The sequence below is a fragment of the Solanum dulcamara genome, chromosome 4, assembly GCF_947179165.1.
Source record: "Solanum dulcamara chromosome 4, daSolDulc1.2, whole genome shotgun sequence".
Classification (NCBI taxonomy): domain Eukaryota; kingdom Viridiplantae; phylum Streptophyta; class Magnoliopsida; order Solanales; family Solanaceae; genus Solanum; species Solanum dulcamara.
The window spans coordinates 38345887-38490065 of record NC_077240.1 but is presented as its reverse complement, the minus strand read 5'-3'; the positions used below and the strand labels follow the sequence as shown (position 1 = coordinate 38490065).

General features: G+C 36.7%; 3 protein-coding genes, 1 long non-coding RNA gene and 1 pseudogene across 6 annotated transcripts; 4 read left to right on the top strand and 1 right to left on the bottom strand.

Moving 5' to 3' along the window:
- The first annotated feature begins 32625 nt into the window (after nt 1-32625).
- LOC129888063 (5S ribosomal RNA) lies at nt 32626-32745 on the top strand (annotated as a pseudogene).
- A 22957-nt stretch (nt 32746-55702) lies between these two features.
- On the top strand, nt 55703-87538 carry LOC129887337 (uncharacterized). 3 transcript variants are annotated; one of them, XR_008766328.1, is made up of 4 exons: nt 55703-56226; nt 61779-61845; nt 85993-86028; nt 87041-87538. It is a non-coding gene; the product is annotated as an uncharacterized LOC129887337 (long non-coding RNA). The 3 variants fall into 3 exon arrangements; XR_008766326.1 differs by lacking the exon at nt 85993-86028 and adding an exon at nt 71344-71488; XR_008766325.1 differs by lacking the exon at nt 85993-86028.
- Nucleotides 87539-107616: 20078 nt separating this feature from the next.
- On the top strand, nt 107617-111664 carry LOC129884995 (uncharacterized). The gene is made up of 2 exons (XM_055959248.1): nt 107617-108221; nt 111432-111664. Exons 1-2 carry the CDS (start codon nt 107654-107656, stop codon nt 111662-111664), a joined length of 801 nt encoding a protein of 266 aa, XP_055815223.1. The 5' UTR covers nt 107617-107653.
- Nucleotides 111665-116998: 5334 nt separating this feature from the next.
- LOC129884994 (uncharacterized) lies at nt 116999-121327 on the top strand. Its single transcript, XM_055959247.1, has 3 exons — nt 116999-117195; nt 117559-117788; nt 120718-121327. The coding sequence occupies exons 1-3, from the start codon at nt 117049-117051 to the stop codon at nt 121118-121120; spliced, it is 780 nt and encodes a 259-aa protein (XP_055815222.1). The 5' UTR covers nt 116999-117048; the 3' UTR covers nt 121121-121327.
- A 1130-nt stretch (nt 121328-122457) lies between these two features.
- Nucleotides 122458-127483, bottom strand: LOC129884993 (SNF2 domain-containing protein CLASSY 4-like). Its single transcript, XM_055959246.1, has 3 exons — nt 126625-127483; nt 125717-126489; nt 122458-124272 (listed from the first exon to the last, which is right to left on the bottom strand). Exons 1-3 carry the CDS (start codon nt 127481-127483, stop codon nt 122458-122460), a joined length of 3447 nt encoding a protein of 1148 aa, XP_055815221.1.
- Nucleotides 127484-144179: the final 16696 nt, after the last annotated feature.

Here is a 144179-nt window from a genome sequence, read left to right as displayed (position 1 = left end):
AATTCAAATTCATAACATACTTAAGAGATCATACATATGTGGGATAGGAACCATAATCGACAATAACACCATGCAAGATATAACATGGAAACCGATGATCCCCACATCGAGAAGGGGGAGGCTAGTTTGCCAAGGTAGACTCCTAATCATGAACATATGCTATTTGTGGATCCACTAGCTAGGCAAAAAGGAAATCCTACAGTGGCACGTAGTTATGAGATAAAATACTTTATATAAGCACCCCTTGCTTCAAGCCCCCACCTCAAGTCCACATTCGGTGCTAAGTCAAATCCCACGAAATACATACATAACATAAAATCATAATATCATATATCGTAGTCGTGATAATAGGCTTGAAATCATACAGTAGCTCATTTTCATAACATACTTGTAATGTGAGAATTGTCCTTTCATCATTACAATTATATTTGCATAATTCATATCGTTAGGCCTTAGATCCCCACATAGGGACCTAAGTCACCTTACTTCATAACTTTCATGAAATTCCATAATTTGAGACATACTTATAATTAATAATCATAATGGAAATACATAGTCATAATTCATACTTTGAAAATTCATGACCCTAACTTGAACTTGAAATTAGGATATGACATGAATGCATGATCAATTGACTTGAAAATCATGAAATTAACTTGAAGATATGCATGATTATAAACTTTATATCAGCCCATACATAATTCATATAGATAATATCCTTTAGAAGTATAAATCAAAATACTCATAATTTACATCATGAATCCTAGAAATCAAAATAGGAGAATTTATGGAAAAACTCTTCAATTTAATTCAATAACCATCAATTTATATTAAAATAGACTCATGATCATACTTTAAATTAAAATTCATGCAATTGGAATAGAGATCACAAAACCTATAAAATACCATACTTTAATTTGATAGAAAACTTTAAGAAATTGATTGGGCTTCATGGATGAAAAGATCCATGAATCAATACCCACATACCTTGAGTAAGAACACCAATTAATTTGGAAGAACTTAAGACTTTTGATGGAGAGCTTGAGTAAATTTACTTGAAGTCTTCAATGAAACCCCTTGAGAGCCTTTTTGTAGAGAGAGAAATATTTGATAGATGAATTGTAGAAGAATGAATAGAATTAGAGATATAGGTTAATTTATAGAGTTGAATTAGGTCCTAAAAACGGCTAGGTTCATTACCTAATAATTTGTTAAAGATCTAAAACATCCTAAAAAAAACTTAATTCGGCCAGAACAACTTCTCAGGTCCGCGACGCGGTCTTGTCGCGGACCACACTATTTTGTGGATTCTTCAAAAATCTTTCTTCCGATCTACGATTTCTAAAAATCCACTGAGACCATTTCCCCACATGTTTTGACCCCTTAATTGATATTCCGAACTCAAATTTTCCAAAAAGATTAAGGATAATGCGTTACATTAGCGGCCTATTTCCAAGGCATTCTTAAGCAGGTGAAATATGAGCACCCAAGGCCCGCGGGATTACTTCAAAGGACCTTGGGAAAATATGATTCAATTTGGGTCATCATGGATAGGTTGACTAAACCAGTCCACTTTATTCCCATCAGGACAGTTTACAACTCTTAGTAATTGACAAAGATTTATATTAAGGAGATAGTGAGGTTAGAAAGAATGCCTCTTTCTATCATTTCAGTTAGGGGTACGTAATTTACTTCCAAGTTTTGGGGCAAGTATGTAATTGGCCGTCATCTTCACCATCAGGCGGACGTTAGAGAGCCGCGTTTTGACTTTTGAATTTTTATTTTCTGAGACTATAAATACCAACTTTTAGGTTTTATTTTATTATCTTGTTTTTGGAGAACACACAAAATTAGTGTTGCATGGAGTGTGGTGTATTTAACGAAAACTACGAATCACGAAATCAAAGTGTTGATTATTTCATGTTTCACCCATAAAATCATGAGTGGCTAAATCCCACAACCTAGGGTTGTAGAATCTATAACAATTGACCTAAATCTAAGATTTTGTACGGAATGGCCTAATTAGTGCATTGCACATCTTGTTAATTCTTTCATATTAAATAATTTCTAATGGTTGCAAACATTAGATCCTACCTTAGGTTTGACTTGTTTGAGTAAAAGAATAAAACTTGGAGAAAAGAGTTAACAATAACAATTCGAATTGTAAATTCGTCTAATAGTTAATGTTGTAGCAAAATTAACTGCTTTGAGTGATTATCAGTGATTGACTTGAAATAATTTTAGTTCGAAAGAATAAAAATATCATATGCTTAAGATGGTTGAAAAATATTTAAGTGTGATAAATGTGTGATTAACAGATGCACTCTGCAGTGTGCAAAGTCATTCTGTACTAACCTAAAGATCCATCAATTTGTCGTGGTGACCATAAACCTGGATAGTTTTCCTCATAAACACCAATTTCCAGCTATTGTAAATCGCTTTTGGTTATTATTAACTTTTAAGAAGTATATTCTAAAAAACCCCATATTTCCACTTTGTGTCGGAAATAAGTAACTAACAGTAAAATAACTGCATACGGCTTAATGGTCGCCTTATTTATTGTGGGATTCGATCCCAACCTAGTTGGGTTCTATATTTGCAATGGCTGCTTTATATCTCTTTGTCGGGGTGTAATTTGGGCATATCAACTTGTGCACAAGCATCGCCATTGAATTTATGGGAGTCTGGCAGAATTAGTTACCTTTTCTCTTTCTCTTTGTGTGGGAGTATGCTTGTGTATATGCTTAGTTGGTTCTCTTATTCTTTTGTCTAGCAATGTTTTAGATTCTCGCATTTTAGATTACTTTTTCTATTCTTACTTAGTCGACCTATAATGTCTACTGGGTACCTGTTGTTTTGGTACTCATACTATACTCTGCATCTATTTTTGTGATGCAAGTTCGAGTACCAACTATCAACATTAATCTCAAGCCAGCTGCATTCTTGATTAGAGGCAAGGGTAAGCACATAATGTTTTGGATTTGCCTGTCTCCCTCTATATATATTTATGACTTGTATTTTGCTTTTTGAGACAGTCTTATTTATGTGGTCTACTTTTGGGACTTGTACTCATTTTGCTAGTAGCTCTGTACATGTGACTTTCAAGTTCTTGAAGAGATCTTTTTTTTCCTTCCACCCATTTATTTGTGTTGCTGTTATTTTATTACTATGTTTAGTTGAATGTTGGTGTTCTATCCTTACATTCTATTACTCGCAATTTCGAAAAATGGGTTGGCTTGCCTACTGGTGGGTCATAGTAGGCGTCATCATGACTCAAGGACTTGGGTCATCAAAAAAATACCTCTCAATATTATATTTATATATTATTACTAAATTTGAAAAATTAAATGTATTTCTCTTGCTTATACAATTTAATCATCAAATAATAATATTAAAGAACTTAGAATTATGTGCTTGAAAAACATGCTTTTTTTAGTAAGTCCTTTGGTTACCTTACTTGTTATAACTGATTATTACACTATTCACCTCTCTCGATTATAAATAAGTATAGAATCGATTTTAACATAAGGAGATACATGTTAGTGTATAAATATTAACAATTTATCAATACTCCAAATAATAATAATACTTATTCTGCCTCTCCCGATTATAGAATCAGTAATTTGTCAATATGTAGTACAAAATAGATAGACGTTAATAAATTAAACAACATCTAACTATAAAGAGGATAAAAATCAAATATAAAGTTTCAGTTTAATCACGTGAAATTTAAGAATAAAAATTACTATTATATAAAAATATCAAGATCCATCTTTTTTCCAACACAAAATAAAGTTACTCCATATTGGAGCTAGTACTACTAAAGAATATATTTTTCTCCATTAAATAAGAAAATAGAAGAAATATTTACGAGAATAATTCCTCTATTTAATTAAAAGCAGAAGCTATAATATCTTCCTACTAACATTTATTTTGAACTAGAAGCAAAGCCAATATAATGGCAGGAAGTTGAAGAACTTGATTACTAAAGAAACAAAAGAAGAGAAAAGTTTTCTGAAAATTGAAATATGCTTCTTGTGGTTTCTTCCTCTATCCATTGGTTCCACTATTTATAACCAATTTATGACTTTTTGTGAGTTTTTCATGTGACCATGAATTGTTTTGGCTTCGTTTGGACTTGTTATAACCAAGTTAGCTTTGTTGTGGCAGATGACTTTGTGTATTTTCTTCCTTTAGCACCTTATTTTATTTACTTTGCTGCAAATTTGTCCATCTTTCACTTTTCTCATGTCTTTCTTTGAGAATTTTTTCTTTTTCTCAAACCAAGTCTTCTACGAGTCTTTCTACATGATTTGGTTAAACAGTTGGGAAAATATGATATTTTTTGTGCTTTTACTTAAAAAAAGTGTATACCATAAAAATTAAGTAAAATGCACTTATTAATGAGAAGGATAAGATATTAGCTAAGAAGTCCAACATTATGAATAACTTCGATGGGTCTTACTCTAGAGGTCCCAATCAGCAAATTCATCCGGCTCAGCCTATTTAGTCAGCATTGCTAGCTTCTACGGGTGGCCATTCAATTATTTAGCAGCCTTCGACTCCTAGAGGAATTTTTTTTTATTCATCCATCAACATGCCCTATCTTGATCGAGGATGTTTTTATTGTGGTAATTTAAGAGGGAAGGACCCCTCGGTTAGAAAGGTAATCAAATGTAGCAACAGAATAAAATTGTAGTTGAAATAGGTTGAGGTAGCTATGGTAGAGGATGCCCACAGGGTGGTCAAGGTAATAATCAGGAAGGCCATGAAAATAAAGGTAATGGTAATTCAGGGAGGAGAGTCACACAACCACCTAGAGAGTTTTCCCTTATTGATGGTAGTGCCTATTATTACACCTTCTCGGGCAAGTTTGAGGCCGAGGCATCTAATGTTGTAATAACATGTACAATTATCGTCTGTAAAAGGATTTCTTTAATTTTATTTGATTAGGATTCCACATATGCTTATGTGTCTGCTAAATTTTCCTTGGGTCTAGACTTGATCTGTGATGTTCTTGATTCTCCGATTAATTTTTCTATCCCAGTTGGGGTATGTATCATTCATGCTCTATAGTGTTTGTGGGTATTCAACATGGGTAGATTTGGTTATTTTGGATATTCTGGACTTTGATATGATCTTAAATATGACTTGGTGATCATACTGTGTTAAACAGTAGTTTTAAAGACAATAACTCTAGAGTCTCCGGGAAGGAATAGACTAGGGTGGGAAGGTGTGTACATGCCTATGCCACCGAAGATCATATCCGCTATTCGGGCTAGTTAGATAGTGAGGAAGGGTTGTTCAACCTCTTGTCTCATCTTTGGGATGTTGCCAGAGTCCCCTTCTATTAAATCAGTCTAGTGGTTTTAGAATTTCTAGATATATTTGCTATGAATCTGGCTGGTATGCCTTTAGATAGAGATATTGACTTATGTATATATTTGGAGTCGGGAACTCATCCAATCTCTATTCCTCCTTATCATAAGGCTCTGGCAAATTTAAGAGAACTCGAAACTCAGTTTCACAAACTTCTAGATAAGAGATTTACTTGTCTAAGTGATTCGCCTTGGGATGCTCCGGTCTTATTTGTGAAAAATAAGGATGGTGATATGAGAATGTGTATAGACTACAGACAATTGAACAAGGTTACCATCCCAACTAAGTATCCATTACCCCGTATAGATGACCTTTTTTGACCAACTATAGGGTGATTCAATGTTTTCAAAGATTGACTTGAGATCAGGGTACTATTAGTATAAAATTAGGCCTAAGGATATACGTAAAATGGATTTTAGGTCTCGATATAGTCATTGTGAGTTCTTGACAATCATTTGGGTTGACCAATGCACCAACGATTTTCATGAGTTTGATAAATTTTGCGTTTAAGTCATTTTGAATTCTCCCTTTAAATCATTTTTGTATTCCTTTGTTATTTTATTTATATATGATATTTTGATCTACTCCAAGAGTAAAAAGGAGCATGCAGAGCATCTTCGCATTGTTTTAGGGATTTTGAAGAGACAAAAATTATATGCTATGTTTTTGAAAATACAAATATTTGTTGAATTCAATTGCTTTCTTAGGGCATGGGTCTCAAAAAAAGGTGGTAGTAGATCCCCAAAAGATTGGGAGAGTTGGTCCGATCTAGCTCTATCACTAAGGTTGGAGCTTTATAGGTCATTCTAGCTATTATCACAGGTTTGTCAAGCACTTTACTTCCATTGCTACTCATTTGACAAGATTGAATCAAAGGATGTACATTTGTATGATCTAAAAAATGTGAGGAGAGCTTCTAAAAGCTCAAAACACTATTGACTAAAACTCCAATCCTATCATTGTTGATTGAAGGTAAGGATTTCATCGTGTTTTGTGATTCTTCATATTCAGGTTTAGGTGATTTGTTAATGTTGTACAAAAATGTTATAGCTTATGTTTGAGGCGATTGAAGCTTCTTAAGAAAAACCCTCCCACCCATAATTTGGAGTTGGAGGCAGTGGTATTTGCGCATATGATATGGCGACATTATCTCTCTAGTGTCAGGTGTGAAGTTTTCATAGACCATCACAAGTTGCAACATGTGTTTACATTAAAGGATTTGAATCCGAGATAGAGAAAGTGGATGGAGTTGTTGAAAGATAATGACGTGATCATACAGGTAAGATTAATATGATGGTAGATACAATGAGCTGAAAAACTACCAGCATGGGCAGTATGGCTTATTTGGGTATCTAAGCGACCCTTGAATAGAAAGATTCTAACTCTAATATCCAATTTCATAGAGTTGGGCATTTCAGAAAAGGGTGGAGTGTTGACTAGTATTGAGATTAAGCCCACATTCTGGAGGAAACTAGGACCAAAACTTTAAGGATGTATAATTAAAAAAGCCCCGGAATAAGATAGTCTGGGAAGGCCCTGAATGTCACACTTAATGCATGTGGGTGTTATGTTTTAGAGGGAAGATTTTTGTCTCTCGAATTGATGACTTGGTTTGGAATATGTTGACAGCAGCTCATTGTTCACGGTACTCAATTTATCTGGGTATAAACAAAATGTATCGAGACTTGAGGCAACTTTATTGGTGGCCTAGATGAATAGGGACATAGTTGAATGTGTGTCCTAGTGTCAAATATTTAAGTAGGTGAAATATGAGCACCCAAGGCCTGTGGGATTACTTCAAAGGACCTTGGAAAAATATGATTCAATTTGGGTCATCATGGATAGGTGGACTAAGTCAGTCCACTTTATTCCAATCAGGATAGTTCACAACTCCTAGTAATTGACCAAGATTTATGTCAAGGAGATAGTGAGGTTGGAAAGAATGCCTCTTTCTATTATTTCAGATAGGGGTACGCAATTTACTTTTAAGTTTTTGGGCAAGTTACACAAAAAGTTGTGCAGCTAGCTAATTTTTAGCACAACTTTTCATCCTGAGAAAGGACATTCAAGTGCTGAATGACATGTTGAGCGAATGTGTGATTAATTTTAGGGGCCCTTAGGATCAGTTCATACCATTGTATGAATTCTCATAAACAACAATTATCACTCCAATATTGATATTGCACTATTCGAGGAACTTTATGGGAGGGGATATAGATCGTTCATAGGGTGGTTTAATGCATATGACTTGAAGCCTATAGGCATCGACTTAGTAAAAGAAGCTCAGTAAAAGGTGACAGGTATCTAAACCAATATGTTGGCAGCCAGAGTAGACAAAAGAAATATATGAATCACAAGGTAAGGGACATGGCATTTTAGGTTGGTGAACATGTTCTATTGAAAGTATCACTGATGAAGGGAGTAATGAGTTTTGGAAAGAGAGATAAGCTTAGCCCTCGGTATATCATTTCACTTGATGTACTCAAAAGTATGGGGCCGATAGCTTACAGGTTAGCATTTTCGCCCAGTTTTTCTAGAGTCCATCCAGTTTTCCATTTATCCATGCTGAAGAAATACCATGAGGATGGGGAATACATTATCATATGGGATTTTGTCTTGCTAGATAATAACCTCCAATACAAGGAGGAGTCGGTTGTTATTTTTGATCGGGATGTCCAAAATTTGACAATGAAGGAAATCAGATTGATAAAAGTTGATCGTCCGATTGAAAAAGCCACTTGAAAATTGAGAAGGACATACAGGACAATTATCCTCACGTGGTTGAGGATTCAGGTACTACATTATTTTCGATTTAGCTTATCTTTTCTTGTTTGACCATTTGGGATGAACAATAGATAAATTAGTATATATTATAATGAATCTTTTTATCATCATGGGTGAGCTAATCATAAAAGAAATGTAAGACCTAGAAGTTGGAAAGCCAAGTTAAGGAAAATATTGCGGAAACTAGATCTGGTACAGGCTTTCATGAGTTGACCAACACATCATCAGAACTCTTACGAGCCGTTGGAAGGCAGTTCTAGAAGGCCCGGACAATTGAGAAAAAATTGGTAAGTATGGGCCACTCTATGAAGATGCCGTACGGATCGTGGAAGGTTCTACGATCCATAGGGTTGATCCATATACGAGGATCAGAAACTTAACATTTTGGGTTTGGGCAGGACAAGAGGGTCCTATGACTCGTACAAGAAGTAAAGGGTCGTAGACAAGGCTCGTAGGGTGAGCCCCGAAGTTTGGAATTTAAGTAAGTGTCAGAAGGAATTAGGAGATGATCATACGATCTGTGAGACCATCGATGACCCGTAGACTTGACTCGTACGTCCGATGTGCACTTTCTAGTAGCTACTTTTGGTGCACTCAAGTCCTACAAAGGGTCCTACGACCTGTAAGAAATGAGTTGTAGGAGGTAGGATGGTTTGAATGGGATTTCTATGAGTGAAGAATGAAAACCCATCAAAGAACATATGACTCGTAGGTCCCAGTTGTAGGTCCCTCCGACAAATTTTAAGAAGGGGTATTTTTGAACTTTTTCCTTTATTTAACTCCTAAACTACGTCTCTTTGGGGTATTTTTCTAACCCTATAAGTACCCTATTCCTTTATAATTCCCCCATTTCCTCTCATTCACTCAAAACCCAAAAATAACTCAAGTCTTCTTCTCCAAGAATCGTCTTAACGTGAATTAGGGTTATTCAAGCTTCAAGTCTTGTCTTTCAAAATTTCAAGGCTAGAACTCATCAAGGTATGTAGGAATTTATCCATAGATTTTCTTCCTTCCATAAAGTTCCAAAGGTTTTCCAATTATCTCTTCTATGAATTTCTCTTAAACTCTAGTTTTTGATCAATTTGCATTGGGTCAACTCAATTATGATTTTACTTAATTTCAATAGCCTATTTATACATGATTTAATCTCCATTCCATGTTTTCAATAAGTTTTACATGAACCCATGCATAATGTCATGATTTCCAACTATGAGTTATGAATTTATGATCAAGGATTTTATTAATGATTTATGTAAAGTTATGAACTGTTTTTTCAAGTATGCTTCAAGCAAGTAACCATGAATTGTGAAAGGCTTTCTCACAATATTGAAGTGCTTATGATTTGGATGATTAGAAAGATAAGTGCCCACATGTTAATGTTATGATCATGGTTTTCAAGGAAATATCCTTATGATGTATCTTATAAATGTGGATTGGTATTTATTTGTCTTTCCTAATGACTATGTTTTCATGTATTCCATTGGAATGAACTTAGCACCGAGAGAACTTTATGGTGGGAATCCACAAGGGAACCCTAGTAGAAACCCTTAGTTCCAAAACTACCTGCCACCATAGGTGCCTATGTCCTAGCCAGTGGATCTACATATAGCTCATGTTCATGTTTATACGGAGTCTACCTTGGCAAGCAGCCTCTCTCTTTTATGTATGGGAGTTACATTGAATTTTATGTTATAGCTCACATGGTCTTAAATGTCGATTAAGGTTAATATCCCACAGATGTATATGCTATGACTTATAAGTTCTTTAAATGATGCTCAATGATGCATTGACCTTATTACATTCTTTCAAGTGTTTTCAAGCTTTACCTCATGTTTTAAAGATACTTGGTCATGCATCACATGTTCATATTGATAATGTTCGATTATTCTTTTTCATTTATGATTGTCATATACTTAGTATATTTTATGTACTAAGACATACTTTATCCTACATTGTATTATAATGTAGGGTTCGAGATCATCACTCGCATCCTACTCATGGATTGTTGATGATTATTCCATTTAGCTTTTGGTGAGTCCTCGTATTTTGAGGGAAAGCCATGATGACTTTTATTCATGCTTAGAATATATCATTTCCTTATGTTTTTGGTGAGCTAGTAACTTTTCCTAAGCCCCATCTAAAAGTATTAGAGGCATGTTAGATTTGTTATGTCTATGTTGTCCTGTTCATTCAAAGATTTAGTTTGATTTCTCTTTTATCGAGATATTCATGTTGAGACTTATATTCTGCATTCATTTTTTAAGCCTCTTACCATTTATTCACCTTATGTATGTGATGTATGATATGCTAAGAGGCTTGGTTGGGTTCTCTCGGGAAACTAATTGTTGTGTCACATCTAGGGCCTATCTTGGGTAGTAACAAACTTAGTATCAGAGCAAAAAGTTTTAAGGTGTCCTAGAGAATCTAACATGTAATTTCAAGTAGAGTTTTATTCATGAGTGTGAAGCACGCCACATCTATGAATAGGAGTCTATGAGGCATTTAGGAAACTTCACTTCTTTTATCATTCTTATATTGTGAGATAGAGTTGAACTCTAAGATTTTTCCCTTTTAACACTTACTCATTGCGATTACAAAATCATGCCTCCATAAAGAGCTCCCATAAGAAAGAATATGAATGAGGAGCAAAAAGATCCACAAGTTCCCAATGACCCTTTGGCTGAACAAGTGTCACATGCCAAGTTTAGGGTGGCGTTGAAAGGGCTTGCCCAAGTCATGGTTGTACAAGTTAAATAAGAGGTTGTCACTACTGTGAATCCAAATGTGAGTATGGCATCTAGTCAATTTTGTGACTTCACTCGCATAAACCCTTCTGATTTCCATTGTTCTAAGGTAGACGAAGATCCACAAGAGTTTATTGAGGAATTTTCAAGATCGTGGACATTATGGGAATTGGTTCGGTGGAGAAGGCAGTCTTGGTGGTTTATCAACTTAAAAGAGTTGCTCATATTTGATTTGAACAATGAAAATGCAAAAGGGCTAGAGAGGATCGCCCCATTGATTGGGAAGAGTTCAAGGTTGCTTTCCTTGACTATTTCTTTCCATTAGAGTTGAGGGAAGCTAAGTTCCACGAGTTCATCAACCTGAGGCAAGGGACTATGAGTGAAAGAGAGTATGCTTTGAAATTCACTCAATTTTCAAATATGCTCATTTCATGGTTACCTATTATAGAGCTCGTATAAGAGAATTTGTTTTGGGTGTGTCAAAATTGGTAGTCAAGGAATGTAGAACCACCATATTGATCAAAGAGATGGACATATTAAGGCTCATGATGCATGTCGAATAGATTGACGAAGTGAAGTTGAAAGAGAGATCTAGAGAGTCCAAGAGGGATCAGACCGATAATGGTGAATGTTCTCATGGTAAGTCCGGAAATGGTGATCATTCACAATTTTGCCAAAATTTCTTCAACTAAAAATTTTCAAACACTCCAGCTCTAAAGTTTAACAAAGATAGGGTGTCTAACCCTAAGCCTTAAGGAGGAGCTCTGAGTGGATAAACTATCCCCTCAAGCAAGAAGTGTGGGAAGAGGCATCTAGGAGAATGTTTGCGGGATCGGGTGCTTGGTTTGGCTGTAGAAAGAAAGGTCACCAAGTGAAGGATTGTCCTTCTAGTGCTACTACAGGTGAAGGTGGTCTACCCGAGACTCAAACTCAAACTACTACAGGTCGACCGGCTTGGCATGGTACTACTTCATTTTCGGGTGGCGATCATCGCCAAAATAGATTCTATGCTTTATAGACTTGTCAGGAGTTGGAGGATTCGCTCGATATTGTGACTGGTATGTTTAAGGTCTTTGAGTTTGATATTTATGCATTGTTAGATTCGGGTGCTACTTTATCATTTGCTACTCTTTTTATCTTACTATGAAGGTTGATATTAGTCCCAAGATCTTGTTAGAGCTTTTTTTGTTCTATACTCCTGTTGATGATTCTGTTTTGGTTAAAAGAGGCTGTAGAAATTGTGCAGTCTCCATTTTTCATAAAAGCAACCAGTTGATCTTGTAGAGCTTGATATAATAAATTTTGATATTATCCTTGATATGAATTGGCCTTATGCCTATCATCTTTCATATGTTGTAGAACCCGTGTGGTTAAGTTTCAGTTTTCTAATGAGCAAGTCCTGGAATGAAAAAGGTAGTAATTTTATGTTTAAGGGTTAATTCATCTACTTCCTGGACTGGGAGGCTACTGCCTGCAACCTCATGCTATAACGGACTACATTCTGCTACAGCGAGGCTGTTATAGCTGGAATTCCACTACCATAGGGCCTACTATAGCAAAGAAAGATCTCTACAGCCACTTTCATCATTTTAGAATTTCAAGAGGTGCAAAAATGGTGCTTTTTGACCCAAAAATTCTATTTTCAACAATTTAACTATAGAATAGTGTTCCCAAGTTGCCCCATTACTATTTCATGGAAGGATCCGGGCTTTATAACTCCTAATATCGCCGAAATTTATGTTGGACAACCCTTCACCCTCTCTACCATTTTGTACCCATTTGTTTCATAAAGATCATAATCCATGTGCCAAGAATGTCGTAGTTTAAAAATCAATCTAAACTCTACTCTACTAAACGCTTTCTAGCATTTAGCAATCAATATTCGTGCAATGGTGCAAGGAGAGTGAGTATTAAGATCATTACCTTAATTTTTGATGTCGGAAGTAAAGTGATCGGGAGAGAAAATTTAGTTTATGAATATAAAAAGGTGAGAATGGGTGAGAAATCCAATTCTCACCCCTATAGTTTGTTTCCACCCGATATAGCGGAAGTGTGGCCACTATAGTGGTGCTATTATAGTGGAAATTATTTTTCTATAGAGGATTTTGACTTTCGAGCAGGAATTTTTTTTGTTTCATTCGTCTAATCACACTAACTATTATTAGCGAGGCCCTGGTGTAGTTGGGCACTCCGGAAGGGGTTACTCTATTTTTTCTGGTGCGAATCAGGAAGGGGTTCTCTTAAAGAGAAGAATTGAACTAATCTTTGACTAGTTGGCTACGCTTAGAGAGGTTGAAGTTCTAATGGTTGCGTAAGGCTTAAATCCTCTTTTTATGCTGTCAAAATAGGCAATAGTATTCCACTATCGGCATTTCCTTCCTCTGTCTTAATAAGATGAATGAAAGGTAAATTATTATTTATTGTAATGACTTTTTCTGTCGTTATTCGATAGGAAGCACATTACGGGACCTCAAAAATTATTGAATGTCGAATTAATTATGGGTGACACGATAATTTGTAAATTTGAAATTATCTAGGCTGACATCATCCCATCATAGCAAAAATGTTTCCTCTATAGTACCATTGTTATAGTGGCCGTTGGGTCGCTATAGCGGGGTTGATGAGACCAGAACCTAAAAACTATGGTTTTTTTAAATTTTACTCCTCTTTAGTTGAAAAAGGGATGAAGGTTACTCCAAATACTCTCTTATGCCTCTCCAAGCTTGGAACAAATGGAGAGGAATGATTTCTGCCTAACGGGGCAAAAATCTATAGATTCCAACCCAATTGCAATAGAATTCACCTTCACAGAATCAGAAGTTGAAGTTCAGAATTCTGCAATAGCTACTTGGATACCAAGTAGGCTAGGCTTAACTAAGCAATTATACATGTCTCTAAATTCATAATATTCTTGTAAACTAATGGAAGATTTCATGTCTCGGCTTTCAGGCACGGAGTATGGATGGCTAGAAACATGTTGGTTATTGTTATTTAGGGTCGGGACTTAATGAGTAGGTAATGTTGATCCTATGACTTGTGTAGTGTGTATTTATGATTGTTAATGTTCGAGAATTCTTATTGAGGGGGTTCGATGGTACTTGCAATAATTAAGTGAAGGGAAATTGCTTGGTTATAGCAGAATTCTGGGACTTGTTGTAATCAAAGGGAACGGAACGAACAAAAAGGGTACTAATTCATGGTAAAAGGGAAAGAAATTCTTGGGGATGAATGTGCATTCCTAATTAGGTTTAGTATGGCGCTTTGTGTTTAGTTATATATGTGGGTATTTTAATTATTTCAATTGAATTGTGTGTACAATACGCATTTAAGAAATAAAGGAATAAATATGGAAGGATATCGTGTTGTCAATCTCATACATTGAACTTGTATTATATGTTTGTGGTTTTACAAATTTGGTTTTATTTATTGTAATTGTGTGATATATGAGATTATTCGATTGGCTCGGGTACCATGCCTGCTACCTATTATTGGTTGGCTTCGGTACCACTCGTGGTATAAAATATCGATTGAATCGGGTACCGTACCTGGTATGGGATATCTATGGTTGTCTCGAGTGTCACGCCTTGTACAAGTTCTATTATATTTTACTCAAGTACCACTCCTGGTACATGTTTGATTATGCTTCTATGTGTTGGTTCCCTTAATGAACCAAATTTTATTTCTTGTAATGTAATAATTACATGTTGGAGGGTTCTTGAATAGATCGAGATTATATATTAAACACGGTAGAAGGTGTCTTAGGGATCCTTGGATGGTCTGGGTTACTTGAAGGGTGTGATGATTCAGGTATGAGTTGTTGTGGTGGTTTGGACATATTCCATGTGATTGTTAAGTCAGGTTGTTGATTGAAAATTTTGCTATCATTCATTAACTTGGACTGTGTATGTCTGTTGAAGTGGTCTAGAGCAAATCTGATGGGGGTAGAGTCTAGATGGCCAAGGGATAAAGGTCAAGATTGATGGAATGGAACTTCAAGTAAGATTGATGGAATGGAAACTCAAGTAAGAGTGACGGACTGGCTATTGGGGTAGTTAGTAAAATTGAATTCGAGACTGTAATCAGTAAGATGATTCTCGTGTTGGGTAAGTTGGGTAGACTTACCCTTAGTATGATAGGTGGGTGAAATGGATTTTAATGGTGGAGTTGGCAGTGGAATGTGGTAGGAGGCTGAAAATAGGGTGTATGAATTCATGGTTATTGTACCCATGCTAATAAAAGTAGGAGAATAAATACTTGGGTTGTGTAACTTGTGTATTGCATGTTCAATCTGCATTTTTACATGATATTATGTGGCGTATTTGGATCGTCGATGATGCCTACTGGTATGTATTGTTTATACTGACACTACTCTTGCTATACCACTTAACATAGTCTGATTGTAAGATCTGTGATGCTTTTTAGGTGAAAACGATGGTGATCTCTAGAAGCTTCTACTCTTCTCTGCCTATGGTGGGAGTTGTGTCTGTTGTAATATTATTTCATATTATTAAAAGTTCTTGTACCCGTATAGATTAGTTTCCAGAGAGAGTTTTTAATTGTACTTTAAAAAGTTTCTATTGAAAAATTAAATTTGGGAATTATTTTTTCTTTTATAAAGGTGGTTTACCATGTTTTGTTTAATTTCCGCATTACTTGTTTTAAATTGGATGGTAAGGGTTCTTCTATTTAAGTGTTAGAGTAGGTGCCCGCACGATCCGTTAGTTGGGTCATGACATTTTCTTTCAAGTTAATCCTATAATTAGATTAAAAAAAGTTAAGTTAAAGCAAATACATCCTAACATAGGTTATTGCTGTATGTAGGAAAATATTACTTGAACATTGAAAAAGAAATTCGGTACCACACTAAATTAGTAATTCAATTTTTTCATAGGTTAGTTTACTGTTTATAAATCTGTTCTAATATATGAGTTGAAGTGGTTTTTATATATGTGCTGGTCTTTTCCCACGTTATGCAAATAAGCTTTTGTATGTCATATCATTTTAGTGCGACACATACAAGTTTCACCACTAAGCTTATTAGATTGAGAATATTTTGGCAGGGCATCTTTCTTTTGTGTGTTTTTATTTTTGCTTGCCTTAGGCAGTGACAACAGGTAAGTGTAGATAACAAGACACTTATTGTTTCAACAGGACACAACATAATGAAAAGGAGACATCGCATGGTGGTGTGTGAAAATTGACAGCCTCATCCAAGGAATACTAGCTAGCACTAATTAGTCTAAAATAGACAAGAGAATTAAGACATGACCTTAAGTTTGACAACCTTTAACCCATTGATTCACAAAGGTAGGACTACCTAGCTAGCTACCAATTAGGACTACCTAGAAGTTGACAACCTCTATATTTCTTTCATATGTCCTCAAGTACAATATTCTTGAATGGTCATAATTTTAGTATATCTTGTCGTTTGCCACCACCCGTACGTGTGCCTTTCATTTAGTGTTCCTTAATTTATTAAAGGTTTCTCGTTTTGTTAATAATCTTCTGTTTAATTGTTTATTTGATTTTGATTTGACACAAATTTTAAAAAATGTTAAAAAGACTTTTATATCTTGTGATTTTAAATTGAAGATATACAAAATATATAAGATATTTTTAATTTTATGATCTTAAAAATATCATATGAAAAATTAGAATTACTCGCTAAGTCTAATATATAAATGAATTGTTAGACACTTTTTTACGGTCCAAAATGAATGAATATTTTAAAGTTCAAGAGTGCATTAATTATTTTTATCCAGAATCAACCTTTTTTAATGAGTTTTCAACTATTTTTAAATTTCAAATAATGACTATTTCTATGTTTAAGAAAAGTTTAAGTAGAATTAAAGGGTAAGTTTCAAATTACCCTTTTATTAATGTCTTTAAATATATTATTAAGGGGTATGTCACACCATAACAATTCATTTTTATTGATTATTGGACAAGAGGGAGTAAAGAGTAGGAAAAAAAATATTACTTTTTAAATGGACTAAAAATAAAAATAGGACAAATAAATTTAAGAGGAAAGTGATAACTTTTTTCCTATTTTAATAATAATAACCTTGTTAATTAATAGCGGCCGAACCCATCGGTGGTCCCTAAAGTTGGCATCAACTTTCATTTAGACACTTCAACTAAGCTTTGTTCATTTTAGACACCTTATGTCAGGCCCAAATGTGTCATTTTGACACTTTTCGCTGATTTGGCACATGATGTGTATTGCAAGGACATCTGAGCGCGTGAAAAGGTTTTTTTGTATAATATATTTTTTTCCTTCTTCTTCTTCTTCACTTTTTCTCTCTTCCATCAACTACACCTTCCATCACCACACATCCACCATTTATCGTCATTCACCCCTCTTTATTACCACCGGAATCATCCATCTCCTTCATTTACTTTTTTCTCCACCAAGAACCACCAAATTTCCACTCTTCTAATTCATCTATAACAATAATTCGAAAAAATTAAATCTGGATCTAAAATAATTTTCAATGAAACCTCATTTTCATATATCCACAACTTGAAAATTCTTATTGAATAAAAGCTATTTAATTAATTTTATTAAGTAAGGATCAGGAGAGTGTGAAGTTGACTGAAAAAAAGTTGGAACATTGTGAATGAGTTGTGCTTCGAATCTGCAAAGAAAGGAGCATTTTTGTTAAGATCTGGAGAATTCTCATCTTCAAGAAGACGTTTCTATGACTGTTTTTCGTCTTTGCCCTTGAATCTTTTCAAAAGTAAAGTTTCTCAAAAAAAAAATCCCGAAAAAAAGTTGGAAAAAATATTGAGTGCTAAATTTTGTTTGGAATGAACAATAATAGTATTTGTATTGCAATGCTTGATTTAAACATTGTTCCATCACTTTGGATTGAAGTATTTGAGATAGAAATTAGAAGACTCCATTAAAGCTCATTTGAAGCTTCTTGCAAAATAAGCCCAGAAATGATTTTAATAAAATATTTTTTACTTTTCTTTTTATTAAAAAATCATTATTTAAAAATTATTTGAACACAAATGACAAATGTCATCATTTTATTTGACATTTTACACGTTATTTTGCGAGTGTAAAACACACACACGCTATATTTTGGAAAAAAGTGTCAAAATGACACATTTGGACCTGATATAAGGTGTTTAAAATGAACAAAGCTTAGTTAAGGTGTCTAAGTGAAAGTTGATGCCAACTTTAGGGGCCACCGATGGATTCTGCCATTAATAGCAGATCCTGATAGAATTGATTTTAAGTTGGTGCACAAGATTCGATAAAAAATTTGGTACAAAATTAAGGGTCCCTGGGCTGCATCAAAAAGACTGGCGGTGGCCCTTGGCAGCTGCCGCGCAGAAGAGGGATAAAAATGACGAGGGATAAAAAGTGGTCCAAACATTTAAGAGGAGTCCATATTTCATGTAAACACTAGGGCTCACTTGATATTTGATTAGAGTTAATGCAGATATTAATAATATATGTATTAGTAATAAGAAAATTTATGTATTAATTTATGCAGATTATTACTAATAGTTATTCATGTATTACTTGTTTTATCTTTTATTCTACGTAAAATAATATATTAATTACGTCTTAACTAATATATGTATTAATTATGTAAGTTTTTATAAATAAATCAAACACCATACCAATTTATACATAAATAACTTACCTAACTCAGTTACCAACTAACTACCATAAGTGATAAGACTCCTTAAGAAAAACAAAAAAGGCCAACTGTTTTGTTAACTTTGAGTACTAGTCACATTACCATAAACTCTTTGAACATTTATTTAATTTGCCAAGTATTTGAAACCTAGGCCACATGACTCATGAGTATCACATTAAATAAGCAAAACAAGCGCAAGGGTCTAAACTAATAAAGCAAAATGGATATTGATGATTCATTTCGGCTAGCCAAATTAAACCACTTAGCTTGGCATAAATTGCTGATAATAATTGATTGATTAACGACTATTATATAAATGGGGGATCTCAAATTTGATTAATTGATTTCATATACTGTAATATTGCTCTGTTAGGAGTGTAGCCAAAAGAAGGTATGTTTTCATAATTGGCATCATGCTATACTTATCCTTAAACATGTATGCTTAATAGGAGTTCACATAGGGTAACATCACAAGACTGAAGAATCAAAGAGATGGTCCACCTATACATGGCTTTCTTATCACTGTCATACCTATGACCCATGTAATACACAATATATAATAATGCACACTATAGTCTATATAGAGGTCTATGTTCTTTTACTGTAGTTAGTTGGGTCGTTCCTAAAAATTTGGGATTACATTTATCCTATGGGTTTGATTATTGGAATTACATTTATCCTTACATTTATGTTTCTATTGAGACGAGAGTCTCCGATAAATAATCGTCCTATCTTGATATGAGTAAGGTCTGCGTACACTTTACCCTCTCCAAATCTCACGTTGTGGGATTTCACTGGATTGTTATTATTGTTGTTGTTGATCTTTATCTTATAGAAAAATATTGGTCCTATAGGATGTGGAATTATTATTTCAATATTATAATCTCAAGATATCCTTAGCTTGTCCCAAACAAAATGACCCCGAATGGTTAATTTGTGGGTGAACAGAGTATGAAATTATCTTTTTATCGTTTATCCTCTATCCATCACCATTACAAGGTAGGGGAAATTAGTCTTCTATGAACCTTCAACGTATAATTTAGGGTATCATGATTAATTAGATTCTAAAGTACTATGTGAGCATAAAAGATAGTGAGCTTGCTTTTTATTTTCGTGTTTGAGACTGTCACGATCCGAACTCCGGGTGTGATGGGACTTATCCTTTTTTACCGAACAAGTCATCCTAATCCACTAAATGCGGAAATGAAAGAAAAAACAGTTTAAAATAAGCAATTTAAAAGTAAAACATGGAAGTCTTAATCATTACAAAATTTCCCCTACGGACTGGTTGTCACATGTACAAGCCTTCTAATATAAAAAACTGAAGTAAATACAAGTCTCAACCTTTGTATCTCAAATAGATCAAAGTAAAAGATAAAGAGGAATAGGGAAGATGACCGGCATCAACAGCTACCTCTCGAATCTCCTCAGTAAGACACAAATGGAAAATGAGAGAACAGGATCACTATCCGGGCTTAGAACCTACACAAGTGTAGATAGCAAAGGTGAGTACCACCGAAACGGTACCCAGCAAGCGAACAACTAAGACTAAGCTAAGCTAATAAGACACACGTACTCTTGTCATACCATCCAACCCCAGACTACAATCTACACGAAAAATTAGCCTAGTCTAACAGTTCTAATAGCACTGTACAAGTTTACATTTAAGTCTCCACATCAGTACAACTCAAGTATCAAATAGGATCTCATCAGTCAGTAATATAGATCAAGGGCATATCAGGGTAAAACAATCTAAAATGGCAAAAGATGCATGATGCAATGTAATGCAATGCAATATCACATAAAGTGATGCATCTCTATCCTAAATGATACACGTCCGCTAACTAGCAAACTTGAACCCATGGGGGCCACACATGGACCATCGATCCGCCGAAACCATTTCCCTTGGATATAACTTATCTCTCGCTGGAACCATTTCCCTTCGGCATAATCATCGAATCAAATTCCATCTCAAAGTATTAGAACCAATGCAAATAGGCAATGTCCATGTAAAATACAATGATAGAATGATAATATCAATAATTCACAAGTCATATCTCAACGGCAAATTTGAATATCCACAATAAGTCAAATATCATCTCATATCACAATAGTATATTCAAATATTGACAATAGGTCAAGTATCAACTCCTATTGAACACAACATGTACAAATCCTCTAATTTTGACATCTATTACCCCTTTAATTTCCATGTAAATCTGCTTAAACATCAATTATCCTTATCTAATCCCTAAAATCACTTTCCATCACTTACAAACATGTACAAACACAAATACATGATCCTTTTAGATTAAACATAGATTTAGAAATTCACTTTCCTCAATTTCAATCTCGAACTACTCCGAAATCAGAGCTTTACCCTTACGCGCGATGTTCCTAATCAATATAATCTATTCAAATAAGTAATCCCAATAAGAATACGAGTCTAACAATACCCAATTCAACATTTTGAACACCGGGCCCAAAACTGCCCTAAACAGCCCGAAATACCCGATTTTGCAAAATGAATAGAAATCTAATTTTTTTTACATGAAAACGATCTTTGAAGTATTTGAAATCTAGTAGTAAAAATAGAATTGCATTTGCACTTGAAATGAGCTCAAAATCATCAAAATATTAAAAATCTCATGTTCTTGAAAAACTCCAAATTTTCTCAATTGAAATCCCCCAAATCAGTAAATGAATAATGGGAAATGATGAAATCATGGTAAAAGAACTTACCCGACCAATATCGCTAAAAGATACTCATTCCAAATCACCCTTACCGAGCTTAAGAACACAAAAATGGTAGAAATGGAATCCTCTCCTAATTTGGGAAATGATTTAAGTCTTCCAGACTTTCCTTCATCGCGATCGAGGAGACAAAAAAAGGAATGTCCTTTGCGAACGCGGCCAAGTCCTCGCGAACGTGGAGGCTAGTCACCCAGACCATCATGAAAGTGCGACTGCCTTCGCGAATGCGAAACTTAGATTTCTCTTCCCTCCGTGAATGCGGAAGGGCTCTGCAAACACGAAGGTATGCACCAGGCACCAGTTGACAGTTTAAATTACATAAGCCTCAAGTTATAGAATGAACCCTTGAAATTCGTTCGAAACCCCATATACACAAACCATATATGCAACTATACTAAACTCGACGTTCTGGACTCACTGGAACCTTCTGAATTCTAATTCGAGGTACCTTGACCTGGAATTCGATAACTCGCAACTACACTAGTTTTGACACTTAAAATATCCAAAAACCCTTGGGACCTCTAAATATTACAATGAAGTCATTTCTAGCATTAGAATCACCTCCAAAAACCAATGGAACCATTAGAAATCCAATTTGAGCACTCTAAACTGATTCTGACAACTCTCCTAAACTAATTTTTATATTTTAGAATTGATGGAATTTCATTTTGAGACTGAAACTCTAAATGACTTCGAAACTCACAGTTTGACAACTTAAGCCTTTAAAACTCATTTCTCTTGCAAATCCTCAACTTTTCACAAGCTTTTCAAAAACCAACTTTCAAACCCAATCTAAAATGACTTGGAGCAACTGATGGAAGGGGTAAAGCAGTAATTGTATCAAAAATATCAAAAATGACCTTCATGGTCATTACATCATCCACTACTAAAACCTATGTTCGACCTCGAACATAAAGTAAAAGAAAGAAGGATACTCAATGCTACCAGGAGTTCGAGGTATAATCCCCAAGTTCGGTATTTGTCTTTCCCAATTGAACCCATCCTTAGACCATATCATCAGGATCAACTATCAAAACTGAAATTCTGAAACAAAATTAAAAAATCTATAACCCAAGAGTGATTACCAAGCCACAGGCTAATCCTGAACTAAACTTGAGTCGAAACTCTCTAAATCATAGTATAACTATTGGAATGAACCCTTTCCCTACATAATTACGGGATAATTCTAAACTCATACTCACTACAATCGGAGGTGATCCTGAATCAACCACCAATTTCTCATAACACATGAACCATCACAGACTCCAGCAAAGTTCTATTTTCATAGCCAAATCTACCCACAAGCCTAAGCCATACAAATCTGATTCATAGACACAAGACACTCATCACGAGGAAATCGAATATATCTGACCCAAAGAATGAAATGTTTTCAGAACCATCTAGCGAGAGATACCCCCAAACACAAAGAACCTCAAATAACACCATCAAAATTGTCAGATCAGTAGCTGTAATTGTAAACAACCCCTCAATGTGGTAGCACTATGCCCAACGACCCTTCACATTCAATTATACATAGCTGGAACATGAACTCGACGGTGAGGTGTTCAACAAAACTACCAGTCACCACAAAATAAATTTATGAGAGCCCTTTTATAAGTCCTTATAGGCAAGGTGATACTTGTAAAATTTCTGAAAACCTTCAACCACTCCAAAGCAATACCAAATCCACCATATCTTAACTGACCACACTTGCACAAGTATTTTACCCTACCAAAAGGGCATGGATCGGTACCTTCGATCCACCACTAGGAATCCACCCACAGAAGTGAAAACACACATCGGCATAGACAAGGAATCATACTCAAAAACCATATCTGAAATAGAGTAGGTGGTCACATAAGAATATACAGAATCAAAGTCTAATGACACAAGATATTCCTTCCATAGTGTCCACGCCACACATTCCCATCCCTCTGACTTCACAATCAACCAGTCTGGTCCCATAACCACCATAGGCATACTTGATTTATGAACTTCTTCATACTCTTTATAGTTCTCAAATGAACACTCTCCTTACTACCAGAACGTCGTAGTCACCCTGGTCAGTTAGTTCACTTCTCAAAATGTCACTAGTATCAAGGTCCTCTTAGCAATACATTATGGTCTCCGAAAATTTGAACTATTGACCTCTCTCCTTCTATTTAAGCATCCCATGATAGGTATAGGTCTCAACCAATTTCTAACTCCAAGTTTCGAATCTCATAGTACCTTTTTATTAAGATTAAACTATGAAAACACGACCAATATCAAATCACTGTAATCTTACACTTACCCAATTTAAACTACTATTCAACCATCATGTACTTCATGCCAAAACATAGATAAATTCTTGGTAACCCCGACAGTTTCGCATACTATGAGCACGCAACCCCTATGTACCATCAGGTGAATATATATTGCATCACAGCAATCTATGTAGTCCCATCAACCTAGTAGTATTAGTCTAACTTGAAATCTTCAATAACCTCCAAGAACTATAAGCCCTTCCTACAGCGCGCCCATAAGTTGCACACAATAAGTTGAGCAATCTAACCCCACATAAAACACAAAATCTTCGATACCTTAATGTATATCACCCAATCTAACACCAAACCAAACCTTCAGAAAGTTGTTATTGACCAATCATACATCCATGCTCAACCAGCCCACTATGCATTGTCATATCTAAAGGAGAAAACCCGTACAACCTTCAACTTTGAACCTAGGGATCTACACCTAGGTCTTCTTTCTCCATATTTCTTAGCTTGCATCCACCGCGCAATATGGCCAGAAAATTCAAACTCTTAACTCATACTCATGACCCGATACCAAATGCTTGAACTCTTTAATGCACCATACTTGTGTTCCCTTCCTTAACTCATTTATCATCATTATTTCTTGGCTAAATATCCACAACGTATTCCCTCTTACGTTAAATCAAACTTCTAAAATGAAGAATTTATCAAACTCTTTTACAATCGAAAGTAATAACTCCACACTCGATTCATGCACAAGTTCCTCCAACTGCTCACAATCGCCATAATTAATCATTCCTTACCTTGCCAAGTCATACCTTAACAAAACTAACTACCACGAAGGTAGACATTATGATGCAAAAATTGAATTGTATCCCAACCATACAAACTACTCCCCTTAATAGCCAACATTAGTCCATACCTTAAAGATTTTTATACAATCACACACCTTAACCTACCATTACACTTATACGTCGATCTTGCCATATCCTTCATTAGAATCCCAAAACTGTTCCAGTTGTCAAAATCAATATCGCTATAAAAACTTGTTATGATGTTAGAGCTGAATGTTCGTGGACTCCACTCTCAAAGCATACTCAACCCGACTGATGAATACCAGATACTATTCCCATAACCAGAATAAGATGGATGAAGTCATGTGTTCCTAAACCCAACTTCCCACATAACTATGTTACTTATCAAGTGGTAGAAACCAAAATCTTAGATACTTGCATGTCATCATTATCATACTGGATCCCCTTAACCAAAATCCACGACCACATAGTTGTGCCCTAATCATAGTCCATCTTGAACTCTATTACCATGCTTAATAGCCCTTTCTATCATTACGAAGTTAATACTATCGTCAAAATGATACCTCCAATTAGTAGTACAGTCAAATCCCATGAATAAACCAATTCTCATACGTACTTTGTCTTTGGTATACTTACTTGCCTTCACATAGGTGTGCTCGTTGGGACTTTACTTACTCATAAATTTGTCGCTTTAATATCAGTCTACTTCTTTTGGCTTACTTTGAGGTCACCAGTCCCTAATTTAACCATGTCAACTCAAATGTCACACCTTTCTGAAGAGAAAGAACAGGATCGATTCGCTCGATCCACCACCATAACTTTCCTTATAATTAAGGCTTAATCCAAGCATTCATAGAAACAACTGCTTGATTTCTCAGCTGAGACTGCAACCTCAAAACCTCGTTACTCGAGTAGGTAAAATGGATAATAACTCCATAGATGTTTCTATTTCTATGAATTAATAGTACCACGCTGTGAATATCCGCTAGATCCACCACTATATCACATCATATCCATTGAGAAGGTTGTACTCAAATAGCCCACACATTTATACTCATTAAATAACTACAAAACATTACCAAAGTATTTAAGTCTCCGTCCGAAAGTGATATGCACCATTCCGTAAGCCAAGTCGATAGCAGAAGCAGCATAGCCCATAACCTCACCTAAGTAAACATAGGTATCTCGACAGTAGACGTGTCATAACCTTTCCTGATATACACCCACTCTATAAATTTACCATAAAAATACTAGCTTGATTGACGTAACATCACCTTCATCATACAACATGCAACCTACCTTTTTTGACAAATTTCATAGTTTATAGTCACCAAAGTCATAGTACTCACCGCATACTCATTCCCCTAATTACAATTCTTCATTGTCAAACCATTTCAGATGTCGAATAAGTCACACCAATGCTATTTTTTATTGCTGAATAACTAGCCAGACAGGATGAGATGTTCATGAAGTTTCTTAACAATTGTTCACCTTTCAATGCCATAAGCTTGAAACAGATCATTAAACCAAAATCTTACTCACCCCTTTCGTGTCGCAGAACACTCCAAGTCTGACGACACATTCTTCTTATAATTATATCACTTCCGCCTCAATGCTAGATCAGATACTAACACCAAGAGACGACACCTCAATTAGATCGGATCAAGGAAGCTCGATAAAGAATTAAGAAGTGAAGGTATTTTCTAACAATCTCCATAGCCTCTTGAAGATAATTACAGAAGTCTCTGTACCGATCCTCGAGACTCTACTTAGACTTGGTTTGTACATGTGATACCTATAAACCTGGATTTTGATACCATTTATCATAACCCGAATTTCGGGTGTGATTACACTTATCCTTTCCCACCGAAAAAGTAAGCCTAACCCAGTAAATGCGAAAATAAAAGCAGAAACAGTTTAAAATAAGCAATTTAAAAGTCAAAAGCGAAAGACTTAATCATTATAAAATTTCCCCCACGGATTGGTTGTCAAATGTACAAGTCTTCTAAACTAAGAAACTGAAGTAAATACAAGTCTCAATCTTTGTATCTCAAAGTAAAAGATAAAGAGGAATAGGAAAGATCGCTGGCATAACCAGCTACCTCTCGAATCTCCTCAGTAAGCCACAAATAGAAGATGAGAGAATGAAATCACTTTTCGGGCTCAGAACCTACACAAGTGTATATAGCAAGGGTGAGTACCATCGACACAGTACCCATCAAGCGAACAACTCAAACTAAGCTAAGCTAATAAGACACACGTACTCCTATCATACCATCCAACCCCTAGACTACAACCTACATAGAAAATTAGCCCTGTCTAACAATTCTAATAGCACAGTACAAGTTTACATATAAGTCTCCACATTAGTATAACTCAAGTATCAAAATAGGATCTCATCAGTCAATAATACATATCAAGGGGATATCAGGGTAAAACAGTCTAAAATGGCAAAAGATGTATGATATAATGTAATACAATGCAATGTCACATATAGTGATGCATGTCTGTCCTAAATGATACACACCCGCTGACTAGCAGGCCGGAAACCATGGGGTCCACACATGGACCATGTATCCGCCGAAATCATTTTCCTTCAGCATAAATCTTTTCTCGCGAAAACCATTTTCCTTCGGCATAATCATCAAATCAAATTTCATCTCAAAGTATTAGAACCAATGCAAATAGGCAATGTCCATGTAAAATATAGTGATGGAATGATAATATCAATAATTCACAAGTCATATCTCAACAACAAGTGCGAATATCCACAATAAGTCAAATATCATCTCATATCACAATAGTATATTCAAATTTTCACAATAGGTCAAGTATCAACTCCTATTGAACACAGTATGTATAAATCCTCTTGTTTCGACATCTATTACCCCTTTAATTTCCATGTAAATATGCTTAAACATCAATTATCCTCATCTAATCCCCAAAATCACATTCCATCACTTACAAACACATACAAACACATGCAAACAAGAATACATGATCCTTTTAGCTTAAACATAGGTTTAGAAATTCACTTGCCTCGATTTCAATTTCGAATTACTCCGAAATCAGAGCTTTACCCTTACGATGACATTCGAAATCAAGATAATCTATTCAAATAATTAATTCTAATAAGAATACGAGTCTAACAATACCCAATTCAATAATTTGAACATCGAGCCCAAAACTGATCCGAATAGCCTAAAATACCTGATTTTGCAAAATAAACAAAAATTCAATTTTTTTTACATGAAAACGATATTTGAAGTATTTGAAATCTAATAGTGAAAATAGAATTACATTTGGACTTGAAATGAGTTCAAAATCATCAAAACATTAAAAACTCATGTTCTTGAAAACCCCCAAATTTTCTCAATTGAAATCCCCAAATCCAAGCCAAAATCAGTAAATGAATAATGGGAAATGATGAAATCATGGTAAAAGAACTTACCTGACCAATATCCTAAAAAATACTCATTCTAAATCACCCCTACAGAGCTCAAGAACTCAAAAATGGTAGAAATGGGGTCCTTACCTGATTTGGGAAATGTTAAATGTCACAACCCAACCTCGTAGGTCGCGACTGTAAATAAAACAATATCATGTAACAGAGCCCCACCGGGCGATAACATTTACATACACCTGTAGCCTTTTTTGTTTGTATCATAACATGACAGGGCACGCAAGCCGACAAGGCTACCATAACATAACAACATATACAATATATCATATAGACCCAGCTGAACCAAACTGACATATACAACCCACATATACATGTCTGCAGACCTTTAAATATATAAATAACAACATATGGCGGGACAGGGCCCCCTCCGTACCCCTGAATGGATAAAACAATTTCTATACATCCATGGACAGTATCAAAACTAGGCCCCGATACAATGGAGCCTCTTCCAGCTGAGCTGCGTGGAATCCTAAGCTAACGGACTCCCAAAATCTGTATCTGTACCTGCGGGCATGAACGCAGCCCCCCGGGAAAGGGGGTCAGTACGACATATGTATTGAGTATGTAAAATGTAACATAATACACTAGAGGTATATTCGAAATAGAGAAGCAGGGGAATAAATTATCAAATCGAAGTCATATATCTGTACTCTGTGAATCATAAAAGCATGCATGCTCAATTTATACAATATAGTCGGCCCTTTCAGGGGTTCGGTGAATCACATCTGTAGGACCATCATAGGCCTGACGCCATCACCATCTTATTACAATACATCATCATATATCTATACACGTATCTTGGCCCTCTATTGAGGGACTTAGGGAATAATGCAGTGAACTGTGCACGAGAACATATCCTGGCCCGAGACTCAGGGAAAGAAGTGTTACAATATACAAGAGTAGAGTAGTGAGTAACTATATGCAATTTAAATCATTATTAGAGACTTGACCGTATAAGAAGATTAAAATTTTGTCGGAGGACTCGAGTAGTAGTGTAGTCATCTCAAGTGACTTCTAAATGCCATTATGGGCAATATCAATTATAATCTTGGGGCTCCTATACATGTACTAAAGTAAATCCAAATCGCTTATGGAACCAGAAACATTTGTTAACATATAGTCTATAAGACTTGGAGCCTCTACATTTGTTACCTCTTTAACATATAAAAGTTTCTAGGGAAATAGTTCAACTACTATCAGAGTTCGATATTCAAAAGTAATTAAGAGATGTTTAAGAATGGAGTTACCTTAGAGTTCAGATCAGATTCAACTTATGACTAAGACAAGGACATGCCCCAAAAGAAGAAAGAGAATAAGCTCTATCTAGTCTGTACTTTCCTTCAGGTGATCTTCATATACATATTTCGTACCCGGCCCTTCACGGGGCTCGGTGAACCACTATGGCATTGTAACCTCATTTTCGTATCAAATACATCTCAATGGAAATGAGAGATAGCTTCTCATACATTACATTCTGACACATAGAAGCCCTACTAGGCAATACTTAATCTTCACAGGAACTCTAATACTGAATAGTGGATAGGGGTTATGAGGCGTACTCAGAATTCTGGAAATGGAATTATCCCCGCACTTCATATACAATTCACTTAAGGCTAAATTTTTCCAAAAGGAAAGAAAGATAGTTGTACGAACTTATACCAAAACATACCAAGAGAAAGTTTTACATACCTTGTTTGAGTTATTCCTCATCCTGTTCGCCTCGTCGTCATTTGAACCTATTCAACATGAAAGTAATATGAATATCAACCCCTCTTAACTTTCCAGTACCTTAGGTTACATCTTAGTATTAATGGAATCTATTTCCTTAGTCGTTTCCCCGACTAGTTTTGTTATTCGCTAAGGCATCGACGAAAATTGGGCAACACCTCCCCTATAATGTGCCCAATCCAAATTTCCAATTATGTACCTAATACCTAAAGCCAACCAACAACAACAACCTGCAGCAATTCATACCAACCATATACAACATGAATTCCGAATGACTTATTCAAAATTACGATATCAAAATAGGGTTTCTAGTTTCCATTTTTGTCAAACCTTTAACCGTACGAAGCGAGGGGTCGTGTGGAAGAAACCAGAAGCTACACCACATCATTTAGAACATTTTTATCCCCTGCAACCACAAGACACACCCCTTAAGCAGCACCTCACAAGAACAACACTCTATTTCGGCAACAATTCAACTATAGCGACTTCAATTTAGTTTATTCGGAACGTCGAACTTTTTACAACTTTTCCACAACTTCCAGCAGCCCAAAAGGTGTGTAATACACCCTATAATAACACCATAAAGTCCAAATTTAAAGGAGAAGCCTTACCTTACCAGAAATTGGCCAAAACTAGCCAAATCGCAACTCAGAACTTCTTCAAACGCGTTGAACTTGAGCGGGCTGTTTGTGCGACTTCCTCGCTGCCTCAAATTGGATTTTCTCGTTATTAAACATCATAATATAACTACGGGATACCATAATTAATTAATTCACAGAACGAAACCCGGAAGCTTACCCAAAAAGGGTCAAATCCGTAGCCCTTCTCCCTTGTCCCTTTCACGTTTTTTTCTTTTTTTCTCTTCCAAATTCCAATTGCAAAGCTGGAGTTTTAGTTCCATGAACATATTAAAATACATATATACGTATCCACGTACTTAAGGTACACCGTATATAATTAATTGACGGAAGAAAATTGAAAAACTTACCTTTAAACTTCAAAGGCCATGGCTGCCTCTCTATGTCTCTCTTTCACGTATTGTTTCTCTATGTTGGCTGATGTTTTAATGAACAACTGAAGTATATGATACATATACACATATATGTGTGGCTTTAGGGTGTGACACGTGTCATCTCCAAGAGGTGACACGTGTCCAGCCCCTATTGGGCCACCGCACCTATATGTTCAAGGAGGTGCTGCCATGTGGCAGTGGGGCCCACCTCCCCCAAGCAGGTGGGTCACCTACTTGACTCCAAGAAGGTGGGTCACATGCTTGCTTGGGTGCTGCCACATGTCACCCTCCTATTGGCTGCCCCGAATTATTTTTCCTCTTCCTCGTGGGTTCGTAATCTCTTCTCACTTTAAGAGCCTATGAAACCTTTGCTACATAAGCTTGGTATGGAATCAAGTAACTCACGTATGTAAGACTTCTAACTTAGTAGTTTACATAGATAAGTCGAGTCCTACGACTCGTTACTTGGCCTCCAACTCCTTCCGACTTCTCTTGACCCTATTTCCAACCTTCCCTACCACGGGGTGTCACATTCTCCCTTCTTAGAGTTGTTCAATAGGGTCGTAACTTAAGTATCTCACATACTAGCTTTTAAGTAACTTAGGAGACATTCCGAGTTTAAAAGTGTGGGGTGTAACATCCTTCCCCCCTTTAGAATATTCGTCCCCGAATGTTTGACCAAACCTCACTTAGTACCTTATATAAATCGTAGGGAGGTTCTTTGCTATTTTCTTAACACATACCTCCATACCAGTACTTTCTATATGCTTTTCAGGAATCGGGGTTACCTGTAAATATCGGTTACAGGTTTGAATACTTGTATTTCATTTTCTCTTTAGTTCCCCGATCATCTTCTTTCTGGTTTTGGTTTTTCTAACATCCCTTGCGGGGAGGCATGTCTTTAGTCTACAATCTTTCGGTTTGCCGATCTATGATGGCGATAGGTTTTGCCTCATAGGATTCCATCTCCTGGACCTTATCTATAGAATATACCCTAGGCGACTCGTCAGTACCCTTGCGAAGCATTCTTATCTGATGGACTGGGCGTATAGTTCCCAAATGAGGTGGTAAGCTCAACTTACCAGCCCTGTTGCCCACCTTATGAGCAATTTGATACAATCTAATATATTTTGGGTCAATTTTCCTTTTCTAGGGAACTCCGTTATGAACATTCGATCATCAATTTGAACTTTGTATATCGATGTTGATTATCTGTATATCATTCCTGCCGACTCTGGGTTTTTAGTCAATAGCTTGCTTAATTATGTCAAGGCCATTGGAATACTAGAGTAGTAATTGTTACTGTAGGCAACTTGATAAGTGATGGATAGTCATTCCGGCTACCTTCGAAGTTAATCTCCTGGCTTGTGACATATCTTCAAGCGTCTAATAGTGCGCTCAGTCTGTTTAGTAGCTCGAGGGAGAAATGCGGTACTAAGACCTGTCTGTGCTCCTGATCTCTTCTTGGACTGATCTCAAGGCGTTAATTATAATTGAAGTCCCTTTATCTGGGATATTAGATGAGGAAACCTCATGGAACCTTACTACTTTCTTGTCATATAACTTCACCTAGTTCTAGCAGCATAGGTGGTCTTGCTTGGAAGCAAATGAGCTGATTCGTTAGCCTGCTCACAATAACCCATATAGCACCCTACTCTTACAGAGTACAAAATAGGTTCATAATGACGTTGATAATTTGGGAATCGTTAGCCTCGTATAGTCCTTCTCGACTTTTTTCAGAACATTAACTAGCATTCGATCTTTTGGGTCCTGCTTTTTCGCCCTCAGAGTTGGCTACCAATTAGTGTCGAAATTCCCTCGCCCACTGGCCCATATAGCCATTATGCGGTTTCTCTCTCATTAACTAGCTCTATGTTGAAGAGTTGTGGTATTCGAGTGCGTCGTCAATTAGCAATTAGCTAATCCTTCTTGTGTTGCTTAAGCCCTTGTTACAATTTCCTTAACGTATCTTATAATACTCTGGGTACATAATCTCATATCGTTTCTCCGTCACTAGTTCAGATTCTTTCATCTCGCGCGATCACACCAGCACTAACGCATTAAGTTCCATCAAAATGTTGAAGTTAAGCGTGCTGGGGCGAGAGTAATATTGGGATGGGTGACCTCCATGGGAAGTCTTCGTGTCGCATTTCATTGTAATCCTTGCCATAATGTGTGGGGCACTCGACTTAGCTCCAGATTTACCTCAGCATTGTTTCGCGGGTCTTTATGTTTTGCTCTGTCTTCTCGTCTGTTATCTTGCATCCAACGTCGATATCCTTTCATTAGTACATTCTTCTATTTTTATACGCCGCCTTCTAGTGTTATGTTGTTCAGGGTCTCATCGCAAACTTCTTAACGCTACCTTATGTAGCATTCTGGCGTTCCTCCAATTATTGGTAGCTTCCGGACCTTTCTAACTTGGTTTGGCAAGGCATCTTATTAAAGTTTAGACACCCATCTCAAATGTATTCCCATATCGATTGCCTTCACCTTACTTTTGCCATTTTCTCATTAACTTCCCCCCTTTAGAGGGTACTCATATTTTCCTCTGTTTATACTTGTAGTCGTTCCAATTTCAATTAGGCAGTACTAGTATTCTGATGATAACTATTCCAGGTTTTCTCGAAGTAGTGGTTTTGTCCCAACCTATATCCTTTGCTTCATGGGGCGAATAGAAGTTGCGTCATTTGTTCCTTAAGTTTTCCATCCTCGTCCCTTAAGGGTTCCACTATTTTTGGGGCGACGTTGTGTACATGCATCATTTTTTTGTATCATAATTCCCATGCTTTTACTACGTTCTCAACGCAGGCCTTTAACTTAGCCAACGCATACTATGTGCGTCTGACTAGTGGTTCCACTTTATCCTTGCATACTCGTATCACATTGTTCAATTCATACTTAAATATCCCCCTTTTTGTTCGTACATATATTCAGTTCCCGACATCTCTTTGAGGTGCTTCTGTTAGAATTTCTTTCCCCAATTAGTTAGTGGAGAACTATGAACTGTTATCGTAACTCATTTTCCAACCATTGTTGGAAGAAATTAGAACCTCTTAAACATCACAATATTTCTTTTAATACTTGACCTACCTGGTCTCCTTCTGAGTTTATCCTCGAGTTGTGAACAACACGTCCAATTTACAATAGGAGTTGAGGACTTGGTATTTTTTTCAAAAAGAGTAAAACTCATTCGCGGGACATCTTATCCTTCATCCTGAGCCCTCTGTTTATCTTCCTATAATACAAATACGGCTAGAGATACCATAATCCAAACTTTCTACTTAAATAAGCTTTTGTTCCTCCAACATAAAATTTTTTAAGTGAAAAGGGTGCCCCTTATCGGCAACCTGAAGGATACCTCTTACAGCTTTAGTTGAACACAGTAGGGGTATTTGGTATCAACTTCTCAGACATCTCAAAAATCTATGTTTCATTTCCTTTTCCCCGTTCTAGGAAAATTTCGGCAGAGTTTTCTCTACACTTCTTACTATTCCACAACCTGCAGGCAGAAAATACCAACAATGCCTCACAGGGCCAACACACACACACACACACACACATATATATATATATATATATATATATATTCATATCATATCACAGCCGCATAGGGCTTTCAATGTCATCTCATATCGCAGCCACACAGGGCTTTCAACGTCAACAATAATATAAAAATACTGGACTTACCTCATATGTCCAACTTCAAACTGCATCTGTTGCACTTTCTGTCTGCTTTCCTTTCAGGTTTCAACTTTATATTTCAATACCTTACCCAAAGGATATCTTCCGTGGATTTACTTCACTTACCTGCATGCTTCGTAACTTCCCATGTCGTCAATTACTTCCTTCTGTTGGTGTCATCCTTTTGTTAATATCCAAGATTAGTATAAGGAATTTTCCTATGACTCAGATCTAAAGCACGATCTCAGATGTAGAAGAAAGGTAACACCCTAAATGTCCTATAGCTTCCTGTTCATAGATGTGGCGCGCAATACATAGATAACCAAGACTCTATTAGACACGGTCTGCAGACAACCCGAGGACGAACTGCTCTGATACCACTTTTGTCACGACCCAACCCCGTAGGTCGTGACTGGGGTCCGACCTGGACCCCCCGTACACATATCTATTAGTTGTGGTCACATTGAACTGTAAATAAAACAATATCATGTAATAGAACCCCACTGGGCGATAAGATTTACATACACCTGTAGCCCTTTTTGTTTGTATCATAACATGACAGGGCACGCAAGCCGACAAGGCTGGCATAACATAACAACATATATAATATATCATATAGACCCAGCTGAACCAAACTGACATATACAACCCACATATACATGTCTGCAGACCTTTAAACATATAAATGACAACATATGGCGGGACAGGGCCCCCGCCATACCCCTGAATGGATAAAACAATTTCTATACATCTGTGGACAGTATCAAAACTAGGCCCTGATACAATGGAGCCTCTTCCAGCTGAACTGCTTGGAATCCTAAGCTGACGGACTCCCAAAATCTGTATCTGTACTTGCGGGCATGAACGCAGCCCCCCAAGAAAGGGGGTCAGTATGACATATGTACTGAGTATGTAAAATGTAACATAATACACTGGAGGTATATTCGAAATAGAGAAGCAGGGGAACAAATTATCAAATCGAAGTCATGTACCTGTACTCTGTGAATCACAAAAGCATGCATGCTCAATTTATACAATATAGTCGGCCCTTTCAGGGGTCCGGTGAATCACATCTATAGGACCATCATAGGCCTGGCGCCATCACCACCTTATTACAACACATCATCATATATCTATACACGTATCTTGGCCCTCTATTGAGGGACTCAGGGAATAATACAGTGAACTGTGCACGAGAACATATCCTGACCCGGGACTCAGGAAAGAAGTGTTACAATATACACGAGTAGAGTAGTGAGTAACTATATGCAATTTAAATCATTATTAGAGACTTGACCGTATAAGAAGATTAAAATTTTATCGGAGGACTCGAGTAGTAGTGTAGTCATCTCGAGTGACTTCTAAATGCCATTATGGGCAATATCAATTATAATCTCGGGGCTCCTAGACATGTACTAAAGTAAAGCCAAATCGCTTATGGAACTAGAAACATTTGTTAACATATAGCCTATAAGACTTGGAGCCTCTACATTTGTTTCCTCTTTAACATATAAAAGTTTTCAGGGAAATAGTTCAACTACTATCAGAGTTCGATATTCAAAAGTAATTAAGAGATGTTTAAGAATGGAGTTACCTCGGAGTTTAGATCAGATTCAACTTATGACTAAGACAAGGACATGCCCCAAAAGAAGAAAGAGAATAAGCTCTATCTAGTCTGTACTTTCCTTCAGGTGATCTTCATATACATATTTCGTACCCATCCCTTCACGGGGCTCGGTGAACCACTATGGCATTGTAACCTCATTTTGTATCAAATACATCTCAATGGAAATGAGAGATAGCTTCCCATACATTACATTCTGACATATAGAAGCCCTACTAGGCAAGACTTAATCTTCACAGGAACTCTAATACTGAACAATGGATAGGGGTTATGAGGCGTACTCAGAATTTTGGGAATGGAATTATCCCCGCACTTCATATACAATTCACTTAAGGCTAAACATTGCCAAAAGGAAAGAAAGATAGATGTACGAACTTATACCAAAACATGCCAAGAGAAAGCTTTACATACCTTGTTTGAGTTATTCCTCATCCTGTTCGCCTCGTCATCCTTTGAACCTATTCAACATGAAAGTAATATGAATATCAACCCCTCTTAACTTTCCAGCACCTTAGGTTACATCTTAGTATTAATGGAATCTATTTCCTTAGTCGTTTCCCCGACTAGTTCTGTTATTCGCTAAGGCGTCGACAAAAATTGGGCAACACCTCCCCTATAATGTGCCCTATCCAAATTTCCAATTAGGTCCCTAATACCTACAGCCAACCAACAACAACAACCTGCAGCAATTCATACCAACCATATACAACATGAATTCCAAACGACTTATTCAAAATTACGATATCAAAATAGGGTTTCTAGTTTCCATTTTTGTCAAACCTTTAACCGTACGAAGCGAGGGGTCGTGTGGAAGAAACCAGAAGCTACCCCACCTCATTTAGAACATTTTTATACCCTGCAAACACAAGCCACACCCCTGAAGCAGCACCTCACAAGAACAACACTCTATTTCGGCAACAATTCAACTCTAGCGACTTCAATTTAGTTTATTCCGAACGTCGAACTTTTTACGACTTTTCCACAACTTCAAGCAGCCAAAAAGGTGTTTAATACACCCTATAATAACACCATAAAGTCAAAATTTAAAGGGGAAGCCTTACCTTACCCGAAATTGGCCAAAACTAGCCAAATCGCAACTCGGAACTTCTTCAAACGCGTTGAACTTGAGCGGGCTGTTTGAGCGACTTCCTTGCTGCCTCAAATTGGATTTTATCGTTATTAAACATCATCATATAACCATGGGATACCATAATTAATTAATTCACGGAATGAAACCCGGAAGCTTACCCAAAAAGGGTCAAATCCGTAGCCCTTCTCCATTGTCCCTTTCACGTTTTTCTCTTTTTTTCTCTTCCAAATTCCAATTGCAAAGCTGGAGTTTTAGTTCCATGAACGTATTAAAATACATATATACGTATCCACGTACTTAAGATACACCGTATATAATTAATTGACGGAAGAAAATTGAAAAACTTACCTTTAAACTTCAAAGGCCATGACTGCCTCTCTATGTCTCTCTTTCACGTTTGTTTTCTCTATGTTGGCTGATGTTTTAATGAACAACTGAAGTATATGATACATATACACATATATGTGTGGCTTTAGGGTGTGACACGTGTCATCCCAAAGAGGTGACACGTGTCCAGCCCCTATTGGGCCACCGCACCTATATGTTCAAGGAGGTGCTGCCACGTGGCAGTGGGGCCCACCTCCCCCAAGCAGGTGTGTCACCTACTTGACCCCAACCAGGTGGGTCACCTGCCTGTTTGGGTGCTGCCACGTGTCACCCTCCCATTGGCTACCCCGAATTTTGTTTCCTCTTCCTCGTGGGTTCGTAATCTCTTCTCACTTTAAGAGCCTATGAAACCTTTGCTACATAAGCTTGGTATGGAATCAAGTAACTCACGTATGTAAGACTTCTAACTTAGTAGTTTACGTAGATAAGTCGAGTCCTACAACTCGTTACTTGGCCTCCAACTCCTTCCGATTTCTCTTGACCCTATTTCCAACCTTCCCTACCACGGGATGTCACATTCTCCCTTCTTAGAGTTGTTCAATAGTGTCGTAACTTAAGTAGCTCACATACTAGCTTCTAAGTAACTTAGGAGACATTCCGAGTTTAAAAGTGTGGGGTGTAATATTTAAGTCTGCCAAAATTTCCTTCATCATGATCGCTGCTCACTTTCTCCGTGATCGCGGAGACAAAACAAGGAATGTCCTTTGCGAATATGGCTAGGTCCTCACAAATGCAGAGGCTGGTCACCTAGACCATCGTGAAAGTGAGACTTTCTTTGCGAACGCAAAGCTTAGACTTCTCTTCCCTCCGCAAATACAGAAGAGCTACGTAAACGCGGTAGGGCTCTGCAAACGTGAAGGTATGCACCAAGCACCAGATGACAGTTTAAATTACATAAGCCTCAAGTTATGGAATGAACCCTCGGGATTCATTTGGAATCCCGTATACACAAATCATATATGCACCCCTACTAAACTCGAACTTCTAGACTCAACGGAACTTTTGGAATTCCAATTCGAGGTCTCCTTGACCTGGAATCTAATAAGTCGCAACTACACTAGTTTTGGTGCTTAAAATACCCAAAATACCTTCGAAACCTCTAAAAATTACAGCGAAGTTATTTCTAGTATTAGAATCACCTCCCAAAACCAATGGAGCCATCAAAAATCCAATCCAAGCACCTGAACCTCATATGCACCCCTACTAAACTCGACCTTTTGGACTAAACGGAACCTTTGGAATTCCAATTCGAGGTCTCCTTGACCTGGAATCTAATAAGTCGCAACTACACTAGTTTTGGTGCTTAAAATACCCAAAATACCTTCGAAACCTCTAAAAATTACAGTGAAGTTATTTCTAGCATTAGAATCACCTCCCAAAACCAATGGAACCATCAAAAAATCCAATCCAAGCACTTGAACCTCATATGTTGACCAAAGTCAAACTTGAATCAAACTTTAACTCAATTTCCAACTTTGGACCTAAAATCCATGTTTCAACTCCAAATCTGATTCCGAGAACTCTCCTAGACCAATTTCATATTCCAAAACTGATAGAATTGACGAAATTCTATTCTGAAACTCGAAACTCCAAATGACTTCAAACTCACAATTTGACAACTTAAGCCTTGAAAACTCATTTCTCTAGCAAATCCTCACCTTTTCACAAGATTTTTAAAAAAACAACTTTCAAACCAATCTAAAATGACTCGGAACAACTGACGGAGGAGTAAAATAATAATTTTATCAAAAATATCAAAAATGACCTGCAGGGTCATTACATAGAAGGTCGACCAAAGAAGAAAATTAAAATAGAAACATTTCTTTCTTCAATGAGACTTAGTCCACTTGCAATTAATAGATTATTATATTAACTTTTCAACGGTATAATTATCACACTTAAAAATCTAAGATCATGATGATACATATCTTAACTTCTCCCGATAGATAAGTCAACTTTTTGCCAACATAAAAACATTATAAATAATTTCACAAGAAATAAACAATAAGATGAATAGTTTTAAAACTCAAATGTTACATAAATGGAAATATGAATATGTGGAAATGAAACTACACCACGACTCAGTGTCACCGAGAGTTATTGACTTAGGACACACAACTGCTTCAAACGTATACAATTGTTAGGAAAATCAAAATACACAAATAAAATGATAGAAGAAGCTAGGCTTAGGTCTGAATATGGGTGACTCACCAAAGTTTGAAGTGAAAACGGCCTTGGAAGAGTTAGAATCAGCATGGAACGCTACCACCAGGATCTACATAAAAAAGATGCAGAAAAAATAGTATTAGCATAAAAACATGAGTACTCAGTAGGCATCATAGGCCCACCAAGCAAATTTTTAATAACTATGTCGTAAAAAAGAATGTTAAGATCCCATCAATTGGAAGAACAATCCAACAATCCATTAAAAGACAATCAATAAGAAGCAATGCGAAGTAAAATAATCATATATATTGCAATGCAATGACCAATGATCATATTGATATGCACCTCTTTTGTCAATCCAGGGAAATACGAGGGGGATAAGTTATTTCTTATAACATTCGAGAAATAATTAGAGGACTACCCATTGATTGACCCTGAAAGTAAAGAATGATTGTTCGACTGTCTCTTATTCACTCTTAGCAGACCTGCCCTCCATAGAATACTCTATGAGATGGGTCCATGGGGGGACTCGTGAGGTAGATATATCCCATCTGGAATCATTTTTCATCGAATGATAATCAACACTTTTCTTAATATCATTTGTATTAAACCTATCAGGAACCATTTTCCATCGGATATAAATATTTTCTTTCAAATTGTTGTTTTTAGATTACCAATCTTGTGATCCATGAGAAAAATGTACATATATGATCACATTAATAAAGTAAGTTTCAAATGCAACAAGTATATAAGAATGTCTTTCTCACCACAAATACCGTAAGCTACAAGCCTCCTCAAATAATAGATTTACTTTCAAGTAGTGCACAGAGACCAAATTTCATCAGTTTAAGTAGATTTCTTTCAATACGATTCTCATCTTGGCATAACAATCGAATATTATAAGATGCATAAACTAAGTAAAAATCAACAATGATACAAATTTCAAATCATAATCCCTCTATAAGCTAAATCTCAATATCAAATTCTACAACAATAATTTAATTCTTCTACTACTACAAATCTAATATTTCGTTTATTCCATAACATGTTTAATACAATAAGTTACTACTCAAGCTACGTTTAAGAGGAGTAAGAATTAACCTATCTCAATGGTCGAGCATATTCACCACGAACCCTCATACCATAACTTTGTCTTTGTGTAAGACCTCAGAACACTCTCAAAATATCAAAAAACAATGAGCCTTATGAAAATATGAGTCAATTGATACTCATATCGTAATATAAAAGTTTGGGTCAAAAATCAAATCGAAAAATTAACCCCGAGGCCTGACACTAAAACTGGCACTTTTCTTTGAAATTAGCTTACCCATAAGACAAAGAACTCAAATTTCAAATATTATTTTAAAAAAGAATTTGAATCGATCCTCAAATCACCAAATTACATTCTCTTAACTTTAAGAGAAAAATTCTCAAGTTTCATTACTCATATGGAGTTAATCAATAAAATAAAAAATAAATCAATATGAAAATAACACAAAGGGAGTTAAAATCTTACCCCCACGATAAAATCTTGAAATAGCTTCAAAGATCTCCCCCAATCCAAGCTAAAAATTTCCCAAAATCAAAATAAGAAGCTTAAGTTTGAAAACAAAATTAAATGCATTCAGATCTCATGTGTATTTTTCTGAACATGAAACGTTATCACCAATGCAGCCATCTGATCCAACCCAACACCTCGACAATGCGAGGTCCATCTTGTGAACACGATAGGAACCCAGACCCGACCCAACCTTTCTTTTTTTTGTGAAACCAAAGCTCACGAATGTGAGGACCTAAACTTATCCTTTTTCATGAACATGATAAAACAATCACTATACCTGATATCAACAATGCAAAGATCAGGCAAAGTACCATAACAAACACTCAGTACTCATTTATAACCTCCCAAACACAAATCAGATCTATTGAAATTATCAAATCACCAAAGTCAACTTTAAGCTTAAAAAATATTGAAATTTCAATCAAACGTACAAAACACCCCTTGAATACCTCGAGATTCATATTAAACATCCAACAAGGTCATAAACAACCCTTTAAGCCAAGCAAAATCATCAATACCTGAATTATACCTTGCCAACTCAAAATATTAACTTTGATCAAACTTTTTAAGTTTCAAACTTCACAAGTGTTACCCTCTCTAAACCGGACCACCTCCACAGGTGCGGAACTTTTACTAATTTTATAGCTTTACGGGTGTGGAACTTTTTTCATAGGTGAGATGCTACCAAGTACAATATAACATCAATAACTCTCCAAATAGTACAATTCCTAAAATGACCCCTCAAAACTCATTTGGAATATTTCAAACATAAATTACTAGTGTATACCAATCATAACACATTGCGAACTTATTAAAATTTAGAAATCACTATTTTGGGATTGCCTTTACCAAATATTTTGTAATGACCCTCCAGGTCATTTTTGAGTTAGTGCATTTATTTCGTCGTTTAGAGTGTTCCTATAGAGAATCCAAGTTATTTATGACTTGTTGGTACTGACTATTTGGTTGTCTAGTCGTTCATCTGGGTTTTTGTCCTATATCCCTATTTTGGAGCTTTTGAAACTTAAAAAGTTGATTTCGGTCATAACTTTAGGTATATGACCTTAGAATCAAATTTTGATGGTTTTATAAACTCCGTAATGGCTAAATTAGGCTAGTAACATGGTCGATACAAGTATCGGGGATTCTTGTGTGAGTTTAGACCATTTGGTATTTTAGCCTTTGAAATTCGGCCTAAATTTGACTTTGGTCATTATTCTTGGAAAAAGCACTCAAATGAAAATTTTGTCTATGCGATTAGTTTTAAAATGTCAAGTTTGATCTAGAATAATCCTTTGTGCACTTCTCGAGGCTTTCGGTATAATCCCGAGGCTCATTTGGAATTTGGCTAACAATAACTTTTGGGTGTGGAACCCAATTTTCGTCAAATGACCTCGTATGAAAATTTTGACTGCACCATTGAGCCTAGAACACCAAATTTGGTGGTATAATATAACTTATTTATATGAATGGGATTTTGAATGAATTTCGAGCACTCCATCGAAGACTTGGACATTTTCCAAAACACAGTTGATGTAGATGTGTCTGGTGTAGTCGCTAAAGCAACCCTTGGTCGCTAAAGTGAGTAGGGTGTTGCTAAACCTAGGGGCCTCTGTGGGTAGGTATCGCTAAAGCTGCTAGATGGTTGCTAAAGTGACACAGTTCTTGCTTTAACAAGGATTAAGCGACCTCTTTGAGGTGGTCACTTTTGTGACGCATGGGTAGTTATATCATTTTCGTTTTTAGTTTAAATACCCACCTTCAAAAGCTTGGTTCTCTCTCATTTCAAGGCATAATTGGGTAATTCAATGAACAAATTATGGGTAATTTCTAGAAGAAGGTGTTGGGGACATTGGAATGTGGTTGGGAGTTCGTTTGAAGTACAATTGAGCCATAACCTACTGCTTTTGTTGTTTAGTTGAGTTAAATTGAGAATTTCTTGCATGATCTTATTCCTGCTAGTTCGAGCCCCAAATTGTGTTCCATTTTGGAACACGAGTTCTGGGAGGTAAATTGAGCCTTTTTTTGTGATCAATTTTGAAATTCTAGAGACAGTCCCACATTCTTTTTTTACTCAAAAATTGGTCCTTCTCTGTTTTTTAAAATTTAGTATCAAAACGATCATATTGACATTGTGAACCAACTTTTAATAGTGTGGCAATGTAATTCGAAATCCATTTAGAAAGGAAAAGCTGCAGAGATGAATTATTTGATCACGAACTCTATCCTTTTTTAGACTCATCTGGGGTTTGAGTTCCAGGCGCTGCACTTATTATTCGGGTTGTCCAGATTGACAATTTATTGATTACTACTGATTTGCCCCTTTGAGACTCATTCACAGTTCGAGATCTGGGTACTGGACTTCTTTATTGGGTTTTTTCTATTGGACACTATTGGTTACTTGGCGGCTAACTACGGTTCAAGGTTTGGGCTACGTTTTTCAATCTCTAGACTTGCCATTTTTCATTCTTTGTAGTTTTAGCAATTCTGTGTACCGTCGAGCTTATGGGGTCTGCTTGGGTTTTAAGTTAAACTTACGCATGAGTGAACCTTCTGGGCTTATGAGGACCATTTAGGATTAGTTAGCTGTATTTAGTCCTTACACTCGTGTGCATTTCTTTTACTTTGTTTTATTATTGTATTTCCTTAGATTCTATCTTTTCTTATTGCCTTTACTTTTCAAGCACATTTGGCCTATTATGCCTGCTAGGTATCTATTTTTTGGTACTCATACTGCACTCTATATCTATTTTCATGATGCAAATCTCAGCACCAGTTACTAGGGTTGATTTAGGTCAGTTGCAATCTATTTCGGAGGCGTGGGTGAGCACTTGGCATTTTTGGATCTTCATATCTCCATCTAAACATATTTGACTAGTCTTTTGCTTTTTGAGACAATCTTGTTTCAGTGGTCCACTTTTTGTAGTAACTATGTACTTGTGACTTCTAGCACCTAGGAGGTATCTTATATTTTAATGTATATATACATTCGATGTGCTTCTGTTTGTTCATGTATTCTTGTTATTTCAGTTACTACTTTATTAAAGTTTAGCTTCTACCCTTAATCTCATTACTCACAGTTTCGGGGTATGATTTGACTTACTTATTGGGGGTTATAGTAATTGCCATCATGAATCGAGAGTCGAATAGTGATAATTGGTATTAGAGCCCCAAGTTCATAGGTCTCATATGTACATAGCTAATGTCTAGTAGAGTCCTGCGGATTGGTGCGTAGATGTCTGTAACTTATCTTTAAGAGGCTACAGGATGTCGTTAGGAATACGTCCTCTTTTGTATCACTTTCATGTAGTGTGTGTATTATTATTTTCATAAATCTCACTTGTTCTATTTTTTTCATAGGTATGGCTCACACGCGTGGTACCGCGGCCGAGGGTTATACACCCAAGCCTACTAATAAAGCCAGAGCTATAGGTAGAGACTAAGCAAGAGGTCGTAATAAGGCTACAACACCAGCTTATGAGAGAGAGAAGAAACCAGAGCAAGAGACGGAGCCTCAAGTAGAGTCCGTTCATCACTAGACGATGGGGCTAGGGCTAGACCAGCCACCACCTATACTAGTTATGGCTCCTGAGATGCAAGTGTCCATTATAAAAATACTTATGATACTAGGGGTAGGCAGTAGCATATCCCAACTACCACCACAATGATGCCAGAACAGCAGGGAAAGCCTACCGCGATGGCTTTAGAGGTTCAACGGCCGCTAGCCCCCACCGTCGATCAGCCAGCTATAACTAATGGGGTGATGTCTCTACACTAGCAGAAGATGCTTGGGTTGTTTTAAAGATTGTCCCCGTCTAGATTTTCTGGAGCTATAGGGGAGAATGCTCAAGAGTTCTTTATGATATGCCAAGAGAAGCTCAAATCTTTGGGTATGGGTTGAAAGGAGCTGACTTCAATACTCACCAGTTTTGTAGGCCTGCCAGGCAGTGCTGATGCTCTTATCTACAGACCAGGCTAGTTGGGTCATCACTAGTATCATAGGACTAATTTTCAAAACCCTTTTTGGCCAGATGCATACTACAGAGTTCTAGTCTTCGTAACCAATTCTCCAGGTTGGAGCAGGGCTCCATGACCTTCTTGGAGTATGAGGCAAAGTTCCATAAGCTATCTCTCTATGCCACCATGATACTGCCCATAGAAGAGGAGAGGGTTAGATGTTTTATTTGTGGGCTCAGATTTTAGTTGAGGATTGAGAAAGAGCCTATGGCTTCAGTAGGGTGATCATTTATGGATGTTGTAGATCACTCCCGCACTATGGAGCATATTCTTCATGAGGCCCATAGAGGTAGTGAAAAGAGGGTTCACCATCAAGACAACCATAATGGGTCCCGATCCTATCCTAGGGACTTTTATGATAGGTATCACCTATAGTTTCAGTAGCTAGCTAGCCTGTTCAGGCGGTATTATCTACTTCAGAGGGTAGCCAATAACATATGGGTATTCCTAGCACGGGCCAAAGTTCGAGGGGATCAGATTTAGGGACTATAGTTTATGGTGACCTATTTTATGTGGGTTATTCCTTCCAAGGTTGCTATGATTGTGGAAATGTACACTACTAATCTCGAGATTGCCCACATCATGGGATAGTTTCTCAAGCTCCTATTGTAGCTAGGTAAGTTTTAGTAGTACCCTCTTCTGCTAAAGGTGGTGATCAGAATTAGGATCACCGGGGCGACTGATAGGGTGCTTGAGGTGGTGCATGGGGAGGTAGGTCAGGCGCTAGGTTAGACACACTAGGAAGAAGTGGCTAAGGTTTATTTTTATGCAGCCTCAGCGAGGGTAGAGGTTGAGGTATCTAATGATGTCATTACAGGTATGCTTCTATTATGCCATAAGCTTGCCACAATTTTATTTGATCTGGTCTACACATTGTCATATGTATCTATTTATTATACTCCCAAATTGGGTATGAGTTCAGCATCCTTGGCTGAGCTACTTCGTGTTTCGAACCTAGTGGGTAAGTCCTTAATAGTGGATCAGGTATTGTATGGTTGCTTAATGACTATCCAATGTTATGATACTAGAGTTGATCTGATTCTGCTAGATATGGTTGATTTTGATGTGATTCTAGCATGTACGAGTTATCCTCCTACAATATGGTCTTAGATTTTTATGCTAAGACTGTTACCTTAGCCATGTCTTGCATTTCTCCGATGTTGTGGTAGGGTTCTTATAATCGCAAATTGATTGGGATGATTCTTTGATGCGAATGTAGTAGTTGGTTAATTCTGGGTGTTTAGTTTATTTGGCCTATATGTGAGATGTCAATTGAGAGGGCCCTTCAATTGATTTAGTTCTTATAGTCTGGGAGTTTGCAGATATGTTTCCTACCTACCTACCTACCCCCAAAGAGTGATATTGATTTTCCTATAGACTTGGAGCTAGGTACCAATCCTATTTCTATTGTGCCTTATCGGATGGCCTCTGCAGAGCTCGGAGAGATCAGTGTTTAGCTTGAGGACCTCTTAGGTAAGGGATTTTATTTGGCCTAGTTTATGGCCTTGGGGTTACCTAGTCCTTTTTGTGAAGAAAAAGGATAATTTTATGCGGATGTGTGTCGACTACATGCAGCTAAAAAAGTGATAACAAAGAACTATTACCCCATGCCTCATATTGATGATTTATTTAATTAGCTTTAGGGTGCCACAGTGTTTTGTAAGCTTGACTTGAGATCTAGTTATCATCAACTGATGATTAGGGTAGTGAACATCCCTAAGACCGTATTTACTACTCGATACGGCCACTATGAGTTTCTTGTGATGTTTCTTAGGTTGACTAATGCCCCTGCTACCTTCATGAACTTGATAACCCATGTGTTCAATCCATACCTTGATTCCTTTTTCATAGTCTTCATAGATGAAATTTTGGTATACTCGCATTGACAGAGTAAGCATGAACAATATTTGAGATTAACGCTCTGAACTTTGAAAGATCAACACTCCAGACTTTGAGAGATCAGCGCTCCAGACTTTGGGAGATCAACAGATTTATGCCAAGTTCTTAAAGTGTGAGTTTTGGCTTAATTCTATATCATTATTGGGGCATGTAGTGTCCAAGGATGAATCATGGTAGATCTGGCGAATATTGAGGCTATTCGAGATTGGGCTAGACCCACCTCTATTTCTGAGATTTGCAGCTTCAATGGACTAGTAGGCTATTATCATTGATTTGTTGAAGGCTTCTCTACCATCACAGTTCTATTGACTAGGTTGACTCACCAGGATGTTCCATTTAAGTGGTTTGAGGAGTGCGAATTGAGCCTTCGGAAACTCAAGGAGCTCCTTACCACCGCTCTTATATGGACTATACCAATTAAGGAGGAGGTCTTTACTGTATATTATGATGCATCCAGCATCGATTTGGGTTGTGTGTTGATTCACTATGACCGAGTTATAACATGTGCATTGAGGCAGCTTAAGCTTATGAGTGTAACTACCCCACTAATGAATAGGAGTTAGCGGTGGTACTTTTTGGGTTTAAGATTTGGAGGCATTACCTCTATGGATTTCGTTGTGAGATCTACACTGATCATAAGATCCTACAGTATATTATGAGTTAAAGGGATCTTAATTTGAGGCATCTCCATTGGATTGAGCTCCTGAAGGACTACGACCTCTGTATTCTCTATAATTTAGGAAAGACAAATATAGTGGCAGACGCCTTGAGTTGGAAGGCAATAAGTATATGTAGTCTAGCATTCCTTTCTATTGTGGAGCAACCTTGGGCTTTGGACATTAAGTCCTTAGCTAATGGGATGATTTGACTTGATATTTTAGATTCCAGGTGTATCTATCTTATCTGGGAGCTTAGTCCTCTCTATTAGATTAGATTTTTGGTCGATGATTTGAGGATGAGGAGTTGGTATCCCTTCGAGATCAAGTTTTTGGAGGTGACGTCGGTCAGGCTACCTAAGATCCAGATAGGGTTTTGAGATTTGATGGACACTTATTTATTTCGAGAGTTGAGAACTTGATTCAGTTGATTCTTAGTGAGGCCCATGATTCCTGATATGCTATCCATACAGGCACTACTAAAATATATCGTGATTTGAGGTAGCATTAATGGTGGAGCAATATGAAGAGAACATTGCAGACTATGTGTCTCATTGTTTGAGTTGTTACTAGGTAAAGGTCGAGCACTTAAGGCCTGGTGGCGAGTTTCATATATTAGCAATTCTTGAGTGGAAATAAGAGTATATCACCCTGGACTTCAATGTGGGGTTGCCTCGACTTCCAAAGGTTTTGATAGCATTTGGGTCATCGTTGATTGATTGACCAAGTCAGCACACTTCCTCCCTTTTCATACTTCCTACAGAGCTGAGAGGTTTGCCCATTTAAGGCCTTATATGGTAGGCCTTTTATCACAACAGCTACTACTCTAGTATTCAGATGGCCTCATTTGAGGCATTATATGGTAGGAGTTGTTTCTCTCTTATTGGTTGGTTTGAGACTATGAAACGTAGGATGCATGGTACAAACTTGATGCAAGAGGCCTTAGATCATGTGAGGGTTATTCAGGTTAAGCTTAGGACATCTCAGAGTAGACACCAGAGTTATGCCGATCGTAGGTGTTATCCATTGAGATTTTTCATTGGTGATAGAGTTTCCCTCCGAGTATTGCCCATGAAGGGTGTGATGAGGTTTGAGAGGCGGGGCAAGCTTATCCCAAGATATATTGGCCCTTTTGAGATTTTAAGGACAGTTGGGGATGTTGCATATGAGTCAGCCTTGCCTCCAGCATTCTCAGCTATCCACCCAGTTTTCCATGTTTTGATGTTGCCCCGCTATGTTCCAGATGAGTCTCATTTGTCTAATATGATTCAATTGAGTTAGATGATCGTCTGATATTTATTAAAAAGATTGTTTCCATTCCTATGGTTAAGATCCATTGAACATATCATCTAGTCGAGGAGGCTACCTTGGAGACCAACCAGGAGATATGGGAGCAGTTCTTTACTTATTTGAGCCTTCAAGTACTTTTTGATTCTTACTTTTGTAGATGAAAGTTCTTTTAGTAGTAGATATTGTAATTATCCTCCAGGTCACTTTTGAGTTATTGCACCATTTCATCGTTTATAGCATCCATATAATGATTCAAAGTCATTTATAACTTGCTAGCACTGACTGTTCGGTCACTTGGTCATTCATCTGGGTTTTAAGCATGTTTCTCTATTTTGGAGCGTTTGAAACTTACAAAGTTGATTTTGGTAATAACGTCAAATAAACAACCTCATACAAAAATTTGACGCTTCCATTAGCTCTGAAATGGCAAAATTAGATTAGGAGTATGGTCGGTATGAATTTCAAAGCTTTCGGTGCGAGTTTGGACCATTTAACATTTTAGCCTTTGAAATTGGGCCTAAATTTGACTTTGGTCAATATTCTTAAAAAATGCACTAGAAATGAAAATTTTATAAGTGTGGTAAGTTCTGAAATATCGAGTTTGATCTAGAATGACCCTTCGTGCGCTTCTTGAGACTTTTGGTCGAATCCCAAGGACCGTTGTGGAATTTGGCTAAAAATGACATTTGGGTGTAGGATCCACTTTTTGGAATTTGACCTTAAATGAAAATTTAGACTATGTCATTGAGTCTAAAACGTTAAATTTTATAGGGTAGCATACCTTATTTACACGCACGGGATTCCGAATGAATCTCGAATACCCCATCAAAGACTTGGCCATTTTTCAAAACACAATTGATGTAGCTGTGTCTAGTGCCATCACTAAATCTACCCTTGGTCGCTAAAGCAATCAAGGTGTCGCTAAAGCGAGGTGCCCCTATGGGAAGGTGTCCCTAAAGCGGTTAGATAGTCTCTAAAGCAACCCCAGCGATAGGGTCTTCATTTTAACGAGGCCCGCCTCTTTGAGGTACTCTTTTGTGATGCTTGGGTAGTTAAATCATACCCATTTTTCAGTTTAAATCCCCAACTTCAAAAGCTTGCTTCTCTCTCATTTCAAGGCAAAAATGGGTTATTCAAAGGCCAAATTGTGGGTAATTGCTAGGAGAAGGTGTTGGGGACTTCGAAAAGTATTTCGAAGCCTTCGTTTAAGGTAAAATCGAGTGATAACATGCTACCTTTGTTGTTTACTTGATTTAAATTAAGAAATTTTTGCATGATCTTTTTTCCGCTAGTCTGAGCCTTGAATTGTGTTCCATTTTGGAACACAAGTTCGGGGAGGTAAATTAAACCTTTTCATGAAGTGGAATTTCTGGAATGGGTCCCACATTCCTATTTTTGACTCCAAAATTGGTCCTTCTCCGACATTAGTAAATTTAGTTTCAAATGACTATATTGACGTTGTGAATCTATTTTTAATAGTGTGGCAGCATTTGGAGGCCATTTGAAATGAGAAAGCTCTGACACTTTGATTTTGAGCGCACGTGATGGGCCTACAGGTAGGCTACGGTTTTCCTCTTCTTAAATTGAGCTTGATTATGTGATAGAGTGAAGGTTATTTAGAATTTGGGGTGGTTAGGTGATTTAGCATGCCCATTAGTGTAGAAATTCTCTTTTAGGCCTTTTCAGGTAATTTTGGGTGCTTGTGAGCATGATGTATTTTAATTTAATCATTTAAACCTTGGCCTTGATTATTATTATTTTTTATTGATATGGAGCATGTTGTCCTTTAGTCTAAACTTAGACTAGAGTTTGCCATGTATTTGTGATAGTTGGAGCCTTTAGGCTTGCTTTTACTCTGATGTTGATTCAAACGACTTAGCTTCATGTAGAGTGGAATAGCAGACTAGGGTTTGGAAGTTTGAGCCTTATATTAGGTGTTGCCTCATCTTGATGACCTTCTACCCACTCTCCATTTTTTATGGCTCGTTCATGGATGATTTGAGATTTGGGGCCTCATTTGGTGATTCAGGATCGAGTTTGGTCAAACTTAGAGTGTTGAATCGACTATCTGAGAGTGGAAGTCGATCCACGAGGGTTTTGGAATGATGGGATAACATGATATTATTCATCAACAACTACCATTGCAGATTCAGGGTTTGATCATTCTACCCGCTTAACTTCTACAGAGATGACTTATCCGATCACAGACTCTTACCTCTTTGTGACTCATCCACAGTTCGAGGTCCAAGCGCTAGACTTCTTAGCTTGGATTTCCATATTGACTATTTGAAGATTACTACTGATATGCCCATTTGATACTCATTTGCGGTTCGAGGTCCAGGCACTAGACTTCTTAGCTGGGTTATTACTATTGGTTACTTGGAGGCTAACCGTGGTTCAAGGTCCAGGCTACACTATTCTGGCTCTAGACTCATCATTTCTCATTCTTAGTAGTTTTAGCAATTCTCTGTAGTGATCGAACTTATGGGGTCCTCTCAGGTTTTTATTTAAACTTGCGCACGAGTGTGCCTTCTGAACTTATGGGGGGACCAGTTAGGTTTAGTTAGTTGTATTTAGTCCTTTTAGTCCTTACACTCATTTGTATTTCCTTTACTTATTGTTGATTCTACTACTTCCTCAAATTCTATCTTTTCTTATTGCCTTTACTTTTCAAGCTCAGTCGTCCTATGATGTCTACTGGGTATCTATTGTTTTGGTACTCATACTATACTATGCATCTGTTTTGTGATGCAAGTTTGAGCACTAGTTACCAGCACTGATTTAGGCCAGTTGCAGTCTATTTCAGATACATGGGTGAGAATTTGGAATTTTTGGATCTTCATGTCTCCGTTTATACATATTTGACTAATCTGTTGCTTTTTGAGACAATCTTGCTTCAGTGGTCCACTTCTGGGACTTGTATCAATATTTTATAGCAGCTCTGTACTTGTGACTTCCAGCATCTGGAAGGGATCTTATATTTTGATGTATATATACATTCAATGTGCTTCAACTTGTTTATATATTCTTGTAATTTCAGCTACTGCTTTATTATTGTTTAGTTTCTGCCCTTAATCCCATTACTTATAATTTCGGGATATGGGTTGGCTTACCTACTAGTGAGTTATAGTAGGTGTCATCATGACTCGAGAGGTCGGATTGTGACATATTGATTTTGGTCAACTCCAAACTCTAGAAATCCAATCAAAGGTCTAAAATACACTCAAAACTATAAGATTGATGTTGAACCTTCAACTAGGCCATAAATCACCCTTCGAACCTACTAGAATCATCAAATCTTGGATTCAAGCTCACCAACCCCAAATATTAACTTTGGTCAAATATTCCAAGTTTTCAACTTCCAAAATTGACAAACTCTCCCAAAACCCATTCAACAATCTTGAGAATCTTATCACTCATCCCAATAACCAATGTGATGTGGAGGGTCAAACAAGAAAAAAATAGTGAAAATCACAAAATAATCTTGAGGGTCGTTACACTATCTACTACTAAAATACATGTTCATCCTCGATGTAAAGAGATAGAAAGTTCTTGAATGGTAATAAAGTTGGAGATATTTGCTCCACATGTCCAACTCAGTTTCCCAAATCGTCTCTTACAATAGATATTGTCTCCACTGTATCTTCACAGATGTTACATTCTTTGACATTAACTTTTGAATCCATCTATCCAAAATAGTTATAGACACCTCCTCAAAGGTCAAAATTTGATTCAATTCTACTGAGTCCTATTGAATCTCACCTAGGATCCATATAAATAATACTTCTTCAATATAGACACAAGAAAAATAGGGTAAAGACTTAAAAGACCCAAAGGTAAGGCTAACTCACAAGACACCTCCCCAATATGTTATAATGCTTCAAAAGGATCGATTGAAATTGAGCTTGCCTTTCTTTCAGGACCTCATGACACCCTTCATGAGTTATACCTTTAGCAACACCATCTATCCAACCATGAACTCTAAATCTCAAACCTTTTCATCCACATAAATCTTTTGCCTTCTATGAACTTTAAGAAGTCATTGTTGGATCAACTTTACTTTGTTCAATGAATCTCTCAATAAAATTGTGCTTTAAGGATTGAACTCAAATGCATTGAACCAACCCATTGGATATCTATATTTTCTATTATACAAAGCCTCAAATAGAGCTATCTAAATACTGGTATAGTGATAAGTGGGTGTTCTTACCAACTTATCTTATCTTTAAACCTATGGTTTTGCTTTGTTTATTTGAGAATTGCTGTATTTCATGTATTTTTCATCATGTGTTGTAGGATAATGAGATATAGTTTATCAATGAGATAAGAGAACAAACCAAGTAAAAAATGAGGCAAAATAGAGACTAAAATTCAAAAAATAGAATAGCCAGAGACTATTTATCACGTGACGCGATTGTGGTCAATATATTGATAAATCGTCACGATCGTGTGACAAGGGTTGCAATTGCAAAAGATTGGTCAATGCTAACCTCATGACCGTGGTCAAACTATCGCCAACGCGAAGAGAAAAATGCCATGCATTATTTTGAAAATTCACAATTTGATCCTAAATTTGATAATACACTCATGCACAACCATTTTGAAGAGAATACTTGGATAATTCTAATCTTGGATTTAGTTTCAAGATCAAGATTCCACAACCAACACCATAAGAGTGAAGATTAAGAGCTATTGTATTTATCTTTAATTCTTTCTTCAACTATATATTTTGTATTGAATATTTCTATGTGTATTTGTTAATTGTTAATTTGGATTATTGTGTTTGTGATAATAATTGTTGGGTTATTGATTTTCATCTTGTGATTTTGTAATTAGTTGAATATTATCTTTTATATGATATGGGTCTTTGATTATCTAATCTATTTCATGCTCCCCCCTATGTGGTTGGCCTTCTTACCAATCTGCCTCCTTTCTTTTGATGGAATATATCAATACCCGAGCTCCAGCTTTGCTTGCGCTCTTCACCGGTGCTCGCTAGATGTATCACTTATCCCACTCCTCACGGAGTGGTAAGGAGTCTTCTTGTGTGTTACAAAAATCAACAGGCTAGATTTGGAACCCTTGTCGCAGCCCTCGAGAAGCTGAAAAGTACCCATGTGGCACACCATCCACAAGCACTCCAAAGTCTTCACTGCATAAACATCCATGTATCAAATTCCGCTATGATTCCTTCTTTCTTCCAACTCTGAAAATTGTTTTTCAAAGGATTTCATCACTCCTAGGACTTGCCATTTACCTTAATTTAGCCTGAAAAAGTTAATTAAGGTTGCAAACGATTGATTAGTGCTAATTTGAGGATTAATTTTTCATTTATTGAATTTGAGCTAGTAATAGTAAAATCCTTGCATTACCTAAAATTGCATTATCTTTTTTGGCACTTAGCTAGATTCAAAAGAGCTAGTTGAGAAATATTTGCCTACGATCGGAAGATATAGATAGATAATTGAGATTTCAAGGCATGTTTGATTATTTTCATGATTAATTGAGATTGTATGAAACTAATTTGCAATGGATCGTATGTTAATTGACTTTCCATTTCCAAATCTCCTTGGTATTCTTGCTTGAAATGGTTATTTCTCTCACCACCCTCTATCTCATATCTTTAATTGTTACCAACCCCCCCCCCCCCAAAAAAAATACTTGTATCTTTGTTTCAGATTTAAACTAGTACCTTGTAATTCTTTATTTCTTCAATCGCCTAGATATTATTCCTTATGGGATTCGATCCCGAACTTATATGTTGGGTTATATATTGCTACTAATAATCTACACTTTAATTTATTAGAGTGTATTGAGCATTATCAAAAATGGTACAATTGTTGAAGAACAATTTGGCTCATTAAATTAATTTAAAATTTATAGTTTACTAGTTTCTATCCAAATTGTGAACATTTGTTTGTGTTTTCTTTTTGTGTTGGTTCTATGTCTTCTAGTGATGAAAACAAACTTGATGGTTGCAATCCCGAAATTGATAATCGATGTTGTTATTGTGGAAGACCTCAAGATGCGCAAAGTTATGTAATTGCCTCTCGACATGAAGAAATGTAGGACAAAATAGGTATTGTGAGTCAAACTTGACTCACGTACATAACCTAACAACTTGAAAATTTTGTGAGGATATGGGATGTCGTATTATTGATGAAGGATGAATTATTTGACTTACACCTAGATCGATGCTATGATTTGATCCATTTTGAGCTTGCAATTGCAAATTTGAAGGCCAATGTAAGAACAAAGATTGAAACATATGATGTTCCTTTTCAAGTGGTCAAGAATAATGAATTGGAGTTCGAATCTAAAGAAAAAGGGGTTGTGATAAATGTGGAAGAGATCTTGGGTATTGGAATGCCAATAATAATCCAAGATGTCGAAATCAAAGAAATGACACTAGAGTTGCATGAACAACTCAAACATATAATTTATGACAACTCTAATTCATTTGAGAGTGAGAATATTACTCACTTGAAGGCAAATAATATTAGATTCAAAGTTCAAGAAATGGCCTAGTGATATTCTCACTTTTACCCAATGATCCTCAAAAAAAGAACGATGTGAAATTGGGTAAGAAATTCAAATCTTTGAAGTGGATAGTTCGAGTGAAACTCTTGATTCTCTCATGTTTCACCCATGCATCTCAATGAAGCTTTAATTTGACCTTGGGAAGGATATTCATTGCCTTTAAGTAAAAACACAAAGTGTGATGTATCTGCGTCATACCACGATATTAAATTGTGCTTTTGATGGGAGGCGACCCATTATTTTCTAAAAATTTTGGTTTTGAATTTAATTTTTAGATTAGGATTGGAATTGAAGTTAGGGTTGTACTACATTCAAAATGGAACTTGAAATACTTTTTGGGAGCTTAGGATTGCCAAAATCAAGTTGGCGGGTAGCTGAATGGATCCTGCCATTGCCAAAAAGATTAGAGACTCCCCAGGTCTATTACACAGGTAACTCATCACAATCGCATGAGCTACAGGCCACGATCGCAAGAGTAATTGTTGACTTGGTGCGATCACATGAGCCACAGGTCATGATCGTGAAGAGTAAAACCAAGATGCCCAGTTGTGATCGTGAGGAACGGGTTGCGACCGCAATGAATCGTGGTCACTTAAAAAGTCGAATTCTTTATTTCAAAATGATGGTCCTCATTCCCAAAAGCCCTAAACTTTATCTCAAGAACTCAACCAAATCACAATTATTTTGTGCAAAACTCTTCGTGAATTAACAATCCTCAAGGTATGTACTCTCATTCTCCCTCTTCTATTGTCTCTTTGCTGATTTAAATTAGTTGAAAATCGGCTTTGATTCTCACCCAAATTGTGAATATGAAATTGTGTGTTTAAATGTGAATTGTGGGTTGATATATTATTGGTAATTGTTGTGTTGGATTGGTAAATTGATGTAGGGTGAATCAGTGGCTAAGATGTGATGAAAATTGCTTGTTAAATTGTTTCCCATGAACTATTCGGCAAAATGCCTAACAGAAGAATTCTCAGAGAAAACATTTTTATCCATAATCGTGATGCCCAATTTTGTGATCGCATGAAGATAAATGCTGAAATCTGTGATCAAAATGCACAATCTCGCGATTACAATGAGTTAAATCAAGTATGACCCCAAATCTTCATCGTGTTCGTGATGCCCAATCCCACAATCACGAAGAGCAAACTAACTGGCAGTTTAATCTGTCAAAAATAGTAGCTTTGCCCAGCCTTACCCCAACCTCTTTTTACCCATTTCTTTGGTCTAATTATATACTAATCCACTCCTTTATATGCATATACACTTGCCTAACGTAGTTTCACTATTTCTAGATACTTTGAGCATTAAAATGTCCTCGGATTCTATCCTAAGTGAGCAACAAAATGAGGAACAAATGTTGGGGATGAGTTCTACAATTAAGAGTTGTTCGTTTCAGCTAAGTGTTACCAATTGAATAACCTCCGCACATCAAAAAGTATCACAAGGGAAAGGGGCATTCTATTGGACCATCTTCAAGACCGAATGCCCAGTTTTTATGGGAGATTAGAGGCTAGCGGTTGGATGTGATTTGCAGCTGATCTTATCAAGGCGAATCATTCTATGATTCACGAATTCTATGCTAATGTCGTTGAGACTAACTGTGCCAATAACTTGGTAGTCACGGTTTGGGGTATATAATCAAGTTCATTTGTACCCAACTATAATTAATGTTCTCTATGGTTTCCCTAATACTAATAACGAGGTACACAAATAAAGGGAAAGGGAAAAAGGGAAAGATTGGTTTGTGAAACACTTACATGATGGTCATATACTGCAATGGATCACTTCAAAACTAAGGATTGAGTCATCAAAATTCACTGTCGTGGCCAAGATATGGCTATCCATCATTTGTTTTTGGATCATACCTTGAAGGATCAAAAATGATGTATCACTTGAAAAGTGATACTCATTTGTGCTATTATAGAGGGACTTGAAATAAATGTCAGTGAGATCATAGTACAACAAATACAAGAGGTAGCCATTTAGAGCACCAAAAGTCTTTACTTTCCCACTTTGATTACTCATCTATGCTGGGAGATAAGGTTGAACAAAAGCAGAATAATAGCATGAAATGTCAAAAAATAACTGATTCATCCCTTGAAGAAAAGAGGGTCAAGAAATATTTTGAAAAAAGGAGGATAGATATTCTTCATCCATCGTTTGGCACACTCGCTGAGGGTAGTGATTCACTTGATCTACCTCTACCTCTATATATATTGGTCCATTACATAAGGGACCTCCAACATTACTTCAGATATCCGGCCAGCTGCATGGTATGAACACACAAATTCGACAACTTGCAGACCGCCTTCCCACCAGCCCTAGAAAGGACTCCTCCACTACCTCAGGTACTGCTTCATTGACCTTATCTACCATATATCAAGAGCAGAAGCAGATAAAATACAAATTGGCAAAGATTGAGATGAGGTAGAAGAAACTAAAGGAGCATGAAAAGAAGAAGAGCAAATTCTTGACAAAGATGATGGACACGCTTCAAAAGTTCTGTGGATCAGGAGATGATGAGGATGAATACGACATTGTCCTCCCAGGCCCTAGTAACTCAATTATAATTGAGGCATCTTGGGGTGTCCCTCAAACTCTATCTATGCTTTCATGTTTTCACTATAAGGACACAATGTCATTCTTAGTTGGGGGTGCTTGCCTTAGGATCCTTTGATTTGTATGTTAATATTGGTATTGATTTTGAATTATTTATAGTTATTTTTGTATGTTGAATTGATTATTCCCTTTTTAGGCTTGAATTGTTATGGATTTGTTTGCCCTTGTCAGGATTTTAGTTGAATTGTATTAGATTAGTCATTTTTGTTTCTGTTTCTTGTTAGTTTTTCGTTTATTTTGATATCTTCTTTATTTTTGATTTTGATATGATGTTGTTGATTGGCGATGCCCAATGATAGATAAAGACTTTCTTAAGGGAAAATCATCATTTAATTCTGAGTGTGTTTGTGGGATGTTTATGTGGTGAAGTCTGAGTAACCATACGTGGTGAAGTACGAGTAGCCATATGTGGTGAAGTCAGAGTAGACATATCTCGAAGAGATACATGAACTTGCCCGATGATGGATTTGGTGATGTCTTTCTTAAGGGTAAATCGTCATGTTTTTTGGAGGATGTGACTTGTTTGGTACTAATGAGGTGTGTTTCATTGTAAGAAGTTGAGCACAACCCTCCAAATTTTCGAAAACAAATGCATGAGGTGAATAATCTTATGGCTCATTTTGGAACTCTTGACTCGTTAGTGGTTACTAAGTGTGATTCCATTTGTGCGTGTAAAGGAAGTAAAAATTGATTCATCTTGATTAATTTTATGCCATGTGTGATAAGTTTGTCGAATAATTCCTTATGTTCACTTGTGCTAGCTAGGACTTGCCCAGTTAGTCTTTCAATGTTTGTCTTGATTGATTTTGGTTGGAGAAATGCCTTAAGTTGTCTTTGTGAATTTTGGAAACCTACTTTACCTAGAAAGACTACCATTAATATATCCTTAGTTCAACCCTTTGAGCTTAATTCTATTTCTTTGGCAACCACATTACAAGTATTACTCATTTTGAAACAAGTAATCCTTTTTTGAACCTATCCCTCTTTGAACTCTAAAAGTATGGAAATTGAGGTTAAAGACTAAGTTTGGGAGTGATTATTGAAACCCATAGAGGAGATGCTAATCACATGTGGGCTTGATGTTAAGCAATTAGAAAATGAACCAAAGAAATGAGGAAAAAGGCTAAATAAAAAAAGTTTAAAATGGAAAGAGAGAAGAGAATAAAGGAAAAAGAAATCTCCAAAGTATGAAAATATTGCATGTGGGACATCTTGTGTGAAATGAACAAAAAAGTGTGCATTGGTTTGAAAATTAAGAGAAGTGGTGAATAGGAAAAGAAAAAAATGGTGTATTGTGTTAAAGGAGGGTGTTATAATATATCATTTCATGAGAAATTAGTTTTGTGTATGAAATGGCTATTTTGCCCTTTTTTTCTTAAAATTTTCATGCTTATTATATGTTGTGGGAATTGTTAGAGTGGTTCCCGATGCGATCAGGTGAGATTTTGATGGTTTTGAGCCTTTTGAGTTGAGTTGTATTGAGATAGTTGATTTTGGTTAATATTATGAGATAAGAGAGCTGGAAGATGATTTTCTTAGTTTTGTTGCATCTGGATGTTGAGTTTTATCTAGTAGGATGGTTGGTTAGGACTCTGAGACCTTAGGTTGTATTTTGGGTGTTCAGGCGAGAAGTTGAAAGTTTAGGCCTAAAGAGAGGTTTGAGAGGGTATTTTGGCCATAACAATTTTTTTTCAAAAATTCGACAATTATATTGAGTCTAGAATATTGATTTTAGTGGAGTAGCATATTTGGTTTACTTTTATCGGACCTCGAACACATTTCGAGGGTCGATAAGAGAATTTACGTTTGGCATTTTTCTAGTTTCTGGTGCAGGCCTCTTCTTTTTCGTGATCATGGAAGTCAGGCCCGCGTTCGCAAAGAGTCACTTTCTTAGTACTTTGTGATTGTGGTCTAATGGCTCGCGTATGCAATGGGTTGGACCAGTCTTCTTCGTGTTCGCGTTAGTGAGCCCGCATTCCTGATAAGCATTTTCTGTGTACTCCGCAATTACAGAGGTTAGTGGATGCAATCGCGAAAGAGTGAAAATTGCTTGAACAGTGTCTAAGTCTGGACTCCTTCCCCTTGTTCTTATTTCCACAATTTTCACTCGTTTTGGAGCTTGGGAGAAGGGATTTTTGGGAAATTTCTAAGGGAATCTCATTTGGATAAGTTTCTCTATCAATCTTTATTCGCTTTCTTCAAATTTCATCTTCCAAAATTCATTTTTAAAAAAAATTCAATGTGGATTTTGGGGTTAGATTTATGGGATATTTAAAGAAGCGCAGGTCTGGAAACCTATACCTATTTTCCCCTAAATTGGAAAATTTATGATTCTTCGATTTTAGACTCGATTCTTACTTATTTTTTACGGGTTTTTCAACCACGAATTCTCTATTACTTTTAGAACATGATTTTCAAAAAAATAATCTGATTCTGACCTTCTCAGTTTCAAAGAGATTTTTGAAAAATTTTAACCCTAGTTCCTAACCTAAGCAATATGGATATTGTTGGAACTCTTTTGATGATTACTTTCCATTCTTAATAGTTATAGATTGTTTTAGAGTCGATGTTTAAGGATAAATCTCTAATAGAATTGTTCGGTTGAAGTTTGTGACCTTCGAGGTAGGTTTGGCTTTTCTTTCTTCTAGACTGAGTTGGGTAGTTAATTATTCTTATGAATTAGGCTATGTAATGGGATCGTACCATGTGATTGAGGTGTTGTAAATTGTGAATTTTGTTATTTCACCCATGTGGGGGCATGTTTATTGTGTGGGGGCTTGTTTATTTTGATTAGCCCATGGGGGGCCGTATGTGATATTATTTTACGCTTTGAGAGTATGTGATTCATGAGATTTCCTGTGAGAGGGATTTTGAACTGATTATTCTTATGTGTTGATGTAAAATGCCTAAGAGAGGGGCTTGAGATGAGTTTTATCACTTTGTAACATGAAAAGAATGTTTTTCAGAAGGTAAATGCATGTTTCAAAAGATTTTTTGCACTATTTTTGCTATGTGATGGTGTATATCATGATTTAATGAGATTTGAGGATTTGAGCCCTTATTATGCATCTATTGAGTAGATTATGCCTCTGCATTGTACGTATTGTGATACATCCATCCTCATTCATCATATCATTATTCATATTCATGGAAAGTTGAGAACTATGGAAGTACTATATATATATATATATATATATATATATATATATATATTCTTGACGACGAGTTAGGTGAAAAGTTAATGAGATATTGAGATCATGAGATTTGGTATATGGACTGCAAGTTCCTCATGGGTCCTTGTCTTGAAAGCTAGAGGCTCGGCAAGGTGTACACATCAAGTTGTGCGACAACCTTGATTTCACCACATCATTTCATCATTGTATTGCATTACATTGGTATCTCTGTTATCTTGAATCTTGCTTTCTATTATGAGTATTTGTGTGTATTTTTACATGTTTACTTTACTCACACTGTTCTTGTATAAATTGGCGGCACCGATGATGGAATATGACTTTTTTATGTGTAGGTGGAAGCGTTTTATAGTTTATTTTCATAAGTTTTGATTGTCTATCTTATACCAGTTTTCCAAAACTACTAAGTACAAGTAGATTGTATTCAACCCCTACTTTTGTATTGTTTTGATGCAGATCCTAGTCAAGACATTTCTCATTGCGGCTGAGCAGATCTATCGAATTGTGTCCATTCAAAATCATGGTGAGATCCTGCTTTCTTTATCGTCATTGGACTCTATCTATATAGTTTAGTCTATATTTTTAGTTTCAAAGATTTGTGATGTACTTCAAATTCTAAGTTGTAGTAGATGCTCTTTTTGCTTATAATACCATGTTTTGGGAACTTCTTTGTCGTATCTCATTTTTCTTTCATTTATGGCCTGACTCTGCTCTAGGATTCTCGTATGGGATTTGTGTCATGACCTGATTTCTCAAGTCATGATGGCGCCTACTATGACCCACCGGTAGGCAAGCCGACCCATATTCCAGAACTACAAGTAATGGGATGTCAGGGTAGAAGACCAACAATTCAATCTAAAACAGTAATGAAATAATAGAAACATACATGAACATGAGGAAACAAAGCTAAATATATACAAATAAAAAGATCACTCCCAGAACCTAGAAGTCACATATACAGAGCTACTACCAAAAAGAATACAAGTTCCAAAAATGGACCATAGAAATAAGGTTGTCTCAAAAAGCAAAATACAGGTAAAATATATGTATAAAGGGAGACGGGTAACTCAATGTGCTCACCCTCACCTTCGAACATGACAACTGCTGGCTCAAATCAACACCGATAGCTAGTACTCGGACCTACATCACAAAAATAGATACATAGTGTAGCATGAGTACCAAAACAAAATGCAGATAACCACAATCACAGACAGGGCAAGAAGTAAATATAGGTATGTACACGAGCGTACTTAAAAACAAAGAGAAAGAATCTAGCTAAATCTATTGGGCTCTCATAAACCCAACGGGTACGTTCATGCACAAGTCAAAGGTAACAACTTGACGGTCTCCCATAAGTCCAACAGGATCAAGGATAGCTGAAGAAAAATGAACGCAGTCAATAGAGTTCCAATGATACCACCCATTCCCAGACTTGAACCAAACCATCCCCAAACTCTGATATTTTAACCCAAATCAGAGAGTAGATAATGATTTGAATCGAGATTCATCAGGATATCAGGAATTGAACCACGTGTAAGCTAGACCATGGACTTCAATCGGGTAACTATAGTTAAGGAGTCGAATACGATTAAGATGGACCACGGACTTCAACCAGCTAACTATAGCTAAGGAGTCAAATATGAGTTAGCTGGAACGGACTCCAATCGGATAACTGTAGCTAAGAAGTCAAAAATGAGTAAGTTGCACCACGAACTCAAACCAAGTAACTATAGCTAAGGAGTCAAACATGACTAATCTGGATCAAGGACTTCAATTGGGTAACTGTAACTAAGGAGTCAAACAGAATCAAGATTAGTGGCCAACCGAGTATCACAAAGAGTACCTCCAAACCAAGTGCCATCAATATATCACTCCAGCCCAAACCATATACAACTAGAATCGTTGAGAAGACTTCCAAAATCAAGAACCAAGCGATACAGGACCGATAGGAGTGTATGGCATCATAGGGGTAAGGTCCCAAAGCTGTGTTACTGCCTAGCTAAAGCTCAGACTATCAGACTCAAGTCTGCTATATCAATCTATAGGGAGCTAACTATTCAAAATGATGTTGGAGAAGTTTTAAGGCCCAATGGCACCAAAATCGCACAATTCTAAGGAAACACTAGTCTAAGTCTAGACTAAGGCCAAAAATGCTTCAAAATATATAAGGTATAGTGCACACCCCAGGTTAGGGATAACCAACAACAATAGTAGTCATTCATAAATAGTCCAACAATTTCCCAAAATAATGCCTAGTACATGGATTCTAGGAATTTAGCATGCTCAACACTTGAACCCCTCCAAACTCATACAATTCAATATACAAATACCTAAGCATGCTCATTCTAAAGAGGAAGAAACTGTAGCCTACTTATAGGCTGACCACGCTTGCTCCAACTCATAGAACCAAAACTTTTCCCTTACGAATGGCCTCTGAACACGCTAGCAATAATAGAATCACAATGTTAATACGCCGTTTATGACACTAAAATTATCGAATTTGGAGATGGGCAAATTTTGGAGTCAAAAATCGAGAATTATGGGACCTGCTCCATAACTCATGGAATTGACTCCGAGAATAGGTCACAATTATTACCCCCAGCTCATGTTCCAAAAAGGAACACAATTCATATACAGCACTAGCTATAATCCAGGCATGCATCAACATTGACATTTAGCTTCAAGAACACTAGACTTGCAGGAAGAAAAGGGAAATGTACCTCAAGGTAAGCCTCAAAACTTAATTTTGATCACCCTACTAGAATTCTTCCAAACAATCACACAGAATAGCCTTCTGAATCGTCCAAATCATCCAACAATTGAAGGAGAAATTGTGGTTCAAAGATAAAACTTCAACTGAAATTTAGACAAAGACATAGCCTCAGGTGTCGCAAAATCAAACACCGATCAGGTGTCGCAAAATTAGACAAGGACATAGCCTTTATCAGCACTCACTTTAGCGACCAAGAGTCATTTTAGCGACAGAACCAGAACCAACTGGTGCAAAAATGATCTTAGCATGCCAATTCCTCTGATGTGCTTAGGATTTATTCAAAACCCCGTGCACGCCAATGAGATATGCTACCCTACCAAATTTGACATTCCAAACTCATTGGCGTATTCAAAATTCCCATACGAGGTCATTTTAAAGAAAAGTGGGCCTTACACCCAAGTTCCATTTTGAGCTTATTTCCATAAGGGGCTATTGGATTAGATTGAAATCCTCATGAAGCGAACGAAGGTTTATTCTAGGCCAAACTTGACATTTCAAAACTAACCGCACTGTCAAAATTTCACCAGAGTGCATTTTCCAAGAATGTTGACTAAAGTCAATAATAGACCAAAATTTCAAGGCCAAAAATGCCAAATGGCCCTAAACTCATACCGATTACCTCAATACTCCTACTGACCATGCTACTAGCCTAATTTTTCTATTCCAGAGCTGATGGAACCATCAAAATTCCATTTTGAGGTTTTTTTTCTAAAGTTATGATCAAAGTCAACTTTTAAAATCATAAAAACTCCAAAATAGGGAAATGTGCCTAAAATACCAAACGAATGACCAAGTGACCGAATAGTTAGTTCCAACAAGTCATAAATGACTTAGGGTCATTATAGAAATGCTCTAAATAATAAAAAAATGCTTTAATTCAAAAATGACCTGGAGGGTCATTGTAATTTGACATGTATTTTTTGCAATATCTAAGATATCTCTTGAGTTAGAAAGTTAGGCTTAATATCAGGTTGGTTTTGGGGTTTGTGTCATCATCACCTCAGCTTTTAGATAGTGACTAATTGGTATCATAGCACTAGGCTTACTAGTTTCATGAGATAAAAAGCAGGGTGTCTGGTAGAGTTTTGCAGATCAGTATATAGATATTCGTGCCTATCTTTGAGAAGCTACAATATACTTAATAGGAAAACTCTTTCCATTTGATTCCATTCATGCGATTTATTCATATCAAGTGTTACACACCTCTAATCTATTATTTCTACACAGATGGTGAGGATTAGAGCTAGAGTGGCAGAGGGTGACACCGTACCTACTAACTAAGCCCTAGTCTATTTGCTAGACAGGGAACGAGATGGAGTTAGGGGCCTTGGCCAAATGAGAGGGGTATTACCTACTCAAGGATGAGATAAGGTGGCATCTCCTAAGTCGATATATGAGCATGATAATTTTATTGAAATACAGACTAGGGAGAGAGGACCAGTCCAGCCTCCTTTAGTCCCAAACAACACTATGATGCTTCATGAATGGATTACCAAGCAATTGTCTAGATTGGATAGTGCACAGCTTTCTAGTATTTTTAGGGTACATTAGGTTCTTCTATTACAGTTGGTGATACACCACCAGTTCAGGGGCCTAGTATGGGTTTTCAAGACTTTTGGTTCCTCTTTAATGCTTTCTATATCTTCTTCGAGATTTGCAGCTCTGCATGTTTCTACTAGTGCATCCATGTCGATATTTGAGCAAAAGAGCTTTGAGAGATTTGTTAGATTGGAAACTCCCAAGTTTGATGGAACGGTTAGAAGAAGGGCAATGACTTCTTGATTGAGTTCCAGGATAGGTTGTTCAACTTGGGAATTTTGGAGTCACATGGAGTGTCCTACACCTCTTATTAGTTTGTGGGAGTGGCCAATGAGTCGTGGAGATCTGTTATTTCTCATAGGCCCATTGGTTCTCCTATGATGAGTTAGAAGTAGTTTATTGAGGTATTTCTCAAGAGGTTCGTGTCATATAGTCTTTGTTATCAGCACAGTGATGAGTTTGATAGATTGTAGCAGGGTTCCCTGTCAGTTTCTGAGTATGAGGGTCATTTTCATAAGTTGCCCTATTAAGTTATGTCAAGTATTCCGATCGAGTTTGAGTAGATCCATAAGTTGGTGAAGGGGTTCTCCAGTTATCTTCACGAGGACACAGCCTCTCTTGTGCTACTGGGTAACTCATTTCATAGTATTATTGACTATGCTAAGATAATCGAGAGTATTCGACATGCTAGAAAAGGTGACGCCAAGACATTTCATGGCTAGGGTCAATTCAGTGGTCATTCATCTAGAGGTAGAAATTATTCGAGTCAGGGTACCTAGGGTTATTAGGGTAGATCAGTATATGTAGCAATTCAGGATACATATAATGCTAATGAACCCAGGCCTAGTCAGACTAGTCATGGTGTGCATAGTGGTTCTTCGAGTCAGGGAGGATGTGCAGATTCTTCTGGTTATCCTCACCGAGGTTTAGGTTATTAAGTTTGTTTAGTTTGTGATGATTTTGGTAATAAGGAAAAGGATTGCCCATATGTGCTTCTTCTACTGTTCAGCCAGGGTCATAGGCTTTCCATGCTATGCCAGTTTCAGTTGTTAGAGGTGTTTCATAGAGTACTAGAGGTGGTACCAAGAGTACCAAGGGTGGAGCTTGGGGAGCTCATGGAAGTGCCCATGATGGTTCCCAGTCTAGTGGTGATCTTAGACTATGCTATGTTATACCGGGTAGATCTGAGGCACGGCCTCAAATGCAGTGATCATAGATATCATCCCAATTTGCCATCACTCTGCTACAATATTAGTTAATACTGGTTCTACCTATTCTTATATGTTTACTTATTTTGGTTAGGGCATTGTTATATGTGTAAGCTCTTTACAATGCCTATTAGTGTCTCCGCATTGGTAGGTGAATATTTTGTGGTGGATCGGGTATACCGGGCGTGTGTAGTGATATTTTTATGCAGTGAGATTATGGAAGACTTGATTTATTAAATACTTGATTTTTATGTGATATTAGGTATGAATTGGTTATCTCTCTATCATGCTATTCTAGATTTTTATGCTAAGACTGTGACCTTAGCTTATCCTAGTTTACCTTGATTAGTGTGAAAGGGTTCTCTAAGTCTGTATTCAAAGGGAGCAACATATTTTATTCATGCTCACCATACAATAGAGAACAGTTGCTTATCTTAGCCCATTTATGTGATCTTACCAAGTATTTATCTTCTTTGGAGACCACGAGAGTGGTGAGAGAGTTCATGGATGTGTTTCCTACAAACTTATTGGGTGTTCCTCCGGACTGTGATATTAACTTTATGGTTGATTTGGAGCCGAGCACTAAACCTATTTCTATTTCTCCTTATCGGATGGCTCTGACAGAGTTGAAGGAGTTGAAGGAACAGTTGGAAGATTTTTTGAAAAAGGTTTATTTGGCCTAGTGTTTCACTGTGGGGCACACCGTCTTATTCAGGAATAAGAAAGATGGTACTATGAGCATGTGTATCAATTAATCATTGGACAAGGTTACAATTAAAAATAAGTATCCTCTTTCTCACATTGATGATTTATTTGATCCGTTTTAGGGTGCATTAGTGTAACACCCCCTAAAAATGTTGTATATGATATTCCAATTCTCGATGAAAATGATACAGCTTCTGTATTTTGGGCATAACCTTTTGTAGGATGGTCCAAATTAGGTTATTCAAATTTCTAAATAACCCCAACATCATTACCTATAACTTTTTGAAGACCATATTTTACATTTCGGAGATTAAGTAGGTCAAATAAATTAATTATTGTAAATAAGGTGTTGTGATGAAATAGAGTATTTGTAGAAGAAAACTTATATCTCATTGTAAGATGCTCCAAATCGGTTGATTCTTAAATGATCTGAAATTAGACTTCTAGAGCAACAATTCATATGAAAACACCAAATCCTAATGAGGAATTTATCTTATTCAAACACAGCTCCAAAAAATAGTATTTCATTAAAAGAAGGTTCATGTCACCAACCATGGAAAGATGTAGATCCATTTGACATCATCCATGACATCAATAGTCCTCCATTTGATATCACCCATGACATCACAATCTTTCATTAAATTTTCAGATTTTTTTCTTTATAATTATTTTAATTATTGTTAGGTCCCTCATTCACACCTATAAATACCCACCTTATTTTATCATTTTGTTCATCAAGCTTTTTCAAGTAACTCTTCTCTCTATACACTCCTTTACTCATTCTGAAAATATAGTTTTAGTTCTTAGTAGTGTAGAAATACTATTCCGATGATTCATATACTCCGGGTAGTACACAAAACGCTCCAGCGAGGAGAAAAGGCTAGGATTCAAGAGTGTTCATTAAGTCCTTTGATTTTGAGTAACGCTTCGGATTCCAGGTATGTAAGACTTCAATGAGAGTATTCCTTCCACTCTCATGCCTAATGAATTTTAATTATATGATAAATTATGTTTATTTTCTTTAAGCTTTACTCTAAGTTATGTGGGTGTTTATCCATGGGTTATTCCACCCATGTAGTCCAAAAACTCTTTCAATTAAATCTCTTGATTTCAAGTAACATTTTTTATGGGTAATTCTTATTTATTCTTAATAGCATTAATCATGGTTAAACTAATGATTATTGGTCTATTTTGATGCAACATAATTTCATATGTATGAATTGATAGATTGCAATTAATTTATCTATTTATCTCTTTAAAGGTTCTTGAAATTCATGGTGGGTTGGTTAAAGCATGACTTCTAATTAATGGATTTTAAAGTATTTATGCATATTTATTTACATACATGTTTTCAAGTTGAAGTGATTTGAACCCACCTAGTTTTACTATATTTTCAATGAAGTTTGACATAAAAGCTTTGACTCCAAATGAATGTTTATGAAAGCAATGTCTATGATAAAAAAGGAGTCTTATAAAATAAAAGGATGATGAAATGCTATGAATGATGGATTATTTATGCTATAAGGATAATTCTTGCATATTTGAATCACCAAATATTTTAATGAGCTATTCTACCGAATATGATGTTTTGAATTCTCAAGTTATATGCTATGACTATTTTGAAGTATTAAACTATTTTGTGGGATTTACTTAGCACCGAATGGGTCATTGAGGTGGGATTCGGTAAGGGAATCCTAGTAGCAACCCCTTGTCTCATTAACTATGTGCCAACATAGGAGCCCTTGTAGGCTTAGGCTAATGGATCCATAAATAGCCCTTAAAGTTAAAGTTAAAGAAATGAATGAAGTTGACGGAGTTCTACCTGGCAAGTAGTCTCCCCGGCCAACGTAGGGGGTTGTGTTGGATTCCATGTAATAGCTCGCATGGTCTTAAATGTCGGTTATGGTTAGCTTCCCACAAATGAATGTTTTAAAAGATATCTTTATGATTGATTATGCATGCATTGCATTATGTTTCATATTACATAAATCTTTTAATGTTTCCTCAATGTTCATGTATGCTTACAAACTTAGTACATTCAAAGTACTAAAGCATACTCTTTTGCCTACATGATATCACCCTGTAGGGACAAGTGCTTCTCCTCGTTCTCCTCCACGTGGCTAGTTGAGATCTCGTTTGAAGACTACTTTTTATGAGTTCCCATGTTCTGGGAACAATACTCCTTTATCTTTCCAGCTTATGATATTTTGAGATCTTTAGACACTTACTATGGTATTTCTTTCTATTAAGATTGAGGGTGAGCTAGGGACTTGTCTTAGCCCCATTAAATCTAAAATTTAGAGGTATTATTGGACATATATAAGTTGAAGATTTTCTATTATGATTTCCGCTTGTTTATTTATTTTCATTACCTATGAAAGGCTAAAAGAATGCTACGAGGCTTGTTTGAGGTACTTTCGGGTTCCTCATTCGCCATGTCACGTCTAGGACCTAGGTTTGGGTTGTGAAAATTAGTATTTTCTAAGATTGATTTGAGGTCAAGTTACCATCAGTGGATAGATGATTGTGAGGTGATCCTTCAAAATCTCAAGAAGTTATTGACCTCGGCACCTATTTTCGTACTACCTGAGGAGGGTGTCACGTTTGTGGTATTTTGTGATGTTTCGGGTTTTATCTTAGGTGGTGTGTTGATATAAAAGAAGAGATTTATAGCCTATGCTTCTCTTCAATTGAAGGTGCATGAGAAGAACTATTAGATTCATGATCTGTGCTTAGCGGTAGTGGTCTTTATTTTGAAGTTCTAGAGACATTACCTCTATGGTGTGCATTGTGAAGTCTTTACCGATCATCGTAACTATAAGTATCTCTTTTCTCAGCCGAATTTGAAGATGGGGCAGCGTAGATGGTTGGAGTTGTTGAAAGACTATGACATTACCATTCTTTATCATCTGGACAAGGAAAATATGGTGGCGGATACGTTGATTTGAAAAGCACCTAGCATGGGTTACTTAGCCTTTCTTAAGGAGGAGGAGAGACCTTTGGCATTGGAGGTTCAGTCGTTAGCTAAACAGTTGGTCTGACTTGATATTTCAACATCTCATTGTATTTTGGCCTTTATGGAGGCTAGGTCTACATTTATGGATAAGATTCATGCCTATTAGTTTGATGATGATAAGTTGAGAGTGATCTGGGATAAAGTGTTGAAAGGTGGAGCTAAGTCGGCTTCTCTTGATCTTGAGGTAGTTTTGAGGATTAGTAGTCATATTTATGTTCATAGAGTTGGTAGTTGGGTGTATATGATATTGGAGGAGGCTTATTGTTTGAAGTATTCTATTCATTCGGGGGCTGCAAAGATGTTTCATGACTTGAAACAACATTAGTGGTAGTGTGGTATAAAGATAGTCACTGTGGATTTTGTTTCCAAGTGTTTTAATTGCCAACAAATGAAGTACGAGCATCAGAGGCCGGGTGGTACAATGCAAAAGATGCCCATTCTAGAGTGGAAGTAGGAGCGTTGTTGCTACCAAAGCACATGCAAGTGCACGCACTCTCACAAGCAATACAGTGGCTCTTATCATAATCGGATTATAGAACATAAAGGACTTTGATTAGGCTTTTCCTAGATTTTCAATGAACTAGATTATTCGTGTGTGTTGCAAAGAGTTGTGTTTAATTATATCTAAGACTATTTAAAACACTATAAATAAATGACTTAAAGATTTTAATGAGGTATAATCAAGTTAATGAAGAATTTCAGGGTTGTAGCCTTTATAGATTTCTGGTCTAACATACTTTACTTTGGCAACTAATGGGTCTTTCAATTACTTATTTACAGGGTTGATGTTACAATCATGGTCTCTCGACCTATAATTGTCTACCTTCGTTGATGGCTAACTATATCATTGAGAGGGGATAAGCATGAACCAACAAAGATTTCATTAGTCCTATCCTCCTGTCTAATAACCAAACATAGTGTATAGGTATGTGTCACGAGCATCCTATACATGAATTATCCTAGGCAATTTTATAACAAACATGCTTCCAATATTCTAGTGTTCTATCTCTTTTCTGTCTCTCGAGTTTCGGGTAGAAAATGAATTTATTCTAATGTTGATCAGGCATTAAAATAGTATAAACAAGAATATAGGAGTAATCGTATGAAAGACACAATTTGTAAACCAAATCAAATCATATTAAAATCTTCATCTTGTGGCTACAACCCTATAATAATGGGATTTAGCCACTCATAGTTTTGAAAACAATTAATGGAATATAAACATAATTCCAAATGAAAGAGAAGAAGTAATATAACCCTAGAGAAGTTCTCCCCTCATCTTCCTTCGTCAAACCTCCAAATAAAAAGTGAATGTTGAATAAAAAATATAAGCGTACTACTTATAGCCTTGAAAAATGTGAAGTTTTAATAACTGCACTGAAGTCCGCAATGCGGACTAGTTCATGCATTGTGTAATTTTGCATTTTCCTTCTTCGGCGAATTTCCTTCTATCATCAGCCAGGTCAGACACGGACCTGGCATGGGTTCAACTTTCTCTCCAACATTAAATCCAAGCCTACAAATTAATTCCCTAAAGCTAAGTGATCGATGCAGAGGCAGTCCTTTGTAGTGTATTTTCTTCATTTTTGTTCCTAGCTTCATTCTCAAGCTCAACTTTCATTCCGAGAATATTTTAAAGGTCCATTTTTCTTCATTAATCCCTAAAAGTGTCTAATCGTGTTGGATAGCTATAATAACATACAAATATTCTAAAAATGAGCTAAACTATAGGAATTCGTTCTCAAACTCTACTATGAACATGGGTTATTTTGGCTGTTGGACACATAAATGCACCCAAGATCACCACCCCACACTTAGTTTTATTCTCCCTCAAACAAACTCCTAGACCTATGCATGCAATACCAAACACAATGTATATAAATCAGTCCTACAAACCACAGTGATTGCACAAATAGTTAACTTTAGACAGCATATTTAACTTTATTCAAGTGATTGAATAGCCCAAAACAACCCAACCTCAAGAGTTGACTCTGTAATTGTTCGAGTATGTAAATAAATTACAAATACAATCCAAGTAATAAATGCCCAAGTTTCTTTTTGGTCCCAATTCCAATATGACCCCCACGCTTGAAGCAAATTACATGAATTGCTAAGTCAAAACTCATGCAGAATTACCACTCTTTTGCTAAACATGTTCCCTCACCAAAAAAGAATTTCACACGTACTCTCACAGTTGTATTCTATGCCAATAACAATAGGTATTAAGAAAAATTCACTCACTCTCTCAAACGAAATCACAAATTACTCCAAATAAATCATAGGCTTGCCCTTAGTGTAATATGCAGCTCATTTAAGGTAGTTAAGAATTAAGGATTACTTAGGACTTTTTCAGGTTGTAATGTATGCTAGGCGATAGGCAGGTACTATTTTGGATATCAATAGTGACTAAGTTCCCAAGTGCTTTAGTACACCACATTTTTTCATTTTAAACAAATTCTTGACAACCTCATTCGTACCACTTCTTTCTTTTGAAGTTTGCCTCGTTCTTTTTAAGCAATTACTACTTGCATTAGGGAATTTTTTTTCGACCATACCATGGTTTTCTTTATTTCTACACATTTTTCACTCCCTAACCACAAGAGCTCATCTCTCATGAACCAATGGCTATGTATTTTTAGTGGTACCAGATTGTGATCCCCCATTTCTTCACTTATTATTTCCTAAAGCGCTTGGGTTTTTTGGATCAAAATTATGATCTAAGAAAAAATGAGAATAGGCTTCAAACAAGGCTACCAAAAAAACTAGTCAAAGGCTCAAAAGGGCTAACTATGGCTTTGCATCACGGTGGTTATCACAAGTGATTTTTAAAATGAGGCTACCAAAGAAATACCTAGATTCTTTTCGTAAACTCTAAACTTCCTATATTTTCCCTACACAAAAACACTGGTCAAGTTCTAGCAGTTAAGAGAAACAGGGATTACACAAGCAACCTTACACACATTGCACATGCTCAATTTAAGAACGACAATTCTTTAGAGATTTCAATCCACATTCATACGAATTCAAAATTAAGCTCACATACTCAAAGTCTAACAAAAGAGTTATAGGTATCACAATTTAGTCAGTGCCATGGATTACATGCTTTTCAACTCATTCATTAACTACCTATGCAATCATGTGGTCTAGCAAAACACTTTACATACATATTACAAAAATGACGACAAATACCCTTAAGAAGGTCGTCATCTATCCATCATTGGACACGTAACCCACTATGACTCCTACTTACTTTCTAAGACACTCTAAAGATAGAAAATATTTTTTGTACGGTTGAAAGGGACTATCCACGGTAAAAGAACCAAAAACAAACGTCGTGAAACCCAAAACAAACTATAATTCAACCAAAACAACTCAAATAGTAAAAAATAAAATAAGATAGAATTCTTTATGAAGTAACCGTGCATGCATCCCTCACCCCACACTTAAAATTTTGCTGTCCTAGTGTCACAAAATAGAAGAAACATAACAAGTTAGGTAGGAGACTTCCCTGTCTACTTGTGTATCTCTCCAGCATTGGTCAAATCCTCAATAGCCAAGGGTGGAAAATCCTCTCCCTTAAAATAAGACTAGACATCAAAATCGGCCCACCTATTAACCTCATCAATGGAGAAATCATCATACGTTGGCTCATAGAAATTTGGACCTATGCCAAGTACAGCTTTAGCATGCTCATTTAGAGGGTATCGATTCTCCACCTCTCATAGTTCAGCTTTGGTAGATGGGTGACATCTCATTTGGTACCGAAGTATTTCCAACCCAACTATCTGCGTTGCGATCATCTCATCACACTTGGCCCTCTCATTAGAAGTAAGACTAGGCCCATAAATAGTATCTGGACCCTTAGTCTTGCTGATGTAATAGGGATCCGCTGTAAGAGGAACCATATAATCAAGGGGTTCCTCAGGTACCCCTACTCTGCGGCACAGCTGCGTGATCAAGCCTCCAAAGGTAGAGCCCTTGCCCCTGTGCACTCTGGACTTCCTAATAGTGGACTTTATCACAGCGCTAGATTTATTTCCATTCCCTTCATAAGGGGGTAAACCAAGCAAACTCTATCCCGCATGACCTCAGTGTAGTAGACCAGGGATAAGATTGTGCATAACAATCTTCACCTAGACACGATCTTCTCTGTTTATATGAGCATATGGAAAGGAGAGGCGAAAACCTCTATGGCCATGACGAACCCATTTAGCCATTGATCTGGGCCCACATAAAGTATAACATATGTCCTGTTGTGGAGGACGTATCTGTTAAAACAATAGAAGGAATCTCTGGAGTTTCCAATAGTTCGTTGAGCACCATCAGAAATAAAGTGACATAAACTCCCCGCATAGTGACATAATAGGTGCGAGCGTCTGGTAGGAAGTTCGCGTATAACTCCCTTACCATGTGTAGGTTACATGGCTGTGGGTCTGCAAACATGAAGCTCGTATTGAGATCCATGAGCCTCCGAATGATTTGCAGGAACTCCTTTTCTAAGTTTTCATCATCAATAGGCATTTTCGAGAAAGTATTGGGACTCTGCATGTTTTTTATACCAATTCTTGCCCTCTTGATGAACTATTTTCAGGCTAAATCGACAATTATGACCCCGTGGAACAGTAGGGGCAGGTGGAATGGAAGGCACTCCTCTTTCCCTTTTATAGATACTTGTGGCTGGTTCCTTTCTGTGTCGATGGTTGGATGACATGATTGCCTACACTTAACCCAAAACAAACATATAAGCAACCTCAAATTTGGCCTTAAAACACAAGGCCTATAACTCCAAACAACTACCCCATACTTAAACTTTATCGTAGAATGCATGTCACATGAAGGTACTCAAGTTAGACATACACGCATTCCTAAACTGTCAGAATAAACTCAATAGATTAGGGTATGCATTCCACATTACTAAGTTCAAGGCCTAATTCTACTTCACGTTCCAAGAGTCCCTAAATTAGGTAGTATGCCACTCAAGAATTCGCATGACTATTCAAAAATGTACAACCCCACTCAATCCCTCAAATTTCAAACATACCTTCAACCCAAGATTTTTGCAATATAAGCTAACTACCACAACGTATCACAATTTGACATGCATGTTACTCAAGAATTCACAACACATTCACAAACTCATCCATTCCTCATGGTTTTCCACCTAGTATTTTAGTTCAAGAACTTTACCCCATAAACATTTTCCACGAAAATTAAGTTCATATCACATTCTCCCTACCCACAATAATTAAAATCCAAAAACAAGCCAAGAATCAATGATTTAATGACAAAACGCAAAGCACATGAGTGTAATCCTACAAATATATCAACCCACATCAAAGAATAGTTCAAGAACATATACCTTGGTGATTTGGATAAGAGAAATACAAAGAAGCTTTCTTGAAACCCAAAGAGCATCACGGATTTGATTAGACAAAAAGAGAGAATTGGATATTGGGGGGTTTTTGCGTGAAAAGTGGTAAGGGAATAGGGTTTAAGGGACGGATTAGGGATTTAAAAGGGTAAGGGGTCAGGTAATTTTATTAATAAAGGGTACAACCCATATTTTTAATGAAAACCTCCCAAAAACTACTCAAAGTTAGCACTGGAAGGCATCGCAGACTCAACTGTTTCATGCACCCAATTTTAAAAAAATCAATTTAAGCCATAATTTTTCTAGGTACGCGACGTACTTTACTTGGACCAAAAATTTGAACTCAGATTTAGAAAACATACCTGGCCAAATATGTGCATGGTACGAGTGGGTCCACGACGCGTACTCCCCTATTCAGAAATCCTTCGTCTTATTTTTTTTCTATTTTATTTTTCATGTACAAATTTTACTAGCCTGAATTTTACAAGAAAACAAAATAAAATAAAATAGAGACAATTCTTTAAAATAAAATTTACACATCCAACTATCCAACTAAGCTCTTGCTCTACTCATTTTCAAGTTCTATCTCTTACTCTTCATGATCCACATCTTGTCCAAAATAGTACTTTACTCGTCATCCATTCACCACAAATGTGGATGATTTGGTATGATCCAATAATTTCACGGCTTCATGTGATGATATTCACACCACCTCAAAGGGCCCACTCCACTTAGATTAGAGCTTACCTGGAAAGAGATGCAAATGGGAGTTAAAGAGAAGTACCTTCTATCCTTCCACAAATGTTTGAGCGACGATGTACTTATCATTCCATCTCTTTGTCTTCTCCTTATATAGTTTAGCGTTCTTATAGGCATGGAGCCTAAATTCTTCCAGTTCGTGAAGCTGATCCATGCACTTCCTGCCGGCCAGCTCCGGGTATAAGTTTAGATTTTTAATGGCCCAATAAGCTTGGTGCTCTAACTACACCGGTAGGTGACATGCTTTTCCAAACACCATATGGTACGGTGAAGTTCCAATAGGTGTCTTGTACACAGTCTGGTAGGCCCAAAGCGCTCATCTAGCTTAATGTCCCAGTCTTTCCTAGTAGCATCACAGTCTTTTGGAGAATTTATTTAAACTCGTGATTAGATACTTTGACCTACCCACTTTTCTGGGGCTGATATGCTATGGCCACCTTGTGCCTGACACCAAACTTAGCTAAAAAATACTTGATAGTTTGATTAATGAAATGCTTACCTCCATCACTAATGATGGATCTTGGAATGTCGAACCTTGTGAAGATGTGCTTCTTTGAGAAAGCAACTTACCACTTTCAAATCACTAGCATCACACATCAGCTCAAATGGATACTCTCAGTCAAGAGATATCAGGATTGGGGCTTCAATCAGCCTCTTCTTTAGGAGTCACATGCCTACAAACAATTATCATCAAACATAAATTTTACCTCTATCTCTAGCAAGTTGCACATTGGTCTAGCAATCTTTGAAAAATCTTTGTTGAACTGTCAATAGAACCCCGCGTGTCCTAGGAAACTGCGAACACCTTAACTGAGATTGGAGGTAGTAGCTTCTTGGTCACTTTGATTTTGGCTTTATCTACCTGTAGTCTCTCTTTGGTTACTTTATGACCTAACATAATCTCCTCCTTAACCAGGAAATGGCATTTCTCCTAGTTTATGACAAAATTTATTTCCTCGCATCTTGCCAACACTTTATCAAAATTTTGTAAACAAAGATCAAAAGACTCCCCAAAGACTGAGAATTAATCCATAAATATTTCCACAAAATCTTCCATCATATCATGGAAGATATCCATCATGCATCTCTGGAAGGTGGCAGAAGCATTACATAGCCCAAATGGCATACTTTAAATGCTTATATCTCATAAGGGCATGTGAAAGTAGACTTTTCCTGGTCCTCCAGTGCAATGGTGATCTGGTTATAGCCTGAGTACCCATCCAGGAAGCAATAGTACTCATGTCCTGCCAATCTATCTAGCATTTGATCAATGAATGGCACTAGGTAGTGATCTTTCCTCGTGGCTTCATTCAACTTTATATAGTCCATGCATATGCGTCATTCAGTTACTATTCTAGTGGGGATTAACTCATTTTTTTCATTAGTTACCATAGTTATTTCCCCTTTCCTTGGCATACACTGGACTGAGCTTATCCACTAAGGGTCTGAGATTGGGTGTATAATGCCTAAATCTAGCCATTTGATTATCTCCTTTTTCACTACTTCTTTCATGACAGGGTTTAACCTGTGTTATGGTTGTGCACTTACCTTGTTTCCTTCTTCCATAAAGATTTTATGCATGCACAAAACTAGGCTAATACCATGGAGATCATCCATCTGCCATCAGATTGTGTTTTTTGTGGCTTTTTAACACTTTGAGGGCTTCTGTGACCTGCACATCAGACATAGACGATGAAAGACTTATAGGTAAAGTATCATTTGCACCAATAAAAGCATACCTGAGATGGGATGGAAGTGGTTTCAACTCCAAGTTAGGAGCTTCTTCTAAAGATGTCTTAGGTGAAGGGCCCAATTCTCTGTCTAGGAACTCCACATTCTTCTTTCACATACTTATTTGGAATGTCTAGCACGCTAGCTAGCTCCTTGGCTTCCATGTCACCCTTACTATCTTGACCCACCAATACTCTCTCTAAGGGGTCCTTTGCTAATACACACTGAGTTGCCATTTTCTCATCAATGACAGTTACAGCAGATAATCTTCATAAACCACAGGCAATTTTAGTGCCTGATGTACATCAAACACCTCTAATTTGTCATGTTCCCTCATAGTTAATCTACCTACAGCTACATCAATCATTGTACCCCCTGTTGCTAGAAATGGGGGTCCCAAGATGAAAAGGACCTTAAGATCAGGCTCAAAAGCTAATACAACAAAATCAACAAGGAAAATGAGGGGTCCCACTTAAACTAACACATCCTCAATAATACCATCTAATCTAGCTACAGAACGATTAGCTAATTGTAACAAAATAGTAGTTGGTTTAGTTTCTCCTAATCCTAATTTCTTAAGCAAAGATCTATGCATCAAGTTTATACTTGCACCTAGATCACAGAGACCTCTTGCATTGTTGCACTTACCAATGGTTACCTGTACTGTGAAACTGCCTGGATCCTTCTACTTAGTCGGGGCTTTACTTTATTCAAAATTCTTGAACTACACTTTTCAGTGAGTGCTACCATCTCCAATTCTGCCAACTTGCTCTTGTTGGCCATTATGTCTTTGACATACTTGGCATATTTTGGATGCCCTACAATACATCAATTAAAGGCAAGTTAATTTGTACCTGTTTTAACATATCTATGAATTTTACAAAACACTCCTCCTCCTTCTTTTTGAATTTTTGTGGGGATGGGACAGTTGATTTTGTCTTTGGTTCTTGATCTTCCCTAGGTAAGATAGGCCCACTAGCTTCAACATCTGTTTCTTTACCTTTACCTTCATTGACTTTACTTTGTGGGGACAAATCAGCTAATGGGAGTCAACTTCAGGTACTCACAACATTTACCTGCTTGGGGTTTGAATTAGTGTTACCTAGTAAACCACCCTGCAGGTGAGAGTTTTGAACACTAGCTAACTGTACAACTTGCTTCTCTAAATTATGAGTTGTGATCTAGTATTGACGAATATCAGCAATAATCATAGCTTAGTTATCCATAAGTTTCTTAAGCATGTCTTCCACACTTTTATTCCCCGAACTGCTTGTTTGTTGTCTACTCAGGCCTTATTGATTATAGTGTTGTCCACCTTCCTGCTGTCTATATTGATCTTGTACTTGGTGCTGATTTTGTTAGTTTCCACTACAAGAGAAGTTTGGGTGGATAATTAAAAGAAAGAAGTTCGGGTGGTTCCTCCAACTAGGATTATAAATGTTGCCATAATTCTCTTGGCCTCCATCCTTTTGTGTGTTCCCTACAAAATTGACCTATTTCGAATTTGCACCATAGTATTCTGACATATGTTCACTACTGCCACACACTTCGCACTATATTTATTGTTGTTGAACCATATTTACTAGAGCCTATTGTTGCCCCAATGCCAAGTTGTTGAAGTGTGTAGATATCATGTTTTGCATTACTTCAATTTGTGTTGTTAAGGCTGTCATAGCATCAACTTCAATCATACCTGCCTATTTTTAGACTACAGGTCTAGAGTTCCCTCCATTCCACTCATGATTTCCCTAAGATATGCGTTTAATAAAAAAATAGAGCTCATTATTCATTTTCTCCAATGCCTATCCACCTGCAGTAAAGTCAAGAAGAATTTTGGTGTTGGGTTCTAACCATTCAATTAAGGTATGGACCAACACCTCGTTAGCTTCATGATGGTGAGGAAAATTAATGAGTAAAGATTTAAACTTGTCCCAAGCTTGAAACAAATTCTCTCTAGATTTTTGTTTAAAGCTCAAGATTTCAGCTCTTAACTTTACTGTCTTCTCTGAAGGAAAGAACCTGATTAAAAACCTGTGAGCCAAATTATTCCATGAAGTAATTGAGTTTGGTGGTTCTGACTTCAACCATTTATTGGCTTCCCCCAACAAAGAAAAGGGAAATAATGTCAACCCCATATAATCAGGAGATACCCAGTAGGCGTGTAAGTGTCGCTGATCTCTAAGAAGTTCTGGATGTGTACTTGGGGATCTTCATGAGGCAAACCAGTAAACTACCTACTAGTGTGCAAAAGTGTACCATATTCTACTTCAATTCAAATCTACCTCTAGCTGGCAGTTTTTGAATGCTTGAAGTAACATTCGCTGTAAGTAGGACTGCCACATCATGAACTGTTCTAGCTTCCAGATTTGCAGGTACCTCTACGGGTCCTTCGTGATTATTCTCCAGATTGACTTGTGGTACCGGGTATTGAGAAGCTTCTCTCCTCCTTTGTTGATGTAAGAATCTCTCAGATTCAGCTAGCGGCTCTATAATATTCCCACTTCTTTCCAGTGTGCCTATTTAAAGATACCTGCAAGAAATCACAGCTAAGATCAAGTTGTTAACACTAACATGGATAACTAAGAAAATTCAAAAATAAATATATGCCAAAATTAAAGTCCCCAACAACGGCGCCAAAAGCCTATTGCTGCGAAAGCACATTGCCAAATTTAAATTCCCCGGCAACGGTGCCAAAAACCTATTGCTATGAAAGCACATGCAAGTGCACACAGTCTCAAGGGTAATATAGTGGTTCTTTTAAGAACTGGATACTCGAACCCAAAGCACTTAGATTAGGCTTTTGCTAGATTTTCAATGAACTAGATTATTCGTGTGTGTTGCAAAGAGTTGAGTTTAATTATATCTAAAACTAATCTATTAAAATCACCATAAAAATGACTCAAAAATTTTAATGAGGTTTAATCAAGTTAATGAAGAATTTCAGGGTTGTAGCCTTTATAGATTTCAGGTCTAACATACTTTACTTTGGCATCTAATAGGTTTTTCACTGATTTACAGGGTTGATTTTACAATCATGGTCTCTGGACCTCTAATTGCCTACCTTTGTTGATTGCCTAACTACAACATTGAGTGGTGATAAATATGAACCACCAATGATGCATTAATCCTATCATCATGTCTAGTAACCAAGCATGGTGTATAGGTATGTGTCACGGGCATCCTATACACGAATTATCCTAGGCAATGTTAGAACAAACATGCTCCCTATATTCTAGTGTTCTATCTCTTTTTTGTCTCTCGAGTTTTGGCTAGACAACGAACTTATTCTAATCTTCATTAGGCAATAAAATAGTAAAAATGAGAATATAGTAGTAATCATATGAAAGACATCATTTTTTAACCAAAGCAAATCATATTAAAAACTTCATCTTGTGGCCACAACCCTAGAACAAGGGAATTTAGCCACTCAAAGTTTTGAAAACAATCAAATAAACAATTAATGGCATACAAACTTAATTCAAAATGAAAGAGAAGAAGAAATATAACCTTAGAGAAGTTCTCCCCTCGAAAATGCAAAGTTTTAATAATTGCACTGAAGTCCGTGATGCGGATTAGTTCTTGCGCTATGTAATTTTGTATTTTCCTTATTCAGTGAATTTCCTTCTATCATCAACCAGGTGTGCGATATGGACCTATTGCGGGTTCAACTGTCTCTCCAACATTAAATCCAAGTCAACATTAAATCCAAGTCCATGAATTAATTCTCTAAACCTAAGTATGCTATGCGGAGGCAGTCCTTTGCAGTGTATTTTCTTTACTTTTGTTCCCAACTTCATTCTCAAGCTCCACTTTCATTCAGAGAATCTTTTAAAGGTCTATTTTTCTTCATGAAGCCCGGAAAGTGTCTAATCATGTTGGTTAGCTATAATAACACAAAAATATTCTAAAAATGAGCTAAACTATAGGAATTCGTTCTCAAACTCAACTATGAACATGGGTTATTTTGGCTATTGGATGGATAAATGCACTCAAGATCAAGTGCATCACTATGAACTTTGTGGCTGGATTACCTTTGATTTTGGGTAAGTATTATTTTGCTTATTTGGGTGATTGTGAATCATTTGACCAAATTGAGTCATTTCATTATGGTGAATACTAGCTACAATGAGGAGCAGTTAGATAGGATCTACATCCATGAGATTATTCAGTTGTATGGTGAACCTATCTTTATTGTGTCTGATAGAGGTACGCAATTTGCCTTACATTTTTAGAGTAACTAGTAAAGTTGTTGCCATGTGACCAGGAGGTCACGGGTTCAAACCTTGAAAACAGCCTCTGGCATAAATGCAAAGTAAGGTTGCGTACAATATACCCTTGTGGTCAAGCCCTTCCCCAGACCCTGCACATAGTGGGAGCTTTAGTGCACCGGGCTGCCCTTTTTTTGGAATTCCATCCAGGAGAAGATGGGTACCTAGCTTTAGTTGAGTACCATTTTTCTTTCTCGGACTAGTGGTCATTCTACGCAGACCATTCAAGTTCTTGAGGATATGTTTCGTGCTTGTGTTATGGACTTTGGTGGTCATTGGGACCAATTCTTACCCCTTGCGGAGTTTGCCTATAATAATAGTTATCATTCCAGCCTTCAAATGACACCATTTGAGGCTTGTATGGGAGAAGGTGTAGATCTCCCTTTGGATGGTTTGATTCATTTGAGGTATGACCTTGGGGTACAAATATGTTGAGAGATTCTATGGATAGAGTGAGATTGATTCAACAGCATTTGGTGACAGCCTAGAGTAGGCAAAAGAGTTATGCTGATAGACGTGTTTGTGATGTGTCCTTTGATGTTGGTGAGAGGATTTTGCATAAAGTGTCATCCACTAAGGGTGTGATGAGTTTTGGTAAGAAAGGTAAGCTCAGTCCAACGTTTATTAGTCCTTTTGAGATTTTGGAGAAGTATGGAGAGGTAGCCTACAGGTTCACTTTACCTCCAAACCTTTAGGTGGTTCATCCAGTGTTTTATTTTTTGCTTCTTAAGCAATAACTTTATGATGACTCCTATGTAATTCAATGGGACTCGATCTTTGGATCAGGATTTTTCCTTTAAGGAGGAGCCTATCGCTATCTTGGATAGGCAGACTAGACAGTTGAGATCCAAGCATATTGATTCAATGAAAATGTAGTGAAGGTACCAGTCAGTTAAAAAGGCTATGTGGGAGGTTGAGTCCAATATTCTTAGTAAATACCCCAAGATTTTCACTTCATCAAGTACTTTACTTTGCTTTTCCGTTGAGGATGAATGCGCGTTTTAATAGTGGATAGTGTAATATCCCACTTTATGAAAAATTATTTTTGTGCATGAAATGACCATTTTTCCTTCCCATTAGCGTTTTCAAGCTTATTATATGTTTTGAGAATGGTTAGAGTGGTCTTCATTTGATTGGGTGAGATTTTGGTGATTTTGAGCCTTTTGAGTTGAGTTATATTGAAATAGTTGACTTTGGTCAACATTATGAGATCTGAGCATCAAATTGTGATTCTATCAGTTCTGTTGCATCTAAAACGTTGAGTTTCGTCTAGTAGGATAGTTGATTAGGGCCCCTAGACCATAGGTTGTATTTTGGGTGTTTGGACTAGAAGATGGAAGTTTAGTCCTACAGAGAGGTCTGAGAGGGTATTTTGATCATCACAATCTTTTTTCAGAAATATAACAATTCCATTGAGTCCTTAATGTTGATTTTAGTGAGGTAGCATATCGAGTTTAGTTTTATCAGACTGAAAGACTTTGAGTTTAGGATTTTTCTGGTTGTTGGTGCATGCCACTTCCTCTTTGCTATCGCGACAATCAGGCCTGTGTTCACAAAAAATCACCTTATTAGTATTTCACATTCTCGGCCTTATGTTTCTCGTTCATGATGGATTGGTCTAGAGTGCTTCACGTTCGCGGTTGTGAGCCCGCATTCGTGATAAGCATTCTGCATGTACTCCGCAATTGCAGAGGTTAGTGGTCGCGATCGCGATAAGTAAAAATTGCTTATACAATGTCTAGGTTGGAATTTCTTCCCCTTTTTCTTATTTTCACACATTTGGGGAGCTTGAGAAAAAGGAATTTTTGAGAAATTTCTTAGGGAATCTCATTTGGGTAAGTTCCTCTATCAATCGTTATTTGTTTTCTTCAAATTTCATCTTCTAAAACTCCTTTAAAATCAAGATTTCAATGTGGGTTTTGAGGTTTTTCCACCAAATTAGAAAATTTATGATTCTTTGATTTTAGACTCGATTCATACTTTTTTAATGGTTTTTTCAGCCATGAATTCTTTATTACTTGTAGAACATGATTTTTAAATAAAATTTTGATTTTTGACCGCTTTGATTTCAAAGAGATTTTAAGATGATTTTAACCCCAATTCCTAACTAAGAAATATGGGTATCATTAGAACCCTTTTGATGATTACTTTTCATTCTTGATAGTTAGGGATAATTTCAGAGTCGTTGTTTGAGGATAAAGTTTCGGTAAAGTTGTTTGGGTGAAGTTTTCAGCCTTCGAGGTAGGTTCGGCTTATTCTTCTTTTAGACTAGATTGGATAGTTAATCGTTCTTTTAAATTAGGCTATAGGATGGGATCTTACCAGATGATTGAGGTGTTGTAAATTTTGAATTGTACTATTTTACCGTTGTGGGGGATTATTTATTGTGTTTTGCCTGTATAGAGTTTTATTTCCTATGATTAGCCCATGTGGGGGTGTATGTGATATTATTATTTGCTTTGATAGCATATGATTCATGAGATTGCCTGTGAGAAGGGATTTGAGCTGATTATTCTTATGTGTTGATGTAAAATACCCGAGAAAGGGGCTTGAAATGAGTTTTATTACTCTTTAACATGAAATGAACATTTTTCTAAAGGTAAATGCATGTTTCAAATAATTTCTTCAACTATTTTTGCCATGTGATAGCATATATCATGATTTAATGAGATTTGAGAAATTGAGCCCTTAGTGTGCATCTACTAAGTTGATTATGCCTCTCTTTTATATGTTTTATGATGCATTCATCATCATTCATCATATCATTGTTCACGGGAAGTTGAGAAATGTGGAAGTACTTATTTTGAGAAAGAAATGAGACACCTTATATATATCCTTAACCACAAGCTAAGTGGCAAGTTGACAAGATATTTAGATCATGAGATTTTGTATATGGATTGCGCATCACCATGGGTCCTAGTCTTGAGAGCTAAAGACTCATTGAGGTGTATTCGACAGGTTGTGCGATAGCCTTGATTCCACTACATCATTTTATCATTGTATTGCATTACATTGGCATCTCTATTATAGTGAATCTTGCCAACTATTATGAGTATTTTTGTGTAGTTTTACCTGTTTACTTTACTCGCGCCGTTCTTATATAAATTGGAGGCACTAAAGCCAGAACAGGACCTTTCAATGTGCAGGTGGAAGCATTCCATAATTTATTTTTGAAAGTTCTAATTATCTATCTTATACTCAGTCAGCCGATCATATATATTGAGTACATGTGGATTGTACTCACCCCCTACTTATGTGTTCGTTTGATGCAAATCTTATTAAGGGTGTTACTCATGGCAGCTGAGCAGATCTAGCGGATTGTGTCCATTTAGAGCCGTGGTGATATCTTGCCTTACGGATCATCATTGGACTCTATTTATCTCTTTCAGTCTTTATTTTCAATTTTCAAAGACTTGTAATGTATTTAAAACTCTAAGTTTTAGTAGATACTCTTTATGTTTATGATACTAAGTTTTGGGAACTTTTTTGTCGTATCTCGTATTTCTTTTGTTTATGGCCTGTTTCTACTCTAGGAGACTTATATGTGATTAGATATTCTTTTTCCGCAATATCTAAGATATATCTTGAGTTAGAAAAATAGGCTTACACACCAGGTTGAGTTTGGGGTATGTGTCATCATGACCTCGGCTTTTGAATCGTGACAAGTGCAGTCACGATTACTCAAAATGTTATCCTAACCATACATAAGCCTACATTACAATCTTGATAAAAGCCCTTTTTGATCCCTGACCAATTGCTTTTGAGTCAACGATGATTTAAAATAAGGGCAAGCCTATGGTGTGGTACTTGTGTTTATTAGATGTTCTTTGTGAGTGTGAGTGCTTGTAGTTTTGTCCCGTGTCTTGTTGATATATTTGTGAGTGATTTTAGTAAATTCTTTCTTATAAGGACATGTGAATTAGGAAAGTGGGGATTTTGAAAATTCCTCAATGAGGCAAATGAGCATGTGAAGGAACTAGTGGACTTGAGTCATTTCTTGAGAATAAGTTGTTGTTACTTGATTATTTATGATTCTTAAAGGTGTGTTGTGATAATTAGGGGAGTTTTTAATTAAGTTTTGCATGTGATGACTATTTGTTAGTACCAACTGAAGTCATGTTCTTTGTGCTTAAGTGATGGTTGTGAATTTGAAACAATTGGGACGATGTGTCCTTGAAAGGAAAAGGTTCTTTGTGCTTTGAAATTGCTCGAGGACAATCAATGATTTAAGTTTGGGGGTGTTGCTAAATGGGTGTCTTTACCAACTTTTCTTATCTTTAAGCTTATGTTTTTGTTTTGTTTATTTGAGAATTGGTTCATTTGATGTGGTTTTCTTAATGTTTTGCAGGATAATGAGATATAGAGTTGATCGGGCAGATAAGAGAAGAAACCAAGTGAAAACAAGGCAAAATGGAGACTAAAACTGAAAAATATAGAACTGGCAGTAGACTATTCATCATGACGACATGGTTAACTTGTCACGATTATGATCAACATGTTAATAGATTATCCCAATTGTGTGGCAAAAGGTTGCGATCGCGAAATCTTGATCAACGGTGACCTCACACCGTGCTCAAACTGTCGCGAATGCAAAGAGAAAAGTGTCGGGCGTTCAAGGCAATTTTGAAAATTCACAATTTGATCCCAAATTTAATAATACACTCATTCACAACCATTTTGGAGAGAATGCTTCGATAATTCTGACCTTGGACATAGCTTTAAGAGAAAACTTCCACAACCAATACCATTAGAGTAAAGATTGAGAGCTTAAATTGTATTCATCTTTAATTCTTTCTTCAACTCTATGGTTTGTATTGAATATTTCTAGGAGTAGTTGTTAATAATTGAATTGCATTATTGTGTTACTGATAAACAATTGTTAGGTTGTTAATTTTCATCTTTTTCTTTTAAAATTAGTTGAATATTATCATATATATGATATGTGTCTTTGATTATCCAATCAAGCTCGTACTTTATGTTATATTCTGTATTTTTACACATTGGACTATTCGTGAGCTAATGGACATAATTTCAAATTTTAAAATGGCACGACTTGTTTGTAATCAAAGTGGAAGCCATCCAAAAAAATATATTTTTAAGTTACGTTTTCAGGTGATCTGACTTCGGGAGGTCATAACACCTTTAAAAGTTGGTAATTTGGGAAAACTCTCAAAAACAAAGTTGTAGACAATTGAAATAGTTTTCCAACCATAGGTTGTAGGTCTATATGTGAAATAGGAATAAGAATATATAGAGGTTTTAAGGTAGAAAGGTCAAGCTGAATAATGGATTCGGCCCAACCCAATTTCTAGTCAGGTCAGGCTCAATACACACACCATTTAAGGAAATTTTTTAGCTTCCTCCTTCCTTTGTCAGACCAAAACATCCAAGAATTTCTAGAGAGAGAGAGGAGAATCTTAGAGAGATACACCAATTCTGACCAAAATCTGAGCCCCGAATCCCGAAGCTCATAAAGAGAAAAGTGTTGTACATTGCGTTGCCTTCAATTTGAGCCAAAAATAAGACAAGAAGGAGTATTAATGTGGTTGTTGCATACTTAAGGTAATATTAAAGTCCCTTTTTTATTGTTAATAAGTTTATTTAGAGTTTTAACGGATTAGAACGGAGAAAATAGCGTTATAAACTCCTTTGTTGTTTTGTTGAGATTTACGTATTAAGGGGCAATTTTAGGTGAATTAAATAGATGGAATTAGCGGAGTTATGATGTATAATAATTGTTGATATTGTTGATGATTTTTTGTTCTTGAATTTGGAAGAATAAAGTGTACAAAGATATTGTATACAAAGCATATACCGGACTGTTTTTGACACTATTTGGGGTTGTTTTACATGATTTTTGTGGCTATTTTGTGATGATATTTTGGAGATGTTTGGTATGCTATTTGTAGTTGTTTTGCGATTATATTTTGGGAATTGTTTCATGGTTGTTATGAACTATTTTTTGGGATGGAATATCGGGGGATTGGTTGTAGTTGTTATTGTTGATATACTATAGATATACGGAAATAAAGAAGTGTATACAAGCATTGACTTCCAAATGTATATTGGGCTGTTTTGGAAGTAATTTAAGGATGGATTTAATTCTAGTTTGATATGAAATTGTTGGTATTGTTGTTGATATTTTAATTGGTGTTTGGCTAAATTAGAATTTCGAGGATTATTAAGTTTGCAGGGGAAATGCTGCTTGAATTTTGTTAAGTTTCATTCGTACTTGAATTAGTTAATAAGTGATGTGGATATCTAACTGTGGCCTATGTTATCTTAATTTTAGACCCACGAGCTCGAGAAGTAGACGTTGCACATTAATATAGAGTTCAGGGTATGTAAAGCTACTCTTCTTTATTTTGGCATGATCCATATGAAACAAACGGACGACAAATGTATAAATTCCAAAGAAGCTCCTATTCTTAGAGACACTAGGATGGCTAATGTTCTTGATTACCAAAACTTATATCATTATGTCTTGATACATGTGTAGGATTCCAGCCATCATATTTTGGTATAATTTATATTTTGGTATAATTCATATTTAGTATAATTTATAATGATATTCTAAGGGTACTGGAGATGACTATGGTCTTGATTTTCAAATGATGGTTCATTTTGATTATTCTATTGAGTCTCAGATGATAATCTAATTATATATTGTTGCTCATGATATTCCACTTGTGCATACTGTTATTGTATTATTTATCGAGTCTCAGGCCGGGTATGTTATCATGTACAGTTTTACTATATCATTTACTGAGTCCCATGATGGACCGGGTATGGTATACGTGCATACGACTTTATTCATCGAGTCACTTACTAGAGGGTCGGGTACGGTATATGTATATGATGATATGATAATATAATGATACGATTATGGAACCGAGTCCCATAATGGACCGGATACGGTATATGATAATGATATGCATGATTTGTTTCATAAGGCATAGGTACAGTGAGTTCTTGATTATCATACTTGTCTCCTAGACTCTCTACTTCAGTTATGATATTTCTTATTGTATTTCATGCTTTATATACTCATCACATATTTCGTACTGACCCCCCCTTCTTCAGGGGGATGCGTATTATGCCCGCAGATGCAGATACTCTCTTTGGTGATCCGCTAGCTAAGGACTTCTATTCAGCTGTCTTGGATGCTCCATTATCCTGGAGCCTAGACTTTTGGTACAGATCCTTTTTGATGTATATATATATGTTTATCCAAGGGTACGGCGGCGCCCTATCCCATCATATGATACTGTTGATACTCTTAGAGGTCTGTAGACATATGTGGGGGTTGTGTGTATATGTGTTCAATTGTGTCTATATGACCTATATTTTGGAACATTTTCATTCATAGTGGCGGCCTTATCGGCTTGCATATATACATATTTTGGGATGTTGTATGTAGTGGCAGCCTTGTCGGCTTGTGTATGTATAGTTGGGACGTTCCCACACCTTATGAAAACCTTGTCGGCTTATGTACTATGTTATTTTTTGATGGTTGTGACTCCTCAGGAGATAGGTGGCTTTGATATATATATATAAATATATATGTGATAGTTTCGAGATAATGTTCCATCCGTATAAGTTCCATATCATATTTAATTGCGGATTAATTATAGATAACAGGGGTGTACACGAGTGCCCAGTTCGAGAACTAGTCACGGCCTACGGAGTTGGATCGTGACACTTTAATTGCTTTCCAAAGGATTTGATCACTCCTAAAACTTGCGCATACCTTGAGTTAGCTTGAAAGAGTTAATTAAGGTTGGAAAAGATTGATTGGTACTAATTGGAGGATTAATTTCTCATTCATTGGGTTTGATCTAGTAATAGTAAAACCCTTGCATTGCCTAAAATTGGATTATCTTTGTTGGCACTTAGCTAGATTCGAAAGAGCTAGTTGAGAAATATTTGCCTATGATCAAAAGATATAGGTAGATAATTAAGAGTCCAAGACATGTTTGATTGGACCCATGATTAATTTGCAATGGATCATATAGATTTTGATTGACTTCCCTTTCCCAAATATCCTTGGTATTCTTGATAGTAAAGGTTATTAATCTTACCACCCTCTATCTCGTATCGTTAATTGTTACCGAAAAGCCCCAAAAAATACTTGTACCTTCATTTCAGATTCAGACTAGTAGCTTATAATTTTTTATTTCTTAAATTGCCTAGATATTTCTCCTTGTGGGATTCGACCCGACCTTATACATTGAGTTATATATTGCTAACAACCACCTATACTTCGATTTATAAGAGTGTATTTAACCATTATCATATGGTTACTATTATTGTAAGCAAACTCGGCAAAGGGAAAAAACTAGCCTAATGACTTTCTAAATCAATGACACATACCCATATCATATCAATAGCACTTGTCTAAGTACATTCAATCTCAGAAAGTCTTGGGCGAGCCAAGCTAATCTCCATTGGATGTCGCTACTCAAATATGGATTAAGTATATAGTCAGGAAAGAATAAAAGGGAGAGTCTACAATCTAGGCTCTAGGAAATCAATGCAATGCAGCCAGTCTAGATTGGATAGTGTTGGCAATTCATACCAGGCTGAGGCAGTTGATTGTGTTCAGGTCACTACGAGATTGGATAGTGTTGGCACTTCATACCAGGCCAAGCCTTTTTTCCTGACCATAATTTCATAAAAACTTGCGTAATCGTATTTCACGTAATTTCAGGCATTCAAGCAAATACACATCACAAATTTGCTTTAATTAGGCAATACCATGTGCATAACCACAAGATCTAGCTTCATTACCAAATTAGGTTGTAGTCGTTAATTTTAATTATTTTGACTTATGAATGATCATTAGCCTGCCATCGATGCATTTACACAGCCTCTAAGGCCATATACCAATTGGAACCCTCCCGATTCCAATTTTCCTTGCATGTATCCCTTCACAGAGACTACGGTGTCTAGTTAACTTTGTTGAGATATCAATTGGCATTTGGAGATACTGATTGGAATCAAACCATACCACAAGCAAAAGACCACCAAAAGGAGTCAAAGAAGTGGAACGACTTTTAAGAATGCTTCATAGCTTCCTAGAGATTAGATATGGACACTAACACACTAATCCGCAGGGGTTTATTTGATATTTGCTCTTATACTGAGAGACCGGTAATTTAGGCTCTGATACCAAATTATCACGAACCAACCCACCAGTTCGTGTGGGCACCTACTGTAACACCTAGATAAGAGAACCTTTCCACCCATTTTTAAAATAGTCAATGTGAAAATTAAGAAGACGTAAGAAATCTTCTTTAGTAATTTTAAACAATTATGGAAATATGCAAAAACCCTCCAAAGGAATTAGTCTAAACATGTGCAAGAGTTTGTAAGAATAACTGGCATAAAGAAAATAGACACATCTTCCACAATAAGAATAAAGGAATAGAAACTACTAGAGATCATTGTCTTCTTCACCTAAAAAAACACATTGATTTTGCAACCATATTATGCGAAGTGGCATTGCAGGAATAATATAAGTACAAATAATACGTACTGATAGACATCATCGATCAACTCCATCCCACCATATAATACCATACATATAATTAAGAAACATGAAATATTAACATAAAAAGAAAATTAGAACCCCTATTCTTCCATCACCCCACCTACTTCCGCTGGCAACTCCTCCATCTAGATCGGTCCACCCTTATCATAGATCATAACTTAACCCTTTTCTCACATAGAGACCTTCCTAAATACCAAACCACATAACACCAGTTAACAGTTCACTATTCTACCTCAAGCACTCATGCCAACGCTTTGGATATTAGCTACTCTAACAAGATATCTCATAGGCTGATAAACATGACACACCTGATCTAAGTAACAAACATGAACAAGACTCTCCATTATCACATGTAACAATAAGACCATAATATAATTGAGCCCGGAATCACCAATCCTTATTTAACAACACATAACTATTTTTCCTTGATCACACACAACCTCATACTTGAGTCTAAGTCACCTCCTTTTTAGCCCGGACCTCCAATCCCATATTACAACCTCGATAGTATTTATCATGTAATTTTGGTCACACATCATCCTAGCATTTAAACACAACCTCTGCTACTCATAAACTAGCATAAAATCAATAACATGCACCAGAATTGTCCAGTTCTCTCATGGAATCTACACATAAACTATTAGTGTACCAGCGTGGTATTAGTTCTCATTATTAGTGTATCGGCGTAGTATCCATTCTCATTGGTAGTGTATCGGTGTGGTACCCATTCTTATTATTAGTGTACCAACATGATATCTATTCTCATTATTAGTGTTCTGGCATGGGACTCATTCCCATTGTTAGTGTACCGACGTGGTACCCATTCTCATTATTAGTGTATAGGCATGGTACCCAATCCAAAATAAAATCACATGCCACAATTATAATCCTAACAATCACACTTGTATAGACAAGTAACATATTTATTGCATGTAATTTGGTCAAAATTAGGATTTCAACTCATGTTCATTCCTCTTTACTGATCATGTACCATATATGTGATACTAATAAAGTAGTTAACAAGCACATATAACATAAACTGGAAAACGACAACCATCAGCTACATGAAGGATCCCCTTCCAAAAAATTCCTGAGCCTAAATAGATTACCCACCACTATTTTTCCTAGGCTAATCCCTGATAACACTAATTTGCCAATAATATGCAATCAAGACCATCTTTAGCCTAAATCACCACTAATCACACCATCAACCATCCCAGATTCATTCTTGATAGCCTATACATGCAACCTCCAACAATACACAAGGTATTACATAAGTAGGAACATATCTATCTACTTAATTGAAAGAACCTGGCCTACCTGGGTGTCAAGCAGTTGGTGAAGAACTTCAGCATAATTTATGGCTTCCGAGAGGCAAAATGATTGAGGCAGGTCTAAAATCCATGGGTTGAATCATTGTTTGTGCTAGAATCCCTTCTCTCCCTTATTCCTAAGCTTGGGAAGAAGAAAATATAAATGAACCTGTGTTTCAAAAGTTCTTCCCCTGACAACCCTGCTATAGAAGCCTCCATCCCACTATAGTGGTACCGTCATAGTGAGAATAATCCCATTATCGTGGGATAACGCTAGCTCGAATCAAGGTTAATTTCCAAAATTTCTGCCATGTTATCCTAATTTAGTCTAGCATGAGGTGTCTTTCCTAATAATGATGGTTCAGGTCATTATAATAAATAATAATTTACCATTGTTCATCCCCTAAAAACATGGAAGAGAGGGCATAAGCTGGTCAAAGAGTTTCAAAACTAACGAGGTAGCGAGAATTATTCTGTTGTAGCGGGATGGCGCGGTTAGATTATAGGGGGAGGGAAAAGGGTTTCTTCCCATTCTCTCCTCTTTTACTCTCTCAAACTCCCATATTCTCTCTCGGTCACTCTATTTCGAATGTCAAATATAAGGTAATGCTCTTATTCCCTACTCTCTTTACTTCATTACTTACATAATAGTAATTGCATGCTAAGAATAGGTTAATTAGAAAGGGCCTTTGGGGTTGGTTTTTCAAAACTTGAAATCTTTGCTTGATTTGATGGAATATTTGTAGTATGGACACTTTCCTTGCATTTACAATATCATTACAATGTTCTGAAAGAAAGGATTATGGGAAATAGGACCAAAAATAGTTCTGAATTGGTGGGGGTAAGATGAACAGTTGTTCTTGCTAAGAAACTTAGATTCAAATACTATTTAAGAGTTATAAGGCCTGATTCTTTGCATATTTAGGTAGTAGAAAACTTTAGAGGCACTAATCTGAAGTAAAATTGATTAAAACAGAAATTGTTTGGCCAAGGGATGCCATTGAGATTCCCCTTGAGAATAGTGACAATGAAGGCTACTATAGTGGCCTTCCTTCTTCCATAGAAAAAGCCAATATAGTGAAATCATTCCCGCTATGATAGCCCCTCTATAGCGGGATATGGCCTGCTATAGTGAAAGGTTGCTTAACAATAGCCTTCCATTAGGCCAGGGCTGAAATTGATTTTTTTCTTTGAAAAGTTTCCTTTACCTCTAATGAGTTCTAAATATATTTAAACATGAATTTTCAGTCTGTCAAATAATTGCTGACATGAATAAAAAAGGTCTTCTTGTTGTAAGGTTTTTCGATAATAATAGTCAGCAATGGTATCACAAATTTTGAGAACCAAATTTTTCTATGAGAGGGGTTTCCATATGATAGGTGTAGCGGAGAAGGCAGCTACCTTATATGGGCGACTGGAGGAGTTCTGTTGAGGGCCACTAGTGGAGGCTCCCCTGTCAGATTCTGGGGCTAGGTGAAGGAGTTCTATGATATCTTTTCTATTGTGCTTTGGGATGATCCTAGACCCACCATCTGCATCAGAGGGGTGGAAGTTTTGTTGGATGTCGAGACCATAAATGTGGTGCTAGGGGTGTCAGAGGAGTCAAATGCAGAGTTCAACGCTCGATTAAGGGGAATGCACCTGGGGTAACTGCGGGATCCACCAACCCAATTGAGGGGAATGCAGAGTCTGTGATCAGGTCTACTGAGCCACTATGGAGGGCATCACCAGCCTTTAATTCTCTACTAATTCTAGGAGATAGCTAACTCTTTTAGCCCAGAGGATTTGTCCTTTGCGCAATCTTATTGATGTGACCTATCATCGGCCACTAGTGGTAGCCTTAATCCTGAGGGGAATTAGGTCGAATATGGAGGTCAAAGATAGTATCCAAATGGAAAGATTACTGTCGAGGTAACAAAAAATCCTTCTTCCTACCAGAGTTGGTGACGGTACAATGCAAGTGGCCAAGGGTTCCCTTGATGGATACTATTAAGATGATTCCCATGGATCCCCCCACCACCCTATTTCATTTAAGTCAGCCTCTTCTAAGGGTAAGAAGAATAGAAAGGTGAGTGTAGATGGAAGTACTCAAGTAGCAGCAAACGCGAATGATGGTGAGGAGGATAATGATACCCCTTTCTCTTAGTTACAGCACCCATTCTCCAGCAACCGAGTAGAGGCAGACTTGGCTGTCTCTTGAAGGTCCTTCGGAGGCACCGTTTCTACAGCTGTAGCCCCCATCTACCACCGTCTAGGAAAATTAGATGTTCTGCAAAGAGTTGGGTTGAGAGAGGAAAAACAACCTAGTGAGGGACTATCTGATGTCTAAGATATGAAAGACTATAGAGGTTATATTCTCTTGTGTTTCCTACCAGAAAGATCTCCCCACACTTACGCTGGAGGATTATCGGGAGTTTCCCCCAAACAAGAAGTAGATAGGTGAGTGGGCCTCAAATGATCTTGAGTCTAGTTAGGACATTCTCCCCCCTCCCCCCCCCCCAAATATGTTTTAAGACTTGCTTTTGGGTGTTCCAGTTTGGGCATGTAACAAACAATGATTCCTTTCTTTTCTTACTTTTCTTGGATTTTGAAAGCACATGGATGCTAGTCTTTAATATTTTTATTACAGTAAATGAATACATATAATGTTTTTAAGTTTGTTTCTACTATTTGCATTGGTTTGGATTTGAACTAGTGATCTTTAAACATCTCGGGAGGGGAAGGCAGAATAGGGGAAAGATATAGGAAACAAGCTAGGGTTTTTATTTTGCCCTGCCCCGCTATGGCAGAACAATTCTCGCTACAGCAGAAGCGCTATAGTTGGATAGTTCCACTATGGCAGCCCCCGACAGAGTCAATTTCAAAGATTTCTAGTGAGGTATTTTATAATATTTTGAAAGTTGGAAAGTCAAGGTGGAAAGAAAAGTTTAGAAATATTATTGGTGCCAGTTCCCATGAAGCCATCTATGGACCATACACAGGTCCTACAGCCCGTAGGAAGGCATTCATAGGTGAGTCTAGTGCTTGAGAAAAATGTTGAGTTTCAAATGTTATTGTATGAGCCTACCTGTGGACTGCACAAGGTCCAACGATCCATAGAAGGCCATCGTAGGTTAGGTCCTGAAAGTTAGAAATTTGCAAGTTTCAGAAATTTTCTACGAACCAACAAGATGGTCCGTAGATTAGACCTACAACCCGTAAGAGCGGTCGTAGGGTGAGATTCAAAGATAATTTTGAGGGTTCAATAGGACGGACAGGTCTACGACCCGTAGGAGTGTCTACGGCCTTTAGGCATGGTCGTAAACCAAACTGTAACTTGATTTTTTTCACTGGTTTTATACGATCCCATGAATGGCCCATAGGTAGGGTCCATAGGTCACCTCCGACAGTTATTTTCCAAGGTTATTTGGGCCTTTTCCTAACTTTTTAATTCCTAAAATATGTCATTTTAAGCCTACTCCTAAGTACTATAACCGTTCCTAAGACCCTAAACCCTCTTCATTCCCTCTCATTTACTCAAGAACCCTAGAAGAACTCAAGTCTTCTTCTCCAAGGATCCTCTCAATGTGAATTAGGATTCTTCAAGCTTCAAGTCTTCTCTTTCAAATTCAGGGCTAGAATCCATCAAGGTATTGGGAATTTTATCCAATCCTTTTCATTCATGGAGTCCCAAAGAATTTTCAAATTCTCTTTATGATTTCTTCCAAAAACCTAGGGCTTTCATGATTATGCATTTGGTTCAATCAATTATGGTTTTATTCATTTTTATTGGTCTTACTATTAGTGGATCCATAAATAGCTCATGTTCATAGTTCTTACCTGGCAAGTAGGACAACCACTTTTCAGGGTGGGAAAGATATTGGACTATTTGTTATAGTTTATATGGTTTATGTTATTTAACGGTATCTCTCTCAAAAAGACTTATTATTCTTATATATGTTATGTCAATTTTATGATTTTCTCACGATTATTGCATTGATTGTGTATTATGTTTTAACTCAGATTTATCAGATTATGTCATATTTTAGCTTGGTCATTGGATTATCGTATTCTTAGATTTACCATGATATATTCCTTATGTTCATGCATCTTTCCTCATACCCAATACATTTCATAGTATTGACTGCATACTTTTATCTATATTATTTCATAATATAAGTTCTGAAGCTCCATTTCATGCCTGCGGTTAGTATAGACCCGATCTCTTAGTCGAGAGTTGGTGAGTCATCATGTTCCAAGCACTATGTTATTTTTCCTTCCAGTACTTCTCTTTCAGTTTCAGATATTAGATTTAGCTAGGGACATGTCCTAGATACTCATCTATGTTAGTAGAGGCTTATGTCAGATATTAGATTCCGTGTTACGTCTCTTGTTCAGATTTTCTAAGCTATGTTGAGACCATCATTTAAGACTTATCTTCCACTTTTCAAGTTACTTGCTTATGTTGCTTACCTTAGTGTCATTCTTATGTCAAGTGGCTTGTTTAGGGTGTTTCAGAATCCTATACGCCTTGTCACGTCTAAGGGTAGTTTGGGGTCATAACATATTCCTTTTTTCCCTAGTTCCCTGAGATCACTGTCGTACCTTGAAATTTCCTTTAGACCCGAGTTTTGAGTCCCCAGGCCAAAGCCAGCGATGTACATCCCAAGATCGAGCTAGTAACTTACCAATATCGCTTAGCATTCTTCCATTATGAAGCAATTCATGCACATCCCAGAAAATTCTTTATCACATAATCACATAGCAATATATCACCAAACCATACACATAACCAAGTTATGACCTCTTTTTCTTACCACAATTTCACAAAAACTCATGCAATTAATTTTACAACCGCCTGAATATGTCTTATACTCAATAAAAAAAGAGCAAATACAGTATTAGTACACAATCATAGTGTACTGGTAGGATCACGTGGTCATTTCTAGTAACTGAGATCTGAATAAGAAACTACACTATAGTAGGCAATAAAATATATAATCACATCACAATTATACCAACTCTTATATCATTATACAGGTAAACATACTCAATTATAATTCAACAGTCAACAATGGTCCTCTCATGGAATCCATACCCAAATGATTAGTGTACCGGTGTGGTACTTGTTCCAAATATACCGGTGTGGTACCTGATTCAATTATACTGGTGTGGTACCTAATCCAAATATATCGGCATGATACCCGATCCAACATGAATTCACACATCACGATCATAATCACAATCATAAGTTCATAACCATAATGAATAAGTGCACGCACTTATACAACCAAGTAATACATTCATTGCATGTAATTCGATCATAAGATATCATTTCAATTAATGTTATTTCATTTTTTTAATCATATAGCATGCAATACTAGTGAAGTAGTTAACAGACACATATAAAACAAATGGGAAAATACAACTATCACCTACCTTGAAACACACCTTGGAACCTAAAGAACTGGAGCTTTCCCCTTTTCCAATGCTTTGGTTCGTTCTTGGTCTTAAAAAGGTAAAGAACACATGAAATCAATGAATAATAGCCTACATTACTTGGATTATATCAAAATCCTAACTCTTGGTCAATTTCATGATCATTTCCCTAGGGTTTTCCCACCATTAATTTCAGGTCAAAACCTTCCTCTAAGAGACTTCTCATAGATTCTAAGGTCTAAGAATCTAATTACAAGTTAGACAAATGATTAACTTACCTTTACCAAAGTATTTGTTGAAAACCCTAAAATGAAATAGCCCTAATTCGTCCTTTGCTCTTCAAAAATGAAGCTGTAATAAATAATAACATTTTGGGGGATTTTTACCAACCCTAGCCCGCTATAGCGTCCCCGGCCACAGCAGGATTAATCCTGCCACAGTGGGTTTCATGGAGACAGAGAATCGACATTTCTATCTCAAGCCCTTATTTCACAATACAACCTCAAACATTGACATTTCAAAATAACCCTTTGGTGCCAAGATCGATTTCGGGAGTATACTCACCAGAATTTGATTTTGTAAAGTTGTATGGGCTCCTTAATGACTTGTTAATAGCTGAAACAACCAAAATTCAAGAAATCAATCTCAATCCCTTACCTAATTGCCCTAGACCTCACCTCACTCAGATTGCATCCAAGTCTGACCTAGTCTCAAAATTTCTAAGTTGCTACTCAAAAGTTTTCTGGCACAAATTTCTTTTCCATTGGCTTATCCATAAATACATGAATGGATTGATACAATAGATACTAATTTACCCATCTCTCTCCTCGAGTGATCAAATAGGAAAAACTAGCTAAGGCAAGAGTATAGTAGTATTTGAATCATCAAACAAGTGAGGGTACTTGTTCCGCATGTCCTTCTCAATTTTCCAGGTAGCTTTCTTAATCGGATGATTAGAACACCTATTCTTTCATCACCCCACCTACTTTCATTTCCAACTCCACCATCTAGGCCGGTCTATCCTCATCACAGATCATAACTTAACCCTTTTCTCACTAGAGACCTTCATAGATACCAAACCACTACAACACATGTTAATCAGTCCACTATTCTACCTCAAGCGCTCACACCAACTCTCTAGCCCTTAGATGCTCTAATGAGATGTCTCAAAGGTTATTAAACATGGGTAAAGAAGCAAACAGGAACAAGACTCCCCATTATCACATGTAATAATAGGAGCACAACATAATAACACATAACTACTTTCCCCTTGATAATACACAGCCTCATAACTAACCTCATTTTTCAACCCGAACCTCCAAGGCCCATACTACAACCTCAACATTGTTCATCATGCAATCCCAGTCACACTTTATCCTAGCATTTAAACACAATCTTTGGCCACTCAGGAACCAGCATAAAATCAATCACATACACCAAAATAATCAAGTTCTCTCATGGAATCCACACACAAACGGTTAGTGTACCGGCATGGTACTCGTTCTCATTGTTAGTGTACTAGCATGCTACCTATTTCCATTATTAGTGTATCGATGTGGTACCCATTTTTATTATTAGTATATCGATGTGCTACCCTTTCTCATTTTTATTATACCAGCATGGTACCCATTCCTATTATTAGTGTACCGGTGTAGTACTCAATTCAAAATAAAATCACATGCCACAATTACAATGCATAGCAGTCACACTTATATAGCCAAGTAAAACATGAATTACATGCAATTTGATCACAATTACCATTTCAACTCATGTTCATTCCTTTTCCCTAATCATGTACAATGCATGTGGTAATAATAAAGTAGTTAACAAGCACATATAACGTAACCAAAAAAATGACAACCATCACCTACATAAAGGGTCCCCTTCCAAACAATTCTTGAGCCTAAACCAATTACCCACCACTACTTTTTCCAGGATAACCCCCAGCAACATACAATGCCAACAATTTGCAATCAAGCCCATCTTTAGCCTAAATCACAACTAATCACACCTTCAACCATTCCGGATTCATGTCTGATATCCTAACATGCAACCTCCGACAATCCACAAGGTATTGCATAAGTAGGAAAAGGTCTATCTACTCAATTGAAAGAACCTATCCTACTTGGGCTCCAAGCAACTGCTGAAAAACTCCAGCACAATTTCTGACTTTCGGGAGGTGAAACGTCGAAGGTAGGCCTGAAATCCATGGGTTGAATCTTTTCTTGAGTTAGAATCCATCCTCTCCCTTATTTCCAAGCTTGGGACAGCTTTTTGAGGGTTTTAGGGGCAACCCCCGTCTATTTTTACCACAAGAGGGGAAAAGAAAAAATAAAGAAATCCGCATTTCCAAAGCTCTGACCTCGAGGATCCTGCAATATATAGAGGCTTCCATTCTGCTATATTCCTGCTAATGCGGGATGATGCCAGCTCGAATCAAGTTTAGTTCTCAAAATTTTCGCCATGTCATCCCAATTTACTCTCGCATGATGTGCCTTTTCTAATAACGACTGTTCAAGTCGTTACACAAAGAAATATTTGCTTTGTGATTGGAAAAGTAATATGCCATACAATTTTTTTGGTTGATACATGATCTTCATGATGGTGTTTGTCTTTTTTCTCAAACTTTCAAATGTTTAAAACTTTAAAGGATTGTTAATCTCTTGACTTATCCAAATCAAGATCGTACCATATTTGTGTTGATTATTCATAGATATTCAGTGAGTCGAATCTACTTGATCTTTTTACTTGGCCTTATGCTTATGTATTATTCTCCTAACTGTTTGGTGTACGTATTTAACGTCAAAGAATTTAATCAAGAGGCAACAATCATCAAGTTTAATAGTGAGATGTATGTTGTCTTGTCAAAGAGCGACGGAGGAAATTGTTGAAATATGAATATGATGAATAGAATAAAGTAACTTGCACAAAATTAGATTGCTTATCCATGTAAATTCCTCACGGGCTCAATGAAATGGACACAACTAATGTTTTCTACAACTACTATTGTTCGCAATATAGCACAATGGATGCAAGACTTCTTTAACCAATCTATATATCAATATCTATCTGTACTATAGTTAAAAAGTTAATTGATCTTTCTAAACTTCATTAAAAACTCTGATTTAGATAAATTTGTTTTGCACAATTTTCCTTTAATTTATTATGCGATAATAAGCATAATAAAAATTAAATGAAGAAGATTTTCTTATTATGGTTAAATTCCTACATGAATAAAAAAAATTAAAAAAGATTTAAAAAATGTCAAACTAAAAGTTTGGCTGTTAAATCTTTCTTTATTTGAAATTGCATTTCTATTATATTTAAATTTTAAAAAAATTCCAACGTGATTTTTAAAAAAATAATTGCTTAGGCTAAAGTGACTTATATATATATAGACACACACTTTTCTGTAGGTAAACTTCGTAAACGTTCAAAGTTCAGTCTCTTTCACAAAATAATTATAGAAATAATAAGGAAAAATCACACCATATATGTATTTAAGAGTTAATATTACAACTTTTAAATGAAGTTGTAAATATTTAGCACTTATAACATTTTATTTACAAGTCTTAACATATCTATATTAATTTAAAAATTAGTTTAAATTAATTATTTTTTAATATATTAAATTAGAATATAATTAATAGAAGTGATAATCACCAATACGAGATATTTATTGGAACAATTCAATAACTACAATAAATTAATTTTAATTTAATAAGAAATTATTAAATGTCAGCACAATAAATAAGAAAGAGAAAAAAGCATGCTAGAAAGAAAAAAGGTTGTGCTTTTGTAACAATCCATTACTATCTTTAAGAGATCTAATTTTATATTGCACACATTTCATCACCCCCCACATCTCACTACCAACAATAATTCTTCTCTTTCCCCTCATTAACAATAGTCTTCACCTTATCACCATACTCAATAAAATTTCATTTCAACTGACTCTATCTTTCTCGCTCAAAAAAAAAAAAATCTTCAACATAAGAATCAAAAACATGTTCTTGAAGGTTTGAAGAAATTGGTGACTCTATCTTGACTAAGAATTAAAATTATTTTTCACTTTTTAACTCAAACACCGATGAAGAAGAATGTCTATCTAGTGAAGAAAATATCTTTTCTTTAAAGAAGAATAAAAATCCAGCCAAGAAGATTCAAACCCTTGAAGATTGTACCGATGGTGAAGAAAATCTCAACTTTTTCAAACCAAAAGAGGTAAAAATGGAAAAACAAGATGGTACAATTTTCTTCATCTGATTATTAGGATTCTGATTTTGATTTTGTAGATCAAAATAAACAAAAAAAATCAAAGAGTGTTTCGAGGGGAAAGTCTTCAAAGCCCTCAAGAAGTGGGAAATGATCACCATGGACTTCGTTGTGGGTTTACCTCCCACCGTGGGTGGTTATGATTCTATATGGGTGGTTGTTGACAGACTGACAAAGTCTGCCCATTTTATTCCGGTTAAGGTAAAGTACACAGCGGATAAGTTAGCCCAGTTGTATATTAGCCATATCGTTCGGCTTCATGGTGTCTCAGTATCCATTGTTTCGGATCGAGGTTCAGTATTTACTTCGCACTTTTGGCAGGCATTACAGCATGGTTTGGGCACTAGACTTGATATGAGTACAGCTTTTCAACCACAGACCGATGGTCAGTCTGAGCGGACGATCCAGGTGTTGGAGGACATGCTTCGAGCTTGTGTTATTGATTTTGGTGCTAGATGGGATCAACACTTGCCCCTAGCGGAGTTTGCCTACAACAACAGTTATCACTCCAGTATCCAGATGGCTCCATTTGAGGCTTTGTATAGTAGGCGGTGTCGATCTCCTATTGGCTGGTTTGACTTAGCTGAGATGGACTCCTTAGACACAGACTTGCTTAGAGATGCTATGGAGCAAGTTCGTAGAATTCAGGGTAGACTCTTGACAGCCCAGAGTAGGCAGAAGAGTTATGCAGATCGGAGAGTTCGACCATTGGAGTTCATGGTGGGTGATCATGTTTGGCTTCGAGTGTCTCCCATGAAGGGCGTGATGCGGTTCGGGAGAAAGGGCAAGCTCAGCCCTCGATTCATTGGCCCATTTAAGATTTTGGCACGAGTTGGAGAGGTGGCTTATAGATTGGCCTTGCCACCTAGCTTATCGGCTGTGCATAACGTGTTTCATGTTTCCATGCTTCGGAAGTATGTTCCGGATGAGTCTCATGTGTTATCACTCGATTCAGTGGAGTTAGGTCCAGACCTGACATTTGAGGAGGAGCCTATAGTCATTCTAGATAGGCAGGTTCGTAAGCTTAGAACCAAGGAGATAGCTTCGGTAAAGGTACAATGGAAGCACCGTTCAGTCAGAGAGGCGACTTGGGAAACAGAGGCTGATATGCGCGCTAGATATCCCCAGCTTTTCGAAGCTTCAGGTACTTTCTTTTACTTTATGTTCGAGGACGAACATGATTTTTAGTGGTGGATAATGTAATGACCTGTTTGGTCATTTTGAGAATGAGTCATCTCTCTTTCGTAAAATACTCTCCCCGTAAATTTAAATTAAAAATTTGGAATTTTCGATAACTATAATTAATTAATTGACGGGTAATTTTAAATAATTAAGTTAATTAGTTGAGGGATAATTTTAGAGAATTAATTTAATTGATGGGCTAAAGTGTTAATTTATTTAATATACTATACCACCTTTTTTTATTATATATCTATTAAAATAGGTTAGTAGGGTTTGTAAAATTATAATACATAATTAGTTTTTAAGAAAAAAAAAGAAGAGAAGAGAACGACGAGGAAACTTCGACGGCTTCAGGTAAGAATTGATTGTGTTTTCTACTTAGATTGATGTCTTCATATATGATGAAGTAAATGTTGCTAATTACTTTTCCATGATTGAAAAGAAAATTGGTCAATTGTCGCCACTGGTTTCGTAAACCAGATGGCTTCAATTGTTAATCATATTATTTTGTTTTACATTATAGATAAAGTTTTATATATTGAGATAGATAATTAAATATTAGGTGTGTTGTATTATATGAACATCATTGGATTTACGTTATTTGGAGGAATTGAGACTTAACCCTAGGCTTGAATTTAGAAAATATAAGATTAGGTTTATTAATTGGCATCAAGATTTGGGAATTTGATTATAGATTTGGGTAGGTTTTGGGTCTAGGCTAGACATATAATATTATGGGTGTTTTAGTTCCAAAATCTTATTGTGATTATTTATTTGACTAGATTACATTGATTTGGAGGCTCAACGAAAAGGGAAGACCCAAGTCTCGGAGTGATTTCTTGATTAATTAAGGCAAGTGAATTTCTAAACCTCAGTTTAAGCTTATAGATGCTTGTATTTCCGTGTCATATATACTAGGGAGTAATGAAAATTGGACTGGATTATTGACTGTATGATTGACCTTAAAAAAAATGGAGATGAGGGTATAAAATGGTGATCTAATAACATGTATTGGTGGAATTGATATGTTGTGATTTTGGACATGTGAAATGACTATGTTGATGTGAGATATGAAAAATTATTGTGGTTGTCATGTTATTATCGTGAATTATATGAACATGAATTGATTGCACTGGTTCTGACATATTGTGTTGATACTGAAAATGATATGAAACAAAAGGGGTCGGGCCACACGCTCCGTGGCAGGTAATATGAATAAAGGGGTCGGGCCACACGCTCCGTGGCAGGTATTATGAAATAAAGGGGTCGGGCCACACGCTCCGTGGCAAGAGATATATATTGAGGGGACGGGCCACACGCTCCGTGGCAGGTTACATGGACAGAAATGTCCCCCATGGGTTTCGGACTGTGATTCAACGGATGTGTACCGATAGGACAGACATGCATCATTTCATTGCATTGCATTGCACCTTTCTGATTATTTGTGAATTTGTGTTTACCCCTACATTGCTATGTATATGTTAACTTGACTTGATATGATTCACTGATGAGATTATTGACGAGTATTCGTGGACTATATTGTTGTTGTTATTGTACAAGTGTAGAGTTGGGCTGGTTTTATGCAGGTTGTAGTTAAGGAGGTTCGGTTGGAAGGAAAGGAATACTTGTATCTATTAAGTTTGGCTTAGTTTTAGTTATCCACTTGCTGAGTACTGTGTTGTTTGGTACTCACCCCTTGCTTCCACACTTGTGTAGGTTGTGAGCACAGGCCTGCTTGATCTCCTACAGTTTACTACCGCTTTTGAGGATATTATCATTCCGAGTGTCGAGGTAGCTGTTACATTTATCTAGCGGACACCTCTTGCTCGTTTCTTATGTTTTAGTCCTATTCTAGAGACAAAGACATTGTGACTGTATTTTTTTTCGTACTTCGATAATAAATTAGTGGCTTGTACACGTGACAACCAATCTTAGGGGATGTTGAGTTTCTTTTACGTATTTTCGCTTAAGTTAAATTTTGATTCTTATCTCAATTACTTCCGCATTTACTTTTCGTTGGTTATTAGGCTGACTTATCTCGGTGGGTTGAGATGAGTGCCATCACACCCGGATTCGGGTCGTGACAAAGATGGTATCATAGCCCTAGGTTCATAGGTCTTACGTGTATACAAGCCAAGTTTAAGTAGAGTCTTGCAGATCGGTACGGAGACGTCTGTACTTATCTTCGAGAGGCTATGAGGACTTTTAGGAAATTTTCCCTTTGTTCTTTCACTTTGTATCGTGCATATTGTGTTGGTACTGAATTTTCGCGTGTCCTTTATGACAGATGGCCAGGACCAGAACTACGGCTAGAGATAGAGGCCGTGGTCGGGGTGTGGCGGAAGGCAGAGGTCGTGCCCGAGGAGCGGCGCCAGCTAGAGGTCGTGCTAGAGAGGCTTCTCTTGAGCCACAGATTGATGGTAGAGAGGAATAGGTCCCTCAAGAGTCTGCTACTGCACCATTGCTTCAGGCCACTTTGATACGAGTATTGGATGCGCTTGAAGGATTTAATCAGAGTGTGAGGGTGAATGGTACACCTGAGGGTTCTCAGACTAGAGCAGGAGCTCAGACCCCACGGCAGCATCAGATTCCAATTGTTCAGGGTCCGGTGGACCAGCCACCTACGGGCCCTAGAGCGGATGAGGATGGAGTACAGGTAGGAGGAGCCCAGGTTGCACCTGTGCTCATGTTGACTGACGACGAGCAACGCCGATATGAGAGGTTCCGAAAAATGGACCCTCCACAATTTCAGGGTGGGAAGACTGAGGATGCACACGAGTTCTTGACCATGTGTCGAGAGTTGTTGGAGACAGTAGGGTTAGCTGAGACTCATGGAGTTCGTTATACTACATTACAGTTGCGTAGACCAGCCAGAGAGTGGTGGAGAGTGTATACTAGTTCCAGACCAGTTGGGTCACCCCAGATGACTTGGGATGAGTTTGCTAGTGCCTTTTATGACCGTTTCATCCCCTGGAGTGTGAAGGAAGAGAGCCGATTACGGTTTGAGAATTTGAGGTAGGAAGGACTTACAGTTGCTGAATATGAGACTCGTTTCTACCAGTTGTCTAGACATGCCATGGCTGTCCTTCCTGATGAGACAGAGCGGATTCGCAGATTTATGTGAGGACTGAACTATACTATTCGTATAGCAGTTTTTCGACCGGCTCGTGAGGGCGCTTCTTTCCAGTCCATTGTGGGTGCTGCCAAGGAGGCGGAGTTGATGGAGAGAGAGGAGTTCGGGGACCCCAAGAGGGCCCGTGCTTCTGGTCAGTTTTCGGGTACCTCATTTGGAGGTAGAGGGTCCTATAGAGGAGGTGGTTCCTTTCAGCGTAGAGGACCAGTTCATGCATTTATTCCAGCTTCTGAGGATGGTCAGACACCTCGTGGGTCCTACAGTACAGGTCAGAGTTACCAGGGGTCACAACAGAGGTCGATGAGCCAGGGTAGTTATACAAGTTCTGCAGGTTCATCGCAGAGGTTTTCGCACGGGAGAGTATGTTATACTTGTGGTGATCCAGATCATCTTTCATGGCAGTGTACATCTCAGGGTCGAGGAGGAACCCAGCCTAGTTCTTCAGTTTCAGTTAGAGGACCAGCTCCGCCGGTCAGAGGTCGAGGTAGAGCCCAGACTAGTAGAGGTGGTCGCACTCTTGGTAGGGGTGCTAGTGGTGCTATAGTCCCTCAAGGAGGAGGTAGAGGTGTTGGGAAGGTCGGAGATGGTAGGGGAGCTCAGTGTTATGCTTTTCCAGGGAGACCCGAGGCGGAGGTTTCCAACGCCGTTATCACAGGTATTGTCCCAGTCTGTCATCGACCTGCATCTGTATTATTTGATCCAGGATCTACATTTTCTTATGTGTCTGCCTATTTTGCATCTAACTTTGATTTGACATGTGATCGTATGTCCGTGCTCGTTCATGTTTCTACACCCGTGGGTGAACCCTTAGTGGTGGATCGAGTATATCGATCCTGTCTTATTTCCTTGGACGGGTATGATACTTGGGTAGATATGATTATTCTAGGGATGGTAGATTTTGATGTGATATTGGGTATGAATTGGCTTTCTCCCCATTGTTCTATTCTCAATTGTTATGCTAAAACTGTTACCTTAGCGATACCTAGTGCCCCGAGGATTGAGTGGAAGGGTACTAGTGGCTCCTATCCCGGTAAGGTTATCTCATATATTCGTGCTCAGAGGTTAATTGATAGAGGGTGTATGTCTTATTTGGCCTTTATTCGGGATACCAGTATTGAGTCACCTCCTATAGATACTGTTCCAGTGGTTAAGGAGTTTTCTGATGTATTTCCTACTGATCTTCCTGGTATTCCTCTGGATAGGGATATTGATTTTGCTATTGACTTAGAGCCTGGCACTAAACCCATTTCTATTCCTCCATATCGCATGGCTCCAGTTGAATTGAAAGAGTTGAAGGATCAGTTGCAAGACTTGTTGAGTAAGGGGTTTATTCGCCCTAGTGTGTCTCCTTGGGGTGCACCGGTTCTGTTTGTAAAGAAGAAGGATGGGACTATGAGGATGTGTATCGATTACAGGCAGTTGAACAAGGTAACTATTAAAAATAAATATCCTTTTCCCCATATTGATGATTTATTTGATCAGCTACAGGGAGCAGCATTGTTTTCCAAAATAGACTTGAGGTCCGGTTATCATCAGTTGAAGATTAGGACATTAGATATTCCTAAGACAGCTTTTCGGACTCGTTATGGTCACTACGAGTTTTTGGTAATGTCATTTGGGTTGACGAATGCCCCCGCAGCATTCATGGAGTTGATGAATGGAGTGTTTCGCCCATACTTAGATTCTTTTGTGATAGTATTCATTGATGACATCCTGGTGTATTCCAAGACTGAGGCAGATCATGTCTGCCATTTGAGGTTGGTACTTCAGAAATTGAGGGAAGAAAAGTTGTATGCAAAGTTCTCCAAGTGTGAATTTTGGCTTGATTCTCTTACATTTTTAGGACACGTGGTGTCCAAAGAGGGGATTAGAGTGGATCCAGCTAAGATTGAGGCAGTTAGAGGTTGGATAAGGCCTACTTCTCCTACTGAGATTCGTAGTTTTGTGGGGTTAGCTGGTTATTATAGACGGTTCGTGCAGGGGTTCTCCACTATTGCAGCTCCACTGACTAGATTGACTCAGAAGGCCGTGGATTTTCATTGGTCCGACGAATGTTAGGCAAGCTTCCAAAAGCTCAAGACTTTATTGACTTCGGCTCCTATTTTGACGCTACCCAAGGAAGGTGTGGGATTTACTGTATACTGCGATGCTTCTGGCATTGGGTTAGGCGGTGTGTTGATGCAGAAGGGGAAAGTGGTTGTTTATGCCTCGAGACAGTTGAAGGCCCATGAGAAAAACTATCCTACTCATGATTTAGAGTTAACGGCTGTGGTTTTCGTGCTTAAGTTATGGCGTCATTACCTATACGGTGTGCATTGCGAGGTCTTCACCGATCATAGGAGCCTTCAGTATATATTCAGTGAGAGGGATCTGAACTTAAGGCAACGTAGATGGCTTGAGTTGCTGAAGGACTACGACATGACTATCTTGTATCACTCAGGAAAAGCCAATGTGGTGGCGGATGCCTTAAGCAGGAAGTCCTCTAGTATGGGGAGTCTTGCTGCGATCCGAGTTGAGGAGCGACCATTGGCTAGAGATGTTCAGAGGCTGGCCAATAGCCTTGTCCGGTTACAGATTTCAGAGGATGGTGGTATTCTTGCCTTTGTGGAGGCGCGTTCTTCCTTGGTTGAGCAGATTCGGGAGAGACAGTTTGAGGATGACAAGTTATGTATTATTCGAGACAAGGTGTTAAGGGGTGAAGCTAAGGAGGCGGTACTTGATTCGGAAGGAGTATTGAGGATTGACGGAAGAATTTGTGTGCCAAAGGTAGGTGACCTGACTAGACTTATTTTGGAAGAGGCTCATTGTTCAAGGTATTCCATCCATCCGGGAGCAGCCAAGATGTATCATGATCTGTGCCAGCACTATTGGTGGTGTGGGATGAAGAAGGACATCGCAGAGTTCGTATCTAGGTGTTTGACTTGCCAGCAAGTAAAGTGTGAGCACCAGCGGCCTGGGGGTGTGAGTCAGAGGATGCCTATTCCCACTTGGAAGTGGGAAATGATCACCATGGACTTCGTTGTGGGTTTACCTCCCACCGTGGGTGGTTATGATTCTATATGGGTGGTTGTTGACAGACTGACAAAGTCTGCCCATTTTATTCCGGTTAAGGTAAAGTACACAGCGGATAAGTTAGCCTAGTTGTATATTAGCCATATCGTTCGGCTTCATGGTGTCTCAGTATCCATTGTTTCGGATCGAGGTTCAGTATTTACTTCGCACTTTTGGCAGGCATTACAGCATGGTTTGGGCACTAGACTTGATATGAGTACAGCTTTTCAACCACAGACCGATGGTCAGTCTGAGCGGACGATCCAGGTGTTGGAGGACATGCTTCGAGCTTGTGTTATTGATTTTGGTGCTAGATGGGATCAACACTTGCCCCTAGCGGAGTTTGCCTACAACAACAGTTATCACTCCAGTATCCAGATGGCTCCATTTGAGGCTTTGTATGGTAGGAGGTGTCGATCTCCTATTGGCTGGTTTGACTTAGCTGAGATGGACTCCTTAGACACAGACTTGCTTAGAGATGCTATGGAGCAAGTTCGTAGAATTCAGGGTAGACTCTTGACAGCCCAGAGTAGGCAGAAGAGTTATGCAGATCGGAGAGTTCGACCATTGGAGTTCATGGTGGGTGATCATGTTTGGCTTTGAGTGTCTCCCATGAAGGGCGTGATGCGGTTCGGGAGAAAGGGCAAGCTCAGCCCTCGATTCATTGGCCCATTTGAGATTTTGGCACGAGTTGGAGAGGTGGCTTATAGATTGGCCTTGCCACCTAGCTTATCGGCTGTGCATAACGTGTTTCATGTTTCCATGCTTCGGAAGTATGTTCCGGATGAGTCTCATGTGTTATCACTCGATTCAGTGGAGTTAGGTCCAGACCTGACATTTGAGGAGGAGCCTATAGTCATTCTAGATAGGCAGGTTCGTAAGCTTAGAACCAAGGAGATAGCTTCGGTGAAGGTACAATGGAAGCACCGTTCAGTCAGAGAGGCGACTTGGGAAACAGAGGCTGATATGCGCGCTAGATATCCCCAGCTTTTCGAAGCTTCAGGTACTTTCTTTTACTTTATGTTCGAGGACGAACATGATTTTTAGTGGTGGATAATGTAATGACCTGTTTGGTCATTTTGAGAATGAGTCATCTCTCTTTCGTAAAATACTCTCCCCGTAAATTTAAATTAAAAATTTGGAATTTTTGATAACTATAATTAATTAATTGACGGGTAATTTTAAATAATTAAGTTAATTAGTTGAGGGATAATTTTAGAGAATTAATTTAATTGATGGGCTAAAGTGTTAATTTATTTAATATACTATACCACCTTTTTTTATTATATATCTATTAAAATAGGTTAGTAGGGTTTGTAAAATTATAATACATAATTAGTTTTTAAGAAAAAAAAAAGAAGAGAAGAGAACGACGAGGAAACTTCGACGGCTTCAGGTAAGAATTGATTGTGTTTTCTACTTAGATTGATGTCTTCATATATGATGAAGTAAATGTTGCTAATTACTTTTCCATGATTGAAAAGAAAATTGGTCAATTGTCGCCACTGGTTTCGTAAACCAGATGGCTTCAATTGTTAATCATATTATTTTGTTTTACATTATAGATAAAGTTTTATATATTGAGATAGATAATTAAATATTAGGTGTGTTGTATTATATGAACATCATTGGATTTACGTTATTTGGAGGAATTGAGACTTAACCCTAGGCTTGAATTTAGAAAATATAAGATTAGGTTTATTAATTGGCATCAAGATTTGGGAATTTGATTATAGATTTGGGTAGGTTTTGGGTCTAGGCTAGACATATAATAATATGGGTGTTTTAGTTCCAAAATCTTATTGTGATTATTTATTTGACTAGATTACATTGATTTGGAGGCTCAACGAAAAGGGAAGACCCAAGTCTCGGAGTGATTTCTTGATTAATTAAGGCAAGTGAATTTCTAAACCTCAGTTTAAGCTTATAGATGCTTGTATTTCCGTGTCATATATACTAGGGAGTAATGAAAATTGGACTGGGTTATTGACTGTATGATTGACCTTAAAAAAAATGGAGATGAGGGTATAAAATGGTGATCTAATAACATGTATTGGTGGAATTGATATGTTGTGATTTTGGACATGTGAAATGACTATGTTGATGTGAGATATGAAAAATTATTGTGGTTGTCATGTTATTATCGTGAATTATATGAACATGAATTGATTGCACTGGTTCTGACATATTGTGTTGATACTGAAAATGATATGAAACAAAAGGGGTCGGGCCACACGCTCTGTGGCAGGTAATATGAATAAAGGGGTCGGGCCACACGCTCCGTGGCAGGTATTATGAAATAAAGGGGTCGGGCCACACGCTCCGTGGCAAGAGATATATATTGAGGGGACGGGCCACACGCTCCGTGGCAGGTTACATGGACAGAAATGTCCCCCATGGGTTTCAGACTGTGATTCAGCGGATGTGTACCGATAGGACAGACATGCATCATTTCATTGCATTGCATTGCACCTTTCTGATTATTTGTGAATTTGTGTTTACCCCTACATTGCTATGTATATGTTGACTTGACTTGATATGATTCACTGATGAGATTATTGACGAGTATTCGTGGACTATATTGTTGTTGTTATTGTACAAGTGTAGAGTTGGGCTGGTTTTATGCAGGTTGTAGTTAAGGAGGTTCGGTTGGAAGGAAAGGAGTACTTGTATCTATTAAGTTTGGCTTAGTTTTAGTTATCCACTTGCTGAGTACCGTGTTGTTTGGTACTCACCATTTGCTTCCACACTTGTGTAGGTTGTGAGCACAGGCCTGCTTGATCTCCTACAGTTTACTACCGTTTTTGAGGATATTATCATTCTGAGTGTCGAGGTAGCTGTTACATCTATCTAGCGGACACCTCTTGCTCGTTTCTTATGTTTCAGTCCTATTCTAGAGACAAAGACATTGTGACTGTATTTTTTTCGTATTTCGATAATAAATTAGTGGCTTGTACACGTGACAACCAATCTTAGGGGATGTTGAGTTTCTTTTACGTATTTTCGCTTAAGTTAAATTTTGATTCTTATCTCAATTACTTCCGCATTTACTTTTCGTTGGTTATTAGGCTGACTTATCTCGGTGGCTTGAGATGAGTGCCATCACACCCGGATTCGGGTCGTGACAAAAACACACCTAAACTATTTTTTTTTTGAGTTTCATACCTAAACTATTGGAAGTGTGAGTTCCATATCTAACCTATCATTTATTAATTTGAGAAACACACATCAGTGATGTGTGTAATACACTCTCTCTACTCTCTTTATTTTTTGAAAAAATCTTATCACATGGCATTCCATATGGATAAATATTCATGACAAAAATTAAATGAATTATTAATATTAGTTAAAAGCTAAAGACTAAAGTATTTCTATTCCCACAAAAACGAAATCATTTTTCATAAAAGAAATTACTTTTTTTAAAATGAAAATATTTTTTTTAAAATAAAATTTAAAATATTTTGTTCAAGCACTCAACCACCTCTCTCCCCCCCCCCCTCCCACCACCACAATCCCCGTCCTTTTAATTTTTAAAAAATTTTAAATTTCTTTTATAAAATATTTTTAAAAAATTTATACTTCACCCCCTCCCCACTCCTTCCTAAAAAATATTATTATTTTTATGTTAAAAAAAATAAATTATACCCACCTCATCTAACCCTCCGCTCTTAATTTATATATATTATATTTTTCTCATTTTGTGTTAGATATGTATATATATTTTTAGAGAAATATTTTTTCTAACCGAATATAACAGAAATAAAAATTTTATTTTAAGAAAAATTTTGCGGCAAGTAAAAAATATTTTTCTAAAATCATATCTAACACAAAACGAGAAAAATATTTGAAAGCGGAGGGTTAGGTGGGGCCGGATAGAATTTTTCTTTAAGAAATAAAAATAAAAATATATAAATTACTCATCAGTGGCCCCCTAAAGTTGGCACCAACTTTCACTTAGACACCTCAACTAGGCTTTGTTCATTTTAGACATCTCAAGTAAGGCTCCGATGTGTCATTTTGACACTTTTTTGACAATCACCAAAACATATTAAGTGTGTGTAATGCACTCACCTGACGTGTCAAAAGCAACGAATTAAATAAAGACACGTGTCATATATATATATATCAAAAATAAATATCAAATAATGACTTTTGAATAGAAAAAAATAACCAATAATTTGATGACACGTCGCTTTTTTTTATCCAAATAATAATTTTAAAAAAAATAAAAATTAACAACTATTAACCCCCACACCCACACTCTATCAGTGGTCTTCCAACACCACTCACCCCTCCGTCGTCTTCTCCAACCCCACCCACCCCAACCCCAACCCCTCCCCCACCCCACCGGATCTTCTTCTCCTCCAACACCCATCCAACGCTATCCATATCATATAAAAGGAAAAAAATGGAGCTATAATGGCAAACAAAAATATAAATCAAATTGGGTCAAAATATCCGACGAACCTCCATTTTTTTTGGCAAGACTAATACAAATCTAAAATTACTCACTATGAAATTAATAAACCATAAAAGCTATGGAACTTCATTGAATGTTTGCTTGTAATTAAATACATGATAATCATCAGAATAGGAAGAAGCAATCTTTCCACACAATTCAATGAAATTTCTAGGAAAGTTCCAACAATTTGCGAGACCTTCCAAAGTTTTTTTTAGGCATTTTGACCAAAAAAACTAAAAATAATATTTGAAAAAATATTTTTAAAAATTATTTGAATTTGAAGTGTGTATTTGAACAGAATTTAACTTTTTTTTGTTAAAAAAAAGTAATTTTGTTAGTACAAAAAAGTTTACTGGAAAAATGAGTTATATATATTTTTTCAAACTTGAAACTAGTGAAAGAAGAAGAACAACAAAAAAAAAATTAAGAAAAAACGTTGTTCACGCGCTTAAAATGGGTGCAGCACACGCAATGTGACAAGTCAGCACAAAGTGTCAAAATGACACATCGAAGCCTTACTTGAGGTGTCTAAAATGAAAAAAGTTTAGTTGAGGTGTCTAAGTTAAAGTTGGTGCCAACTTTATGGGGTCACCGATGAGTTTCGCCTTATAATTTGAAGAGGAGGGGATTATGGTGAGAGAAAGTGGTGGAGTAAGGTAAGAAAAATATTTATATTTTATTTTATAATTATTTTAGACAGGAGATAGTAATATTTTAATTTTTAATTTTAACTAATTCTAATAATTTATTAATTTTTGTTAAGCTTGATGTTTTATCCATGTGGAGTGTGATGTGATAAAAACTTTTAAATGAAAGAGAGAGTGTAGTACACACACCATGATGAGAGTGGAATAAAAGAGGGTAGTGTATTTCTCAAACTAATAAGTTATAGTTTAGATATAAAACTCAAAAAAAATAGATAGTTCAAGTGTGTTTTTAACACTTTTTCTTTTAAATGTTTCTACCATCTTTGTATGCTCAGCAATGAGGAGGCAGGATTTTCAGTTTTTGAGTCCTCAATAAACTCTTCTTTTGATAGTTTTCTAAATCACAATTTTTTTACTAGGTTCTTGATATATTATTTAATACTTATCAAATAAAAATAAGGTTTAAGCCAAAATAACTAGAGAGAGTTGGCTCAGCCCCCTGTATGTAGAATCATTCAAACAAACATAGCATATATTTTAAAATCAATTACTATTTTTTAAAAGATTTTTTTTTTATATATGCATGTTTTTATTAATTGACGCACTGCACATATTCTAAACCAGTAGTATATAAATTCAAACCATCCTCTCGATAGGCAAATACTGTCCACCAATAGGAAGGTGGAGAAGAGGTTGAGAGTTTCAAATGATTTAAATTCGACGCTTTAATATTCATTAAGACAAGAACTCGATAAATTATTCCCTGAGTGCAAAAGTTGGTAAAGAAATTGAAATAAGATGCCTCCTCGTGCTAATTTATTTTATACGTGTATCTGGGTTGGCAAATGATATAAAATAATTCAAGAATTTGCACTAGTACTTAATTAAAGTCCTTTATTATATATATAATAATCAATCGCTAAATCAACCACATAATTAATGTGTCGAAGATCGCTTTGAAAGAAAGCTTCTTTACAGTAGCTAATACATTCTTTCCCTTTCTTAGATCAAGAATAAAAGGTTAATCTTTTAGGCCAAAGCTTTAGCTAAGATGAATAAAATTGGTACCACTTTTTTGTGTTTAGATTAAGCTTAAAAAGCCTTGAATAATGACTACCTTATGTGTGAAAACTTACATGGAAAGATCAAGAACAAAGGAATATTTGACCTTTAAGCAACCTTTGTTCCAAGCAATTCTAAAACTCTTATTCTCTTTATGGGTGATTGTGAAAAAATTGTATTTTTATTTTATTTTTCTCTTGTGTACCAACCAGTTCAAATTGATATTCCTATTGTTGCACAGGGGCTAGCTAGCTGCTGGAATGGCTGTGACTCATGCTGATCTTGCACCAAGTCGCTCTAGCACCAATTTAGGTAGCAAAATGGGTGCATTTCTTATGGTATTGTCAATACTTCTTGGCCTCTTTTGCTTCATTCTCTCCCTCATTGCTGAGGCTACGCGTTCTCAGGTACATTTTAATTTCGTTTTTTGGATTTAACCTATATAATGGTGGTATAAAGATTTTTTTATACTGTGTTTTAACCTATTGTAGAGGGGATCGGAGCTAATTACCTTAATGTTCCAAGTTAATAAAATCACTCATTTTTTGGACACGTTACTTATAGCTATCTTGTAGATGATTTTATAGTTGTAAAAATTTGTTTACATTGTCGTCAATGTATAGAACTAAGTTAGACTATAGTTTTTTCTCAAAACTATGGTTTGTTCAAATTTAAGTGATATTTGCTAAGGGTTTAGAAGAGTGAATTAATGTTGCATAAGTATTTGGTATTGGGGAGAACAATATGACTTGTGTGATTGAGGTTTGCAGGTGACAATGAGTGGTAAAGATGAATGCACATATAGTGGTAGTGGGAAGACTCCTCTGTTGTGTGCTAGTGGTGCATTTTTTGTTCTGGCTATTGCCATGGTCATTGAGCACACTTACTTGTTGATTGTTGTGAGCAAAACAACTCCTCCTCATATACTTTATTGGGATCCTCATTCCCCATCTGTCAAAACTCTTGTTTGGCAAGCTGGCTTCTTCTTTGTTTCTACATGGTACGTACCTTTGCTTTTCTAGTAGTACTAGTCATCATCGCTAAATAATCATCCAAGGAAATGTATTTTAGACGTATAGTAAGGAGTCTTATTAATATCCAAATAGATTTCAAAAGTATTACATGTGCAAATGTTACTTGTATCATTAAAGTTGTAAAAGTTTGAGGGGAATAACTCTTTTCTTCCACGGGTACAGAAAACAAATTGAAGGGTAGCCCCATACATCCTCTCTTGGCAAAAGTAGGGATGTCCACGGTTTAATTAACAATTAATTTTCATTAGGTTTTTGGTTTCAATTTACATTTTTTTAAAACGATAATTATTTGTTTGGTTTGCTTTTATTGAAAACAAACCACCCGAATCTATAAAATATATAAACAAATTTTATAATTATATGTATGCAATATATTTTTTATATAAATAATTTTAAATACTTTATATACTTTTTTACTAAAATTTTATTTACCTCTCTAATAGGCTAATGAACTTTACACTTTAACCTTATTTGTTAAAAACAATTATGATCCAAACTAATTTATTTAAAAGAACAACTAATATATATATATTACTTACTTATCAACTTTATTCACTTTATTAAAGCTTATAGATCTTAAGACATTTTTCTCCACACTCCAAGAAAATTATAGCCACCACAATAATAAAAGGTTAATAACGGATTATAAATTGAGAAATAATGAAAAAAATATTTTAAAATTGTAGGAAAAAAATAAAAGAGAGAAATATCATATGACAAAACAAATGTTTTCTTAAAAACCAAATCATCCAAACTGACAACAACCAAATCAATGAATATGAATTATATTTGGATTGGATTGATTTTAATAATTTAAAAATAAACTAAATTAATTTAATTTTAATTTTAACCTAGAACCGATTCAAACCTGAACACCCCTAGCCAAAAGTATGCTTCGATCATAGGTGGATCCACCTTCTTGACTGCATGTCCAGTCGAACTTACTAACTTCAATCTAAACTATAAAAGTACATATTATAGTCGAGGGCAAGGGCAGAGAAAGAGCAGTTTTAATTAAGGGTTTGGCAAAATTCATTAGCTTTGGCCAAAACTTTATGGGTGTGTTTGGTATGAAGGAAAATGTTTCCAGAAAATATTTTTTAATTTTTTCATATTTGGTTGGGTTAAATGTTTTGAAAAATATTTTCCAAATTAACTTATTTTCCTCAAATTCAAGGTAAATGACTTTCCTTAAATAAGTAAGAAAAACATTTTTCTAAAATCTTTTTGAACCTCATACCTCAACTTTCCATCATAACTTAAGTCTCGGATATCGATTTACAATATTAATCCTAAATTCGACACCTGATTCTCAATTTGAGACCCGACTCTTGACCTCGATTCGAGACTCAACTCTCGAGTTTCGAATTGAGTTGGTCAGATCTCGAGTTAGGATTAGAGATCAAATTTTGGATCGAGTGTAAAGGTCAGGACTCGGGTCGGAGTCTCGGGTCAGGAGTTGAAAGTTGAGTGTTGATGTAGGGTCTCAAGTTGAACTCGAGTTTTGGGTTAGATTTCAGGATTAGGGTCGGGGTTGGGTCTCGAATCTTGAGTCGAGATCTTAGATCAGGATCGGGGTTGGGTCTCAAATCTTGGGTCGGGATTGTGGTCGGGTCTCAGGTTGGATGTCAGGATCGGGATTAGGTCCGCAATCGGGGTCGAGGCTCCGATTGGGGTTAGGTTGGGGTCGGAGTTGGGTCTTGGGTCGGGGTCGGATATCGGGTATCGAATCTTGGGTTGGGGTCGAGGTCGAGATCAGGTCTCCAATCGAGGTTGGGGTCTCGGGTCGGGGTCGGAGTTGGGTCTCGAGTTGAGGCAAGGTGTCGAGTCTCGAGTCGGGAGTCGGGGTCTCAGGTCGGATCTCGGGCCGAGGTCTCGGATCGGGAGTCAAGGTCGGGGTCGGGTCTCAAATCTTGGGTCGAGGTTGGGTTTTGGGTCAAGGTCTCGAGTCGAGGTTTGGTCCAAGGTCGGATGTCGGATCAAGAGTCAAGGTCGGGTGCCGGAGTTAGGGTCGAGGTCAAGTGTCGAGTTCTAGTCTCGAATTAGGTGTTAGGGTAGGGGTTGGGGTCTCAAATTGAGGTCGGAATCAAGACCCGAGTGGGGGTCAGGGTCTCTCAAGGTCGATGTTTCAAATCGGTTATAGGGTCGAGATCGGGTCGGATTGGGATCAAAGTCAGAGTCGGAGTTGGGTGCTGAGTCTCGGGTCTCAAGTCGGGGTCGTGTGTTCAGTTGGGAGTTGGTATTGGGTATCGGGATCGGGGTTGGGTGCCGGGGTCGGGGCCGGGGTTGGGTGTTGGGATCGAGACCCGAGTTTGGGGTCGGGGTTGGCTCTCAGGTCGGGTGTCAAGGTGGGGTTCGAGGTCTGGATCGAGTCTCGAATTGGGGTCGGGGTCTCGGGTTGAGATCGAAATTGGATCTCGGGTTGATGTCCAGCCTGAATCTCAGTTTAAGATCGGGTCTCGGGTCTTGGGTTGGGTCTCGAGTCGGGTCGAGTGTCAGATCATGGGTCGAGAGTAGGGTTCGAGGTCGAGATCAAGTTTCAAGTCGAGGTCGGGGTCGAATGTCGGGATCAGATTATAAAAATATATTCTCTAAAAAAATATTTTTCATTCACGAATCATACACTAGAAAATATTTTTCACTCACCAAACATGAGAAAATAAGTTAAAACCCAATTTATTTTCTAAGAAAACATTTCCCTTCATACCAAACACACCCTATATGTTTACTCAAAACTCAATAGACGGTCTTGTTTAGAATGCAGAACCCATAAATCCAAAATTTTGGATAATCCGCCTCTATCGACTATGTATTATTATGTTGTACATGAATACAGCTTAAGCTTTATAGGAATAGTTAATTAATGCATGCATGCTGTGTTTCAATCTTACACAGGGTTTCATTTGCTGTTGGGGAGATATTGTTACTAATAGGGCTAAGTGTAGAGTCTGGACACCTAAGACACTGGGAAATACCAAGAGAAAGTTGCTTAGTACTAGGACAGGGGTTGTTCTCTGCTGCTGGAGTTTTTGGCCTATTGACAGTTTTCTTGGCTGCTGGTTTATACATCACAGCTCTTCGTGCACAAAGACTCTTACTTCATCAAGAAAGCATTAGTCGTCAAGTCCTGGAAACCTCTATGCTTTTTGCATCTCCGCCAAGATCTCCTCGAACAATCATTAGACCTGTTCCTAATGAAAATCCCATTTCAAGAACAGATCAGAGTAATATTGAACATGATACTATTTCATTAGCACAGTACCTATCTGACTTTGACAAGTACTTGCACTTGGTTTGAAGTAAGCCACAACAATTTCTAGATTTTAAATGCCTATACTATATATATTATCATGAATGTGGTGTCAAAAACCCTTGATTTCGCTGCAATTCATCATGTCTGAGGAAAAAACATCTAGCTCGTGTTTTTTTTCTTTTTCCTAACAAGATTGATTTGTATATAATTTTTACCAACCCTTTTTTGGTTTATGGACATAACTGTTTCTAAGTGTAACTATTTCACATTCTTCGGGTTGATATCAAAAGATCAATTCTATTTTAGGGGACGTTCAATTCCATAATGAAAATAGTTTATTCGACTACTCGTTGCAGGGTAATATATATTAGTTTCCAGATCCCACATTTTAAGGTTTCTTACTTGTAGATAGTCTTTGAGATATAATATCCTGAAAATTAGATATGATACAACACATAATGATGACTTGATAATATAAAAAATATTTATACTATAATTCTAATTTTCCATCACGAAATCAACTCATTACTACTATCTTCAATTTGAAACTTATATACCAAGAGGCTTGAGCCAAGTAAAATTGTGTTAAGGATATGCTTCACAGATAAAGGAGCAAAAGGATTTTCACAGCCCCGGAACAAAAAATTGACTGGCAAAATAATGTTTGTACAGTTACAAAAACATCTTCTTGGTGATGATAACCCGCATCTGCAACTAGAGAATAAGCTTAACTAGGTAAGAATCTGCACATTGTTGCATTCCTTCTCTTTTTACCAAAACCAGAGAACTGCATCAAAGTGCCTGAAAACAGAAGGAGAGAAATAAGAAAAAGATTTAAAAAAAATTAAAAACTCAAAATTTAAAAACTCTTCTTTCATGTCTAAAACACAGAATTTGTAATGTTTTTATTCGGTATAAACAACTCAATTGCAATGTAGTAGTATCAAATGAAACTATAGTAGTAATATTTTGGTTAAGAGTGTCTCCGGTTAATAATAGTGAGACGAATCACAACTAGTTTGCTTATCGACAAGGCACTAGTTACTAATGAAGTTTTCCGATGCCCTGGGATCATTCATCGGCAATATCATTAACAAGGAAATAATTACAGTAGTTTTTGTGAATACATCATTTAGAATCTGCAGAAAAATGCTTACTGATGGTATGGTAGTGTACCTGTCATAAAGCACCTCACAGACGGATGGCTTCAAAAATTATGTCCTAACAGGTGTCACCAATTCGCAACCCAAAAGAGAGCTCCAAGTGATCTGACAAGAAAGAGATAAAGGGTTTGAGCCATTTTTCAAAAACAGACAGTTGACAAAATACACTAAACAAGTCTGGTTGCTTCATGTACCAGCAAACGAGAAGAAAGCATACCTTCATCGTGCATGGAAGCATGTCGTAGGCACCACACGTGGTGCATGAGATAGTTTTTCAAATATGTGACGAAGGCTCTCATGCTGAACCATGGCTTCTAGTATGTAATCATCTGACAGAGAACATGAAGGATTCGTCTGGCAAGTATTCACTTCATTCCTAGACAAAAGCACATCAGAATGATACCTTTTTCTCGTCTGCTGTTCGATCTTGTCAACCTCCCATTTTGATGTCACTGGACAGTAAACATGCACAACTCTAGTCTGACCATTCCTGTAAGCTCGACTGATGGCTTGCTGTTCTACTGAGGGATTCCAGAGAACGTCAAGCAAAACCACTCTTGAAGCCCCTACAAGACTTATTCCTTCTGAACAGGCTTTTATCGATGCAAGAAGCACTTTTACATCACTCTTAGGGTCATTAAGAGAATTTATTGACATCTGCCGCTGCTTCACGTCAAGTTTACCGTCCATATAGAGAATCTCTCGGCCTATAGTCCAGTCAAAGAGAGAATTGAGTTGCTCCTTGATCAGGTTTAGAGGATCAAGTAACTGGCTGAATATTATAACCCTCTCCTTCAAGCCATCACAAAGTCTGATTAGTTCAATAACGAATTTCATTTTTACTCCAGCATTTGGATCCAACCGACATCCTCTTTCTTTTAGCTGACTTTCTAAGTCACAGAACTCACTCCTATTTGCCACTAATGATGGATGAACAGAGATTAGAGACACCACATTTTGTTTGTAAAAGGAGCCTGGGTTCTTGGGAAATCTCTTAAACAGCTCCTTCTGCAAATCTGTGGGTTTCAAGTGTATCACAGTGTCCCTTATTCCCGGAAGGCTTTCCTTCTTTACATTTTCACTACACCTATGGACTAGTGGTGCAATCATATCTCTAAGCTCTTCCAATGCTCGGACATTCTTGTCAATGGAACTGCTAAGAGAAGTCCATTTCTGCTCCAAATCTGCAGCAAATTTTGGACTAACTACACAGAGGGTGTTGTACAACTCTTTGATGTTATTCTGGAAGGGAGTTCCAGACAAGAGTATACGCTTCTCTGTTTCAACCTTGTTTAAAGCTTGCCACATAAGGCTTTGCTCATTCCGAGCAGTGTGCCCTTCTTCAAGGACCAGAAGACCAGGTAATTTTAGAAGTATTTCTCTGATCTCTTTGGCGTAACCATCCCCAGCTTCTCCCGTGAGAATCCTAAACAAATCATAGCTAATTCCCAAAACACTCTTACTTTTAGCCCAGGACCTTAGCTTCACCATGCGTATAAGCTGTGGGTCTCTTTTTCCAGCATGGGATAAACAGTGGAAGACACTAACAGTGGCCTCATCTTCCTGGAAAGTGAAATCTTTGCTATTCAAGTTGTGGAAGGGAATGTCCACCTCCCATTTCTGGAACTCGGCTTCCCAGTTAAGAAGCAAATTAGATGGAGCTACGATTACAGGCCGACACTTTGGAAACTGCTTCAGAAATGCCTGAAGAAATACTATGGTCAGACGGGTTTTTCCTGTGCCAGGTGGATGTGAGATTATGCATCCTCCCCTACTACCAGATAGAGGCTCTCTGAGCTTTTCAAGGATTATATCTCCAGCAATATTTTTCCACATAAATTCAAATCCTTCACGTTGATGACGATACATTGTTGCTTTGGCATTCATGGGAACTAAATCCCACACAGTTCCTTCCATATAAATAGCAGAATTATGGACTGCGGAAGAATCATAAAATCTAAAGCCGTCAACATCCAAGAGCGATGACGAATCTCCAAAATACTTTCTTCCATACCTCCCTCGGGTTCTCTCAGCCTGCAGATAACATAAGTTAAAGAATTTAACAGTGAACAAAAATAAATTGGAGAGCAGAGTTGATAAAATCAAATACAAGAATGAAAAAGAACATGTAACCAGGGGTATCAAGTATAAATAAAACTGTATGAACTAAGAATCCTCACAAACTAATTTACTGAACTAATTCCACTTACCGCTGTAAAATTTTAGCATGTCCATTTAATTGAAAGAGAAAACATTAGGATATAGCGAACTGTCAAAAGTTCCACATCCAAGAACTTATTACAAATTTCTTAGGAATAGAACCAGCTGCATTGCCCCTATTCTTATCATGCACTATGGCAAGTACATTTCCATTCTAAATTATCCTAACCACTAAAAAGCATCACTACCTCCAGCTTGACATGGCAAGCTATAGAAGAAACTACCATAAATTTAGATTTAGTAGAACATGTGTGCAACAGAATTGTTTTTAAAAAAATTGGCATGCATAAATAGAGCAAAAACCAATACATACAGTTCTAGTGAATTAAAATCAAGCTAAACATTGTTCTTAGTAATGGTGAATGGAACTGGAATTTACTCCAAGTAGAGCTCCCCGATGTCCTGAAGAACAATAATATCAACTTGGAGATTATTCTCAACGTCCTCACAAATGACAAACTATCTGGGAAAATACTAATTCTGGCCACTTCACTCTCCACTCTTCCTGGGATATTATTAGAAAGAAAAGAGATCTCAACAATGCCACCAACAAGATCTGGAATAACAGCATTCCATTTAAAATGGCTTTCCTCGCATAGATAGCTATTTATAATAGGCTGCCTACTGATGTGGAAGTGGCTAAGTTGGGCATCAATATTATCCCTGGACAAGCTCGCCACCTTACGTCTTCCACCCATTGCTTTAGGGAGGCTAATAAACCTGCTGACAAGCTCGCCACCTTGAGTCATGGCATTGTCTTCCACCCATTGCTTTAGGGAGGCTAATAAACCTGCTGACAAGCTCGCCACCTTGAGTCATGGCATTGAAGGACTCCACCTCTTCAACTCTTTTTCGGCCCTTCCTAAGCAAGTTAGAGGTCTCTCCAATATGGATAGATGGGATTTTCCAACCTTTAGAACTAAACCAATGAGACTGCCAATATTATTTATGAGCCCCCCCTAAAGTGTACGTTGTGTCCAGTTAGCTTTTGAGCTAATTTGGACACACACACAGGCCTTTTTGGTGGTACTTAATAGAACAGTCCTACACTGTTGCTAATTTTTCTGTATCATGTCAAAGTTTGGGATGCCAAACTCAAAGTTGTACTTTTGCCCATATCAATGATCAAAGTTGGAATTAAAAAAAAAAGTCATTAAGATAAAAGATGGAATCTGTTAAAGTAATAACAAAAGATTTTGTAAATTGTGTCCTAATTGAAAAGATAAGTGCGTGACAGGAACAAAACTCGTATACTCACAAAAGGAGGGAAGATATACTTGATCTCCAAATGCACATGTGAACAAACTTTACAGATGAGTCCAATTTGTTCATCTAGAACAAGATGGTGGTTCCCCATCTGACAGCCACTAACTTTTGATCCCTGCATCGGCAAAACGGATGGATTTGTGAAGCCAATACATGATTCTAAGGTACACACGTCCATTTCAGCAAAAAGATCTTCAATTTCTTTTTGCCATTCTTGTTTCTCCGGGGGGAGAGGTTCCTCGTCTTCAAACCGGAATATTAAAGGAAGTGTTTCTTTGACAGGTTCCTGTCTCCTCTCTTCAGGAGAAGTAAGTTTATCATTATCATCACCATTTATTATAGAATCAACAACAAACCTCAGAAATTCAGAATCTTTAAGAATCTTCTTCTGAGTCTTTCTATCCTTTCGAACAACATCCTTTTGATCCTTTTGAACAACAGCATTTTGCACTGACTCATCAGCCTGACAGTCCTCTTCAGATGAGGATTTAGACCCCTCGTCATCACTAAGAAGAACCGGGCTATTACAACTTCCATGGTTTGACCTTTTCTTTATGGACTTAGGAAGTGAGCGTGGCCGAAGAAGATATGTTCGACCTCTGTGCTTTTCACTCTCAACAGCAAGCTGAGGTAATAGCCTCCCATTTGACTCCTTTTTTCCTTTTTCGTTGTTTTTTTGCTTTGTAGGACTGCTCAGATCATCATCTTCTGATTCCATTCTTCCATCATAGTCATTATCAAAACCACTTCCGATATAATCAGATCCTTGTCCCTTTTCATTGTTCTGTTCTGCAAGACAATTCAGATATTCCTTCCCTCCATCATAGTCATCATCAGAATCATTTCTGATATCATCAAATCCTTTTCCTTCTTCATTCTTTCGATTCCTTGTAGGAGTACTCAGATCATCTTTTTTTGTTTCCTTTCTTCCATCATAGTCATCATCAAAATCACTTTTTATATCCTCTGATTGGCTAGAACTTGATAATTCATGCACACGGTAATCCTTGTCTTCGGGGTCATCATCATCCTCATCACTTGAAGCTTCAGATTCTGACTGAGAAGATTCTGTTGTATCAGTAAACTCTTGTTGTGATTTTGAAGGATCAACAAAGTCCTCTGATTTCTCATGATCAATGGGCTCCTCTGATTTACGCTGCTCACTAGGACTTGTTGTCCGAGACATGCTTGAGGTAGATGAAATAAAATCGTCTGCTGCATTCAATGTAGGACTCCTTAACCCAAACGAACCCACATTGGACCAAGATCCTGAACCTGATCCAGTATTTACAATAGAGTCTGCAGCAACCTTCCCAATGATAACATCATCAGGATCAGGACCACTCTCCTCCTCCTCTGAATCATCATCGTCGTCATCAGAATCAGATATTTCCTGGATGAAAGGCCTTTTCGTGATGGACTTGGACTCACAAGTTCCTGGACTGAACTTCCTCTTCCCATTGTCCACCTTCTTTTTTCCTTTTTCCAAACTTCTCACCATTCTTGCATCCTCTGACCATTTTTCCATTTTTGTCTTGTCACCTCCATCACAGGATGTGTTTTTTTCTTCCACCTTTATTCTTTTCCTTTCACAACTCACATCATCCTCTTCAATATTCACAGAACAAGTAGTAGAAGAGTGATTAGTGTTACCATTTTGAGTCAACTTGTTCCTCTTGTCAATAAGCTCGACACAGTATTTTAAAAATTGTTGTCTGGTCCTCCTCTTTGGAACAGAAGAGGCATCGCCTGAATCCATCTTCCAGAATATCGCACCTGAGTCAAACTACACAATTTTGTTGATCAAAATGGTCAAGCACTAGCACACCAGAAGAAAAAACAAAAGAACAGTTACATGCATTATATGTATCTTAAAGACATTCAAGAAAAAGAATCACAGACTCATGGTCTCACTTAACTGAATAAAGAAAACAGATAAACAGGGACTTTGAAAATTTTGTATTCATACACTAATATAGAAAGAGAAAGAAAACTTGCGTGACACAGGCGGAAAGAAAAAGGATTTGGTTTTGCTAAGGAAGAGAAAAGAGAGGGAATCTATTTATTTTTAATTTTTAAAGCAGAGTCAAAATACTGAAACGGGAACAAGAAAGGGGATTTGGCCTATGCTCTTTTGTTTATTACTCCATTTAGGAGCATTTATTGTTTTATTACAGCTGTAAAAAAAATTGATAATAATGGAGGTAAATTTATTTTTAAAATCCAATAATAGGAGTATAGTAGTAGTGTAGTGTAATCATATTTGGCAGGTTACAGAGTAGCTTAATCATTTTTGGCAGTCTATATACCACTGATACAAAAGGTTTTGGGTTAGTTAACAACCTAGGGAAAGTAAATTAAGAGTAGTAAGAGTTTGCTTGAAAAGTCATCTTTAATTGGAATGGATGGAAGACGTAAGGGCGCTTACGTTTGGTTCAGCTCATATTAAATTAATAATTTTATTTTAGATTTAATCGTTAAGAAAATATTTTTTAATTATTTTTTTCCTTATTTATAAATGTTCATGTTAATAATCTTCACGAAATATTTCTCGCTAAAATAAATATCTTCTTCTAATGAGATGACACGTCACATTATTATTTTTTTAACAATACAATAAAAATTTGTTTAATATTTCTAGAAGTAACTTCTTTTATCATTTACCCTATTCTTGAATTTTATAAAAGATAATCAAATTTTAAATTAAAATTAATTAGTATTTATTATTTATTTGTTAATATTTTTAAAAATTAATCATAAAAATTTTATTTTCTTATATTCTATACTTAAATTTTTTATAATTAATTTTTAAAAATATTGACATATAAATAATAAATATTAGTTAATTTTAATTTTAAATAATAAACATTGTATTGGGAAAAAGTCTTTCGTCTGAGGCCTCATATTTTAGTTTACTTGTTAGGATTAGATCCAAAAAAATAAAACTAAAAAAAGTTTCAATTCGAACAGATAATGGATGTGAAATTTGATATGACTATTCACTTTTTACCTTTCTAATAAAATGTAAGATGTATTTTTTAAAAAATTTTAAGTTATCATTTTTTTACCTTATTCTTTATATGATTTTTATATATTCTTTTCTTCTCTCTCTCTTTTCTATTCCTTCTCTCTCTCTTCTTTTTATTCTTCTATTCTCTCATTCACAGCTTAAGAATTTTTATTTATTCTATTGATAATTTTAACTTGCAGAGAAGATAGTTTATGATTTAAATTTTGAAAAAAATATCGAAGCAGCTAAATTTTTTTTGGAAATCATGTCTTCATAGTTTTTGAATCGGCTAATAGCATTCTAATTTCTAATATTATTTTTGTGTCTTTTGTTTTTTATATTTTTATTTGATATTGTAGATAGTGTTTAAAATATTTATTAAAATTTAATATGTCGACTAGAAAATATGAATCTGGTCATTCAAAACTTAGAGCATGTGTTGAATTGGTTTATTTTAAGTGTTTTTAAGTCAAAATAATTTTTAAGCATTTTTGAAGTGTTTGGGTAAATTTAAAAAGTGCTTATAAGCACTTAGTTTCAAGTTAAAATGGTAAAAATAAGTCAAAAGTCATAAGTTAAAATTTCTAACTTATGGCTTTTAGCTTATAAGTCAAGTGTCAAAAGTCAATCCAAACAGGTTCTTAAAAGAAAAAGGAAAGTTGATAATTTGATAAAATCTCAAAAAGGTGCTCTTGATAAATTTTTAAAAAATAATACCAAAATTAAATTAAAAAATGTAGGAAATTGCTCTTTAGATGAACAAGTCACTAACTTAGTTGAAGTTAAATTAGGTAATGATATAATTCAAAAAGAACAAGAAGAAGGGGAGGAAATTAGTGAAAAATCTGATGTAGAATTCCAAGAAAATCAAGAACTTATAAATGAATTAAATAATTATACTCCGAGAAACATATATGATCCTAGTCAATAGAATAATGTTGATACAAAGTTAAGAGAACTATTAGTAAAAAAGGGACCAATTAGAGTTACCGACATTTGTTTTCAAACGATAAATTTTTAAGGCACTTTTTTACCACACATTATTTTCAAAAGTTGGCAAATGGAGAAAGACATGAAAGAAAATGGTTACTTTATTCCAAATATTTGAATAAAGTATTTTATTTTTGTTGTGAGTTGTTTAATACGACTTTTAATGCTAAGAATAATAAATTAGCTAATGAAAGTAGTAGAGATTGAAAAAATCTTAGTACTAAGCTTAGAACTCATGAAACAACCAACCAACATATTACTATTTTGAGTTCATGGATTGATTTAGAATTTAGATTGTGTAACAATAAAATAATTGATAAAAATATTCAAGACCAAATTAATAGAGATAGTGAACATTGAAAAAATGTATTGTCAAGAATTATTTTTGTCATAAAATGTAACGACCTATTCCCGTCGTTATGGATAAACCAATGGGGAAGGAATTTGAGCCTGAAAACTTTTGAGTAGTAACTTGAAAATTTCAAGCTTAGGCTAGATTTGGATAAAATCTGAATCAGGTGAAATCTGAGGTAATCCGATAATGAATGGGTGATTAAATTACGAGCCTGATCATTTGAGTTGATAGCCAAGATATTAAGGAGCATGTACGTCTTTACGGAATCGAATTCGAGCGAGTAGAACTCTTGTAATTGATCTCGGCATGAAAGAGTTATTTTAAAACGTCAAGAATTGAGAGTGTATTGCCAAATGATCCCCAAAAATTGAAAAATCAGGAAAATGAATTTTTTTAGATGGAAATCGCAGAAAATTAGCATCAATTAAAGAACCATGAGACCCATCACGGGTCATACTTAGCTTCATGACCCGTGGAAAAGAGACATATAAGTGGCAGGAAATAGGAAAAGTAAGTGGAAGGGTCTACGGAGGGCTCTATGGACCGTGGTGCGTATCACGGACCGTGAATCCATCTGTGAGCCTAAACCCCCGAGACCCCAAATCCCTTTGGAAACCACGATAGGGTCCACGGTCCGTGGAACCCTTTACGGACTGTGGTGCCCTCCGTGGTGGCTCCCTCCCCCAGATTAAGCTCACCTTCAGGACCACGACCCATGGTGAGCTTCACGAGTCATGGTGGCCTTCCGTACAGGTGCCTCATTTAGATTAAGTTAGGGGTGTTTTGGTCTTTTCTATATTGGTTCATTAATGTATTTGAACGGTTTTTGGGTTAAATCCTATTTTATTAACTACCCTAAGCCCTCCTAACTCTCTCATTCTCACCAGAACACCCAAATTACAAAATCTTCTCTCTAAAGTTCTCTCCAAAAGTTTATCTTCTTTCTCAAGCAAAATCCAAGGATTTCAAGCTCAAGCCTCCAATTCAAGTGCAATTTAGGGCTTCTAAAGTTTAAGGCATATGCATCCATGGATCATTTCATCCATGGAGTCTCAAGGTTTTCTCAAATTCTCTTTTATAAATTCTTCTTCTAAGACCTAATTTTTTCATGGAATTACATTGGGTCTTCTTAGTTATGATTTATCTTATGATTGATCAAATTATGCATAATTCATATCACATTGCATGATTTCAAGTTGATTTTCATTGACCCATACTATATGTTATTTTCAAATATGTTTTCAAGGACATATGGTCATGAATTTTAAAGGATTTCAATAAACATTTTGTGAATGATTATCAAGGCTTATGAATGACTCATGAAAGTAATGAATAATGATGAACTATGAACTCAATGATGTTTCAAGCAAAGTATAAAGGTTGTGATGGGTCTTCCTCACACACTAATGTTAAAGATGGTGAATGATTCTGATAAGAATCGGGTTACTTCAATAAACAAGAAAATAATGTGAAAGCGAAATTATATAGATTAAAGACAAAAATTGAAAGATGTGTGAAATGCGAGAATAAATTCTCCAACTTTCAAGAGAAGTGCTAAGACTCTAATTGATTTTAGTATTCAAAATTAGCGGATTAAAACTAATTATGATACTAATAGAGTCCATTCAAGAACTTAGATCAAAAGTGAGCTAGACCTCTATTTCGAAAAAATTAGAGACAACAATTAATATAAGACTAATCACCTTCTTTAATTTACGAATAAGAACCAAAAATATCAAGTTAAGAATTAATCTTACCTCTTAAAAAATCGCTCTTATAAGGTTGTAAGATAAATCCGTAGTCACCACACACAAAGGAGTAAAGAAGAGGAACCTCTCAAATAATATTAATCATCATGTCTGCTCAAAATAGTAAATCCACCACTATATAAAGGGAAAACATATCCCAAATAGAATAAAATTTAAATCCTACTTTTATGGAAATAATAACAAGAAAACTTTAAATTAGAAAACTTTTAAACTAGGCAACTTTTAAACTAGGAAAGTTTTAACTATGAACTTTTAAATTAGGAAACTTTAAACTAGGAAACTTTCAAATAAGGAACTTTTAAAATCGGAAACTTTGACTTTGAACATTCATCTTTTTTTTTATGGGAACAGACCCTACACGAGGCTCCTACCTCTCGTGCACAGTCAGGGGTTAAGCAGCACCCCCAAGCCTTATCATAAATAAAATTAAAGAAAAAATACACGGAGGGGGACATAAACCTTACCTCCGAACTTAGGATGGTTCATGAGTCAGCCGACCTACTCAGGTCGGCCTACTCATCCCCATTACTAGATGGAAAGCGATAAACCTATGGGAGGACTCCTCCCGGTACAAGTCGACTAAGAAAGCATAAATGAGGGAGACTCTCCCCTTCCATGAGAAAATAAGAAAGTAACCTACACTAGTCCTATTCAACTACGATACGTATCACACATAGCTAAATTGAAGAAGAACGAGTATATGAACCTTCTATCTCGCATGGGGTGAGGAAGTTCTGTTCATCTTTGCCCTTTTTAGTCTTGTCATACCAAGTAAGTCCAAATGGAAGGGTGCATCCACATCAAGATCATGTATATATCAGTTAGGGAGGATGATATGAGAGGAAATATATTGAGCTGTAGCAACCAGCAGCCTTGGAGTTGTTGTTGATAAAATATTGGCACTGACTTGTTGCATGCTGCATTTTAAAGGTGTTGCAGCTCTGACGTGTGCAGCTGCTTGGAAGCTCATCTGATGGTGCCTTGCATATTGGAGTGTTCCAGCCAGTAGTGTAGCCTGCACTCAAACAAGTAACCCACCAAGGATTCCAAGTAGCTTGGCTTCCATAGGACTGCTGCACACAATGAAGCATAGTAGCTGGCATGTATGGATTGTTGGAGAGTGTTGGGGAGGCCTTAGCATGCCAGTCTTTAGTCTCCCTTCGTTTGAAGCTCTGTAAACCTGCACCTACAAGAGGCTAAAGAAACAGACAAATGTAGGATATGTAAAGGCTGCTGCAAATCTGTAACCCATTCCTTATGGCCTCTCTTGCTGAAGTGGTAGGCTGCTTGTTGTTGCATTTTATACTCAGAAATAGATCCTTCATTGTGATGAGGATCAGCTCCTTGGGATACCTGCACAGACAAACAAACCCAGAGCACCACACAAACAAACAATTCTGCAAGCTGCTGTAACTAGTATTATTGACTTGTAGTTGCTCCTTGTGTGCTGCATATTGGTGGGGAAGATAATGGATGATGTTGGCAGCTGATGAATTGAGAAGCAATGTTTTCTCAAATTTGGATCTGTAGCTGGGGTGCAAGAGTGTTGTTGCAGGTGTTGAAGTATGGAAATTGGTATGGATGGATTGTTGATGTGTTGATGAGTTCCCAGCATATCAGGCTATTGTCTCCCTTTGTTTGAGACTCTGAGAACCTGCATAAGCAGTTAGTAAAGAAACAAACAAATGTGGGGGATGTATAGGCTGGTGCAGGTCTGTGTGCAGTTCCTTGTTGCTTCCATAGTAGGAGGGTTAAGATGCTTGTTGGTGTAAGTTTCACAGAAAAGGAGACCCTTCCAAGTGATCAGGTTCAGCTCCTTAGAATACCTGCACAGACAATCAAAAACAAAACAACACACTACCAAACAAATCTGCAAGCTGCTGTAACTTGTACTATTAACTTGTAGTTGTTCCTTGTGTGCTGCAAGTTGGAATTCTTGTTCTTGGCTTGTATTCCTTGAAGATGTTGCTACTTGTTGGTGCAGCTGCTTAGAGGTTGTGTCTCTCCACAGTTGAATCCTGCACAAATAAAGAAACCAGAAGCAAGCAAATGACCACCCAACCATGGCTCCTGCAGTACCCTGTCCATGGTTGCTGCACTTGGTTTGGTTGTTGATGACCCTGTTGTTGTTTGCATAGTTGTTGTAGTTAGGATGTTTGATGTTGTATAGTACACCTATTGTTGCTGCACAACTACTCCCCCACACACACCAACACTAATGTTTGATCTCCAAAGTTGTTGCTCTGCAGCTGCACCCTGGCCATAATGAGTACTTTGTTGGATTGTTCAGCTGAGGTATGTTTTTCCTGTTGGCTTTCCACAGATGTTGTATATGTCTTTGTTGCTGACTGACACCTTTACAACTAAGGCAACAAGAAACAACAAAGCAAACATCCAAAAAAGGCTCCTGAGTTTCTGAAGTTTCTGCAATTCTGAGAGTTAAGCCGGCTAACTTTTTCAAGTTCGCTCGACTAAAGTCTCCAATTATACGTTTGAGCTGAAACTTATTGGGGTTTGCAATTACTATATTTGATGTAGTCCTGCAACATTTGGAGGCCTTAAGCTCCAAATTGCAAATTGCTCCCTCATTATGCTTAAGTCGTCTAACTTTTTCAAGGTCGCTCGACTAATGTCTCCAATTATCCGTTTGAGCTGAAACTTCTTGGGCTTTGCAATTACTATATTTTCTGTAGTCCTGCAATATTTGGAGGCCTGGAAACTCCAAATTGCAAATTGCTCCCTCATTAGGCTTAAGTCGGCTAACTTTTTCAAGGTCGCTCGACTAACGTCTCCAATTGTCCGTTTGAGCTGAAACTTCTTGGTCTTTGCATATACTGTATTTGCTGTAATACTGCACAAGCTGGAGTCATTTTGATGTTGCATGGTGTATTTGTTGAGGATTGTTGATTACTTCTAGGCTCTGCTGTTGCTGTTGAGTTGTTGCTGCTGTTGCTCAGTTACTATCACTATTGCTGCTGTAGTATGGCCTATGTTGTTGAGGTATTTGTGCAAGAACTCCAAACTCAGCTTCTGCAAGTCCAACCCAAGGCTCAAAGTAGCATGATACCTGAAGTGAATTGCAATTGTTGGCTGATATGTTTCTGATCTACAGGTACCTGCACAATCACAAAGGAAAAGAAAAAGGAAGATATATATTCTAATCCTTACCTCAAGGGGTAAGTTGATTGTTCTAGAAAGACAATAAACAAGGGAGACTCTCCCCTTTACAAAATTCCTATCTATGAATTTATACATAGGGAATTCTGTACTACAATTAATGATATACAAATCAAGGAGGTTGTTTGATCCTCTTCAGTTTTGTCCTCCTAAAGTTTGCCATCCCCATTTTGTCCAAGATGTAGTATCCTCTTGTTTCCTTAGGAAGCTGTTGAGCACTGTAGAATTGAACCATGCTGTCTACACTGTGGCTATGCTTGGAAAGTGTATCTGCAACAAAGTTAGCTTCCCTATAGATATGCTTACATTGAAAGAAATCCAGCATTATGATCAGCTCCTGCAGGTTTGTGATGTAGTTTCTGATGGTCCAGGGAGATGTGATCTCTTATTTTAGCCATTTCACAAGTAATTCAGAGTCAACCTCCAGTAGAACCCTGCTGTAGCCATGTTGAATACACCAGATAATGCCTATGACTGCAGCTTGTACCTCAGCTTGGTTGTTAGAACCAATTCCAAGTGGTGCAGCAAATGCATAAAGGATGTTTCCTTTATGATCTCTTAGGATGCCCCCAGCTCCAATTCTTCCAGGATTATCCAAGGCACTTCCATCAGTATTCAATTTAACCATATGGTAAGCTGGTTTGTGCCAACTAACTTGGATGATTTTTAGCTCATGGCTGCAGCTTTCCACCATAGCTATTAGCTCCTTCCAGTCACTTGGCCAATTAATGTAAGGGAAAGCTGTGAAGATCAGCATGTATAGTTCTTTGATGACTGAGAACTTCACTCTCTCTTTTGGGGCTTCATGTGGCCCAATCTTCTTCTTTTTAGGCTTGAATTTGGACACTTCTTTTGTGATAAATATATTTTTGATTTTCCATTGAAGCCTGCCAATTTTAATAGAAGTATGCCAACGTGGATGCTATCAGATTATCTCATCAACTTATGGATTCTTATGAATCAATCATGTTAATGACCTACTCTTATGATTTCTTTATGATGAGGATTGATATTTATTATTGTCTTTTCTAATGATGTTAATGACTATGATTTATGACTTTCCGTTGGGATAATACTAAGCACCGAGAGGACTTTAAGGTGAGGTTTGATTCGGTAGCCAAAGTATCTACTCAAGGAAATTCCAGTAGCAACCTTCAGTCCCTAACTATGTTGTCCACGTAGGTTTTTGTCATGACCCAAAATGGGCAATGAGTAGCACCCACACCTAACCTCCTCGGTGGGAGAAACAACGATACAAACCTCAACTTATAAAATATGACAATAATGTCAAAGCTCAATTTATTAAAGTAAGAAATAATTAAACCACTAAAGTATATTACATACATTCCCCAAAATCTAAAAGTTATCACGTCAAGGACATCTAATTCTAAAATACTAGGTCTGAAAATACAAACATCAGAATGAATAAATAACATAGTTTGTATCCAAAAATTAAGGACATTATTCTTTAACCGAGAGAAATCCAACACGGGCTAGAAGGAATAGCTCACCCTGGAATCTGATATGCTGGAGACTGGCTAGAGATGAGGGTGAGTCAAATTTGATGGTACACTCGATGCACTCCACAAAATAAAATAAATAAAAATACACGTAAGGATCAGTACAGGGCGACATCTACTGAGTAGGTACCATCGGACGACTCAAAATAGAAATCAATATGCATAAAATTATAGCAAAAAATCAACTATATCACTTAACATGTGGAAAACAACAAGATCAAGATCGAGTGACAACACAATGAAACAATTAGGTAATCAGACATCAATATCAAAAGTATACATGAGGACTCAAGCCTCTACATCACGATCTTTTGGAAAATGAGTTGTTTGAGATTGAATAGTATTAAGTCATTTAATTTGTTTTTCTTATATATTATCTTGTCGAAATGTAACACCCGATCCAATAATATCATGTCATCTCGTGACATTCGATCCAAATATATCGTGTCGGCTCATGAAATCCGATCCAAATATATTGTGTCGGCTCGTGACACCCGATTCAAATATAATTAATTTATCATTATTTATTATCTCATTCTACTTCATTAACAATATTTTATCAAGTCTTTTTTATTCAAGGCATTACTTTTGATAGGACAAGTTTAAGATTATGAATTTCTCGGTCTTGAGATTGCATATCAATCACAACAGACATATCATTTATCCAAACCACGAAAATTAAATACATAGAAAACTTCACAACATTACTCAATGACTATCAATCACTATTAAGAGTCTCTCTATGTAACAGAACAAATCATAACCTACCTCAACCGAAGAACCGAATCAAGCAAGCTAATTCACCAATACTTTCCTTTCTTCAATGCCTCAGAATATTTTTAATCTATCAAATGTATAATATTCACAAGTAAACATGTCCGTACACACACATATTACTATATGTCTAGCTTAGACCCAAAAATTAGCCTAAATCTATAATTAATTTCCTCAATCTCAAGCTTAGGTTAAGCCTCAATTTCTTCCAATAACATGAATATAATTATATTCATATCATACAATACACCTATTATTTACCTATCTCAATATATAAAAACTTGAATCATAATGTAAAAATTAAAAGAATAATTTTTAAAACGGAAACCAACTAATTCAAACTAATAGCATACCAAAACAATCAATTGCAGAATGTTACTACCACCACCATTTCAATCACACCAACCATCCTCTCCCAATAATTATCCAATCATAGACACAATCCTTAGTTAAAAATGGAAACAAAGCCTTGTCCCCCCCCCCCCCCAAAAAAAAAAAAAACCTAATTCACCACACGTTGCAACAGCTAACCACTACGACTTTGCAATTTTCAACTTCTAGCTTCTCTCCTTTGTCTAAAATAATAATAATAACAAATGTAAAGTGAATATCTATATTCATAATAAGAGACTTTGGCGTGGGACATTTACCTGAAGAAGGTATTTGTACTGTATTCAACGTAGCATAGGTATTTCTCTCCCAGTCCCTTTCTCATTTCTTTTCTAATTAGTTATGTACTAAAAGTGATAAATTCTACTAACTTATTTTAATAAATAATGTGGTATAGGGTATTAAATAAATTATCACTTTAGCCCACTAATTAAATTGGTTATCTAAAGTTATCCCTCAACTAAATAACCGTATTTATTAAATAGTACAAAACATCCATTAAACATTTATGGGATGAGTATTTTATAAAGTAAAAAGCTTTAGTACTCAAAATAACCTAATGGGTCGTTACAGTTTTATGCCAATATGGCTTAGCTAGTGGATCCACATATAGCTCATGATGTTATGATGTTCTCACGGAGTCTGCCTTGGCAAAGTAGCCTCTCCCTTCTCGATGTGGGAGTTACTTCGAATTCCATGTTATAGCTTGCATGGTCTTATATGTCAGTTAAAGGTCTTATTCCACACCAAGGTATATGAAAAAGGTATAAGTTTTCATGATAATATTTTTGATGTATTGACTACATGATTATGATGTTTAAATATTTTCAAGATTTTACTCATATTTTAAGATATTGGTCATACATCCCATGCTCATATTGATCATGTCCTATTTTCATTGTTCGTGCATACTTCTCATGTACTTAGTGCATTCCATGTACTAACACGTACTTTTTCCCCATATTATATCATAATGTAGGGTTCGATGATCATGCTCATTCCTCCGTTCGTGGCTAGAGTATATTACTATTCTCAGTTGTGGTGAGTTCTCATATTTTGAAGATGTGACAATTTACTTTTCCTTATGTCCTTATGAACTTTTCATTGTTTATATTGGGTGAGCTAGGAGCATGTCTTAAGCCCCCATCTAGATTAGTAGAGACATGTTGGATATCATTGAGTCTATATTGTCTTTTCATTTTGAGTTTGAGACTATTCTTATTGAGACTTTATTTCTGCTTTCTTATGTATGCTCATGAATGATATGCTAAGAGTCTTGGTTGGAGTCTTTTGGAATTTCAATCCCTGTGTCACACCTATGGCCTAGCTTGGATCGTGACAGCTTGGGACTCCAATTTCAAGCTTCTATTTTTGTGAAACCTTCCACGGCAGGATTAATCCTGCTGTGGCAGGCTGGTCCTGCTATGGCAGGCCAGTTGCAAAATAAACAAGTAAAAACCCTAAAACGGGATTATTTCTGTAATTTTATTTTTGGGAGAGCAAAGGATTGCCTATGGCCATTCTTTTTCAGTTTTCTATCAAAGTCTTCGATAAAAGTAAGTAATTCATCCCTCTAACATATAATTTAATTCTTAGTCAGTAGAATCTATATGAATTAACTTGGAAGAAGGTTTTGGCCTAAAATTAATGATGGGAAAAGCCCTACATGGGTGATAGGATCATGAACTTGGCCAAGAGTTAGTATGTTGATATAATCGAGAAATTTAGGCCATTGTTCATTTATTGCTCGTGTTCTTTAATTATTTTAGACTAAGAAGAAGCTAAGAAACTCTAGAAGGGGAAAGCTCAGGTTTTTTAAGGGCATTCAGGCTTGGTTTCAAGGTAGGTGATGGTTTATTTTCCTGTATGTGTTATACATTCTTGTTAACTGCATTAATAGTATTGTGTGCATATATGTAAATAGAAAAATATGGAATGAACCTAATAAAATGACTATTGTGACCAATTTCATGCAATGAACACGTTACTTAATTGTGCAAGTATGTGGACTATTCATTGTGGATTGTGATTGTGATTGTTGGATCGGGTACTACGCCGGTACATATTAGATCGCGTGTCACGTACACATATTAAATATTGGATTATGTGTCACACCAACACATATTGGATAAGGTACGATGCTGGTACATATTGGATGGGGTACCACGCATGTACATATTAAATCAGATGTCACCTCGGTACACTAATAATTTGGGTATAGATTACATGAGAGGACCATTATTGACTATTGTATTTGAGATTGACTCTTTGAAACTATATATTGCTCATTAGATGATAATTGGTAATATATTTCTATATATGTTTGTTTTATTTTTGTAAGACCTCGGAAGTTGAAACGTCAAAAAAATAGAGTTTAAAGAAAGTTTCCAGAAAATCTCAACTTTTTGGCACCAGGTGGACTTCACGGAGCCCTTCACGGTCCATGAAGTAGACCACGAGTCGTGAAGAGGATAAGTGGTCTAGCTTTTGAAATTTGGGGAAAAGGGAAAGGGTTCATGACAGGGTTCATGGCAAGTGGTGCTTACCACGTACTGTGAAGTCATCCGTAGACTTGATCCCCCAAGACCCCTTATATGAGATACGACCACGATAGGCTCAACGGATCGTGGATTACTTCACAGACCATGGTGGTCTCCATAGAAGTCAACCCCTTCTAGCCCAGTCTAACCCTCAGGACCATAACTATCACCACGACCCGTGGTGAGCTTCACTGTAATGACCCTCCGAGTCATTTCTCTCATTTTATGATCTTTTCAGTGGTTAGATCTCTCTTGTAGCGATCCCAAGTCATTTATGACTTGCTGGCACTGACAATTTGGTCTCCTGCTCATTCATTTGGTTTTATGCCTAATTTTAGAGCTCTTGGAGGTTGAATGAGTGACTTGGGTCAAAACTCTATGAAAATGACCTCAGAATGGAATATTGATGGTTTCATCAGCTAGAATGGTCATTTTAGGCTAGTAGCATATTTTTTTTTAGTCTTGAGGCTTTCAGTGCAAGTTAAGCTATTAGGCGTTTTAGCCTTTAAGCTTTAGCCTAAGTTTGACTTCGATCAACATTCTTGGTAAACTTACTCGGATTGAAATTTCACCAGCGCGATTAGCTCCAAAATGTTGAGTTGGTCTAGAACGACTTTCTATGCGGTTCTCAAGGCTTCCAATTTCATTTCGAGCCCTTTGTTGATTTCGACTTAAAATGGTGCTTGGATGTGGAACCCATTTTTTCTCAAGATGACCTTGGACTTAAATTTTAACTACGTTATTGAGTTCAAAATATCAAATATAGTGGGGTAGCATAGTTCGTTTAAGCGCATGGAGTTCTGAACGAATTCCGAGCACACTTTCAAAGCTTTTTCAAAGCTCAAGTTTGAGTTGGTGCAAGCACAATTGCTTATTGTGTTCACGGAGCCTTGTCGCCTAGGCCTTCACGTTCACGAGGCTTGTGGCCACAATCGTGAGGTCTTGTCTCAAAGGCCTCTGTGTTCGTGAGGATTTTCTCTGCGATCACGATGCCCCTTTTTTGCATGTGCTAGAATCGTTAGCCTTAAGCTCCATGATTACGATGGGTTGTTAAGACTGGTCTTTTAAATAAGACCAGTCATGCACCAGCCCAACCCTCATTCACTCTTTTAACAATTTCTTGAGCTTAGGAGCTTCATTTGAGGTGATTTCATGTGCTGGGTGTCTGTGTGAATCGTGGCTACGCGTTGGAGTATTTGGAAAGCTTCGAAAAGCATCGAATTGAGGTAATTTTGGGCCTGAAGGGACTGCAGTCTTTCTTCCTTTTGAGCTTTTATGGTGAATTTATGCATAAGTTGTTTTTCCTCATTTTCGAGCATCAAATTGGGTCCCATTTTGGAATACAAGCTCAATGAGTTGTTTAGAACCTTTTAACGGAGTCGATTTTGGGATACCCCACATGGGTACCACAATCCCATTTTAGATTCAATTTTAGATCCATTTTTGAAAAATGCAACTTTGGTTTCAAAATGTCTGTATTGACGAAGTGATCAACATTTTATTAGCGTGGCGGCATTTTGAGGCAATTCAAATTTAGAAAGGTTCAAATTGGTGGATTCAAAACGCGTATGATCAGCTGCAAAGTAGGCTACGGTCTTCCACTTTGATTGAGGTTTATAAGATATTGTTTAGTATATATTTTATGTGATTTAGGTTGGTATTTGCCGAGTTTATGAATTTTCTCCTTCTATCCCATTTTCTTGACTCCGATTGAGCCTTAGACTAGCGTAGTCTCTTGAAATTCTTATTTTAGGCTTATTACTTTACTTGTGTTATGGATTAGTGAGGTTATCCTTCTTAGGATTGGTGTTGATGGCCTTAGGCTAGTTTTGAGTCGTAGATGCTTTATCATGTGATGTACCACCCGTATAGCTAGGTATAGCTTTCGGTAGAGCTTGTTATGGATAATGAACCTTTATGCTAGTGCCTGAGACCTTAGTGGCTCGTTGTAGCTATAGGTTTGGCTTAGTTGTGTTTGTTAGGAGTAGAAATGACATATTTTGGGGTAAGGCATCGATCCTAGAGATATTTACTCCCCTATTTGATTTGAGCCATTTCCCAATTACTTCGCTTTATGTTTAGCAGTAGGCTTGTGATACCTTTACAACTACTATTTGTTGTTGGACCCGAGGCCGTATTCGAGGAGAGATTGGATCCCAGATTAGTTTCTTTGACTTGATAGTATGGTATGACTTGATGTTACTTTTTGCATTGTGTGTGTCTTGTTTGGATGTTGGTGATGGTATGCTTGCATTAATTGAGCATTTTCATGAGTTTTGTGGTACGATTCCGATTCTTTCATGGATTTTACTACTATTTTTTGAGAAGGCATTCTCATACTTTTACTGCTTTTAAGTAAATATTAATTTACTTATGTTAAGATTAGGTTGAATTCCGCTAAAAAGTTGATACTCTAAGTTTTGGTAAATTAGCAAAAATTTGGCATCTTTTAATTTTTGATAAATTAGATAACTTGTCAAATTTTTAGTTCGTATGAGAACTTTAATAACAACTACATAAATTCACTCCAAAAGTTATTTTCATTTTAAATAGTTCATAAAAATTCAAAACAACTTCAATTGTGTATTTATGGACAAACACAATTTCAATTTTCAATCCATTTTTCACTTTGAAATTTTTATTTTTTTCGAATAATCACATTTTTATGGCCAAACGGAAGAAAGAGAAAATTCAAGCCATGCTTCATAAAAAAATAGAAAAGATAAAAGTGAAATACCATAGGAGATCAATTTACTTGCCAACTATTATTTTCTTTGATGATCCTTTGTTTTTTTTCTAAAGGATATTGTTGCTCGTTGATCTTTTGTCACAATTGAATAAATCTAGATATATATTATGAGCTCACACGTAATTATAATTTTATTCAATATCAAAGTGGGTATCTTATTTAATAACAAACATCCTAAAAAAATTGAATTCAATCATGAACTTTGTTGTTAATCTATTGCTAAGAAAGATATATAGATATTTTGACTGCTTCTAAAACAAAATCTATGATTATTTAATAAGAGCACATGAATATACATTTATTTATTATTAATAACTTCTAGAACAAACTAAAAATATAAAAATCTTACCACAAATCACAAGCAAGTTTACCTTCTCAATTATCGACTCTATATATCTCAAATGACTTTAATTACTGAATAATTGTAAACCTAATGTTTCTTTTTTGTAGCATACGCCAATTTTTTTTAAAAGGTTTACTATACTAATTCAAACTTGATTAGCAATTCACCTCCTCTTCGTTTTTAGTATATTCTTGTTCATATCTTTTAGATCCCCAAAAGAAGTATAACGATATTCACGTAAATTATGTCATTAGTGAGTTCAAACTCTCGTACTCTTAAAATATAACTAAACTCAAAATTATTAGCATGCTATTAAGATCAAAATAATATAACGCCATGCGAAAGTTCTCCAAAAATAAAATAAAATAAAATAAGAATGTCTCCAACTTTTCAAGTAAAAGCAACAACTAATTAATGATGAACTGTTGTAAATAATTGTATGCCCATGAACCCCACTGTTGTAAATATTCAATGCTCATGGACCCCACGTACTGTAGAAGTGTGACTTCTCAAATAAGTTTTTGCCTATAAAAGGGCATTACTTACTGCAATAAAAGAAACACACAGATTAATACAAAACATATAGATACTATTATTCTCTCTCTATCTTTGTCCTATTACTCTCTTTCTCTCCCTTTGTTACTCTTTATCTTCATTTGTTCTTAAGATATATTATAATTATTTTATAATACGTTATCAGCACAAAACTTTAATTTTCTCCGAATAAGTTAACTTATATCTCAGGTATTGAAGAAATTTAAATTTAGTTGTCTTTGTTATTTCTAAATTAATTTCTATCTCAATTTACATCATGTCAAATTTATCAAATCTTGACTTT

What these genes read in the sequence shown, in the direction of transcription:
- LOC129884994 (XM_055959247.1), top strand. Translation starts at nt 117,049, where the DNA reads ATGGCTGTGACTCATGCTGATCTTGCACCAAGTCGCTCTAGCACCAAT. An exon ending in CTGAGGCTACGCGTTCTCAG is followed by an intron (nt 117,196 to 117,558) that starts GTACATTTTAAT and finishes TGAGGTTTGCAG; the next exon opens with GTGACAATGAGTGGTAAAGA. An exon ending in TTCTTCTTTGTTTCTACATG is followed by an intron (nt 117,789 to 120,717) that starts GTACGTACCTTT and finishes AATCTTACACAG; the next exon opens with GGTTTCATTTGCTGTTGGGG.
- LOC129884993 (XM_055959246.1), bottom strand. Translation starts at nt 127,483, where the DNA reads ATGGATTCAGGCGATGCCTCTTCTGTTCCAAAGAGGAGGACCAGACAA. An exon ending in AACAAAAAAAGATGATCTGA is followed by an intron (nt 126,490 to 126,624) that starts GTACTCCTACAA and finishes AAAAGGGACAAG; the next exon opens with GATCTGATTATATCGGAAGT. An exon ending in AGTATATCTTCCCTCCTTTT is followed by an intron (nt 124,273 to 125,716) that starts GTGAGTATACGA and finishes TGTTATCTGCAG; the next exon opens with GCTGAGAGAACCCGAGGGAG.
- LOC129884995 (XM_055959248.1), top strand. Translation starts at nt 107,654, where the DNA reads ATGGAGAGAGAGGAGTTCGGGGACCCCAAGAGGGCCCGTGCTTCTGGT. An exon ending in TTCCAACGCCGTTATCACAG is followed by an intron (nt 108,222 to 111,431) that starts GTATTGTCCCAG and finishes CACTCGATTCAG; the next exon opens with TGGAGTTAGGTCCAGACCTG.